General features: G+C 41.4%; 2 protein-coding genes and 1 long non-coding RNA gene across 5 annotated transcripts; 2 read left to right on the forward strand and 1 right to left on the reverse strand.

Annotated features, from left to right (window-relative positions):
• The first annotated feature begins 2195 nt into the window (after positions 1-2195).
• Positions 2196-63734, forward strand: ATP2A2 (ATPase sarcoplasmic/endoplasmic reticulum Ca2+ transporting 2). Of its 3 annotated transcripts, XM_047088251.1 has the most exons (21): positions 2198-2870; positions 3582-3599; positions 3687-3769; positions 12270-12374; positions 16015-16153; positions 38725-38805; positions 40969-41054; positions 42041-42505; positions 47565-47653; positions 48038-48140; positions 48933-49064; positions 52692-52814; positions 52915-53133; positions 53913-54248; positions 55283-55503; positions 55915-56117; positions 57785-57870; positions 58136-58269; positions 58885-59002; positions 59091-59211; positions 62926-63734. In XM_047088251.1, the coding sequence occupies exons 1-21, from the start codon at positions 2753-2755 to the stop codon at positions 62937-62939; spliced, it is 2994 nt and encodes a 997-aa protein (XP_046944207.1). In that variant the 5' UTR covers positions 2198-2752; the 3' UTR covers positions 62940-63734. The 3 variants fall into 3 exon arrangements, with proteins under 3 accessions (XP_046944208.1, XP_046944207.1, XP_046944206.1); XM_047088250.1 differs by having other exon boundaries at positions 2199-2870; positions 59091-63734; XM_047088252.1 differs by lacking the exons at positions 59091-59211; positions 62926-63734 and having other exon boundaries at positions 2196-2870; positions 58853-58994.
• Positions 63735-65291: 1557 nt separating this feature from the next.
• Positions 65292-70314, forward strand: LOC124518305 (uncharacterized). The gene is made up of 2 exons (XR_006963651.1): positions 65292-67593; positions 68986-70314. It is a non-coding gene; the product is annotated as an uncharacterized LOC124518305 (long non-coding RNA).
• Positions 70315-78377: 8063 nt separating this feature from the next.
• Positions 78378-98382, reverse strand: ANAPC7 (anaphase promoting complex subunit 7). Its single transcript, XM_047088254.1, has 11 exons — positions 98192-98382; positions 94483-94669; positions 91791-91910; positions 88511-88622; positions 88020-88173; positions 87136-87278; positions 85077-85194; positions 84170-84366; positions 81704-81928; positions 80894-81044; positions 78378-79249 (listed from the first exon to the last, which is right to left on the reverse strand). Exons 1-11 carry the CDS (start codon positions 98290-98292, stop codon positions 79060-79062), a joined length of 1698 nt encoding a protein of 565 aa, XP_046944210.1. The 5' UTR covers positions 98293-98382; the 3' UTR covers positions 78378-79059.
• Between the last annotated feature and the right edge of the window lie 15956 nt (positions 98383-114338).

Raw genomic sequence — 114338 nt, forward strand, 5'->3', positions numbered from 1 at the left:
TAGTTCAGAGGCCCTCCTGTTTATTTCACAAATTGGAAATCAATGAACCTGGGTTCAGCAAAAATTTGTTGAGGTTCCTCCCATGGTGAGGCCCTTTGCAAGGCACTGATAGATCAGGGATACCGGGACTCATTCATTCCAACAGTAGGTGTTCAGTAAATGATGAGTATATACCAGAGACCTTTCCACATCCTGAGGATGGACAAGAAAGACAAACCCATATTCTCATGGAGCTGGTTTCCTAGTAAGGGGAGACAGACAGTAAACAGCTAAAGAAAAACACAGTATCACAGATAAATGCTGTGAAGAAAATAAAACAATGGGATATCAAGGGTGACTGGGGAAGGTAACCACTTTATGCCCGCCAAGACATCTACAAGGAGATGACATGTAAGCTGAGATCTGAATGATAAGATGGAACTAGGCACCTGACAATCTCGAGAAGACCACTGAATACAAAAGTCATGGTCGAGAACCCCTCAAGAAACTCATGATCACACTACAGGTGCTTACAATCCCAAGTACCCGTGGAGCCATGGAACAGAGACCCAAAGTCAAATGTCCAAGATAATTTCCAGGCGAAGATAGGTAGCAATCCTCCTGCCTGTAGTGCTTCTATCGTTGCCAAGAGATGAGGTGAGGCCAAAGAAATGGTGCGGACCTGGTCTCAGAGGGAAAAGAACCACCAGCCCTCCATTACTACACCCCCACCATGCAATCAATCACGTGTCCCTCCTGGAGGAGGCTCCAATCCTGTGACCTAACCAGTTTCCACCTTGCTTCTCTCAGCGCATTGCCATACACTAGAATTTTGTTTGTGTGTTTTGTGTAGGGTTTTGTTGGTCCTTTTCCAAGTATCAATGAAAACTGCACGCCAGCCTCCACTCCTTGGAAATAATTAAATGAAATGACGTGCCTGATTTTTTCAGCTGGGTAATGCACTGTGATTTGCGTCTGCTGAAGGAATTCATCTTAAGTCCTGAGGCTGAGCCATCGGGGACAACTGAGGTGTTTTTTCTCTGCTTTGGCTCTTGCGGATGGCACACTATCGCCAAACACAAAAGTAGACTAAATGCTTCATTCTGCGACATATTCGCTTAAGAAAAGCTGCTCTTTGTGATGCGAATATGTTCACCTTTTGTTCATGAATTCAAGGCAGAGGTCCCTTCCCGTTTAGTAATCTAACTTTACAGAAGAAAAATGCCCTTTATTTTGCTGTCACCTAGGTTTTGTACAGACCTCTGCAGCAAGTCCTCTGAGGTTTAAGAATAGGTTTTGGATTAAAGTCCTTCTTGCTCCTAGTGGGGAAATTGGAAATCTAGAAAACAGCCTTGATCTTAATGCCCAAGCGAAGCACCTTCTAGCACAATTCTCATTATTTAGCAGTTATGGTGGCATAGCCTGTGACACGTATCACAGGCTGTGAGCTATAAAAATTAAAACCTCCTCCCCCGAGTGGGATTTCTTCGGTCAGAGCACGCAGACCCCGCTGGGGAAGGGCTGACATTTGCGTGCGGTAGAGCGCTCGGCTGGGGGTGTGGGATGCGGTGTTCCTGAAGCGATACATTCGAGCCGTGTGGGAAATGAACTGCGGAATTCCTCCCCTTGATTCCTGAAGGGGGCTCTGAAGGAGACAGATTAGGATGCAGAGTGCGGCCTGGGAGGCGGAGGGCGAGGGGGCGAGCCAAGGACACCAACCCGAACGCGCTTCGGAAAGCCCAGTGCGGAGCGAGTTCCCAGCTTCCTCGGCCTCGCCTTCCCCACCACCCACCCCCGCCCAAGGCTCAGGCTGACCCCGAAGGGCAGGCAGTAATCCTCAGGGCAGCTAGTGCAGGGGGCCCACCGTGAGCCCTCGACCTCCCTGGGGTCTGTCCGTGAGTGAGCGGGGTTGAAGACCGATGGAGCCCAAGACCCGCCGAAATTCCGCCCTCCGCCAGCCGCTGGCTACGGCGCGTACTGCGCGAGCGCGGCCCGGCGCGCGCCGGCCTCTATCCGGGTTCCTGGGGGCGGTGCGCAGGAGGGGGCGGGGCCTGCGCGGCGGCGTGGGCGCGAGTCGCGCGGGAGGGAGGGAGCCGAGGGGAGGGGGCGGGGCCGTGCCGCCCGCGCCGCGCTGGGCCCTCTCGGCCAATGAGCGGCGTCCACATGCTGCGGCGGCGGCGAGAGGGGAGGCAGCGGCGGATAAATGCTATTAGAGCAGCCGCCGCGGAGCCGTCCCCGACGCCACCTCCTTCTCCTCCGCCGCAGTTTCCTCCGCCGCTGTCGGGGGTGCGGAGCTGAGGGAATAGGACGAGCGCGCCGCGCACCACCCTGCCGGCTCGCTGCCCTCGCTCCGTTCCGCCCTCAGGGGTCGGCCGCGCGCCCCCTCCTCCGGCCCGGGTGGGGCCGCGAATCACCTCGGGAGAGCGGGGAGGGGGCTCTGGGGCCGCGGCCTGCGCTCCCGGTGGGCGGTTGAGGGCGAAAGAGGCCCTCCCTTCTGACGAGGGGAGGGAGGGTCAGGAGCCCCCCACCGCCCAGCTGAGCCAGGGGCGTGCGCCGGCGAGGGCCGGGCTGCGAGAGGGGCGGTTGTCTGGGGGAGGGGGCGCGGGGTGATTCAGCGCCCGGCGAGGCGGAAGCGGCCGCAGGAGGAGGAGGAGGGGGGAGAGGCCAGTCAGCGCCTGGGCGCCCAGGGTGGCACGAGCCCGCGGCCCGAGTGCGAGGCGGAGGCGAGGAGGCCGCGGGGACTGGAGGCGAGGCCGGCCGGGCCCCCGCAGCCATGGAGAACGCGCACACAAAGACGGTGGAGGAGGTGCTGGGCTACTTCGGCGTCAACGAGAGCACAGGGCTGAGCCTGGAGCAGGTCAAGAAGCTCAAGGAGAGATGGGGCTCCAACGGTAGGTGCCCGGCGCCGGGGCTGCAGGGGCCTCGCGCGGCCCGGCGCGGGCCCGAGAGCCAGGGAAGATGGCTGACCGGGCTCCACCTCGTGGGTCTGGGCTCCGCGCCCGCCGAGGGCTGCAGGCGGCGGGTCGAGCCCGCGCGCGGGGCCCGCGGGAGAGGGGTTGCAGGCGGGGGCGCCGGGGTCTGGTCTGCGCCTCCTAGATCTCGCGCCTCGAACCCTTGACCTTCCCCGCACACAGCTAGCTCTCCGGCTTCCCGCACGCAGCTGCGGGCCCCGCTGGAGAGACGGACGAGTCTCCTGCAGCTGGGTTGTTCCCTGCGAGACATTTTCTCGTCCCCAGCCAGTTTATGAGGCGTCGTTGCAGTTGAGAATGCCTCTAACCGTTCTTGTACTACCCAAAGTTACACATCTGGCAGAAGTCATGACATAGCTGAAATGACTCCTTGTTTCGGGAGCCCTGTTTAGGTAGCGATGAGATTTTATGCTTCGGGGTAGACCTAAGGTATTGGTTACGGCAAATACTGCATGTTTTCTTGGGGCTACTATTTTAGTATGGTTTCTATTAAAAGTGGTTGAATGTTCATATACCTAGGTATGTCTTTCAAAGACAGTGGTAATTTTAGGAATTCTCTTTTGAAAGACCATGCTAATTTTTTTTTTTTTTCCTCCTTGTTGACACGTTGCCTGGCGAATTTCTGCATTATAGAGTTACCGGCTGAAGAAGGTGAGTAATCTTAACATGTTCTTTTTTTTCTCCCCTTTGTGTTCTGATGTTAAGATGACATTTACAACAAATGTTTGTTTCTCACAGGAAAAACCTTGTTGGAACTTGTGATTGAGCAGTTTGAAGACTTATTAGTTAGAATTTTATTGCTGGCAGCTTGTATATCTTTTGTAAGTATAAAGAAACTTATTTTCTCTCAGAAAGTTGACTCTATTTCATAGATGAAAAAACAAGAAACAAATGTCTGTTGGGTGACAATGTTATATTTAGAGATTTAAGCTGTGTCTCCATTTTTTTTCAACTTCAGTATTTTAAAATTATAAACAAAACACTTGAAGCCATTTGTGTTGTAGAAAATCAATGAATGCCTGACATTGACAGTGCAGTTAGAAATTGTTGCCAAATGGCGCAGGGTCTTATAAATTTTTGTGGTTTATGAGATTTTAACATCAAAAAGTTCTTTATCGGGAAGTCTTTTTTCTGTTTGGGTTCTTCCACTGTGTAAGATCACACTAATATGATGTTGGGCCCTTTGTAGTCTGTAAATAGAACTTACAAAAGGAATATTCCAGTTGCTCTCCCTTCCTGGTAATGGCAAGGTGACAGTTGTTTCTGACAGTGACAAGAATGATGACGGCAGTGATGGCACTACTGTTGACCAAATTTGGTCACTGACCTTTAGGGTGGTATATTTATCTAAATTGGACCCCTGTCTTGAGTGACTCCTAGGTAGAAAGAACAAGGTTCAGTACAATTGGTTCTAGATCTTAAAAATAAAAACAAAACATATAGTGTTTTTTCTTGTTCTGTATGTGCTTACCGAATTGAGTCCTGTATGGTTGCTAAGAAACTAGTGAAATGCAAAGGACTACAGCAGAAACAGGGTGATGGGTTGGTGAGGATATTTCTAGGTTATATTAACAGTTTTTTTCTGTTCAATATTAATTTTTTATTGCATTTTTTCTTGGGCAGTGGACTTCTTGGTAGTTTTCCTAAAAATGGTCATGAGTAGGACATAGAAGTTCCTAATCCTAACAGCAAGGAATGACTTTTGCTCTTTTTTTTTTTCTCTTCCAAATTTTTATTTAAATTCTAGTTAGTTAACACATAATGTAATACTGGTTGCAGGAGTAGAATTTAGTGATTCATCACTTAAATATAACACCCAGTGCTCATCATAACAAGTGCTCTTCTTAATACCCATCACCCATTTAGCCCATCCCCCACCCACCTCCCTCCCTCCATCCACCGTAGTTCTCTTATCATTACGCTTTTGTTTTAAATTACAGTATATTAGTCTTATAAAATAGGATGGGAAGTGATGGGAAGTGAAATTCACCCAGTGTAATATTTTTTCAGGCTTCACAAAATTGACAGAGCTTCAAGGTTTCATTTTTGTATGTTTGTACATATGCAAGCCCCAGAAATCTCCTTTGTTCTTTATGACAGCCATATCGTAGAAGACTATTTTGAGAACTAAGTAAAAAGGAAGCAGTGGGCACTTCTTTAGGTGAGGGGGGGAAATTTGGTAAGAGGTGAGTTTTTTGGAGTAATACTATTTACAAATTCTATCATGCCATTTGGCAAAGTGATATGTAGCTATTAATAATTCAGTCCTCAAGAATGTTTTCTATGGTTTTCATTGAATAAAATTAAGAGAGTGTCATAGCAAATCATTCAGCATTCTGAATTACTCTATACCTCTTAACATGTCTGTCTGTTCTTGATTAATTCAACACCACCCACCCCTCCACCCTCCCCCACCCTCTCTAAACTGCTGCTGCTTTACCGATTAAGATAAAGGAGTAGAGCTGTTTGATTAACCAGTTTCAGTACTTTGTCATGGCACAAAACAAATAATACATTTGGGGTAGTGTAATGTTTATGTTTAAGCTAGCTGCATAATTCTGAAGTAACCTCAGCGTTGGTAATTAAAATACGGGGGTTCAATAACGTTATCAGGGACCCCTTAGAATAAGTCAGCTGGTATATACAAGGCAGAGAGGAAATAAATTTTTTTGAGTTATTCTGTGTGTATAACTTAAGGCAGTGTTGTAACATCACTGGCATTATTTCTAATAAACAAGCTCTTGGATATTTAGGTTGTATAGGATCTCTTGAGTTGCCAGTTTTGAATGACTTTATATTAGCACTTTGATTTAGTAATGTATGTGATTTTTACTTTGAAGAAAGGATCTTCTAGTTTCTAAGCATTTTCAAATGGGTTTTAAAATATTTGCTTTAATTTTATCATAGGGCAGGGTGTTGGATTTTTATAGCTTTATAGAGCTATATTTTGGAATTGAAATTTGAATTACCTTTTTGGTAACTACTCGGAGTTAATGCTCAGGAAATGAACTGGGTGACATTTTTATTTTATGGGTTGATAAAGAAACATAATAAATTTTAGGAAATACTGTTAGTTTGCTTTGACTTGGTTGATCGAGACATTTTGGATTTAAAACTTGCTTCGTTGATTTTCTTTATGTGGAATTGGCACTATTGCTACATTGTGCTTGACCTTTTCATTCCTCATTTCTTTATCTTTCAAAAGATCACTGAGTCTTTTTTGTGGTAATCTGTTTATTCCTATGTAACAGGAGAATCATGGTAGAATATTCATGCTCTTTTGGAAGAGTGAATAGGCAGTTCTACAACATGTACACGATGTATGATATATCCTCAGGTTCTGCTGAAGTTAAAAAGAAGTATTAGGCGTTAGTGATTTATTTCAGATGTCAGACTAAGTGTTAACTGTAGGAAGCTACATTCATGTTTTACACTCATGACCTGTATGGATAAAGGGTTTGTTTTTTTTTCTAATGTTTATTTTTTGAGAGAGAGAGAGAGCATGAGTGGGAGAGGGGCAGAGAGAAAGACAGAATCTGAAGCAGGCTCCAGGCTCTGAGCTGTTAGCAGAGTCCAACGTGGGGCTTGAACTCGTGAACCACGAGATCATGACCTGAGCTGAAGTCAGATGCTTAACTGACTGCACCATCCAGGTGCCTAGGGATAAAGTTTGATTAACTTGTAATGTTCACCAAATATAAGTAGTTTTTGTTTTCTTTATTTTATTTTTTTTTTTAAGTTCACTTGGATTGGAAGAAGTGAGCTATCTCTGTCCCATTGCGTATAAAGTAACATTAGAAATTCCTTAATTTGACATTTAGGACCTGCTGTCCTTTCAGTTTGTCTTTACGTCCTTCTTAGTCACAACTTTGCCCTTCATTTAACACATCATATGGTTGCTTACTGGAATACCCGTTCTTTTCTCTCTTTTACTGCTTCATTAGGTATTTATTGAACACCTGGGACACGGCACAGACGCTGGGGATATAGCATTGAACAAAATAGGCAAAGTCTTTGACCTGGAGCTGACATTCTAATGGAGGCAGATTATAAACAAGTAAAACATGTAGTCTGTTGGACAGTGATAGAGAACTAAAGCAGAGGGATAAGAATATGAGGAGGGAGGAGTGCAGTTTTTAAGTAGGGCGGTCAGAAGTCTTCCAAGAAGGTGACATTAGAGAAAAGACCTGAAGGAGATGAGCAGGAGGGCCATATTTGCCTCCTCTGTATCCATGAAGTCCTCTGATAACATGGTTTGTCAAAGTTTCTCTACCCTCCATCCCCCTGTCCCCACCACAGCTACTTCGATGGATTCTGAAATGCTACTAAAACTTTCTTAGAGCAAGGCACTTTTCAGCTTCTCACTTGTAATTGAATAGTTTGTTTTTCCTTCCTCCTGGGCCCTTTAAAAGGGATTCTTAATATTTTTTAGAGCCTAGGTTAGTGCTTTTGATAGAACAGATAGATATTTGAGTGAGTTTGTGTTGGTAGCATTTTCAAAATACAGAAAAATGTAGATGTGTTTTCTTAGAACAATATAGTCAAGTGTTTTATATAATGTGATTTTATTTTTTTCCCTGTATTTTAATTTCTTACTTAAAAAAAAAAAAGATAAAATGGGTAGTTTACTGATGGGTTTAATTTATTTAGAGCCTTTCTTTAAAATGTTTTGAAAGGTGAATGTGTGTTTTTCTTTTTTTTTTTTTCTTTTTAAATATTTGTTTTAGAGAGAGCAAGACTGAGCATGAGCAGGGGAGGGAGAGAGAGAGGGAGACACAGAATCCCAAGCAGGCTCCAGGCTCTGAGCTATCAGCACAGAACCCAATGCGGGGCTCGAACCTACAAACCCTGAGGTCATAATCTGAGCTGAAGTCGGACACTTAACCGACTGAGCTGCCCAGGCACCCATGTGTTTTTCTTTTTAAACATTATGTTCTCAAATCTAAAAACAGTATTTTTATTTTTTTTAAACATTTATTTTGAGAGAGAAAATACGAACAGGGTAAGAGCAGAGGGGGGGAGAGAGAGAGAGAATCTCAAGCAGGCTCCATGCTCAGCACAGAGCCTGACATGGGGCTCAATCCCATTACCCTGGGATAAGTTTTGTGTGTGGATCAGAAGAGAATATGGTCTAATTCATACTTTTTTTTTTTTTAATGGCTGAAAATTTTCATTTTCTACCCTCAGAAAATTGTCATAACATTTGTTGGTGATACTTTTTTCATTCTTGTGTAGCGTTTAACTTCCATTTTCTCTTTAAAACTTTTTTTTTACGTGAATTTTTTCATTTATTGAATAAGTGTTTGAGTATCCAATGGCATCGCAAGTTTCTTAAGGATAAAGGAGGAATGCAGGCCAGTGCCCTTGGTCTTAAAAATGTGCTTATGCTCTCATTGTCTTTTTTTTTTTTTTTTTTTTTTTTTTTGGATCTTGTTAAGAGCTCAGTACATTATCCCAACATGGAGCTAAGATAATGGAGTCACAAAACCATGACTGTCTCCCACTGGAATATACCTTTTTACTTTGGATTAAAATATGCTTTTTTTTTTTTTTTTAATTTTTTTTCTTTTAACGTTTATTTATTTTTGAGACAGAGAGAGACAGAGCATGAACAGGGGAGGGGCAGAGAGAGAGGGAGACACAGAATCTGAAACAGGCTCCAGTCTCTGAGCGGTCAGCACAGAGCCCGATGCGGGGCTCGAACTCACAAACCGTGAGATCATGACCTGAGTCGAAGTCGGACGCTTAATCGACCAAGCCACCCACGCGCCCCATAAATTTGCTTTTATTCATTAAACTCTGCTCTCCAGCGTCTTTTGGTTGTCACATCAGAAATTACTGTGATGTGCAGAGATCAGTCTTAACAGATAACTAGACAGCCTGTCCTACTGTACTGAAGCAGTTTAAACTGTAGTTGAACATTCATTAGTAAGTGGTTACCTTGAATAGGATTGGCAGATTTGAAACTTTGAACTTGCTGGATTATATAAGCCCCAGAAGATTGGTATTGGTACTGTATTAATAGTGCAAAGCAAAGGAAAGAAGAAACACCCTGCCTAACATTATGCAGTAGAATAGTGTTGATTAAGTTGGTTACTTCTTACCCTGAGTGTTGAAGTTAGGGTCTTGTACCGCAAAAGTTGTGTGAAATTTTGTTTCATTCATTCATGCCTCTCTACAGTAAATAGCATCATCTGTGTACCAGAGACTCTTCTAGGCCTCTGGGGATACAGAGGCAAACACAAGGCAATATAAATAGATAACTATTTGTGTTCACCTATTCTCAGTAAAGATTTTTAGGAACATTCTCCCTCATACAAACATTTGTATAACTTGGGATAAACCGTAATTATGAACTAACTGTGCTATGATGTCAATAAGGCATCTTTCACCAAAATGAAAGATGCCTGTGCCGCACACTCCTCCTCACTCCCTTCCACGTCTCATGGGATCTTTCATTTGTCAGCAGCATCATCCCACATACACTGGAAGTTTTCTTTACAATAGAACAAACCATGAAGGACCGCATAATATGATATGAACCTGAACAACTGGATTGGTTCCTACCAGTTAACGAAATATGGGTTGATCTTCACTTTGGACTGTAGCATTTAATTATTTGGCTTATTTGTGGTTTCAAAACAGACATTTTAAAAAGTATTCAGGAAGTTGATGGTTGTCTATTTTAAGTAGGTTCAGCACCAGCCTTCCACCCTGAGAATTTGCCTACTAGTTTCTCATCAAACAGTAGTTAATATACTTGTAGAACTTTCAAATAATTACGAATGCCTGGGTATCTTACACAGAAACATTTAAAGTCATATAGTGTTAAGAAAAGGCTACTACAGGGGTGCCTGGGTGGCGCAGTCGGTTAAGCGTCCGACTTCAGCCAGGTCACGATCTCGCGGTCCGTGAGTTCGAGCCCCGCGTCGGGCTCTGGGCTGATGGCTCAGAGCCTGGAGCCTGTTTCCGATTCTGTGTCTCCCTCTCTCTCTGCCCCTCCCCCGTTCATGCTCTGTCTCTCTCTGTCCCAAAAATAAATAAACGTTGAAAAAAAAAATTAAAAAAAAAAAAAAAGATTAATCTGAAAATACCAGTGTCTTCAAACAATACAAGTTATTGGGGCGCCTGGGTGGCGCAGTCGGTTAAGCGTCCGACTTCAGCCAGGTCACGATCTCGCGGTCCGTGAGTTCGGGCCCCGCGTCGGGCTCTGGGCTGATGGCTCGGAGCCTGGAGCCTGTTTCCGATTCTGTGTCTCCCTCTCTCTCTGCCCCTCCCCCGTTCATGCTCTGTCTCTCTCTGTCCCAAATAAATAAATAAACGTTGAAAAAAAAAAAAAATTTTTTAAAAAGAAAAGGCTACTACATTGTATAGATTAGGATTTTTACGTAAGTGATAAATACTGTTTGTGCAGAAGGACCACACGTTTCTTGAAAAGTAGAGATTTGGTCTGATAGTCCTGTCCTTTGCTCCAACTCTTAGGGGTTATTGCTTTAAGTTTGTTCCTCAGGACTAGCTGCCAAGAGGGAAGTTCATACCCTTTTTAACAAGGTGTGAAGCTTATCTTACAGTTGCTAATGCCTCACTGACCTTTGGAAAGGTCCTAGTTACTCTTCAAGTTGAGCGATTTTTCTCCCCCAAGAGCTAATTAAGTTTCTTATTTCTGATATGTTCTCCTTGGCAAATGTTTGAAAGGCTAGTATCAAAGCAGCTGTGATCTTGCATCTATCAAAATTTATAACTTCCTAGAGAAGTTTTCATTTTGGCACTAGGCCTGACCTTAACACCAGGAATGCCCTGTTGAAAGCTTGTGGCAACATTTATATTCATTCTGGTTTTCTGCCTGCCCTGGTTCTCTCACTAGCTGTCAGTGGTCATTGGTACCTATCAGAACCTGGTCCTCGTGTCTCCTGGTTTTTTTTCCTGCTCAGGTTGATATTTCTTGTTCATCATTCCCCTATCTTGCAAAATCCATGTTGGGCCTGGCCTTATTCATCTCTCTGATTGTTTACTATGTTTCCTATATGTGTAAAAGCTCACTTTATAGTATTCCACTAAGTATAAACATAGATGGTTTCATTATTGCCATGAATCCTATCCCATGGTATTAAAAAGTATCAAAACCAGTACCTTGATTGTTTACTAAATAGATTTAAAGAAAAGGTTTTATTGTGAAACATGCAAGCATGTTAAGCAATGTTAAAGGCAAATCTTATCTCCTAGATTGAATATTAGATACATTTGACATCCTTTCTGGATTGGCAGTTTTTTACAGAAATGAGTTTTTAACCATTTAGATGGCTCTTTTACTGTGTTCTTTATCATTAAAGATTTGTTGTGTTGGGTTCTCCTACCACCTTAAGTTTGCTCAGTTATGAAGTTTATTGTGGCTCTCTTAACTCGTAGCTTTTATGTCCTGACAAGGTTATGGTTGTGTGAGCTAGAAATTAATTTTCTGCTCATTTTTCTTGGGGCAGTGTTCTGTGTCCAGTTGTAAATAACATTTTTGGACTTCTGTCATCTCTGAAGTGCTGTATTGCTATACTGTCATATGTAGGATAACCTTCAAAATATATTCCTGATCAGAACAACCTTGAGTATTAAGAGGCGACCTATAGTAGAATCACTGAAAATAACTGGGACATTATCAGGTTTTGCACTCCAGAATTTTGAGTCCATGATCAAGGTTTTTGTTTTGTTTTTGTAGAGATGCGGGGAGGGACAGAGAGGCAGAGGCAGAATCTTAAGTAGGCTCCACGCTAAACACAGAGCCCAGTGGGGGCCCAGTCTCAAAACCATAAGATCATGGCCTGAGCTGAAATCAAGAGTCAGACGCTTAACTGACTGAGCCACCCAGGCGCCCCTCACAATATTTTTACTATAAGTTTATGTCTGTGGGTATTATTTGATATTAGTTGATATTAATTTGATATGAAGCAAGTCAGCAGAGTTGTGGATGATTGCCTTTTATTTTAACAAAACCAAGAACTTAAGTTTTACTTCTGAATATATACATATAAAATGAATGGGATTTAATTCCCAGAAATCATTTTATTTGGATTTTAAAACAGTTATTATGTGAAAAGTTAGCTTTTGAAGGGTATTAAGAAGTTGTATAGTTTCGATTCTCAAGAAGTACTGTGAGCAAGAGACGTAAGCCCGTTGCTTATGTCCTTACATTTTGCCACCATTTGTTTCTAGGGACTGTAAGAAAAGAGACTTGGTATATTGCAATTCCTTTAGTGCTCGCCACTTCTGGTGTAAAGTGGCACTAAGCCTAAAAACACATTACAGTTCTAACCCGTGCCATTTCTCTTCTAGGTTTTGGCTTGGTTTGAAGAAGGTGAAGAAACAATTACAGCCTTTGTAGAACCCTTTGTAATTTTACTTATATTAGTAGCCAATGCTATTGTGGGTGTATGGCAGGTAAGCAAAATTATGCAGTGCTAGATTTTAGTAATTTAAGTGAGTTAAACTGTGTTAATCTGTTTTTTCCTTATGTGTTAACTAAAAAAATCTGGAGAGTCTACAGGTGTTTTTTCTTTTGTCTGTTTGTTTAATGGCAACATTTTAGACCTCTCCTGCATGTATATAATTTGCTGTTAAAATTGCTCATCCTTCATGGTAGCATGGAGTTAAAAATAATGGATGAGAGAAGCTACTTAAGAAAAAACCAGAAAATTTGAGATCCACTATCTTTGTATTTCCTAGCTGCTTCCTTTGAAAAATTTCATAAACTCAATGTCAGTTTTATCTCCTTGGATTTTTGGTGGTGGTGGTGTGTGTGTGTGTGTATATTTAGCAATATAAATTGTTTTCTCTTCAGAGCATGCTCCTGGCTATTTTCCCTCAGTTGCCTAGGCCTTTCTGACTCACAGAATGGAAGCCAGCGTATAGAACCATAATGGATTCCTACCCACCCCACTTTTTGTAATTAACTGTTCTGTAGATACCTACTTTGAGGACTTCAGCTTACTAAGACTGTTGATGTGTTTGATTTTTTTTTTGTTGTTTGAATATATTTTAACAGACTGAGACTAATACTTCAAATTCATTTTAAGTATTGATATTTAAGCATGGATATAATCACCCATTTCAGGACTAAAAGAGAGTGCGTCTACAGTCTTAATTTAAGTGGAAACATTTTATAATCATACTTAGTTAGCCCTGTTAGAGTTTAAACTTCTGATCTTATAAATGAACATGAAGGTCTTTGTATAGTGGGATCAGATAGAAAAGATGACCTATTTGGAAGAAAATTTTAATGGTGCTGTTCCTTTTCATTTTGTCTAAAATTGTTTATATTTAAGTAGAAATGATCCCTTTGTGAATATGGGCTAGAGAAACAATACATGGCATTAGATTGTCCTTCTTAAGCTAATAATACATATTTTCCTATTAAATAATCACTGCCGGTTACGAGGTAGATACTACATACATTCCCATGTCATTGTTACAGTGATCTTGTAAGGCAAATGATATTCCCATTTGACAGATGTGATGTTAAGGTCCACAGTGATTAAGTGACTTTTTAAGGGCCATACAGGTAGGATGTAGAGTATCTGAGATTTGAATCCAGCCTCAGTCTGATCCAAATTCCAAAGTAAAATTTTACACCAGTTTTCACAGGACTTTTATGTTTATCTTAGTTTTAAAAATAACATTTTTAGGTCTTAATCTCATTTACGTAGTATACAGAATGGTATGAGTATTACTGAAGGGTGCTTGCCTTCTCGAAGTAGGGAAAGTAGAAATCCAGTGCAAGGTAGTATTGGGAGGTGGGGGGGCACATACTGCTGGCCAGTGTCATCAAAGAAGGCTTCTTACAGAAGGTGACAAGTGATTGGGAGCTATAGAGAAACCAAGCTTTGTTCCAGTTTTAGTATGTATGTTGCCAAAGTGAATGCCTGATACAACCTATTTGAATCTGAGATCATTTGTTTCCCTTTTCCACTCCTATGCTCTAAATACTCCTTTTGATTGTTTGAGTTGAAGGAAAGGCTTTTAAAGTAATTTTAACTGGCATCTTTGTCCTTGGGGTCTGAGATAATTTATCTTTAATGCTTCTAATTTAAATGTACCTTTGCTAATTTTTAGTAGAAGTAAAATACAGTGCTCTTGGGACATTTCTTAACCTTGAGCAGTCTAGTTAAACTCTACCTGACATGACCTTGAAGGAGAGAGAAAAGGAATTAAAACTGCCACAGTGAATAAATGGGAAGGGGTAGTCCTGCAAAATAGTTTCACATTTGACTAATTGAGTAGCAACAGTGCTGAGAATTTATTCTTTCTACACTATCAGTAGCATTTGAACTTAATTAGGGTTAAATGTTCTAGTAGTTCTGTTTTAAGGTGATGCAGGTGATATTCTTTAAGCAGATCTTATATGGGGTTGAAGTTATTTTTATCATGAGGTCCCCAAATTTAACATCTTTTATACTTTTTTAGGGATGCATACATTAAAAAAAGTGAGACCTGGGGCGCCTGGGTGGCTCAGTCGGTTAAGTGTCCGACTTCGGCTCAGGTCACCATCTTGCGGTTCACGAGTTCGAGCCCCGCGTCGGGCTCTGGGCTGATGGCTCAGAGCCTGGAGCCTGCTTCCGATTCTGTGTCTCCCTCTCTCTCTGCCCCTCCCCCGTTCATGCTGTGTCTCTCTCTGTCTCAAAAATAAATAAACGTTAAAAAAAAAAAGTGAGACCTATGCTATTAGCTTTCAGGTTTTTTTTTTTTTTTTTTTAATTTTTTTTTTTAATGTTTATTTATTTTTGAGACAGAGACAGAGCATGAACGGGGGAGGGGCAGAGAGAGAGGGAGACACAGAATTGGAAGCAGGCTCCAGGCTCTGAGCCATCAGCCCAGAGCCTGACACGGGGCTCGAACTCACAGACCGCGAGATGGTGACCTGAGCTGAAGTCGGACGCTTAACCGACTGAGCCACCCAGGCGCCCCTAGCTTTCAGTTTTGAGTCCTCTCAATTTCACTTTAAGCAGGTTTCAGGATTTTTCACAACAGACCATAATTCTTAGAGTAGGGTAAAAAATGAGATCACCTGGTATTGTGGATAAATTCAGTCCAAATAAAGGTTAAATTGAGCTTTATATCAGAAAGCAAAAAGTGAGAAATGAACCTTGTCCTTCGTGCACTGAGTAGCCCTCTTGGGCATGCACTGTGTCGATTTGCTCCTTCACTTCTGATTGCTTAGTCTCCAAAATGAGAGGAGAAAAATGGCACATGTGCTTTTCTTTCTTCTTTTTTTTTCTCACCCCCTTACAGGAACCTTCCCGTAGCTTTTTTTTTTTTTTTTTAAGCATTACTCATTTTGATTTCTGTATCTTTCATCTCGAAATTTGGAAAGAAAAACTGTGTGGCTAATTTTTGATATGTTCATATGCAGTATTATAATAAATATGGTATGGGACTGGCAGTTCTCTTATGAGACTCCAGCCATTTATTGGTTTTCAGTACTGTAGAAAGATCTCCTAGAAATTGTGAGATGTAACTTGATTTTTTTTTTACAGGTGATGACCTGTAGCATGTACTGTGTGCCAAAACACAGTCTAAATGGTTTGTTAATCCTCACAGTGCTTGAGGTAGTAGCGTCAGTGTCTAAGCTTTGTAGGCACCAAACCTTGTGCGTTGTGTAACTCATGCACAGTCACATAGCTGTTAAGCGAAAAAAGCCTGCAGTGACCCTAAGCAGTCTATCCTAGACCAGCACCTTTTACTGAGACAGGATCGGTTTCAGTGGTGTGGCTGTGTTTGGAGGTGAGGGCCATGTTACATAGTGGGCTTGGGGATGACAGATTCTATAACGGCTTTCCCTGTTGTTTTATTCCCTTATCCTTCTTAAGGTGCTTGGCTTCTTCGTTTTCTAGCACAGAATCCTAAGAGCCTAGTGTTTATCATCTTATGATGTGTATTGTTAATAAATGTCATGAATGTGCATCTCTGGTGTCTTTTTTTTTTTTTTTTTTTTAAGTTGAGAAGTCTGAAATTTGATTCCTTGGAATAAAATACTAATTTGCAGTGGTGGGTATATGTTCATTGCTTTTATCTTTTTCAATAGGAAAGAAATGCTGAGAATGCTATCGAAGCCCTTAAGGAATATGAGCCTGAAATGGGCAAAGTATATCGACAGGACAGAAAGAGTGTACAGCGGATTAAAGCTAAGGACATAGTTCCTGGTGATATTGTAGAAATTGCTGGTGAGTTGAGTTTTTCATTGTCTTATCTTAGATTGTATATCTGAATGCAGTTCCATTTCTCAAAGCTCATAATTAAGTGTTTTAAAAATATGCTCATGTATCAATTCTATCAACAGGTTTTGGTGATTTCCAACCAAATCAAGTGTTCTCTATATTTTGAGGTGTTTGGCACCTCCTTTGTGTTGTATTCACAAGGTTTGTTGTAAACAGCGTTTTGAACTATTGTACTTACTTTTGGTCCATTGTAGAACACTAGCACTAGTGAAATAGTGAACTTAATCTCAATTTGACACTTAGTTGTAGTGAGCAATTTAGAATACTAGTTAAGGGCTACATAGTTATTCCTGTTTTGATTCTTGACACAATGTTTAGTCATACTTGTAACTATCAGGCTAAGTAGATGGTTAAGAGTAAGTTCATGGCTCTAGGGGCGCCTGGGTGGCTCAGTTGGCTATACTTCCGACTTTGGCTCAGGTCATGACCTTACGGTTTGTGGGTTCCAGCCCCACATTGGGCTCTGTGCTGACAGCTCAGAGCCTGGGACCTGCTTCCAATTCTGTGTCTCCCTCTCTCTCTACTCCTCCCCCACTCTTTCTCTCTCTTTCTCTCTCTCTCTCTCTCAAAAATAAATTAAAAAATTAAGAGTAATTTCATGGCTCTAAAAAATTCTGCTTTAGAATACTTTTACAAAACACAGAGCCTGAGGTCTTGGCCTGGGTTCTGTGGGTGGGTTTCAAAGAGTTTGTGAATCCAAAATGCAGGGCCAGAGCTCTCCACGGGTCTTAAAGGGGTTCGTATCCTCATTGCTCAAGATTGGTGCCATGTTTTTAGGTGGCCCAGGATGCTTAGAGCTAATAAGAATAGTCTAGGCTTTTTGCTGGAGATATTATATTGGATAATTCACATTATCCTGGTTTTTCACACCTTTCTTAGCTCAGAATATTTTTTACCAGTTGTCCCTTGAACAATGCAGGAGTTGGGGCACTCAAGAATCCATGTGTAACTTTTGACTTCCCCAAATTTAACTACTAGTAGCCTGCTGTTGGCCTTATGCAGAACATAGTCAACACGTGTTTTGTGTATGTTTTACATACTGTATTCTTAAAGTAAGCTAGAGAAAAAATGTTAAAATCATAAGGAAGAGGAAATACATTTATAGGACTGTGTTGTAAATAAAATCCACATGGAGGTGGACCTATGCAATTCAAACCCATGATATTCAAGGGTCAGTGGTACTCAGTTTCTTTTTGTGAATTGTTTTGGTAATGCTTCACACTGGCTTGTGGTGAAGTTGTTCTCTGTCATCATTGTGTTTTTCCTTTTAATGAACAGGATTCAAAGTGCTACATCTCTTGGCCTGTGTTCTGTATTTTTGGCCTCTGAAGGGAAATTGCCTTGTCATAGGTATTCTCTCATCCATAATTTTTCTTTCTTCCAGGGAAGGAGCAGTGTTGCCTATATGCCAACACGTTGATTTAATTGTGTTAACAAAAGTACAGCTCAGAATGAAGTGGGCCATTGCATTTTTTTTTTTTTTTTTTTGAGAGTGCAAGCAAGGGAGGAGCAGAGAGACAGAGGGAGAGAGAATCTCAAAGCAGGATCTGTGCTGTCAGTGCAGAGCCCGATGTTGGACTGGAACTCAAGAACTTGAGATCATGACCTGAGCCAAAACCAAGAGTTGAACACTTTTTTTTTTTTTTTTTAATTTTTTTTTTTCAACGTTTATTTATTTTTGGGACAGAGAGAGACAGAGCATGAACGGGGGAGGGGCAGAGAGAGAGGGAGACACAGAATCGGAAACAGGCTCCAGGCTCTGAGCCGTCAGCCCAGAGCCTGACGCGGGGCTCGAACTCACGGACCGCGAGATCGTGACCTGGCTGAAGTCGGACGCTTAACCGACTGCACCACCCAGGCGCCCCAAGAGTTGAACACTTAACCAAATGAGCCACCCAGGTGCCCCTGGATTTATTGATTGATTATTTATTTATTTATTTATTTATTTATTTATTTCGAGTAATCTCTACACCCATTATGGGGCTCAAACTTAGGATCCTGAGATCAAGAGTTCCATGCTTCACTGACTGAACCAGCCAGGTGCTGCCCCATTGGATTTTTTTTTTTTTTTTGACAGTCACAACAAAATTTATTACAATGAGAGGCAAGGCCGACCTATCGGGACCAACACTCTTGATAAGAGTGCGGCCTCTCGAACAGCCAGGGTACAGAGTTGTTTTGTTTTGTTGTGTTTTTTTTCTTCAGTATATGAAATTTATTGTCAAATTGGTTTCCATACAACACCCAGTGCTCATCCCAAAAGGTGTCCTCAATACCCATCACCCACCCTCCCCTCCCTCCCACCCCCCATCAACCCTCAGTTTGCCCATTGGATTTTTTAAACTTATTTAAAAAGAATAAGAATATTGCAACAATAGTACAAAGTTCCCACATAGCCTTTACCCAGTAAATGTGTTAATGTTTTATCACATGAGCATTATTCTCTTTCAGTCTGTATCTATACATTTACACCTTTTTGTCTGAATTATTTGAGAGTACATTGTAGGCATGATGCCTTTTTATTTTTTTATTTTATTTTATTTATTTTTTTTTTCAGCGTTTATTTATTTTTGGGACAGAGAGAGACAGAGCATGAACGGGGGAGGGGCAGAGAGAGTGGGAGACACAGAATCGGAAACAGGCTCCAGGCTCTGAGCCATCAGCCCAGAGCCCGACGCGGGGCTCGAACTCACGGACCGCGAGATCGTGACCTGGCTGAAGTCGGACACTTAACCGACTGCGCCACCCAGGCGCCCCATGAATAGTGGTTCTTAAGCAGAGATGCACATCAGAGTTGTCTGGGGGCGCTGTCTTTAAAGTTTTTACGAGGTCCCAATCCAAAATAACAATCTCCCTTGAGCATGGAATTATAGTCACTGTAGTTTGACAAATGAGTCTCAGATTTTGATGGAAAGTGACAGGTTTTAGTAACCATATGCGTGTATGGCACTGACTGGGCTTCGCATGTAGAATCGGAGCCACTGGCCAGATTTCTAGCTTAAGGTGACTGGATGGTGTGGTGCTAGTAACTGGGGAAGGAAACATCAGAGGAAGATAGCTTGTCTTCCCAGAAATAGGAATGTAGTGGGTGCAGTTGCAGATAACATCGCCTAAATTTGTTTATGAGATTTCATTTGACTTTGTGTGTTTTCCATTTCTCCAGTTTAATCTGGTAATAAATTGTTCAGCCAGTCAAACAAAAAATATTTTAAGAATTTTTGTGCTGGTTAGGCTATTTTAGTATATTGAATCTATATGAAAAGTTAGAAATTATGACCAAAGTGTTTATCCTGAGTTTGCATCAGTAGAGGGCGGTGGTAAACAGCATCAGAGGAAGCTGTAACTTTGACCCTCAAGGCATCTTCCTCTTGGAAGAAATAAAAGCTAGCTTCTCTTTTGATTTGTCTTTTCCTCTCAGTCCAGTCCAGGCTTTCCCATTGCAGTGTGTCACTCTAACCATCTACTTAGCTGAGAGAAGCTTGGGAGTCATCTTGGTCCTTCCCTCTCATTCTTGAAGACCAGTTGATTCTGTTTCCAAAACACCCAAATTTGTGAAATTCTGTTTCTTCAGTCACCAGCTCTCCCTGGGACTGTCCTTGTGTCCTAAATGGGCTCTGGGTTCTTTTTTCACTCACCTTCTTCCAGTCCTTTCTCCATGTAGCAGCCAGAGCAGTTTCCTAAAGGTCCTATTGTTGACTCATCTGCTAAAATTCTTCAGTGGCTTCCTGATTGCACTTGAAATATAAAGTGCTTTTTCACCTAAGAGACGTGGCATCATATGGCTTCTGCTTGCTTCTGTGATTTCATCTCATGCCACTCGCTGTGCTCTAGCCATTCAGGCCTCTGTTTTCAGTTTTCAGTACCACGAAACTTTCCTGGCCTTTTTTAGGAAGTTAAGCAGATTTTATGTAATTTATTAATTTGTCCAGTGCACAGATCTCACCACAGCAAAGTTTTGGTTATAGCTCTGATCTGTCTGACTCTTGTTGCCCAATGTGAACTTTCATTTCCTATTAAGTAGTGTTTTGTATGTTGTGTTTGATGGTTTAGGAACGATAAATATGATTGATTCAGTGTGTGTGACCTAAGCTCTCCAGTCTACTGAAGTGTCCTTTATTTGCTAATGTTGTGGTAAAATACATAATATAAGGTTTACCATTTTAACTGTTCTTAAGTGTGCAGTTCAGTGGTATTAAGCACATTCACATTGTTGTGCACCCATCACCAGATCTTTTCCAGATCTCTTTTCATCTTCCCAAACTGAGACTTTGTTCCCATTGAACACTTACTGCCCTTTACCCCCTTCTACCTTTTGGCAACTGCTCCCCTTTCTTTCTATTCAGAATACAATTGGTTTAATATTAAAAGATGGATTTAGGGGCGCCTGGGTGGCGCAGTCGGTTAAGCGTCCGACTTCAGCCAGGTCACAATCTCGCGGTCCGTGAGTTCGAGCCCCGCGTCAGGCTCTGGGCTGATGGCTCAGAGCCTGGAGACTGTTTCCGATTCTGTGTCTCCCTCTCTCTCTGCCCCTCCCCCGTTCATGCTCTGTCTCTCTCTGTCCCAAAAATAAATAAACGTTGAAAAAAAATTTAAAAAAAAAAAGATGGATTTAATTCCTTCATCTTAGATGAATATATTTACTAGTAACTATTCTGAGCAGTACATACCCTTAAACATATTCTGCCTTCACCTGTTTTCTGAATCCTTAGCAGGGAGTGCTAACAGTTCTAACAGTTTAACACTTTTTCCTTCCAGCTCTTCCCCCCCACTATACACGAATTGTTAAAAAAGCATGTGCAGTGCTTGAACATTGGCCTCTTGTATACTACTCATGTTGAATTTTGACCATTCTGGCGGATGCAGAACAGAGGTGATTCCTAGTTTTAGAAAGATGCAAACATTTTATTAAATGCTATTATCATCCCACTAGGCAGTGAGCACCTTAAGGGCAGAACGGTCACACATTGTACTCTACTTGCTGAACGTGTGAATAATAAAATGAAACTTGAAATCAGAAGTATGTGGTTGGTTCACCTAATATAAACATGATTATTGTGCATCTTCTGTACAGAACAGATAATTGGAAGTCTATATGCATACATTGAGTAATGGCTAAACTTAGCTTGTGTGCCAATACTGTGAATGGTTCCAAGTGTTTGGTTCTTAACCATCAGCCACTCGGTAGATGTGTACAGATGAAGGGGGTAAAGGGCAGTAATTGTTCACTGGGAACAAAGTCTCAGTTTGGGAAGATGAAAAGAGATCTGGAAAAGATCTGGCGATGGGTGCACAACAGTGTGAATGTGCTTAATGCCACTGAACTGTACACTTAAGAACAGTTTAACACTTTACAGTTGAGGAAACGGAGTCTCTGGTTTATTGCTCTGTCTTCTGTAGTTCATGTGCTAGAGAATATACAGTGTATTTAGTGTACACACAGCAGGTATATCAGTCCTATCTTGATGGGTTGGAGGTCCGGGTCACCCTTTTTTTTTTTTTTTTTTTTTAATTAATTAATTTTTTTAAGAGAGTGAAGGGAGGAGCCAAAATCAAGGTGCTCAATTGACTGAGCCACCCAGGTACCCACAATGTTTTTTAAACGGCTTTATTGAGATGTAATTCGCATGCAGTAACATTCACTTTTTTTGAAGTGTACAGTTAAGTGGTTTTTAGTATATTCAGGTTGTGCAGTCATCATCACTATCTAATTTCAGAACATTTTCATCCACTAAAAAAGAAACTTCATACCCATTAGCAGTCGCTTCACCTGCCCCTTGCCCCCAGGCCCTGGCAACCACAGTTCTGTTCTGGATATTGCATACAAATGGGACCATACAATATATGGCCTTTTGAAACTGCCTTCTTCACTTAGTGTGTTTTTTCTTTTCAGAATTCATCCAGGGGCACCTAGGTAGCTCAGACATTGGAGTGTCCAACTCTTGGTTTTGGCTCAGGTCATGATCTCACGGTTTGTGAGTTTGAACCCTGCATTGAGCTCTGCACTGAGAGCGTGGAGCCTGCTTGGGATTCTGTGTCTGCCTCTCTCAAGATCAGCTTCAAAATAAAACTTTGGGTTTTGATAAGAATTATGCTGATTGTATAGATTGGTTTGGGGAATATGGCATCAACATTAAATCTTCCAATGCAGGGGGGCGCCTGGGTGGCGCAGTCGGTTAAGCGTCCGACTTCAGCCAGGTCACGATCTCGCAGTCCGTGAGTTCGAGCCCCGCGTCGGGCTCTGGGCTGATGGCTCAGAGCCTGGAGCCTGTTTCCGATTCTGTGTCTCCCTCTGTCTCTGCCCCTCCCCCGTTCATGCTCTGTCTCTCTCTGTCCCAAAAATAAATAAACGTTGAAAAAAATTAAAAAAAAAAAAAAAATCTTCCAATGCAGGAAAGTGCTACTTGGTGATCATAGGGTGTCTTTCCGTTTATTTAAGCATTCTGTTGTTCACTGTGTACAAGTCTTCTAAGTATTTTATGCTTTTTTTGTGTTTGGAAGGTATGTATAATTGGAATTGTCACAATTTCATTTTCAGATTTTTCTTTAATAATGTAAAATTGATTTTTGCGTATTGCTCTAATACTTTGCGATGTTGTGGAAATCCTAGTAGTTTTTCAGGAGCTCCTTAAGATTTTCTGTATATAAAAGATCGTGTCATCTGCAAACAAATACATTTGCATCTTTCCAGTATGGGTGCCTTTTATTTCTCTTTCTTGTGTAATTGCCCTAGCTAGAATTTCCAATAGAATATTGAATAGAAGTGACAAGAGCAGACATCTTTGTCTTGTTCCTGATCCTAGGGGGGAAACCGTCTTCTGTCATGAAGTCTGGTGTTAGTTGTGGCTTTTGTAGATTATTTTAATCATGTTGAAGCCCAATCACAATTTAATTTTTAGGTTGTCAGTATATTTTTGTTTGGTAACTTTTCATGGTGGTTGTATATCTGTGTCCAAATTAGAAATTGCAGTTTTGGGGCGCCTGGGTGGCTCAGTTGGTTAAGCGTCCGACTTCAGCTCAGGTCATGATCTCAGAGTCTGTGAGTTCAAGCCCCACATGGGGCTCTGTGCTGACAGCTCCAAGCCTGGGGCCTGCTTCGGATTCTGTGTCTCCCTCTCTCTCTGCTCTTCCCCTGCTCATGCTCTGTGTTTCTCTCTCCCTCTCTGTCAAAAATGAATAAACATTAAAAAAAAAAAAAAAAAAAAAGGAAAGAAATTGCAGTTTTGCTGAATTACTAGAAGCAGTGGGTCATTGAATTGGGTAGGCTGTAATTCTTAAACATTTACGGTGAGTTGTGTGGAACGTTTAGGAAAAACTTCCTGTGACTGCTTTACCTGAGCCAGATAAATAAGTGTTTATTTTTTAAAAATATACATGTTGAGGCTTTTTAACTTTTACTTTTATTAGGTTAGTAGTCTAATTGACTGTGTCATTTGTCATTTAGCCCAATAATTTGGTTCTGTGAAACTATAGAGATGAACAATTTGAATTCTAAGTGTACATCGAGATTATCTCTTGCCAGGCGGCCTTGGCAGTGCCAGTGTACTCTCTACATAGCCTGAAGGGATAAATGGCATGAATTGTGGTTTTATACTTGGTAACTTTTATGCTTTAAATTAGGAAATTAAGTTTGAGGAATTCTTTGATGAATTGAAAAACACTGGAAAATACTGTGAAATATCTTGTAGATGACAGCAAATGTGGAGTTGCTATTTGAATACTTGTAGAAAGAGACCTTTTTGTAGTCAGTTTTTGGATATAAGGATCATCTAAACTTAGATGATAAAGTTCTTTCTGCTGGCTTTTGGGAGACTATGGAGTGGTTTTACTGAACTTTCTGAAGGTTAGGCTGGACCAAGAGGCATTTTGAGGGAGAGATGTAGGAATTGAGGAAATTAAATATATGTTGCTATACCAGCTAATAATCTTTCCCAGCAGACATTGTGTAAGCATGCATAGCATATGCGATGCTTAAGAGGTATCTAGAATACAGGAGCCAAATAAAATTGCTTCAGCAAGTAAAAAAAATGGAGATAGTTACCCACATTTTCATCTTCTGAAGCCATGGTGTTTTTTAAGCTCTCTATATTATCTGCTTATCAAAGTGATTCAAGCTATGATAGTCATAAAATTTTTAACTTTAGAATTTTGGGGGTCCCAGTGTATGCCTGGGGAATAGGTTATTTATTGACTCTCCAGGCTATTGTTTTCGGGATTGTTTAAAAACAAACCTTATGTATCTTGGTAACCCGGAGTTGGCAAACAGTGCAAAGACATAAATACCCTTAGATGATTCCTGTCCTCTAGTATACTCTGGAGCAAATCCTACTTTAAGATTATGTAAATGATAGAAATGACACACTCTTAACGTGAAATTACATTTGCTTTAGCTTCTAAGGAAATCGATTTTCTATTTCTTAAAATGAAAAGTCAACGTTCAGTAGTGCCAGCAATTTCAGGATTTAGTCAGTAAAAAAACTAATTCTTTAACTTGGTAACTAAATATTTGTAGGAAGAAAAGTTTCACTTTTGATAGTCATCTTGCACAGCCATGGAAATTAGTAACCCCTGTGAAGTAGTGTTGTTTCTAAGCAGTTGAGGGAAAGAAAAGACAAAATTGTAAAATTCAAAGATGACTGATTCACTGAAGGACCCAAATTATTATTCTAATTCTGCATGAAGCCGGACAGATTAACCTCTGCAGAATTGGGTAATTGGAGTAGACTTTTTAAATTTTTTTTTTTTCAACGTTTTTTTATTTTATTTTTGGGACAGAGAGAGACAGAGCATGAACGGGGGAGGGGCAGAGAGAGAGGGAGACACAGAATCGGAAACAGGCTCCAGGCTCTGAGCCATCAGCCGAGAGCCTGATGCGGGGCTCGAACTCACGGACCGCGAGATCGTGACCTGGCTGAAGTCAGACGCTTAACCGACTGCGCCACCCAGGCGCCCCTGGAGTAGACTTTTTAAAGGAGCTTTCTGGCTCTAAAAGATGTCTGATTCTGATAATGTGGCCTTATCATTTGTTAACTTGGGCTGTGAATCCAGGTGTACTTTGGCTTTTAGAAAAAAAAGGATTGGAGTAGTCTGACTGAACATTCAGCAAACACTTAATCCATAACTGCCAAGCTCCCTAACACAAATACCCAAGTGACCAATTCTGTGCTGTAGAACAGAGGAGTTGGCAAACTCTGTGTGTGTGTGTGTGTGTACAGAGCCATTTTATTTTAATTTAATTTTTTTAATTCTTATATTTTTTTAACGTTGATTCATTTTGGAGAGACAGTGACAGAGTGCAAGCAGGGGAAGAACAGAGAGAGAGAGGGAGACCCAGAATCCAAAGTAGGCTCCAGGTGCTGTCAGCACAGAGCCCGATGCAGGGCCTGAACCCACGAACCATGAGAGCATGACCTCAGCCTAAGTTGGATGCTTAACCAACTGAGCTACCCAGGTGCCTTTTAATATTTGAGACTCTGAGCCCCAAACAGTCTTTGTAGAAAAATCTTTTTTTTTTCCTTTAAGGCTTTAAAAATGTAAAAATCATTCTCGTCTTCAGGGCTCTTTTAAAAACAAAAACAGGCCTTCAGATTTGGCCAGCTGCTTAGAGCAGTGTTTCACTAACTTTATGTGCATGGGGATTTTGTTAAAGTGCAGATTTTGATTCTGTAGGTCTGGAGTGGGGCCTGGTTATTCAGCATTTCTACCAAGCTCTTAGGTGGACCACATTTTGAGAAGCATAGCACAGTAGTTCTTAATCATTTCTAGATCACAGTCCCTTTGAGAATTGATGAAATCTCCCCAGAGGCCCATTCAAAATTTTGCATGCAATTCAGGGGGGTTCATTTGCCCTTCTCTGCAGAAATCCACTTCAGGATCTAGTTATGTGGTTTTTTAAAGTACGTACTCCATATGATCCAGCAATTCCATTTCTGGGTATATCTGAAGGAAAGGGAATCACTATCCCAAGGAAATAACTGTACCCCCATGTTATTTGCAGCACTGTTTACAATAGGCAAGACATGGAAACAGCCTAAATGTTGATGAATGAACGGGTAAGGAAAATGTGTTAATATGCAGTGGAATATTAGTCCGTCATAAAAAAAAAAAAAGGAGGGAAATCCTGCCATTTGCAACATGTATGGACCTTGAGGTGTTGTGCTAAGTGAAATAAGTCAGAGAAAGACATACTGTGTGATCTCATTTATATGTAGAAGTAAAAAAATTATAATAATCTGAAATTCCTAGAAACAGATCAGATCGGTGTTTGCCAGGGGCAGGAGTGAAGGAATTGGGTGAAGGTGGCCGGAAGGTACAAAACTCGAGTTATAAGACAAGTGTTCAGGGGATGTACTATCCAGCATGATGACTATAGTTAACGATACTATATTGTATGTTTGAAAGTTGCTAAAAGTAGCTTTTACCACAAGGGAAGAAATTGTAACTATGTGAGCTGATGGATGCTACCTAATTGTAGTAATCATTTTGCAATTTATACATAAATCATTATGTTGTACACCTTAAGCTTATATAGGGTGATATGTTGATCTTAATAAAAATGGGGGGGGCAGTGAAGTACAGTTAAGTGGTGTAACTAAGTAAAATATTGTCTTGTTAAGCAGTTTACATAGTATTGCTGAACATTGTTAAAAAGTTTTCACCTGTTTCTAAAATGATAACATGAGGTGCCTGACTGGCTCAGTTGATAGAATATGTGACTCTTGATTTTGAGGTCATGAGTGTCAGTCCATGTTGGGAGAAGAGATTACTTACCAAAAAAAAAAAAAAAAAACCAAATGCTCTAAAATGATAAACATGGATCAGAGAAGGAGAAGCAAAAATGTATGACCAAATAAGGTGGTGAGCAGGTTTGCTGTGTAGCCTTTTCCCCCATATGGAATTGTTTTGCAGTGAGAGTAGGAAAACCAGGCTAGCTAGAGGTATTGGTCTCAGCCTCTGCAACCAGATAATGTAGAAATCATGATCTTAGTTGTTCCTGTAAGTCATAGTTCAGTTTTACAATCAGAAATGGTCTTAACCTTAAATAATTGTACATAAGCAGAAGAGCAAATAATCTAACAGAAATCAGTTCAGATATATTAGAAGCAGAGTTTTGAGACCTAGGGCCCTTCATTCATTAGTCAGGGTAGCTAAGACTAGGAACCATGAGAAATAAGGAACTCAGGTCTCTCTGACCATCAGATCACAATGGACTAGTTGATTTTGAAGCTTTACCTGAATCTCCTGGGGCTGGCATTTCCTGATTTCCTGTAATTACCTCCTCTCCATTCCCCATGACTCAGTGGTAGTCACAGTACCAGTAAGTGGCAGCTCCATCCGTGTCACTGTGATTAAGATTTTGGAAAACGTAGAAGAAACCACATAGTATAGGGAACATGTTTCCTAAGTGTGAAACAGAACTGCCAAGATCACCAGATTTGACTATGTAAAAATGTAGAATGATGTTGATTTTTTTTTTGTTAAAAACTTTGATCTTGAAGATAAAAGAATTTTGGAAAATAAGGTGCTGATTGTTACTAATGCTCAGAAAAATACAAGATTGAGAGTATTAGGAAATGGCAGGAATTAAATTTGGTGGAGTATATGTTTGTGAGAAAATTCTGCTTCTAAGAGTCTATCTTCCAGAAGTAATCTCCGTACACAAAGATGTTCGGCATAGAACATTGTAATGGGAAAAATTATAAATGCCTAGATGGCCATGAAAATAGTGACTGATTTAGTGTGTGGTGTGGATATAAACACTGTGACCTTAGCTTTCTGTGCCTCCTTTTCTTCATCTATAAACTGGGAAAGAAGAGAATCACACCTTTTAGAATCATGAAGATTGTTCTTAACCCATAAAGCCCTTATAGTAGTGCTTGGTATAGAATAACCAAGCATTCTCCAAATTTTAGTGTATGTTATTAACTATGCAGCCATTAAAAAAGCATAAGACCGATAAGCATATATAAAGGGAAGAGGTTTATGATTTCTATTTTTTTAGATATATTTTTTTAATGTTTATTTTTGAGAGAGGCAGTGACAAGAATGTGAGTGGGTTGGGGCAGAGAGAGAGGGAGACATAGAATCCGAAGCAGGCTCCAGGCTCTGAGCTGTCAGCACAGAGCCCGATGCGGGGCTTGAACTCATGAGCTGCGAGATCATGACCTGACCTGAAGTTGGACGCTCAACCAACTGAGCCACCCAGGCGCCCTTATGATTTCTATTTTAATAAAGTTTTAATAAGTGTTATCCATAGAGAAATACCTAGCAGATAAAGATGTCTAACAGCTGGTGTCTATTTTGATGAGAAGAGTAAGGAATGGGTTTTCATCTTTTAAAAGCAGGCTTTACTTCTGGAATAATGAGAAAAGTCAGGGGATGTGCTGGATGCTGTGTACTGTGAGCTTAGTGATGGACTGCGTCAGCATGTACTGAGTGAGCATCATCTCCCACCTCTAGTAACTGGAAACCTGGCTCCTTAGGACCAGCTATGCCATTTTTAATCAGTTTTATTATAAAACAATCCTTACTAATAGCTAAAATATAGTTGTCTGTTCTCCACGTTAGTTTTCACTTTGTAGTCACACAGAAGTTTGATGGTTCCTCCCATGATGGCCTGTTAGGTAGGGGAAGGTAAATTCATTGCCTTTAGAGAACTAGAAGGGAACTTCGCCAGAACTTGGACCCACTGCAGCTTGTCCAGTAGCAGGTGGCAGTTGGGGTGGAGCAGGGAGTCTGGAGTGCAAACGGTGTGAGGATGCTAAAAGTTTATTTCCAAGTTAGTTTTTGCTCTTTCAGCTGTTCATGTAATTATTTTCTTTTTTTTTTTATGAAATTTATTGACAAATTGGTTTCCATACAACACCCAGTGCTCATCCCAAAAGGTGCCCTCCTCAATACCCATCACCCACCCTCCCCTCCCTCCCACCCCCCATCAACCCTCAGTTTGTTCTCAGTTTTTAACAGTCTCTTATGCTTTGGCTCTCTCTCACTCTAACCTCTTTTTTTTTTTTTTTTCCTTCCCCTCCCCCATGGGTTCCTGTTAAGTTTCTCAGGATCCACATAAGAGTGAAACCATATGGTATCTGTCTTTCTCTGTATGGCTTATTTCACTTAGCATTACACTCTCCAGTTCCATCCACGTTGCTACAAAAGGCCATATTTCATTTTTTCTCATTGCCACATAGTATTCCATTGTGTATATATACCACAATTTCTTTATCCATTCATCAGTTGATGGACATTTAGGCTCTTTCCATAATTTGGCTATTGTTGAGAGTGCTGCTATGAACATTGGGGTACAAGTGCCCCTATGCATCAGTACTCCTGTATCCCTTGGATAAATTCCTAGCAGTGCTATTGCTGGGTCATAGGGTAGGTCCATTTTTAATTTTCTGAGGAACCTCCACACTGCTTTCCAGAGCGGCTGCACCAATTTGCATTCCCACCAACAGTGCAAGAGGGTTCCCGTTTCTCCACATCCTCTCCAGCATCTATAGTCTCCTGATTTGTTCATTTTGGCCACTCTGACTGGCGTGAGGTGATACCTGAGTGTGGTTTTGATTTGTATTTCCCTGATAAGGAGCGACGCTGAACATCTTTTCATGTGCCTGTTGGCCATCTGGATGTCTTCTTTAGAGAAGTGTCTATTCATGTTTTCTGCCCATTTCTTCACTGGGTTATTTGTTTTTCGGGTGTGGAGTTTGGTGAGCTCTTTATAGATTTTAGATACTAGCCCTTTGTCCGATATGTCATTTGCAAATATCTTTTCCCATTCCGTTGGTTGCCTTTTAGTTTTGTTGGTTGTTTCCTTTGCTGTGCAGAAGCTTTTTATCTTCATAAGGTCCCAGTAATTCACTTTTGCTTTTAATTCCCTTGCCTTTGGGGATGTGTCTAGTAAGAGATTGCTACGGCTGAGGTCAGAGAGGTCTTTTCCTGCTTTCTCCTCTAAGGTTCTGATGGTTTCCTGTCTCACATTTAGGTCCTTTATCCATTTTGAGTTTATTTTTGTAAATGGTGTGAGAAAGTGGTCTAGTTTCAACCTTCTGCATGTTGCTGTCCAGTTCTCCCAGCACCATTTGTTAAAGAGGCTGTCTTTTTTCCATTGGATGTTCTTTCCTGCTTTGTCAAAGATGAGTTGGCCATACGTTTGTGGGTCTAGTTCTGGGGTTTCTATTCTATTCCATTGGTCTGTGTGTCTGTTTTTGTGCCAATACCATGCTGTCTTGATGATTACAGCTTTGTAGTAGAGGCTAAAGTCTGGGATTGTGATGCCTCCTGCTTTGGTCTTCTTCTTCAAAATTCCTTTGGCTATTCGGGGCCTTTTGTGGTTCCATATGAATTTTAGGATTGCTTGTTCTAATTTCGAGAAGAATGCTGGTGCAATTTTGATTGGGATTGCATTGAATGTGTAGATAGCTTTGGGTAGTATTGACATTTTGACAATATTTATTTTTCCAATCCATGAGCAGGGAATGTCTTTCCATTTCTTTAAATCTTCTTCAATTACCTTCATAAGCTTTCTATAGTTTTCAGCATACAGATCCTTTACATCTTTGGTTAGATTTATTCCTAGGTATTTTATGCTTCTTGGTGCAGCATGTAATTATTTTCAAACCCTTTACCATCTTGATGGTTTTCTTTGGTGCTCAGACGTAAATGCTGTTATGTAAATGGAGTCTGGTTGATATTCGAGACGCTCTTTGCTTTTACAGACTAGGGACACTTCTTTGGCAACCTTCATTGCTCTACCAGCTAAAACCCTGCTCTCACATGTGCTCTTTCCCCTCCACCTCTAGCTAATCTGTGCTAGCATACATGTTCTGTTTTGTTTTTAGTCTAAATGTAAAATTTAAGTAACAATCACTTGTTTCTTCATTCAGCTTAACCAAGTCTGAGATCTCTTTGGTCTTGACTCTCTTCATTGTTCCTCCCTTTGTGACATTCTTCAACTTGATAGTTATCATAAGTCTCTGATGGTTGTTTATTAAAGGAAATAATGTGTGCAAGTATTTTATTTGTTAACAGATATTTATCTGGCACCCACTGTGTGCCAGCACAGTGCTCGGGGCTAGGAAATGCACAGTGACTGAGTGTGTGCCTCATGGAGCTTTTGGTGTAATAATGGGAAGACTTACTGAGCACGTATGTGAGCGTGTCCGGAAAGGAAAGAACAGCTCTCTGTGAGCACATCGAAAGGGATGCCAACCTAAAATGGGAATTTGAGGAATGCCTCGCTGTTCGGGGTGGGGCAAGGTGGCAGAGAAGAGGGTGTATGAAGACTCAGAAAGAGCTTTGAGGAATTGGAGACCGTTGTGTCGGAGGTTAGAGGGAGAGGAAAGTGATAAGAAGCAAGCAGCAGCTGGGCCCTGGGAGGTGCTATAAACCACCTTTAAGATACTGACTTGATCTCAGTTCTGGGAGGAAGAAGGTATTTAAACATTTTAAATAAGAGACTGTAATATTTGCATTACTTTTTTATTTTTTATTTTATTTTTTGAGAGAGAAGGGGCAGGAGGAGAAAGAGATCATCTTAAGCAGGCTCCATGCCCAGCATGGAGCCCAACACGGGTCAATCTTAAAACCGTGAGATCATGACTTGAGCTGAAGTCAGACGCCTAACCGACTGAGCCACCCAGGCACTCACCCCTCCACCCCCCCTTTTTTTTTAAGAGAGAGCGTGAGAGGGTGCAAGTATGGGAGAGGGCAGAGGGAGAGAGAATCTTCTTAACCAGGCTCCACTCTCAGCACGGAGCCCTACGCAGGGCTCGATCCCTCTACCCTGGGATCATGACCTGAGCTGAAATCAAGAGTCCCCAGCTTAGCCAGCTGAGCCATCCAGGTGTCCCTACATTTGCATTTTAAACCATCATAGATAATACTTTGAACAAATGGACTGGAAGCAAACTTAGTGTACTATGGTGATTTGTAATGTCCCTTCCCTACTTACCCTGAGGTCTGGAGAAAGCAGGCAAGTGGACTTCTCAAGTGAGGAATTTCATTCACTTTGCCCAACTATAAAATTGATGACTCAAATCAGAACAATGAAAATATTTAAGTCATAGTTAAATGTTTAATCTAGGTTAATTCTATTACAGCTTGCTTTTCCTAGGAGCCACTTAAAGTAAAAAAACGACAGGCGTGTGGACGGCTTAGTCAGTTGGTCTCGGGTCATGATCTCACAGTCCATGGGTTTGAGCCCCACGTCAGGCTCTGTGCTGACAGCTCAGAGCCTGGAGCCTGCTTCAGATTCTGTTTCCCCCTCTCTCTCTGCCCCTCCCCTGTTCATGCATGCGTGTTCACTCGCTCGCTCTCGCTCTCTCTCAAAAATAAATAAACATTAAATAAATAAAGAGATAAACACGTATATTAAAAAAATAAACTAAAAAACAGTGGTATTTAGGAGATAATTTCTGATCTTATATATAGTTTTTTTAGAAAAGACTTGAATAGCTGGTAGAATTTGCCTCAGTAAATTAGATTTTTTTTTCCCCTTCATAGAACTAGTTCATAAAAAGGCCTTTTCTGAGTAATGCTGATTTAACCATCAGTATTTGTTTATTTTTAAATATTTAATTTTTTTTTAAGTAATCTCTACATTCAACGTGGGGCTTGAACTCATGACCCCAAGATCAAGAGTCATATGCTCCACCCACTGAGCCAGCCAGGTGCCCCCATCTGTATTTATTTTTGACATAGTGATGTAAACATTGTTTAACTACCATGGATTACATTCCTTTCTAGGTTTTAAGATAAAGGAAGTTTGCGTTCATTTCTAAAATGTGGCAGAGTAATTTCCTTTGACTTTGACTTGCATTCTTGGTGAGCTAGTATTAATTATACATGGAGGATTTTTTTCAGAGTAGAAATCCCTATTGTGATAGCAGGTTAAAGACCGATGGACTTATGAATCCAAGAGCTGAATCTGAAAAGTGTCAGAGGTTAAACAAATGGAAGGTATTTCTAACAGTTTATTCTTTTATTACACCACCAGAACCTAAGAGACGGGGAAAAAATTTTCAGAGGAGAAAATTGCAGAGCATCCCCTTGGCAAGAGTAAGAATTTTCCACTACCACTTGCCGTTAAGGGCATTGACATGCTCCATCAGGGAAATATTACTGGGTGCGATCATCAGGAACAGCACTGCCTGCTCCTCACACACAAAACCCTCTGTCTGAAATTCATAGAAGCCAGCGGACAAGGAAAATAATCATGTCTTAATTTGAAAAGTATCAATTGAATCTTCTTTTGCTTCCTTAGAGAGTGTGTGTCCTAATAGATTGAATCCTGTATTGATTATTACAAACAAAAGCATAAAACAGAGTCACATAGCAGGTTAAAAGAAGTCTTTCGTTAATTGAGGTTCCTTAGGCAAGACTCCTTTTACTTCTAGCTGTAGTTTCCTGACTAAACTGAGGGTTGATCAAGATGATGTGGGGGGTTTTCTAGCTAAGAGGATACTAGAACAAAGCAGGTGTTGAGGAACACCAGTTTGGACTAATGCTTTGTTATGGATTTATGCTTCCTTTCCTTAGAGATAGTTTTTGATGAAAACAATGAAATGTAGAACTTTAAGATGATAAATTTCTCAGGTGTTGGAGGACTTAAGGTCCTCTTGGCCTAGAGCTGGCATACTTGGTACATGAGATGCAGCACACAGTAGGCTGTTCTGAACAAGCTCTTCATGGGATCTGTGACTCCAGTTATTGTGCATGGTGGTAATTGTTTCTTCTTAGGTTTTTTGGGTTTTGTTTCCTTTTGTTTTTTGTTTTAGTGTTTGGAGAACTTTTTTTAAAAATTTATTTATAACGTTTAATTTTGAGAGAGAGAGAGGGTGAGTGGAGGAAGGGCAGAGGGAGAGGAGGGCACAGAACTCGAAGCAGGCTCCAGGAGGCTGACACGGGGCTTGAACCCACGAACTGTGAGATCGTGACCTGAGCTGAAGTCACGCTTCCCAGGCACCCTTGGAGAACTTTTTAAAAGGTGGATTACTGGACCCCAAGCCAAATGCATTAAACCAGACTCTTGAAGAGTAGTTTCTGAGAGTGTATAGTTTATAAAAGGCTCCCAGGTGATCTTTTGTTTTTAGCTCCTAAATATTTAATTGCCCCCCAGTTAGAATGCCTGTTATCAGAACCAAGAAAAGTTGAGAAAAGCTTGAGGTCAGTTTTTAAGGGCTTCCCAGGTCATCTGTTCCACTAGCATTTGACATTTGAGTCATTCCTAAATATTTAGCCAACAATTAAATGTATATCCATATAATTTCTGTACAGCAAAGAAATGACCTTCATGTATTTTTTTTTTAATTTTTTTTAACGTTTATTTATTTTTGAGACAGAGACAGAGCATGAACAGGGGAGGGGCAGAGAGAGAGGGAGACACAGAATCTGAAACAGGCTCCAGGCTCTGAGCTGTCAGCACAGAGCCCGATGCAGGGCTCGAACTCACGGACCGTGAAATCATGACCTGAGCCAAAGTTGGACGCTTAACCGACCAAGCCACCCAGGCACCCCGACCTTCATGTATTTAATATAGACCTTTGGGGGCACCCAGGTGGCTCAGTTAGCATCCAGCTTTGGATCAGGTCATAATCTCACGGTTGGGTGAGTTCAAGAATGTGTGTGTGTGTGTGTGTGTGTGTGTGTGTGTGTGTGTGTGTGTGTGTATACATGCACACCTGTGTTTGTTTTTTTTTGTTGTTTCTTTCAGGAGTAGAATTTAATGATTTATAACTTACATGTAACAAGTATTCATCACAGCAAGTACCCTCCTTAATGCCCATCACCCATTTAGCCCATCCCCCCACCCTCTAGCAACCTTGTTTATGCCCCTATGTTCACCTGTTTTGTTTCTTAAATTCCATGTATGAGTGAAATCGTAGGATATTTGTCTTTCTCTGACTGATTTATTTCACTTTTAACATAGTACACTCTAGTTCTATCAGAATGAGTATAATTTTTAATGCTGCATATATTTAGTATTGATTCCGGGGTGCCTGGGTGGCTCAGTCGCTTGAGCGGCCGACTTTGGCTCAGGTCATGATCTCACAGCTCATGAGTTTGAGCCCTGCATTGGGCTCCGTGCTGACAGCTCAGAGCTTGGAGCCTGCTCCAGATTTTGTGTCTCCCTCTCTCTCTGCCCCTCCCCCACTCGCATTCTGTCTCTGTCTCTCTCAAAAAAGTATGAACTAGGGCTTATATATGAAATTGTTGAACTAGAAAAACAGGATTCAACTTTTAACATAAAATGAAGTGTTCTTTTAAATTGCTGGTATATGTTCAGCTGTTAGAGTACCGAAGTGTCAGAGTACTTACAGATTGTGGGGACCTCTATGCCATGTTAGACATTTTTTTGCTCCTGTAGGACCATGACATAAATTGCCTCTGACAGCAGGAAACATTTTTCTTTCTTTCTTCCTTTTTTTATTTATTTTGAGAGAGAAAGAGAGCGGGGAAAGGGGATAGGCTTGAACTCACAAACCGTGAGACCATGCATGACCTGAGCCAAAATCAAGAATGTCAGACACTTAACTAACTGAGCCACCCAGGTGCCCCAAGAACCATTTTCAAGTAAATTTTCCATTTAGAGTCCTATGCTCATGATTGAACCTTATAATTCTTTTCTTTAAAAAAAAATTTTTTTTTAACATTTATTTATTTTTTGAGAGAGAGTGAGCCGGGAAGGGGCAGAGAAAGGAAGTCACAGAATCCAAAGCAGGCTCCGGGCTCTGAGCTGTCAGTACCGAGCCAGATGCAGGGCCCAAACTCACAAACCGCAAGATCATGATCTGGGCCAAAGTCAGACACTTAACCAACTGAGCCACCCAGGTGCCCCTATTCTTTCATGTTCAGGATCACATGTGATCGAATTAATTGTGACATCCAGAAATAATACAGTAAAATTTTTATTAAAATTTTTTTTTAATCTTTATTTTTGAGAGAGAGAGAGACAGAGTGGTGAGCAGGGGAGGGGCAGGGAGAGAGGGAGACACAGAGTCTGAAGCAGTCTCCAGGCTCTGAGCGGTCAGCACAGAGCCCGACATGGGGTTCGAATTCATAAACCATGAGATCATGACCTGAGCTGAAGTCTGATACTTAACCAACTGAGCCACCCTGGCTCCCCTACAGTAAAAAATTTTAATTGGTTTCAAATTTTTATCTTGATGGAGCACTTGAGCTGTTGTTAGGCCATTGAAGTTTAGTTATATATGGTTACTTACTGTAGCAGGAACAGAATTAAGAGGAAACGTTCTCGTTTATTCAGTTGGGGAATATTGCTGTTCGTTGCATAAGCATTTCCAGCAGGAGTTTCACTTTAACTTAATGTGTCCCTGCAGTCAAATGCAAGGGTGATCCTTGTCCCTTGAGATTATATACTGACAGTCTGTTTCTGTGCCCCTTTGTGACCACATTCCCTAGTTAGGCTACAGGGTGGTTTAATGAACTAGAGGTCAAAAAGCAAACCAACTCTTCCTGAACTTCAAAGCTCTGAAAGGCAGAAAAACCAGAGCTAAGTGGTAGGTGTTTGACAAATAAAATGAGTCTCCTTGGACAGAAAAGCTATTTTGCCAGTTTGTATATAACCAGTGTCAGTTAAAATTCAGTTTGTAGAGTAAGTATGGAAAATGAACATTTGACTTAAAAATACTATATGTAATGCTAGGGGAGACTATATTTCTTCTAATTTTTAGCTCTCCTTATATCAGACTTCCAAAACTACCATAGTTACCTTTTTTTTTTTTAATTTTTTTAATGTTTGTTTATTTTTGAGAGACAGAGTGTGAGCCGAGGAGGGTCAGAGAGAGAGGGAGACACAGAATCTGAAGTAGGCTCCAGGCTCTGAGCTGTCAGCACAGAACCCGATGTGGGGCTCGAACCTACAAACCCTGAGATCATAACCTGAGCCAAAGTCGGACACTTAACCGACTGAGCCACCCAGGCACCCCCCCCCCTTAGTTACCTTTTAGAAGGTCAGGAAAAGCTGTTGTACACTTAATGCCCAGTTGCTTTGGTACTGATATGTCCTCATTTAACAGTATTTGAACACCCACAGTGTGCTGGACACTATTCTCCAGGCCCATGTGAAACAGTGGCTTTATCTGTTCCTATATCTGCAATGTGGCATTTACTTTATACAAACTAGAGACGTGAGCCCTTTAAAAGAGCTGTTAAAGGAGCTCTTTGGCCTAGTGAAGAAGACTGTGTTGACTTAAAGATCCTCTTGAGGTGAATTTTTTTTTTTAATTTTTTTTTAATGTTTGTTTATTTTTTGAGAGAGTGAGTGGGGGAGGGGCAGTGAGAGGGGGAGACACAGAATCCAAAGCAAGCACCAGGCTCTGAGCTGTCAGCGCAGAGCCCGAAGCAGGGCTCGAACTCACCAACTGGGAGATCATGATCTGAGCCGAAGTTGGACACCCAACCGACTGAGCCACCCAGGCGCCCCTTGGGGTGAATTTCAAAAGGCTTATTCACTTATTTGATAAATCAAATTTCAAAAGATACCCAAGGGTACAAGGTGAAAAGTCTCCCTCTATCCACCACGCTGGTAACCCCCTCGTTAACATTTTGTGACCCCTTCCCGGAGGTATTTCCCTTATGAATGGTAGCTGTCTATAAGTGATGTTTCACACTCATGTTCCCCCCCCCCCAATATACAGTATACCTAAGGAGGAAATTTTCACTTTAGCATGAATGGAGTTGTCTTATCTTTCTACTGTTAATAAAAGACTATGCTGTGACTAACTACATTCTATTGAGCCTATCTGAAGAGTAAATTCCTTGTAGTGGAATACGTGGTGTAAAAAGATTGTGCTTTGCAGTTTTGATATATAGTGCCGAATTGCCCTCCAGAGATTTTGTAACAGTTTTTTCTTCGTACTCAGCAGCATATGAAGGTGGGCACAAAGTCTGGAACCAGAGTGGAATTACACACTAAATGGACTGCTAATATTACGTAGAATGTTTACTGACATTACATGCATTTAATTTGTCCTTGTTAACTGTGTACTAACAAGCATTTCATTGATCTCTGCTCAGGCACTTGCCTCCAAGTGATTTATGACACTAACAATTTTTTTCCTTATTTAAATGAAAATTTTCAGACATTAGAGTCACCACCCTGTAAGAATCCCTGTTTTTTATACATCCTTGCATACTTGGTACATTTTCTGAACTCTTATTGTCTGTCAATTTGGTAGTTTAAAAGTGGTGTCTCCTGCTTCTATTTCTTGTTACTCTTACAAGTGAGATTTTTTTTTTTAGTGTCTTTGAGATGTTTGTTACCTATTCGTGATATTTTAGCTTTTCTGATGGGATAATCTGTTATCTGTCTAGCAAGAGTTTTTCTAACCCTAAGGATAAGGTGATTATCTTAATTTAACAGATTTTGATATATTTGTGCTGTATACAGGCTATGTATTTCCCTTAAAATTTGTTTTATTTGGAGACAGATTTATCTCTATGAAACACGAACATGAATTACAGAGTTGCTTATTTTAACTGCCTTTATTCTCCCCAATTAGTTGGTGACAAAGTTCCTGCTGATATAAGATTAACTTCCATCAAATCTACTACTCTGAGAGTTGACCAGTCCATTCTCACAGGTAAACATTATACATTGGAAAGTCTTTGAATGTGCAGACTCTCTCAGATCCCATGCTAAGAGTTGACTCTTGCCTCACTGTCCCTTTATCGTACTTCACTTAATCCTCTCCAAGATATTTACTTCTTAAAACTTATTGCCAATGTATGAGGCTTAAAGGTATTTAAAAACAAACTTGGCTTTCATCTCCTAAGACCCCTTTAAATTTTACCAAAAATTAGCTTTCAAAAAAAAAAAAGTTACAAATTCCTACATTAGCAGAGGCAGTAATTTCCTCCTTCCTTCCTTCCTTCCTTCCTTCCTTCCTTCCTTCCTTCCTTCCTTCCTTCCTTCCTTCCTTCCTTCCTTCCTTCCTTCCTATGCTTATTTTTGAGAAAGAGACAGCGTGCAAGCAGGGAAAGGGCAGAGAGAGAGGGAGACACAGAATCCAAAGCAGGCTCTAGGCTCTGAGCTGTCAGCACAGAGCCCGACACAGGGCTCGAACTCACCCCGAGATCATGACCTGAGCCGAAGTCGGACACTTAACCGACTGAGCCACCCAAGCGCCCAGCAAGGGCAGTAATCTTCAGGTTGAAGTGTTGTCTCTCTCTTTTGTGGAAAATGAATTATTTAGTGTTCTTTTTCCAGTCAGGAAAAAAAGGCTCCAGAGCTGTAATTTTTTTCATTGGAGGAATGCTACTCTTGCATCTATCATACTTGGCAATGATCAAATGTAGAATTAACAAAAGCTAGCACCTTCCAAAATGGTGAATGTTTTACTGCCTGAAGTTTGCATGTTTAGATCTGAGATTGGAACATTGTTCCATTTTTGTTTGATAAAGGTACAGTCTGGGGGGGAGGGTTCATATTAACTGGAAGTAAGGTGGTCAGAAGATTAACTCAGACACAATGCTAACCTGAATTAAATAGAGTATAAAATCCAAAGGTAATCAAGATTTATCTGATTATCAGTTTTGTAAAGCAGCTGAAGTAATGGGAGGTAGTATTGTGAGTAGCCTGAGCTCTGTTTTTTATTGTTTCATTATGAATAGCTTATTTACTAAAATTCCCATTAGCAGCAATAGCTGAAAGCTGATTAAGCCATAAAATGTTGGGAAACTGATTAGGTTGTGCATATAAAATTTTCATCGTGTGCCCATAGAAATAATTAACTTTTAAAACTTTTCATAGAATCTCTTAAATGTTTTTTGTTAATCAGTTTTAATGTTCCAGTTTTAATAACTGGAGCCGTATTTTGCATTACTCAGAGTGACCCCAGTTATTTTCATAAGTGATGTTAAGTAAAGTTGAAACCAAATTCAATGAGACATTGTAAAAGTTGTAAGAAGTTGTCCTTTATATACCATGTGGTGTTTTTAGTGCAACTGCTGATGTTTTTCAGTTTTGTTTTATTGAAATAGAATGGTCTGATCACTCATCACTAATGCAGATATTTCTAAAACTATGTTTTCATTTCTCATGTCTGACATTACTGAACAGGTTTCCCAGTGATGATCCTCATTACGTAATATAATGTATCTAGTTTTTTAGTGTGTTAAGAATATATGTTCACCGGGGCGCCTGGGTGGCGCAGTCGGTTAAGCGTCCGACTTCAGCCAGGTCACGATCTCGCGGTCCGTGAGTTCGAGCCCCGCGTCAGGCTCTGGGCTGATGGCTCAGAGCCTGGAGCCTGTTTCCGATTCTGTGTCTCCCTCTCTCTCTGCCCCTCCCCCGTTCATGCTCTGTCTCTCTCTGTCCCAAAAATAAAATAAACGTTGAAAAAAAAAATTAAAAAAAAAAAAAAAAAGAATATATGTTCACCTTTTTTTTTGGAAGTATTAGTGTGTATGTGCAACTACAACAAATACATATAAATACATATTCACAGTATTAGAGTATAAAATTGATACCTGAAAACAGACGAGATTTGAATAGTTACTGTGGGAAATAAAGGCAGTTGACTGGGATTTTATTTCAAAATTAAGTTTATTTTGAAATTGTACTAATTTTAATCCTGACATTCTTTGCTCTGAAGTTAGTTTCTAAGTTTTACTAGCTCACCTCCTTCGAGCAGATGGGGTCTTTTATCCTATTTCCTGAGAGTGCTAGCAGTTTAATGAGTGAGGGTCCAGGTTCTACATGTGGATGGCACAGATCTAATGGTTCCTTCTCTCAACCTGCTTAGGTGAGTCTGTGTCTGTCATCAAGCACACTGACCCTGTCCCAGACCCACGGGCCGTCAACCAAGATAAGAAGAACATGCTGTTTTCTGTAAGTACTTTGTCAAATGTAAAGATCAGGTCAAACACCTTTAAATTCTTTATCTGTATACCTAGAAAAGTAGATCTGTGTGAGAGAGGCTTAGCCTATAAAGATGTTTTTAAATGATGTGGATGATATCAGTATGTAGATCACAGGAAAAAGGTGTGTGTTTAGAAAGTAAGGAAATGTGGCAACAATAATAAGAGGTGACTCTGGGTGAAAAGTAAAATGGATGCTCATTGTACACCAGTTTTTCTGTTAAATTTTTTTGAAATGAAAAGTTGAGAAATTGATAGGCTTTGCTTGTTTGGCATTTAAAATACTTCAAATGGTAGGTATTTGTATACGGGTTAGTATGGGAGCCTAGCCACTCCTAGTAAATAAAGTGCTATAGGATTACAGTGAAAATCATGAAGTTGTATCACACCAGCACTGGGAAGTAAAGTGGGGTGGGGAGAGAGTGCTCCTACTTGATTTCATGATTTCTGAATGCCAGTGCTTGAGTGGAGGTCCTCAAGGTAGCTCACGGTGCTGGTGGCCCTGCTTGTTATAGGTGATCACAGTGGGGGCAGGGAGGTTGAGCTATTGGAGCCAGCTGTGGAGAATGCTTAGGGTTGAGGGCCGGATGGAGTTTGAAGAGTCAGGAACGCAGAGGGGTTAGAGCCCTGTTCCAGCCCAAAGCCAGTCTGCAGGCCAGGCTCAATATTACGAATAGAGTTTCCAGGGGCGAGTGGTCAGGGTGGAGCTTCCCTGGGCAAGTAGGAACTGCATGAAATGAGAAACAAGAAGAGCCAGGCCATGCTGCCTGCATTGTCCAGGTTGGATGGCTAGTTCTCTGAGTAGCAGCAGCCACTGGAAGGCCCAGCAGAATATGAGAGTGTCTGGGTGCTCTAATAAATACCCACAGACTAGTAAACTGTTCTGAGTTCACTAGTCAGTGTTTAAGTTGGGTGCATTGTTACTCTTCTAATCAGTTTCCTCTACTTCTGTTGTAGGGAACAAACATTGCTGCTGGCAAAGCCATGGGAGTGGTGGTGGCAACTGGAGTTAACACAGAAATCGGCAAGATCCGGGATGAGATGGTGGCAACAGAACAGGAGAGAACACCCCTCCAGCAGAAACTAGACGAGTTTGGGGAGCAGCTTTCCAAAGTCATATCCCTTATTTGCATTGCAGTCTGGATCATAAACATTGGGCACTTCAATGACCCAGTTCACGGAGGCTCCTGGATCAGGGGTGCTATTTACTACTTTAAAATTGCGGTGGCCCTGGCTGTGGCGGCCATTCCTGAAGGTCTGCCTGCTGTCATCACCACCTGCCTGGCTCTTGGAACTCGCAGAATGGCAAAGAAAAATGCCATTGTTCGAAGTCTCCCTTCTGTGGAAACCCTTGGTTGTACTTCTGTTATCTGCTCAGACAAGACTGGTACGCTTACGACGAACCAGATGTCAGTGTGCAGGGTAAGTGGGAGTGATTTAAGACTCTTTGCTGCTGGTGGTTGATTCATCCTAAGAATATGCCCTCATGTCATCAAAACCTTGGATTTGTAATTTGATACCTTTTAAAGTACTTTAAACAAATAGGGTTGTGTGTATAGCCTTAACCCAAGGTACTCTGATGCCTCAAAGGAATTTAGTCCTCTAATTCCTAAAACTAATTCATGAAATAAGGGTATCTGCATGGTTAACGTACTTACACTGGGGAAGGTAACTATAGACGGGCTGTAAATGTGTTAGGTGACTGCTCCATCACTGAGTGCATGTATGTTACTGAAACAGCCTTAAGAGAATTCTGTAAAGCAGCTAGTTCCCTACCTACCAGCCTAGCTAAACTTCTAACTTGTGTTTTCATAACACAGTGGATGAGACATGCTTTCTTGAAAGGCAAATAATTGCTTTGTTCTATGTTCATCCTTCTTTATTAGGTTGTCTTGACCATCACTTGGGGGATAAAATAAGAAACTGTTTAAACTTGCCCTTAGAAAAGTAATAACTACAGAAATACTGATACAGCTGAATTAAGTTCTTTCCCTAGGTTTTATTTGAACAACTTTATACAAGTGAAAGTATAATTTTCCCAAAGGTACACAACTTGTAAAATACTGAGTGGACACCAAAGATCCTGTTTGGCTTGTTAAATATTGAGAGAATCAGTAAAATGGTAAAACTGATTACAAAGAGCATTTGAGGAAGTACTCAATATTAGAATAGAATTGCTGTATGTTAGATTACAAAAACTGGTTAATATCCTATAGGGCACTGGCACCTGGATGGCTCAGTTGGGTAAGTGACCCGCCACTCTTGATTTCGGCTCAAGTCATGATCTCACGGTTTGTGGGTTTGAGCCCCGAGTCCAGCTCTGCACTGATAGTTGCGGAGCCTGCTTGGGATTCTCCCTCTCCCTCTCTGCTCCTCTCCCATGCTTGCACTCTCTCAAAATAAACAAATAAATAAACTTTTTAAAAAAGTAGTCACTAGGGCAGTGAAACTACAGTTTGTCTTTCCTGTAGGAGTATCCACAGCCTCCTGTAAGTAACAAGCTCTAAATAAATAAATAGCACAGTGGAACAGTGTTTTATATTTCTAGAATACTAATCTTTGAGCCTGTAAAGTAATGTTTCTGAATGACATTGAAGGGACTGTGGATATCCTGTTGGCCTTATTTCCAGGTTTTGGATAATGTTTTTTCGTATTAGAAATCATTTTTCTTCTAATACAATTAAACCCTTGGAATTTTTATCTTGCCAAATTGAAACTCATGATGATTTTTAGATACACAACTCCCCCCACACTCCCACCAACTCTTCGTGTAGTCCAGACCCCAATTTAGAATGAATGGACAGGTGTTTTGTCTCTTATGTGGTAATAAGCAGGGGTTTGACTCAGCTACCTAGGTTTACCTAGGTTTTCATGCCTTGGAACCAGAAAAGGTGTAAACTGGCTAATAGCTAGTTGTCAACTAATTTCAAACTGTGGGAGCAAATCAGATTTCAAACTAAGAATAAAACAGAGTCTGTAATAAAAGATTTTTGTTTTTATATTTTCTCTTAGCTGGTGTAAGATGTTTTCTTCCATTAAACAGCGTAGCCTGCCTCTTTGTTCTGGTGTACCTCTGTGACAGAAAGCTGATGCTAATCTGTATTCTATGGGAGGTTTCTTGCAGCAGGTTGCATAACTGCCCTTGACTTAGAAATACTTTCATCATGCAGTTCCTATATGGTTTACTTGCTTGTAATCTACCATGCCCACTTGCATTCAGATTTACTTAATGTGAACTAAAATTCTGAGTATCTTAGAATATTTTGGACCGTGGTATAAACTGAAAGTCTCACTTTTTTAAACTGTATCATTAAAGAAATGACATGGTGTGTGGTAATAATGTCAACTTATTTTTTTTTTAAATTTTTTTTTTTTTCAACGTTCATTTATTTTTGGGACAGAGAGAGACAGAGCATGAACGGGGGAGGGGCAGAGAGAGAGGGAGACACAGAATCAGAAACAGGCTCTGAACCATCAGCCCAGAGCCTGACGCGGGGCTCGAACTCACGGAGTGCGAGATCGTGACCTGGCTGAAGTCGGACGCTTAACCGACTGCGCCACCCAGGCGCCCCAATAATGTCAACTTATGATGTTGCTTAGTGCACTTAGTTTTTCACATTGTGACTTTATGAATCCTGGTAGTCCTGCTCAAAGGTTTAAAAACTCAGGCCCTGGGGCGCCTGGGTGGCGCAGTCGGTTAAGCGTCCGACTTCAGCCAGGTCACGATCTTGCGGTCCGTGAGTTCGAGCCCCGCGTCAGGCTCTGGGCTGATGGCTCGGAGCCTGGAGCCTGTTTCCAATTCTGTGTCTCCCTCTCTCTCTGCCCCTCCCCCGTTCATGCTCTGTCTCTCTGTCCCAAAAATAAATAAAAAACGTTGAAAAAAAAAATTAAAAAAAAAAAAAAAAACTCAGGCCCTAAGAAGTTAAGTGATATGTCTGGGGGTCACACAGCTTCTAATAAAAGGGTAAAAAAAGGGTAAAGTTGGGTTTTTTATAGGAGAGATGGGTAGTTAAACCTAGTCCTCTGTCTTCCACTTAATAATTATATAACCTTGAGCACTTGTTTAACCTCTCTGGTCCTTTGTTCCTCTTCTGTAAAATGTCAAACATATTTGGAAGGAGCCATTTGACAAGCTTCCTTTTTTTAGTTGTTGTATCTGTTAGAAAAAAATGTAGGCGTCACTGATACTGCTGCATGTGATCTTGGACATGAATCTTTTCCTCATTTAACACTGGTTGCGTATGTTTGAATTAGAACCTTTTTTATCAGGAGTCATCACAGTTTTAAATCCTCTTATATAATTTCATTTAAAAAAAAAAGACATATGTCTTGTTCGTGGCTCTAGTTCCGTTCCAGGGTTAATTTATATCTAAATAGCTTTTGAAATGAAGCTTTTTGGGCGCCTGGCTGGCTCAGTCAGTAGAGCATGTGACTCTTGATCTTAGGGTTGTGAGTTCGAACCCCGTGTAGGGTGTAGAGTTTAAAAAAAAAAAATAGAGAGAGATGTGGGGCGCCTGGGTGGCTCAGTCGGTTAAGCATCCAACTTCAGCTCAGGTTATGATCTCACAGTTCATGAGTTCAAGCCCCGCATTGGGCACTGCGCTAACAGTGCAGAACCTGCTTGGGATTCTTTCTCCTGTCTGTGCCCCTACCCTGCTTGCATGCTCTCTCTCTCAAAATAAATTTTAAAAAAAATATTAAAAAAAAAAAGATAAAACTTTCAGAACTTAAAAGTTTGTCCTATATAACAAGCAAAAATCTTGTGAGGCAAAAATAAGTTATTTTAATTTTTTTTTTTTTAATGTTTATTTTTGAGAGACAGTGCTAGTGAGGGAGAGGCAGAGAGAGGAGACACAGAATCCGAAGCAGGCTCCAGGCTCCGAGCTGTCAGCACAGAGCCCGATTCAGGGCTTGAACCCATGAACCGTGAGATCATGACCTGAACCGAAGTTGGATGCTTAACCAACTGAGCCACCCAGGCGCCCCTAAAAAAAAGTTACTTTAAAATAAGCATGAACTGATTTTGTTACTGAATCTGAGTTGAGATTCTCTGAAAAGATACCTTAAAGCACTATGTGGCTCTTTTTAAACTTGAGTTTAGTAGTTTTAAATTATTGTAAATGGTTTGATTATATATTTAAAATTTTTTTAATGTTTATTATTTTTGAGAGAGAGACAGAGTGAAAGCAGGGGAGGGGCAGAGAGAGGGGGAGACACAGAGAATCTGGAGCAGGCTCTAGGCTCTGAGTTGTTAACACAGAGCCTAGTGCAGGGCTTGAACTCACGAACCGAGAGATCATGCCCTGAGCTGAAGTCAGACACTTAACTGGCTGAGCCACCTAGGCACCCCGTTTTCTTCTTCCTGTCTCTCCTCTCTCCCTCCTTCCTTCCTTCCTTCCTTCCTTCCTTCCTTCCTTCCTTCCTTCCTCTTCCTTTTTTAATGTTTTATTTGTTTTGAGAGAGCACGCATAAGGGGAGGGGTGGGGGTGGGGGGCACGGGAGAAAATCACAAGCAGGCTCCAAGTTGTTAGTGCAGAGCCTGACTATAGGGCTTGATCCCACAAATGGCAAGATCATGACCTGAGCTGAAATCAAGTCAGACAACCAACTGAGCTACCCGGCCGCCCCTGGTCATGTTCTTAATTGTTCATATTTCAGAGGCATTTTGGCACCATAAAGTATAGTTGAAGTAGCACTTTGTGTTTTTGTTCTGTGCTTTATGAGAAGGTGTTATAGTTTCAATTTGCATGAAAACACAAGTCTACATCTGAGTCTTCCAAACCGGGCTTCTAAATCATGATTGAAAAGCAAACCGAGGGGGGCTGGGGGAACCTGATCTTTAAGAAACTAGCTCATGTCACTGTAAAATTAAGAATCCTTTCCTAAGCATGCTTCTGTCTGTGTTCCCTTGGTGATGTCAGTTCTGCAGGCTCCTTACTGTGCACATGGAGTTATGCAGCTTCATAGAAAATGAGCTATTGCCACAATAAAAATAAGTGGGAAGGAGGAGAGAAGTGATTTGTCTTATTTTACTCAGGGAATGTTTATGCAGCTCTGAAATGTGAGTTTATTCTTCCCAGGCTTTTACTATTAGCTCCCAGGCATGACTACCTAATATTACTTTCTCAGCCAGCCATTTGAAATTGGGAATTCGGAGTCCTCTGAAGACTACTGCTGTGTTTTTGGAATTGAATGACCTGGAGTCCTCATAACTTAGATTTCATGTGGGTTGTCTTCTGTGTCTTTGGTGCCCCTGTTGTTTATTTATTCAGCACCTCTGTGATACTGTTTTTCAGACTCTTGGATGGATGGGGGAGGCAATCCTAAATAGCATCTAGTTGGAATAAGGAAAAATCTGATGCTGAGGTTCAGTTCATAAGTTTCATTAAAATTGTTTTCTTCCATGAGAAATGCTTTTTGTCTTAGCAGAGATTATTTTTTTCTGGCACATTTTAAACACTTGACACTTTTTTTTCTGTAGATGTTCATTCTGGACAAGGTTGAGGGGGATACTTGTTCCCTTAATGAGTTTACCATAACTGGGTCAACATATGCACCTATTGGAGAAGTGTGAGTAAACCCACCTTATCATTTAAAGGATCCGTTGTAGCAGTTTGGTACTTGTATAGATTTAAGAGAAAACAGGTTATAAGTCAGTGACTTTTTTCATTTTTATTTAGCTCTGCTTTAGAGCCTAATTTTTCAGCTGGTTTGTTCTGTATTGATACCTGTGGTGGAAGAATTTCATTAATTAAGAACTTCTGGTCTTTACTGGTTGATTCCTAATATCAAAGACACATTCTGTTGTCTCCAGCATCAGATTTCTAAGAACCATCACTCAAATTCTTTTCAATACTTGCCAGGCTGTTGCCCACAAAATTATATTACAAATTAAATAAAAATCAATAGAGATGACCACATTATGCTCTAAAAGTGTTTTTCTTCTTTTGATAGGCATAAAGATGATAAACCAGTGAAATGTCATCAATATGATGGTCTTGTGGAATTGGCAACAATTTGTGCTCTTTGTAATGATTCTGCATTGGATTACAACGAGGTAAGGCTCCTCATAAATGAAAAAGTAGACCTGGCTCAAAGGTGGGGTGGGTGGAATGAAAATCCAGCCTTCCTTCCTCTGGAAAGTAACAGTTTTCTGATTTTATTTCCTCTTTCCATTTTATCCGAGTCAGCATGACCTAGTCAAAGAAAGCTGAGAGCCTTTCATATATCCTCTGAGTGTTGCAGTCACTTTTAAACTAAGAGGATGTATGCGATGTTTCCTTTGGCTTGTAGTGTGGCTACCAAAAGTGAAGAAAACTTAGGAGAGGAAATGTTTTCCTGAAAGTAGAGGGTATTAATCTTGTTTTTTAAGATGGGTAGTATTATATCCTTGAGGATGAGCTGAGGCTTAGAGGGCTGTTTTGATGATGATGATGATGATGATGATAAAATAATATAAAATTTAAACAGTAGACCTTTTTTTCCTCCCTTTTTACTTACAGATTAACCCACTGGTTTCTAAAAGACAAGCCAGTCTCCATCAGAACCTGAATGTGAACTCTGTAGAATGATAAATAATGACATGCAATTTCACATACTATGAAAGTTGTTTGAATTAATACTATGACTATTGGCTTCTCATAGTTAAAGGAAATAAAAAATATAGTTATTAGAATAAGATAAAATGTGCTTTGAGTGTATTTTTGTCTGCCTCATTTGCTCCAGAGTAGGATAAAAACAGCCCCGACAATAATGGTGCAACGAAAGACAAGCTCTCCTCTGATGGGAAGTCTTTATTGATGAAAAACTTATTCACTGCTTTTTCACTTTATGCTTTTAACCAATACAGGCGAAGGGCGTGTATGAAAAAGTTGGGGAAGCTACAGAGACTGCTCTCACTTGCCTAGTAGAGAAGATGAATGTATTTGATACCGAATTGAAGGGTCTTTCTAAAATAGAAAGAGCAAATGCCTGCAACTCGGTCAGTATTGAAGCGTGGGGTGTTGTGTGCACTGTCTTTCGTTCCCCGCCCTCTTGGACAACTAGGTAGATTCATACCTTTCTCCTCAAACTGGCGGCATCTCCTTCTCTCATTTGCTCTCTGGTACAATGATCTGGCTACCTGTCTGACCAAGAAAATAGAAACAATCACTAGATAATTTCCATACGCAGCTGTCTGCACCTGTAAGCTCTACCTCCTCTCCCGTGGCACTGCGAGCAATCTGTCATCCTTGCTCCTGTCAGAACCCCCTGCCCTTTGTACCATGAGTCCCGACTTCTCTCTCCTGCACTATCCATTTTCCATCTCTGGTAGATCCTCATCGGCACAGGACAGAGTAGTATGTTTTTTATCTTAAAACTTTCTTTTTTTTTTTGTTTCCCCCTTTAGCACTCTGCTTCTTTTCTTTTCTAGTAAAATTTCTCAAAGTAGCTGTTTTAATGTATTCTCTTGTTTCACTTTTCTGATTTTCTCCAGTGCACTCCAGTCAAGTTCTTTTTTTTTTTTTTTTTTTTTTTTAAGTTTATTTTGTGAGAGAGAGAGTGCATGTGCAATCTGAGGAGGGGAGAGAGGGAGAGAGTATCCCAAGCAGGCTATACAATGCCAAAGCAGAGCCCGATGCAGGGCTTAAACTCACGAACCGTGAGATCGTGACCTGAGCCGAAGTCAGACACTTGACTGAGCCACCCAGATGCCCCTCCGGTCAAGTTTTTTAAGCATTTTGGTGAGCACACCAGTGTCAGGCTGTGAAAGGGTCCATCCAGTCCAGTCTGGCATTCACAGACAGGGAAACTGAGGCCTGCAGTGATGAGCATAGTTTCACAGAGTGAGGCAGAACTGGACTCCTTCTCTAGCACCCTCTCTTTGCATCATTTTATCTCCTTTATATTATCAAGAAAACAAAGCTCACACCAGAATTAAGGCCCTCCCCGCTGTGACATGATCCACACTCCACCATTAGCAATCTCATAGTCACAAGGGTCCTGGGCAGCTCCTGTGGCATCCATAAAATGGGAGATGTCCTGGTCTCCATTTTAGAGCCCTCACTCTCACACTGGCAGTGAGCTGGGGTGGGATAAAGGGGGCAGAGGGGCATCCTTGCAAAACCACATTGTCTGACAGCTCTATTAGTTGGTTTGACTAAGTCCCTCAGAGGCAACCTTCACAGAGACTGAGGGTTAGAACTGTTTGATTCTAGACCTGTAACCACTCGATAAAGGGAAACAAGTAGTATGGAGCTTACAAGCAGTGTATTAACTGTCATTTTGACGGGACATAAGGGCAAGGCTGTCTGTTCTCTTGTCTGCAGACTAAGCCATTTCTTGATCCGTGGCTGCCTCGTTTTTTTGTCAGCAGCTGAGCGAGGAGATCAGTAATGACTGTCATGGGGGCTCCTTCACCGAAAATTCCAGATCTGAACTCATGCCAGTCTCCGGCCCCTAGAAAGCAGGAACCTGTTGTAGTTCAGAGAGGAAGTGGGCAGAACCCAGCTTTTTAAGGCCTAATGGACTATCCTGATGCTGTTAGAAATGGCTGTATTCTTCTCTCCACCCAGGATGTATCTGGTGCCTAGATCTACACCTAAGAATCACTACTCATTCCTTCAGTCTTTGTAGAGCATTTGGTGAAAATGCTTAATGGAAACTAAACACGTAAATACATACAAGTCAAATAATGCAGAATTCAGTGATGGTCTTTTTCTGCTTGAGGCAGCTCTGGCTGAGAGGATGACCATAGTCCACCCAGCCTGGCAGAGAACCCACAGATGTCTGTCCACTCATCACTGCCCACATTGGATGCCGAGGTTCTTGAGGATTTCTGCAATTACTAGCTTTGTATCTGAGTGGGGGATGGGGGAGGATCAGTGTAATTCACATAATTGAATAGAGACAGAAAACCATAAGATCATTTAAGTAGATACAGAAAGGGCATCTGGTAAAATTTGTGTTCATGATAAAAACTCCACAAACCTGGGCACCTAGGTGGCTCAGTCGGTTAAGCTTCCAACTCTTGATTTCAGCTCAGGTCATGATCTTAGTTTGTGAGATAGAGCGTGGAGCCTGCTTGTGGTGGTTCTCTCCCCATCCCTTGCTGACTTGCTCACTCTCTCAAAATAAACTACAAAAACAAAACAAAAACAATTCAGCAAACCTGTCTTCAAGTTGAAGGTATATTTACACAGAGTCTGTACTAATGTCATACTTAGTAGCGACAAAAAATTTTCTGCTCTCAATGTTTCTATTCAGTATTGTCCCAGCAGCCCCAGTCAACACAATAAGACAAGAAAAAGAAATCAACGGTATAAAAATTAGAAAGGCTAGTGTAGGTCACCTGGGTGGGTCAATGGGTTAAGCATCCGACTTTGGCTCAGGTCATGATCTCACAGTTCGTGGGTTCGAGCCCTGCGTCAGGCTCTCTGCTGACAGCTAAGCCCGGAACCTGCTTCAAATTCTGTGTCTCCCTCTTTCTCTGCCCCTCCCCTACTCATGCTCTCTCTCAAAAATAAACATTAAAAAAATTTTTTTACTGTTAAAAAGGTACAGTGTATGTTGTAGATAACATGGTTGTGTACACAACGCAACAGTGTCTGAATCCAAAGAGTCATTTTCAGTCCTCATTTACCTGAGCTGTTGGTCTCTCCCTCCGTGAAACATTCCTTCACTTGTTCTCCTCCCTCCCATCCCTCTGCCAACTCCTTGGCTGGATCTTACACATATGACTGGGGGTGGGGAGGCCCCAGAGCCCAGTCCTCAACCTTTTCTGTCTTCAGTTACTTCCATGAGCTCTTCTGGTCAGTGTGCTGGCGTCTAATGTGCAGGCTCCCTAAAGCTATTTAGAATAAAGAGAACAATGGCTTTTCAGGTGCTTAGTAGCCACATAGGACAGCTACATGAACAGCTCCCATAGAACATTTCCATCACAGTAGACACTTCTGTGGGGCAGCAGTGCTGTGGACCAACCATTCCTGCCCATGGTTGCCATCATTTCTCTTAGATTATTTGTACTAAATGGTGCTCCTTGTCCCCCTTCAACTGCGAGAGCCTGAAACCCTCCATCATCTTCCCATTTTCACTTGCTATAAAAGCCAATTGCCTTAAAGTGACTTTCAAAGTCCTACAACCTGCTTCTGTCCTCCCACACCTACTCCCCCCCCACTCCCTGCCCACCGGCCATTACACTTCTCTCTCTTTCTTGCGACTCTTCCAGCTATATGGCCCGGAGGCTCCTTGAACATGCCAGGTCATGCCAGCCTGCGTTTCGGCACTCTCAGCTCACACATCCTTCACATTTTTACTCAAACTCTGCCTTCTTCTGACTACTTTATGTAAAATTGCAACCTATACATACACAAATTTTCTATCTCCCTTCCTTGCCTTATCTAAACATTTTTTCCTCCATAGCATTTACTATATGTGCATTTACCTTCTAGTGTGTCTTTCCCAAATGAGAGGGCAAGTTTAAACTTCATGAGGGTGAGAACTTGTTCGCTGTCCATGGCTAAACCCCAACACCTGTCACAGAATAGGCGCTTAGTGAACATTTGTTGACCAAGTGAAAAATATTCAGAAATTGTTACCCAGTAGTATTCCATGCGTGTTCTCTTTTCAGGTCATAAAGCAGTTAATGAAAAAAGAATTTACTCTCGAGTTTTCGCGCGATAGAAAATCAATGTCAGTTTATTGTACACCAAACAAACCAAGCCGGACATCGATGAGCAAAATGTTTGTGAAGGCAAGTACAGCAGATTGCAGTTGAGATGTTCTTTCCAGGATTAGGATCCTGGGTGAGCCCAGTAAGTACAGTTCCTGATCTAAATCTGTAACATTTCCAGGGCGCTCCCGAAGGTGTCATTGACAGGTGCACCCACATTCGGGTTGGAAGTACCAAAGTCCCTATGACCCCTGGAGTCAAACAGAAGGTCATGTCTGTCATCAGGGAATGGGGTAGTGGCAGCGACACACTGCGGTGCCTGGCTCTGGCCACTCATGACAACCCACTGAGAAGAGAAGAAATGAACCTTGAGGACTCTGCCAACTTTATCAAATATGAGGTTAGCTAACAAAATGCTCCTTCCCCCACACCCTGCACACTCATTGTGTTCAAACAGCGCTCCTTCAGTAAAAGGTCAAATGAGTCTTGCTTTTGCCAAGAAAGAGGTGTGGTTATTTGTTTTTCTGCAGGCCAAATGCCCCACCATTCTAATTCAGCGTGCTGCTTCCAGCATGCCTAGTTAACAGTTTAATACAGGTCTGTTGCTTTCGAGGTAGGAAAGTCCAGACTTGAGCCAAAGAAACTTGTAAAAATGATTTTGCAACTCTTAAGTAAATTAAGATGTTTTAAAAATAGGGAATTTTTTTTAAACATTCGTTAGTTACTGAAGGTCAAAATATCCAAGTTGAGAGATTTCTTCTACTCCTCTGCTCATAGTAGAGCTCTTTAATTCTGGGTGTGTGACTTCCTGAAGCACTGCTCGAGAGGAATTAGGAAGAACTGGTCCTCTGGGCCATAAGAGTGGCCAGTATCAAAATGCTCTTACTCCTTAGTATGTTTTTTTCTTCCTTTCAGGATATTATCCTGAAAGTTAAAGGATGATTTGGTTCAAGAAGGTAGTGATGTTTTTTATTCCTTTCTGGTTCATTGGAAGAAATACTATTCCTCATTGGATTTATATCTGTATGAATGTTAATCTTAGATAAGAGTCACAGCTACAGAATTTACCATAGGAAAATGGGAGAGGCCTTTGCTTTTTATGTATAACTGGTCCTTGTTTTACATTAGGGGAGAAACTAGAACTTCCTGTTTTAACGTAAGATGATTCTTTTGCTGTAGACTAATCTGACTTTCGTTGGCTGTGTGGGCATGCTGGACCCTCCAAGAATTGAAGTGGCCTCTTCTGTGAAGCTTTGCCGGCAAGCAGGCATCCGGGTGATCATGATCACAGGGGACAACAAAGGCACTGCTGTGGCCATCTGTCGCCGCATTGGCATCTTTGGGCAGGACGAGGATGTGACGTCAAAGGCTTTTACGGGTCGGGAGTTTGATGAGCTCAGTCCTTCAGCCCAGAGAGATGCCTGCTTGAATGCCCGCTGTTTTGCTCGAGTTGAGCCTTCCCACAAGTCAAAAATTGTAGAGTTTCTTCAGTCTTTTGATGAGATTACAGCTATGGTGAGTACCTTTGGACTCATGCTACACAGATACAGCAAGTTGTAATTTTGACTGTTAAATTTTTAGTAACAGCTCCCAAATTCGGAATATCTTGATTTTTGTCATGATCAGAGCTGTTTCTCTAGGGTTCTGTTAACCAGTAGTTGGCATGCTATGTACTGTTACCTTCAGGGAAGATTCTAGACTAGTTTACGATGTTGAAGTATGCCTTCTGAATCAGTCACAGGGAAATATGTGGTGATATCTAGTCTTTGTCTTGGTTAAAGTATACATGTTATCTCAAGTTTTCTAAAAATTGATTCAGGACTGAACTCCTCTGTTTTCTATTCCCAATCTTTGGATAACCCTACCTGAAATTAGATGTACTGTTGAAGCATTAAGAACTGCTTATTGGTGAGGCATTTCCGGGATTCTTCCCTTTGTGTGATTCTTCACCCAGACAAGTTCATGCTGTGGAGTGTTTGCTTTCTGTTGCTCGTCTGTGAAACTTTTTTAAAAGGTGTTATTTGAAAGAATATATTAACAGGTGTTCTTCCTTCTCTCAAAGGGAACCACTTTTCTGAATTGAATGTTGGGTGTTCAGTAAAAGTTTGAAAAAAAATGGGAGTGATAGCTTTGTATCTGTTGACGATATTTAGTATTTTTCTGATCTTTGTAAATGGCATGTTCTAGTTTCCTAGAATAGTGCACCTATTGTACTTGAGATTTGTCTGTGTAATACATGTGCTTCATCTTTACTGCCACGTGGGTGGTTTTGTGTTTTGTTTGGTAAAAAAATAATACAGAAGAATTTGAAGTCCCCTTTGTGCCACTTCCCTCCGAAGTCTCTTCGGGAAGCTCATTCACCGGTTGTACGTTTCCCAGGTGAAGTGCATTTTGTGACACCAATTTGTAAAACTGAAAATTCTCTAACTGTGCCCGGAAGCCCAAGGCTCCATTCATTGCCCTTGCTTCAGGACAGTGAAGCCTTTGTTGGGGTGCGTGTGTGAGGTGATGGCAGGTGTGCAGAAACCAGTTCTCGCTTTCCCTTTCAGACCGGGGATGGCGTGAATGATGCTCCCGCCCTGAAGAAATCGGAGATTGGCATTGCCATGGGCTCTGGCACGGCAGTGGCTAAAACTGCCTCTGAGATGGTCCTGGCCGACGACAACTTCTCCACCATTGTGGCTGCTGTCGAGGAGGGGCGGGCGATTTACAACAATATGAAGCAGTTTATCCGCTACCTCATCTCTTCGAATGTGGGGGAAGTTGTCTGGTGGGTCCCTGCGAAAGAGCACTTGTAGTCTTTTTTCTAAAATTGGCTTGGGATGACCAGTTTTCCAGATTTGTTCATGTGGCAGCAGCTTTGGTCTTTGTGCAGGAGTCGGGAGGGAGGAGTGAGAGGAAGGAAGGTAGAGGTTCATTTGGCTCACGGGAGAGCTGTCTTTGGCTGTCTTGGGCGGTGAAGGATGCCCTAGAACATAGAAATGAGTTTAACTATGGCCTTCTAACATTTTACTTTAACTCAAAATTAGGTATACTGAGTGTTTGATGATGGCCAAAAAAAGTTAGTTCAAGCAGTCATTGTTACTATCCATTGATTTTGGGAGGAGGAGAGGGTACTAATGCTATTTAAATAGTGGCCAAAAATAATTTGGGGTCTTTCTCTTTCTTTGGGTGGAAACAGTATTTTCCTGACCGCAGCCCTTGGATTTCCTGAGGCTTTAATTCCTGTCCAGCTGCTCTGGGTCAATCTGGTGACAGACGGCCTGCCTGCCACCGCACTGGGGTTTAACCCACCTGATCTGGACATCATGAATAAACCACCCCGGAACCCGAAGGAACCACTGATCAGCGGATGGCTCTTTTTCCGTTACCTAGCTATTGGCTGTGAGTACAGTTTTTTATATTCTTGATTTAAAAAAAAATTTTTTTTTAATGTTACTTATTTTTGAAAGAGCATGAGCAGGGGAGGGGCCAAGAGAGAGCGAGACACAGAATCCCAAGCAGGCTCCAGGCTCTCAGCTGCCAGCACAGAGGCCCGACGTGGGGCTTGAACTCACAAGCTATGAGATCATGACCTGAGCTGAAGTCGGATGCTTAACTGAGAGCCACACAGGCGCCCCTATGTTGTTGATGTTTAAACGTAATCTTCATAAGCCAAAGTTTTGTAAATTCATCCCTTAACACACATTTTTTTCTTCTATCCCCATATTAGGGTAGCAAAAAATGGAGTTCAGTAAACTGTACGTCCAGTTTACAGGAAAGTTAGTCCCTTGTTTTAGCATCCTTATCCCTTGAGACTTTGTGAATGAGATTTTCAGATTTAATCTAAGGGCAAAGGGATATAGGGGTGAGTCAGGGTCAGGCCTTACATCCCCAAGCTATGAAACTAAGCCCTGCTTCCCCTGAGTAGAGAAGGGTGATGTGCATTGATCTGCAGAGGTTGGTAAACACACAGGAGCCTCGACCACAGGTCATGTTCCTCTACATACATCGTTTCTGTAGACTTCATGCTCTTGGCCCAGCTGCTGATTCTTGTCCCCCAATTTTAGAAAAGTGAGGCCTACAGAGTTTAAATAACTTCCCTGGGGTTCCATAGGAAGGTGTTTTGGTTTTGTTTTAATCAGTTCACATGATTTAAAATTCAAAAAGGACACTGGCATAGCGTGAGAAGGTTCTCAGCGAGTCAGTTGCCCTCCAGCATTGGGTTTTTCATGTGCCCTCCCAGAAAGAAGTCTAGCAAACAGATCTATTTCATGTATTGATTTTCATAAGTGTTGGCGTGCTGTAAACACCTGTGTGCTGAACCCTGTCTCCGTGTACCTTTTCCTGTTTGCTGGGAGTTGCCACATCGGTGTGTGTAGAGCTGCCTTGTCCCCATGCACCAGCTCTCTCATTCCTGCCCATAGCTGCCAGGTTAGGGGATGCACCTGTGTCGTGGTGGTGGCTGCTGCTGCGTCGGCACCATCTTCACAGTGTCCAGTCCCTTGTTCTCCACTACCCCGTTGCTTTGTAGTAAACTTGTTGAGTTCAGAACTGATAGGTTGGGAGGGAGGGTGGTCCCAGAATCAGCTCTGGGTTTTTGGCATGTTGCCTGTGTTCTGCACTAACTGCTCTGACAGCATTTCCATGTAAAGGTTCTGCAAGGCCTTTGATAGAGCAAATAAGCGTACACCTGGGAGCATCAGTTTCCCTAAAAGTCCTGGGTGCTGTGATCTGAGCCAACACAGCAAGGGCTTACATAGAGTATGTGTGTACCTGCTGCCAGTTAGAGAAGGCATGGCTGTCGTCGAGGTCCCTGCCAGTTGCAGTATTTCCTTTTTCTCATAAACTCTGGAGGAAAAGTTGCCTGGTTTTTCTGTACCAGACACCCCTCTCCTTGCAGAGACCCACCGTCAGCTGCTTGGGCTGATGTGAGTGAGCAGTTGCTAGTGGCAGCAAAGCTCTCCAGTGCCATCGACAAACCAGGTCTCATCTCAGCAGGGGATTGGCCTGTGAGGCAGAGCCCGCAGTATAAGCTGTGGGCTGCAAACCCTGCCTGTGTCTGTTACCAGGTTACGTTGGCGCTGCTACTGTGGGTGCTGCCGCGTGGTGGTTTATTGCTGCCGACGGGGGTCCAAGGGTGTCCTTCTACCAACTGGTACGTATCCACCTTTCTTTCCTGTACCTTAGAGGCAAAGCATAAGATTGCCCTTGAGTTTTTGTGGTTTTGGTGCCTACCAAATCATCTTAATGCGTAAATAATAAACAGTTGCATTTAAGATTATTCTGAAGGACCAGGGCTTCTCTGGTGGATGGACTGAGATCTCCTGAGGGTCTGTGTTCTGAGATTTACTGTGTCACTGGGGCATGGACCTTGGAAATGGACTTGGCTGATCAGGAACTTGAATGGGTGTTTGTTGCAGAGCCACTTCCTACAGTGTAAAGATGACAACCCGGACTTTGAAGGAGTGGATTGTGCAATCTTTGAGTCCCCGTACCCGATGACAATGGCGCTGTCTGTTCTAGTAACCATAGAGATGTGTAACGCCCTCAACAGGTCAGTGAGTCCTCCACAGGCTGGGGCGAGAGCTCCCCCAGCCAGGGCCTAGGGGAACTGTGTGTCCTGCTTGATGGAGGATCTCAGGAAAGCTCCTCCCTCCCAGAAAGAAAAGAGAACAAGCAGCACCGGTTTTAAAAGCTTAAGTCGTCATCACCTCCAGGAAGTAGTGGGAGTGTTTAACCACACGTTCTTTATGAGACAGCAGAGGCCAAAAATAGGGACTTCAGAGCCCCTATACGCCAGTGCCCACAGGGAAGGTGCTCTTGCTCTTTAGCAGTGAGATAAATGGTATCATCCAATTAAGCCCATGACAAAAATGGAAATCCCAAAATAGCATTAAGCATCAAGGGCAATTGAGAGCATCTTGGAGTCCACTGAAATCATCTGTGCCGAATGAAGCCTAGATTTAAAATTGGAAGTTTGTCCTACATTTGAGCATTCTTCGTTAATTTTGCCACAGTAGAAACTTCACTCAAAAGAATTGGGTCAGTGGGCAATGCCAAGTTAGCCACTATCCTATTAAAGCATAGCTCCGAATGGTCTTTGTCACTTGTAACAAAGGTGTTTGCCTTTTGGACAGGCATGTGTCATGTCCCTCTCCTTGTTCTGCAGCTTGTCTGAAAACCAGTCTCTGCTGAGGATGCCCCCTTGGGAGAACATCTGGCTCGTGGGCTCCATCTGCCTGTCCATGTCGCTCCATTTCCTCATCCTCTACGTGGAACCTTTGCCAGTAAGCGGTGGTGGGACCAGGACCGAGCTGGGGCCTAACTGCCTGTCCTGCAAGTTTGGGAACTTGACAAAGCTTCTTTGTATTTCAGCTTATTTTCCAGATCACACCGCTGAACTTGACCCAGTGGCTGATGGTGCTGAAAATCTCCTTGCCTGTGATTCTAATGGATGAGACACTCAAGTTTGTGGCCCGCAACTACCTGGAACCTGGTAAAGAGTGTGTGCAGCCTGCCACCAAATCCTGCTCGTTCTCGGCATGCACCGATGGGATTTCCTGGCCGTTTGTGCTGCTCATAATGCCCCTGGTGATCTGGGTCTATAGCACAGACACTAACTTTAGTGATATGTTCTGGTCTTGACTGACAGTTTTACATAAAGAAGATGTTTAACTTAATCAATTAATTTTTTTATTGTTTAAAGCAACTGTCTATTTCTGCTGAATTTTCACATGAACATACTGGCTGGTGAAGGAGATTTCATACTCTAGATTTTGTTTTGCTTTTTCTGACTCCAGTGGGGCAAGATTTTCCTTTTTTATACACATAATTAAAGTGTCCATTGACATGTACAGAGAACTAACACTATTTTATGCAAATATTTTTTTGTAGATGAAAAAGCATGTACAGTGTTCTGTTTAATACTCATCCTTGTATAAAAAAAATAGTTGAGCCAGCAGACATTGTCAGCAAATTAATTGGCAGCAGATTTTAGGAAATGAATGTGTGTGTTTTTTTTTCTAAAACTAAATAGCATGTATTGTGTCTTCTGCATGATCATCTGGATTTAATCTGAGATCACAGTCTAATTTTTATTCATAAGCCAATTTTTCTGCACTGAGCAGAGTACTGCTACCTCAGTCAGTATTTTTTGGTTTGCCACTCCCCTCACCCCCTGTGGCCCCCATTCACTTCCACCCCCACCCCCCACACTCCCAGCCCCGCTCGGCTGCTTCTCCTGTAGGGTTTTGATGGTTCTGTTTACATCAGTCTTAACAAGAGGTATGCCTGTTCTCGCTTGTGCAGAAAACATTGTTCCAGATACAATCGACTGGGTTCATGTCCCCCCACGTAGTTTTTAAGGTTATTTATTTAAATGTCTAATGTATTTTATTGTAACAGACATTGTTTTGCCAACATTGCCTATTTCAGTGGCACTTCACAATCTAGTTTAAAAGGAAAATAAAACATTTTAAATGGACAGAAAAATAACTGTCTTGTTTTTAACTTTTAAGTGGCTTAGCTTGAACTATCTAACAGCCGTGTCCAATTTTCTCTTAAGTTCTTAGCTCAGAACTTTAGCTTTACTGTGCTCTAGGGGAAGAAAGATCCTGTTCTGCTGCATAGGTAGTTGTAGGAGTTCATGTATATGTACCAGTTGTCATCTGTGATACTTTTTATGCAAGTTTCTGCTGGCCTGTTGTAGCCTGGTGTAGAGAACATAAGGGCGCGTGCGTGTGTGTGTGTGTGTGTGTTTTTGTAAAATCTGTAAATAGCACATGACCAAATGAACATATTGTATAGAACTATTTTTATTTGAATGTGGCACTAACCAACACCATGTTACTATGATAAATGTTTGCGCATGTTCGAGATCAGTCTTACCAACAGTGTGTAAGCCATTAACTGTCCTAACTATGGTGTTTTCCTCCAATGCCTTCCAACATCATCAACTAACGTGAGTATTCCCTGGAATCCAGATGCTTTAGCCTAAAGGTGACTGCCACCGAGTGAGCTAGCTGTGTGACATGAAAAAGCCCCTTGTGTCATGCACTGCTGTGCTCTGTGACAGTCTCTGAGTGCAGCAAGTGTATGATGCGTGGTACCTGTGCACACGGGGGCTGGGTTAGCTGACGCGAGGTGTGACATCTGTAGGCTCCATGCGCTGCCTTGGTCAGTGGCACAGCCGGATGTCAGGGAGAGCCTGGGGAGAGAGAAGCTCATTTTGCTTTGGTCCAACTTACAGGCTGAGAGAATGCTGCCTTTGCTAATGCCAAGATGAGGACTCTCAAAAACTTGTGGTTCTTTGGTCTTTACTAGCTGCAAGGATTCATCCAAGAACCTTGCTACCTGGTTCATTAAAAAGCAAAAATCTAGTGAAAGCAAATAGTTGAACCAGTCAGTTCGTGTATCCAATAGGTTGGTCTCAAGTAGGCCACCTCTTTTCACTTTCTGGGTCCTATGCTTTGCAGCTGGGACTTGTCTTCTCTCTCTCCAGGGTACGTTAAAGCAGAGTTATTTAGGGCATGGCTCTACTAGCAACCAGCCTTGTCCGTGAGCCAGGGCGAAGGAGGCCTAAGCAGGAGCTCCCTCCCCATGAGGCCCTGAGTGTTCCTGTGAAGGCTCTGGAGGCCCAGATTTGGGACCAGCCAAAAGACGTGATGTAAAGGCTTCCAGTTTGGGGGAGAGTTGGTGGGGATCGTCAAGCGGGGCAGGGTTCTGCCAACTTGCAAGGTCCGAGGGTAAGGGGACAGAAGTCCCATCCTAACTGCATGAGGTCTCTGAGAAAGGGAGGGTGGTCGGTTTGGCAGAGCGTGTAACAGGGAAGAGGATGGGTTTTGCCAGTTTCGGCATCATGAGGCCTAAAAAGGACCAAATGCAAGGAGTGTGCCTTGGCTGCAAACCAGAACAGGATGTCTGAGCTTGTTGGGTGGTGTGCTATTCAATGGAAACCAAACTTACCCAATAGTCAGCTTTTCCTGACTTGGTTCCTCGAAGTAGTAGCCTTTACAAAAGAAGTTAAATGTTGTTGGCTGCTGTCGGAGAAATGCACAGCTCCAGATCAGCCTGGGCAGGCTGTTGCCTTGTGGTTTCTCAGCTTCAGGCCCATCCAGCCTGGAGGCAGTTTCAGCACCCGCTTCCCTCAGCCCAGGCAGCTAGGAGCATCCCCTTGTGCCCTCTGCTTCAGGCTTTGCCACATCAGCGCCTCCTCAGCAGTTGTACTGTTGTGGACGCATCCAGGGCCTCGGGCCTCCCACAGTGAGGGGCAGGTGCCCAGACCAGACCCATCCTCACCCAGCACCTGCAGGAAATTCCCAGGTGGCCTCTGCTTTTGCCGCCATCAGTACCGGTGTCCTTTTCAGACCTACCAGAACTTGTTTGTGTTCTCACCGATGGGCAGGTAGGCCTTGCACGGCTTCTTGGTTAGGCCTTTGCCTAAAAGATGGCGACGTCACACATCCTCCTGGCGCTCATCTGCACAATGCAGGTGATACTTTCTATAGAGAGCTGCGTGAGCTCACAGACAAGCAGGGCGAGTGCCAGCCTCCCCGCAAGCAGCTCCTATCACATCACCCTCAGGGGCTTCAGCTCCCTGAATGTCCTTTAGGCAGCAGACCTTCTGGAATATGAGACCACAGGCATTAGCTCGGGGTCTGTAAAGCGGCTCCCCACTGCCTAGAGCCAGAGGGGTCTGCAGCGCCCATGGGCTAAGTCGGCCAAATCAGCTGTTGCCTTTTTAACATAACCACCAATTTTGTCAAAGCCACCACGGCTCGGCCAGCCACAGGAATGGGGTGGGGAGGAAGGGGAGGTAGAGGCTTCGCACTCAGCCGCACTGCTCGCCTGTGTGTCACCCTCCTTACCGTCCACACTGCTAACCGAGAACTCTTTCCCCTCTTGCCCATTGCCCTTCCGTGTCTGAAGCAAGAATGTGTCTGCCTGGTGGGGTTCTTCCATGAGCCAGGGTGGCCTTTGCTCTGTAGCCAGGCGACATGAAGGGTTTGTACCAAGCCAGTGCTTCTGGCTGCTGCCTGATGTAGGCAGCACCTCAGGGACAGTTAATCAGAAATGCTGGTCTTGAAATCTTAAAAAAATCAAACTGAACATTCCTTTTCACCATTCCTTGTCACTATTAATCTTAAATGGTTATTCTAACATTTCCTCCCCATATTTCATAAAGCTGATTTCCTCTCTCTTTCCTTTTCAGCAATACTGGAGTAACCGCTTCCTAAACCATTTTGCAGAAATATAAGGGTGTTCGGTTGCGTGCATGTGCGTTTTTAGCAACACATCTACCAGCCCTCTGCATGATTGATGTTGGGGGAAAAAGAAAAGTAGAAAAAAGTCCCCAACTCATTGTGTGTTATGTGGAGGAAACGTGTATTACCAACGGGTTTAGCTTTTAAATCAAAATAATAATTACAAATGTACAATTTAGCTTAATGAATCAGAAAGCCTCTCCAGCGAACTTTGGTTTCTTTGCTGCAAGAAGACTGAGGTTTTGAAACCTTATCTAAGAACTTAGAAGCCATCAGCCAAGTCTCCATATTTCTCTGTGCAAAATGTCATAGCTTATATAAATGTACAATATTCAATTGTAATGCATGCCTTCAGTTGTAAGTAGCTAGATTTCTCTATGGTGTCATTTAAACATGCTACTTTTTAATTGGCTCTGTACAGTTTGCTTATTTATAAATTTATTGAAAACACTGCAGGTGTTGAAAGGTTAAAACGTAGGCCTCCAGTTCATAACTTCAGTTATTTTTTTTGAGTGTGCAAACGGCTGTTTTGCACTGTATTAAATGTAACTTATTTAATGAAATCAGAAGCAGTAGACAGATGTTGGTGCAATACGGATATTGTGATGCATTTATCTTAATAAAATGCTAAACGTCAATTTATCACAACGCATGTTTGACTTTAGACTGTAAATAGAGATCAGTTGTTTATTTCTGTGCTGGTATAGCAAGCATTGCACAGACATGGTTTCAGGTAAATAAATCTATTCTACGATAAGTTCACAGTGTGGTGCTGAGTGTTCTCATGCAGGAGGGGTGGGTGATACGCACTGAGGGCCTCCAGCCTTGCACCCTGAAGAGTTTTGGCTTCCACTGGGGGAAGGTCTTAGACTTGACTTTCTGGGTAGGAGAGCCAAGTGGTAGGAGGTCTGCTTGTATGACACGAGATCTGCAAAATGGTCTCCCTTCAAGTATGGGGAAAGCCGAATGTGAATGTCTTATTGTTGGGGTTTTCAAAGATAGTTGCCAGCAGCTTGGAGGATGTACCAATGGAGAGATGCTTCTAATACTGTTCAGATGGCAAATGTAAAATCCTACACTTCTGTGAACAGATCAACAAACGCTAGCGTTCACCCATTTGATGGTTACTTAGTGCTCCTCTACCAGGCACAGGGTTGGGGTGGGGTGTTTCTCGAATTTCCTAATTTCCCTAAGATGAGTTGTTGTTTTTTAAAGTGTTTTTTTGATAGAGAGCAAGCCGGGGAAGGGCAGAGAAAGGGAGAGAGAATGCCAAGCAGCCTCCGCACCAATGCCGCCGAGCCTGATACAGTGCCCGAACCACAAACCACGAGATCATGACGAGCCAAAACCAAGAGTCAGATGCTTAACCACCCAGGTGCCCCCCCCTCCACCCCCGCAGAGGATTCTTATGTTGTGAAAAACAAAACAAAAACAGGCAAGGATAGATGATACGATAAACCTAATAATACAAGTCCTAGCAACTACAGATATGAAGGAAACATTTGATAAAATTTTTCATTTTTTTACTTAAAAAAACAGTATCCATAATTGCTGGAAAATAAACCACAAGTACTGACACGACCAGAATTATACTCACCATCCGCTATTGCTAACTAAGCACTGTCTGGACGGTCACTGTAATCCGGCAAGAGAAGGGACAATGCCTAGGAGTGAACAGAAAGCCCCGAGAGTCTTAACTAGATCAATGGTAGTGTCTTGTTCATAGGAAAGTTTAATAACTCAGGGGGAATGAACATCTTGAGATAGATGATACATAATTCATGGGTTAGTGATAAATACTAGCACACATTTTAGTCAAACAGACTGATTCTAACAAACATGAAGGAAGAAAAAGAATAGCAAGGATGTGCACCAAACCCCTCAAACATTAAAGCTCCAGCCTTTGAATGCTCAATTTGGAAAGGTGGCATTTCAGCTTAGTAGGTTAAGGTTGGGTTATTCACTATGTCACTGGTCATCTTGAGAAACACACAGCTGTATCCCTTGTACTCAGTTGCAAATGGATCAAAAGATCTGAAAAATGAAACTATGCCCCCAAAAGAAAAATAGCTAAATGACATAAGAAAACCTGAATGGCTTATAAATATGAGAAGATGTTCAGCCCCAATGGCGAAATCACAAGGAGCTAGCATTTCATGCCTGGCAGCTGACAAGGCGGCCGTCTTTACCCTGCAGAACAAATACCCCACAGTGAACTTAGGGATGTCCTCACCATCCAGCCCAGCAGGCCCACTCCCATGCCTACCTCAGAGAATCCCTCCCGTGTGCTGCAAGAGCCACACCAGCATGTTTGTAAAAACACTGGAGACAACCTCAGTGACCAACAGCAGGAAAACCAAGAAGTGCCTCTGAGACGTGTTCACATCACTCAGCAGCAATGAAAATGAGTAAACTGGAACAGCAGATAGCGACATAAATCTCCCTGCACAGTGGAAACCAAGTGTAGTGTATACAAAGTTCAAAATACGCACTTAGGTGCTACGTATGTGGGTGTACGGTATGCCTGTTTGCATGTCTGGGGTTTCTGAAGAAAACCACACGAAGTACTCGGAGAGAACATGGAAGATGAGAAGGCTTTCCATGCGTGACAATCCCAGGAGAAAAGGGAGAAACGGACCATGTATAAAGGTAAACATGTGGACCAAGATAACACCTCTCTAGAGTTAGGAAAACAGATTTGCTGTGCCTACGACAAAGAGCAAATTCCCTTCACATGACTGGCAAAATTCAAAGGTTGACAGCTACTGGTCTCTCCCTTGCAGCTGGTATCAGGAAACCGTATTTGTGCATATGATGAGCATGTAAACTGGCTCAGTCTTTGGAGGAGGGCAACTTGACGAATGAGATTTTTAAACATCCATACATACCCTTGGATCAAGTACTCGCTTCAGTGAAATCCTGCCACGTGTTCACAGAAACAATGTAATTGTGCTGCAGGATTGTGTAGCAAGAAATTGGAAATAGCCTGGATGGCCATCAATAGGCAAAATGTTCAATAACATTAGTACCAGGGAATATTATGCAGCCTTCAAAAAACACGAGGTAGATCTGTGTGAGCAAGGGAAGATGTCCAACAGATGTCTGCCAGTGAAACGTGAAAGTACAGAACAGTTTGTGTAATACTCTGTCATTCATTTTTTTAAAAAACAGGAGGAAGTTAACGGGTTCCAGTCATAATGGTTACTGAGAATAACTGATAGTGATACAGATGGCGGATGGTGGGAACCAGTTTTCTCATGTTGGTTACAGATAAGCCAGGGGAGAGGGCTAGAATGATTCATGTGGTAATGAATTACACTTGGAGACACCAGTATAAGATCCTGTTTCACTTGATATTGATATAGATGATCCTGTATAGAAATACTTCTAGTTATGTGTATATAAGCACATGTACCTCACACCATCAACTGAGAGGGCCGGGAAGCAAGGACACTGCAGCAGCAATGAGCATACTTAGCTTCAGGTTTCTGATATCATTTCTCCAATGAAAGGAATCAGGAATCAAATCTGCTTCGAAAAAAGATGGGAGTCTAGGGCCAGGGCAGAAAATGTACAACACACACCTGGAGAACACTGTAGTGTCAGGAAGTGCAGATGGGCTTAAAAAACAACAACACGTCAATGATCAAAGACGAGGTTGTGTCAAAGGGACAGAGGAACTAACTGAAAACGTTCTGCATGGCCAAAGCTAAAACAATTTCAGCAACAAAATAAAGTAGGACTAGATTATCATCCAAAGTATAAAATAAATATCCATCAGTCTCTAGTGACATAAGCAGGAGAGACTAGAAATCTCCCATGCAGAAGAAATCCAAGTAGCTTCTGCAGAGAACTCTGCCCTTAGGGAGGCGAACCATAACTCCAGTTCCTTAAGTGTGAGCTATGCACAGTGACCGCGTTCCCTGGAGTACATACAAGTGTGGACGAGGGAGAAGTTAACCCACAGTGGAGAAACCTAACAGACACTACCTCAGCCAAGTGATGTCATTCGAGAGCATGTGCCCTGGATGTGAAGTGAGGAGAATGGCATTTTACCTGTGGTCTTCCCCCCACCCCCCACCCCCAAAAAAACACATAACCTCAGTCTAATCAAAGAGAAAACACCTGACAAATCCCAAAGACAGACTGCAAAATACCTGACCTGTACTCCTTAAAATTGCTGAGATCATCAAAAACAAGGAAAATCTGAGAAACTATCATAGCCAAGAGGAGCCTAAGGACACAGGACAACTGAATAATACAAGATCCTGGATGAGATCCTGGAACAGAAAGAGGCAAAAACTAAAATCTGAATGAACTATGGATCTCAGTTAATAGTAACGTATAAATACTGGTTCATAATATGTAAGTACTGTGACAAATATCATGTAAAACGTTAGTAACAGGGGAAACTGGGTCTGGGTCATATAAGAACCCTCCGTACCATGTGCTCAATTTTTCCATATGTCTATAAATATTCTAAAATAAATAGTTTATTTTAAAAAGCTGAGATAAATATTTTTTTACTCTTTATAGGAGCATCAAAGAACTACAAGAGAGTACAGAACTTCCGGGCCAAAATCTAAGCAGCAGCAAGGAGAATCAGAATATCCAAGGTCTCTTTTCCCCTTGTGGCATCTACCTCTCCAAATAAGCTAAGCTGTGAAAACGAGCAGGGGTTTTGAGAGCTCGCAGAGTAGAAAAGGCAAAGTCAAAATCCAGGGCCCAGCAAAAGTGAGAAGTCTCCTAGGACATTAAGCTGTGGCCCCAAAGGGCTAACACCTTAGGATAAAGGCAAACCAGATAATAAACCTGCCTTCCTTCCCCGAAACAAAGGGCTGCAGGCCCTGCCGTGGTACCAAGCAGAACCAGAAAAATACCCACCCCTAGAAGGGGGTGTAAACACTGGCTATGGAGGATCTGCAGCCTCGAGGCATGAATTTAAAGTCACAGGCAGTATCCCTGAGCCCCAGGCAGAAATAAGTGTAAATCCTCCCTAGAGGAATATGCACCTTGGTTTTATGTCTTGGAAGACCTACGCAACTATTTTACCAAGTGGCCTATAGTAAAAGCTCACCAAATACACAACAAGGTACCATGAGGGAGAAGCAGCAGGGAGAAACACACACTAGAGACTGACCCAGACTTCACATATTAGAAATATTAGAGATCAAAAAACACCCCCTGGTTTATTTTGTTTCAAAAGAATAAACCTACTCGAAAATCTGCAGGAGACAGGAAATTCTAAAGAAATGAACATATAGCAGATATGAAAATCAAATGGAATCCTAGAAATGAGAAGTACAATCACAGAAATTAAAAACTGCATGGATGGGTGTGGCATCAGAGTAGACACAGCAAAATAACAAATGAAGAGGAAGACAGATAAGAAGTTAACCAGGGGCACCTGGGTGTCTCACTCTGCTAAACATCCAACTCTCGATTTCAGGCCAGGTCATCATCTCATGGTTTGTGAGTTTGAGCCTCAAATCAGGCTCTGCATGACTGCATGCAGCCCACTTGGGATTCTCTTTCTCCCTCCCTCTCTCTCTGCCCCTCCCTAACTCACGCACACATGCAAGCCCTCTTTCACTCACTCTCTCTCTCTCTCTCCTCAAAATAAATGAATAAACTTAAAAAAATTTTAATTAAAAAAATGATTAACCAGAATGCAGCAGAGAAAAAGAAAAAAAGAAAATATAGAAGAAAGATTAAAATACCTGGAAGATAGACTGAAAAGCTGACAAAGTCAAACATACATTTCATCATAGTTTCAAATGACAAAAGTATGAGAAGGGTATTATTTGAAGAGATAATGACTGAGAATTTTCTAGAGCCAATAAAAGACAGCAGTCTACAGATGCAAGAATGCCAACAAATCCCAAACAGGATAAATAAAAAGAAATCCTGCCCCAGACATGGTATATTGAACTGCACAAAATCTAAGACAAAGAGAAAATCTTAAAAGCAGCAGAGTAAAAAAAGAGACATTACCTTTACCTTCACAGGAGGGAGTGACACCGCTGACTTCACAATATCAGTAGAGGCCAGGAAACTGTGGAAGGACAGCTTCACAGGATGAAAGAAATTACTGGCAACGCCTAGATTCTAAACCTGGAAAAAAAAACATACACTATTTAAAGAATCAAGGTAAAATAAAGAGCTTTTCAGACAAACAAGAACTGTGCTTCACCCACAGACTCTCACACTAAGGGAATTTCTAGATGGGGGCAGAGGTAATTGCCCTAAGTGACCTGCGGCCTCTGTGACGCAGGACCCACGGAGAATATACTGGCCAGCTTCAGATGCAGATACACCGGTAAGTATGTTGCTATTCCTCGGGTGAGCAAAAGACAGAGAGAGGCAACACTAACAAATCAACAGAAGGAGAAAATGAAAGAACAAATAGGACAATAGGAGCTGACAGGAAATCCCAAATATAATTCATAACTCTCTACGAATATCCTAGATGTGTTATTTCTGTCACAGCTATTGCTGAAAGAGGGATTTCAGCCTGACCCAGATGTTCCTATTTTGAAAAACAATCTGTGCCTCTAACGTGATTCCCTGAAGCACTGAAGAGACACAAACCCATCCAGAACTCTGCTAGGAACGTTGGGGAAGCTAAATTGGTCGCTTTTCCACCAAAATTAGCAGAAATCATAAAACACATTTTGTAATTTCAGAAACTACTCAAAATTACTTCATTTAGGACTAAAAATATACAAAATTTAACATTTATTACCTCTTTGGTATTTATAAATCATGACCTGTTAAGAAAGTTTTTTTCCATTAAAAATTGTTTACTTTTTAAATAAACTCTGCTGATGAACTAGCCAACTACAAAAAGGGGGGTGATATACACACAAGCTTTGGCAACTTAAGATTATTTCTAGAAAAATACACAAAAAACTATTGACTGTGGTCACTTCTACAAGAGGAAACAGGGAGAAGAAAGGCAGGCTGGGTTAATTTTACCATATGCTTTCTTGAGAATTGTGAATCTAACTTAAAAAATATATTAGAACATCTGATACTAACAATTTTATGGAAAGACAAAGCTAAAAATAGCCAAAACACAACTAAAAATAACATCAGCGGTTCTTGTTCTTCCAAATACCAATCTCTATAAAGTTATAGTAATTAAGATAGTGCAGTGTAGGTGCGGGGATACAAAAATGACTAATGGTACAGAAGGGAGGGCGCAGAGACAGGTGTGCTCCTCCAGGAACACCTGATTTGTAAAACAGCTGGCATCATAGGTTGGTGAGAAAAGTAATTTTGCAGTAACGGATGGTTATGCATGTTTAAACATGAATGAAAAAAATCAATAAAAATGGATCCCTACCTTACACCATACAGATGGGAGAATAGATTTTTGACCCTGAGATAAGGATTTCTTAAGAATTAGAAAACACAACTATAAAGAAAAAGATTGATAATATTTAACTACATTAAAATTAAGGCCCTCTGTTAATCTGGGGCACCTGGGTGGCTCAGTTGGTTGAGCGTCTGGCTCTTGGTTTTGGCTCAGGTCATGATCTCATGGTTTGTGGGTTCAAGCCCTGAGTCAGGCTTTGCACTGACAGCACGGGGCCTGCTTGAGATTCTCTCTGCCCACCCCCCCCACCTCATTCTCTCTCTCTCTCTCAAAATGAAGAAATTTATAAAAAAAAAAAAAAAAAAAAAAGATCCTCTGTTAATCCAAAGATACTATAAAAAGAAGGAAAAGGAAAGCCATAAACTGGAAGAAGGTATTTGCCACTCCTATTCTGAGTTTTAACTAGACTATATAAAGAACTTCCGTTGAGTAAAAAGAAAACTCAATAGAAAAGTGGGGGGGGTGGGTGGAATTTCATGGAAGAGGAAACACAAGTAGTTTGCAAATATATGAAATGGTCAAATTTGTCATAAAACAGAAAACTGTAAATTAAAATCACTGTATCATCTCACACCTACTCTATTGGAAAAAAATTGAGGATTGATAATACCAACTTCTGGTGAGAAAGTGGGACAAAGGACTGTGGTTATACCTGTAAATTTATTTCTTGGGATAACAGTGCGACAGTAACTGGTAAAACTGAACATGCACATATTCTGTATCCACCAATTCCACCTCTGGCTTTAGGCCTACAGAAATGTGCGCTTCTGTGCACTAAAAGACACATCCAAGAGTAAAATAGCAGCACTGTTTGAAACAAAAAATTAGGAACTGAAATGTCCATCAATGGAAGAATAAGATGGGAGTGTTACAACCATACATTACATATTAGAACATATTACTTATATTGTCTTATGTAGCAATGAAATTATATATCACACAGCAACAAAAACTGAATGAGATATCCTACAAAATGCCTGACAGTCCTCAAAATCGTCAAGGTCATCAAAAACAAGGAAAGTCTCAGAAACTTTCACAGCCCGAGAGCCTATGGACACATGGCAACTAAATGAAACATGCCATCCTGGATGGGATCCTGGAACAGAAAAAGGGCATCAGGTAAAAATTAAGAAAATTTGAATAAATTATGGACTTTTATTAACAATAATGTACCAATCCTGGTTCATTAATTATAACCAATGTACCATACCAACATAAGGAGACAATGCGCAAGGTATACGGAAACTCTGTGTACTAACCACTCAATTTTTCTGTAAATCTAAAACTTTTCTAAAAACAATGTCTATTAATTATACATTAATGAGTTATAGCAGCATTAACATGAATCAATTTTTAAAATAATGTTAAGCAGGGCGCTGGGTGGACGCTGGTTGAGCGTCCTACTCTTGGTTTCAGCTCAGGTCATGAGTTCACATCAGGCTCCAGGTCAGGCTCTGAGCTAACAGCTCAGTGCCCGCTTGGGATCTCTCTCTCTCTCTCTCTCTCTCTCTCTCTCTGCCCCTCCCCTGCTCATGAATGCACATTCATGCTCTCTCAAAATAAACAAACATGAAAAAAAAAATGTTAAGCAAAAGATACCATGGAAAAACAGACAGGACTCTTTACATTAAGTTCAAGAATAAACAAATTTGTTTAGGATAAAAACATGGTAAAACACCTAACAGTATTATTGTACAGGTGAGAACAATTAGTTCACCACTTGCAGGGTCAGAAAATAAAGGAAGTGTAAAAACAAAATTGAGAATGGTGGTTACCTCTGGCAAGGGGAGCAGGTAGAGGACAGAAGGAGGGAGGGAAAGGGCTGTGATCAGGTCTGAGCATGCAGGGGGCTTCTGGGATTGTAAAGTGCTCAATTTCTTGTCCTGGGTAGAGTGTACATGTGTATTTTATCTGTCGTTTTTTAAACACTATATGTTTTCATATACTTCTGTATGTATGCTATACTTCACAAATACACATTTTTATTTATTTATTCATTTTTTAACATTTATTTATTTTTGAGACAGAGAGAGAAAGAACATGAACAGGGGAGGGTCAGAGAAAGAGGAAGATACAGAATCTGAAACAGGCTCCAGGCTCTGAGCTGTCAGCACAGAGCCCGACGCGGGGCTCGAACCCACGGACCGCGAGATCATGACCTGAGCCGAAGTCAGATGCTTAACCGACTAAGCCACCCAGGCGCCCCACAAATACACATTTTTATTAAAAAATAAAATAAAATAATTACCTTTCTGGTCCCCTGGGCAGGCTCTGGGCCCTGACACACACACCAGGCTGCTCTCCTGGACCTCCTTAGGGGGGTCTGTCTCCAAATGGCCCTGATTCAAGGTGTCTCCCCTTGGATTCCCCTAAAGGTGAATGCATTACTGGCTTGAGTATATGCCCACTGTTCTGGAAAAAGCTCCAGATTGGAAGCAGGGGAGGTCATCTCTGTCCCTTTCCATCACATAGCACCAGGCTCAGCAAAGCAGCAGCACAGGAGTGGGAAGGGGCCTGGGCCTGCGAGGATGTTGGGTATCAGCTTCTTTCAGCTTCATAAGGATGAGGCTTCAGTCTGGGCGCCACCCAGTCTAGAGGGCACAGGCCTCTCTCAGGACAGATATCTCTGCTTGATGCCACTCCATTCAATTCCTGGACAAAGTCCCCAGTGCCTCAGGGGACTGACATGGGAAACAGCCGGTGGTGGGACAAGCAGGCTGAGGTCATGGATGGAAGATGATCCCGCAGAACGAAATCTGTCACTGAGAGGGGCTCAGGGCAAATCTGTTAATTTAGCACCAAAAGAGGTCCAACTTGCAGGCCAGAGGGCAAGGCCCGTGTCCACAAGGACACTGATCCCCAGTTTAGCTCTTGGAGGCTGTTGCCCTCCCAGATGCTCCACCCAGGCCTTCAGTGCTGACATCCCTGCCACAAAGCCCCTCACACCCAACAACAGGGAGACAGAATCAGACACCCTGAGTTCTCTTCCAAAGGAACATGGAGGCACAGAGAGGCTAAGAGGGCTACCCATAGCCACATTGCTAGTGACAGATCATGGACCTGAGGCTCCCACCTAGTGATGTAGAGGCCCTCCCTCCAAGAGGCTCAGCCCTCCACTGGGGAGAGTGGGAATCCTTCAATGGGGCACTGAAGGAAGGATGGGGACTCAGGACACAAGTAGCCAGCAAATACCCCCTCCCACACACAAAATAAACCTCATCAGAGTCTTCTTCAGCCCTAAAGCAAGCTAGATCTGACTTCAATCCAGGAAAACACTCCCCAGCCTAGAGCCAGGAAGGGCTATCCTGTGGGGAAAGAGGCCCCAAATCCCAAAGGCCCAAGAAAGCAAAGGCAGACACCTTGACAGACATCACCAGAGTCCACCACAAGATCTCAACTCCAGCGAGGGGAAGCAAGGTGGCAGTTTCAGAGACCAGGGAGCTAACCTGAAGCCAATAAATGGACTGACCCCCTGGAAGGACTGGGATGGCCAGAGGACACCATAGGGCCAGCCTTGGCTTACAGATTCACTGAACAGAGACAGGACCAGCCAACCAGACCCCTTAAAAATTCCAAAAGATTATACACTATCACTCCGACATCCCCCTCCTGGAAATTTACCCAAAGAAGGAAAAAGCTGTGAGCACAAAGGAGGTCACCAGAGGATTGTTTATAAAGAGACAGACACTGGAAGATTTAAGTGACCAACATGATGATGTTGCCCTTGACTGTCTGGCAATCTTTAAATGCGGCAAGGCTGAGGACCTTAGTCCATTTTCTCTTTATACCTCAGGGGCATAATGTTAAGATGTCCTAACATAAGCAAAGGGCTTGCCTTGTGGCCTGGCCCAGATGATCACTCAAATACAGTTCAAACAAGTAAAAATGATGGGAGTATGTATCACATCTAAGACTGGTAAAAGAAAAAAAGCCACTTGACACTGGTACTGGTGAGTATGCGGGAAACAAACACCCCCACCTACTGGAGAGCAATCTGACAATATCCATCAAAGCCTTAAATGCACATGAGACCCAGAGACCCAGAAATTACAAAGAATTTGACCTGTGTGTCTTTGGAATATTACGCCAAAGCACGTTCACAACAGTGCAGACTATAATTATATACAGAACTGGAAACAAGTGTCCACCAAGAGCAGAAGGATTACAGAAACTGTTCCATCCACAGAATGAAATTCTGTGGAACTGTCAAACAAGGAAGAGCACACAGACACAAATGGCAGGAATTTCTCAGGAGGGACAGCATGACCGCTTCAGTGTAACTTTCATATACACACACCATTAAGTAAAAGCTCAAAACTATTTTCCTAAGGTAGTACTAGAACATTTATAGAGAGACTGGGATTCAGTAGAGATAGGAAAGTGAGTAGATTTTTAATTTTATACCTTTGAACTTTTTAAATCATGTGTACATTTACATAACACATATAACTACAAACATGTGTTAATGGGCCATCTAGATGACAGGCTACAGGCCGTTTCTTTACTGGCTGTTAGTTGTATACGTATACACATAAAAGTACATATATAACTCTCTCTATATATAAATATATATATATAGTTATATATGTATATAACTCTCTCTAAATATATATAAATAAAACTTACCATCTTAACCATTTTTCAGTTTGGTGGCATCAAGTACATTCATTCATATTGTGCAACCATCACCACCACCCATCTCCAGAACCTTTTTCAGCATTCTAAATGGAAACCTCTCCCTGGTAAACACGAATTCCCTATTCCCCCTCCTCCTTCCAGTCCCTGGTAACCAACATTCTACTTCGTCTCTATGAATTTTGCTCCTCCAGGGATCTTAAGTGGAATTAATAGCATTTGTCCTTTTGTAAGTGGCTTGTTTTGCTTAGCATGTCCTCAAGGTTCATCCATGTTGTACCATGTGATAGGATTTCCTTCCTAAGGCTGAATCACATTCCACTGCATATATATACTGCATTTTGTTTATCCACTCATCTAACAAAACACACTTGGGTTATTTCCACCTTTCGGCCATTGTGAATAACGTTGCTATGAACATGGGTGTGCAAGTATCTGTTGAAGATCCTGCTTCTTTTGGCTACATACCCAGAAGTGGAATTGCTGGATCATATGGTAATTGTTTAAACTTTTGAAGAACTGCCAGACTGTGTTCCACAGTGGCTGTATCATTTTACTTTCTCACTAGCCATGCATGAGGGTACTCTTATTTTTAAACTGTTTTCTTTTAATGGCTGCTAAGCAGACCAACTTGTAGGCTTCTGGCTTATTCCTGGTGTTGCTGATACTGTGTGGTTTGTGAAATAAGTGACATGTTCTGTGCTGCCAACAACTGACTTCTTCCACAGCAATCTGGAAAAACCCCACACATCTAGTGGTGCAGCCCGAGCAGCTCAGAAACATCCAGACAACAGAAGCCTGCCGTTCTGTGCCCCAAGAGGGAATGTGGGAGCTGGTGTGCGCGTGCACACGCACACACACATGCACACGCACGCACGCACGCACCCCGCCCCACCATCCACTGCCCCCGGGCAGGGAGGCTCCAGAGAGAAGTGGAAAACCTTAGTGAGGCACTTACCTCAATGGGCCCTCCAAGTGCCAGGGATCCCTGGCTGGCCTGGCTATGGCCATGATCCCCAGAGGACACGGTGAGGTGCTTGTTGAGTCAGGGCTGTCTGTAGCCAACAGAGAATGCAGTCACCACGCAGCAGGCAGTGCCTGTGACCTCAGGGATGGCCAAGCAGCCCTGGTCTAGGCATGGCCTCCAAAGACCTGGCCAGGCAGTTGTATGGTGAGGTCCCCACAGGCCTTCTGAGGTTAAGCCTACAGCTTCTGGGACCCTCAAACCCCCACTCCCAGTTTCTCAACATTTGGACCATGGAACACCTGCATCAGAATAGCAAATCAAGGTGGGAATGATTGAAGATGCAGACTCCTGGGCCCAGGCCCTGGCATTGGATTCAGGTTTGATGCTGTGCCTGCTAATCTGCATCACTGAGAAGTATGTTCAAATTTGAGAATTAACAGATTTGGGTAAAAGCCGTTCTCATTCCGAGGAAGAACTCATTGGCAGGAGTGTGGCTCCCAAACTAAGGCTGGCAAGGAGAGCTCCTGAGAAGCTCCTGACATTAACCAGATCTGCCAGGTCCCTGGCACATAGCAAGAGTTCAGAGTGTGAGAACCCAAGCCAGAGGGCAGGGAGCACCCTTCCTTAGGACCCTGCCTCTCCACTTAGCTGAGGGACCTCCAGGAGAAAAAGGCAAGAAGGCTTTGGAGTGATCCCACCAGCCCCCAATTCCTGAGGGGAAGACAGGCAGTCTGGCATTTACCCTAGTAATGATAACGTGATACACAATGGGCACCGTACTCAACTCCTTGTGGGCTTATTGAGTCCTCAGCCCAGAAGATATGGGAGCCCACACCAAGGAACCTAACTACTTGGCTCCTGACCTGCAGCTCTGACAGTGGGACAGCAAGGACTTTTAGAATGTAGCCTTACTCCAAACCAGTGCTATGATCCAGCTGCAAGTGGTTGGGGTAAAAGACAGGATCAGTTAAAACATCCCTCTCCTCATAATGGTGTGTGAAACTCCAGACACCAGAATATCTCTGGTGACTGTAAGCACTTGGGAGGCCATCACTTGTCAAGATGCTTCATCTCCTGGAAGGTGGCTCAATGGGACAACCAGAGCGCTGGGCAGCCTGATTCTGTCCCTGCTTCATGGAGCTCCCTGCCCTCATAAGATTTTTTTGTGAAACCAAGTGATAGCAGCAATGCCAGGTGAGATCTTCAAGTCACACTCCTCCCATTCTTTGATGTGAACCAATCCCACATCAGGTGCTCTCAAAATGTAGCTTCAGTCGCCTCTTCTAACCTGGTTGTGACACTGACACGGTCCGGGTAGAACTGCTGGAGCTGTAGTTGGGAAGGATTGGAGGGATCCAGCCCAGGGTGTTGGTGGGATGGAGGTGCTGGGGATGATCCAGGGGCTCCTAGAAGAGCTGAGGGCCAGCCCAGGAAAGGGGAGAGGAACATGCTGGGGCTGACAGAAGGTAATGTGCAGGGCCTGGGCTCTGAGGCACATCCTGACCCCATGGGAACCTCAGAGGGAACAGTGACAAGCCTGACATGCAGAAACATGTAGGCTGGATGTGGCCAGGCTTCTTCCCCTAGCCAGGGGAATGGCAAAGATGTTTCACCTTTTCTTCCAACGCACAGACTGGTTAACAGCTGCTAGGAGGCAAGGCGAAGGCCAAGAAGCTACATCCAGAGCAAGCACTGAGGCCAGTACGCAGTGCCTTCTCGGGGCAGTATGCTCACCTGGAACGACCCCAACTGCTGGCTGGGCTCTTTAGAAACTGCTTGATCAAATGGTGCTGCCCAGGCTTTAAGTCTCATACTGAAATATACTTGAACAGTAACTTTTTTTGCCCTTATAGTTATCAGATGTTCTGAGCTCCTAAACTACCGTACACGTCCATGGTTTTTACACTTTAAGACAGAACTTTCCATTTACATCAAAATCACCTATTGTACCACCTTTGAATAATTTTGTTTTAGTGAGAATTTGGGGTTAGCTGTGCCATTCTCCCCACCTTCGCCTCCAAGTTAAGGATATAGTGAAAAGCACTGCATCTGAAGAAACAAGGGGAAGACGGTAGGCGAACTCTCCCAGCACCAAGCCCAGGGAACGCGCCCCCTGCTGACCCGGTGACAGAATGCTGAAACCATACACAGACTTTAGTGCCTCTGACAGAACTGGGAGGAACCAGTCTAAAACGGGCCAAAGACTCACCCCCCGGGGGAATTTAACCAATCAAAAATGCAAATACATGAATTAGCTCAATGTTACCCGAAGTTACCAATCCTCCTGGCTCCCAAAACTCTGGGAAGAAAGGGAGTATATTTATGGCAAATAATTCTGGGGCTGAATCAATGCATTGTGAGAGACCAAAAAAAGTAAGAATCTATAAAGGGCTTCCATTCTGATCAACCCAACACCATTACTGTACAAAAAACAGTTTTATTAGTTAATTACCCCAGGTGTGCCTCTGGTCATGCTCTAGGTCACACCTGTTTCTCAGATCCGGCCCAGGCTCATAGGCAAGTTACCAGATTAGCAAATAGGAAAATTGTTCTGCAAAATAGCAACTGTCAGCTTAAGGCATTACTAACATTGCAGAAGGAAGCAAGGTTACTAGGGAAGTTTGGACAGCTCAGGATGATGATTTCCGGGACAGGAAACCCGCTCTGAAAGGGCCAGCCCATGCTGCTGTCTGACATGGGAGAGGACGCTTTTGCTCTGGGTGACAAGTCACTCCTTTAAACTCACCCACAATGTCACAGACAAAACACTGTCTATTCCTCAAGCTTTCAGATTTAGAAATTAGTTATATAAAAAGCACTCTGTCCCAGAAGCCCTGGCACATCTGCAGGCCTCCCAGAGAGCTCACTCGATCCTCCCTGGCTGGAGCAGGGGAGGACAGAGATAGATGGAAGGTTGGTCAGGCTCAGTTTTTAAAAATGAATTCACTACTAGAAATACGGAGCGAGGGGCAGAGACCCCTGCTGCAATTACATGCGGAATCAATGTCCTCCCAGAGAGCGGGCTCCTCCGGGCTCCTTCAGTCCACGGAAGTGCTCAGAGCAGGGCAGGCCAGTGTGGCCACAGAGCTGCCGCCTGCCTCACTGCATGCCGAACCACTGCTCCTGGTCAGCCCACTGGGCCGCCTCACTGTCGCTGCCCTCCAGGTCCCCTTCTTCCCCACTCCCTTCCATGTCGTCCACATCCTCCTCCTGAGTGGCATCCGTGGGACTCTCCTCCTTCTCCATCTTCTGCATCCCCTCTAGAGACTTCTGGTCATTGGGGTCCAAACTAGGGGACAACAAAACAAAGGAGAGGCCTGAATCTCTGCCTTGCTTCTTGCTGGCTGATGCGTCATCTCCCTGGCACGGCAGTGAAATGACCACCCAGTCACAGAGAAACTGCTAATGCCTGGCCTCTCCAAACAACTGTGGTTCCACAGGCAGGATCGAGGGAGTCCACCACTAGAAGTGAAAAAAGGCGTCTTGTCCTAATTTTTAGAATTCTTAATTTGAGTTTTTCTCCACGTATTTCTTAAACATTATTAGCCCAGCATTCTGCTAGAGGAAGATACTAGATAACACAAATGAAAAAGCAGCAAACCACCATTAACAGAAAAATTCAAATGTAATTTCTTAACAGTATCAGGTTTTTAGGCTACAAAGTTACAAAATAATACTTATTTTTCTGTGAGTTAAGGTGTTTCACATTCTTCTGACATAATTAACCATATCAGCATTTCAGTAGTCAATCAAATCATGCTTACCATGGAACAGATTTGTCAACTCCTAAGTTAGACCCCAGGACCCAAAGCTACCCCCCTACCCAAGCATTCGAGTTTAGCAGCTGAGTCATTACACATGCCCAAACCCCCAAAGTTCAGAGGCTCCAGAACATTTATTTGACTTCTAAGCAATTCTTCCTCTTGCCTTTGTGGTTACCATCAAGGCCAGCGGGTGTCCAATCTCTAGCAAATCCCACCTCTAATGAGTCCTGTTCCTACTTACATAACTGTAGATTGATTTGTTACCTCTTCCCTGAAAACTTCCATACAGCTCTCACCCACACCCAGGGCTCCCAGCCCTATGGGCTCCCACCTTGCCTTCTAGAGACTGCTATGAAAGCACTTAGCACGTGGCATTGATCAGTCTGCACGCCTGAGACCGAGAGCTCCCGGAATCACAGCATACCCAGTGGTTACTGAGATGCCAGGCACATGCATGGTGCTCAACTGCTGAACAAGTAAATGGATGTGATCAGACTCAATTAAAGACAGGCCTTCACCACAACTTTATAGACACGGAGACAACCCTCAAAGAAATCACTTCTATGTTAAACAGTAAGAATACCACTATTTATTTAGTATTTACTATGTACCAGGCACAGCACTAAGAGCTTTACATGGAATAATAATTTAATCCTCATTTAATCATTTAATACCTAATAAGGTAGATATAGACAAGGAAATTTGTTAGTAACTTGCCCAATATAACAGGTGTTGTGAAGGTAGTATTCAAACTTCAGAGCTTAAGTTCTTAACTACTACAGTAGATAGAAACATGGGAAAGTACTTACAATACTTTGATTTGAAAAAGCAGAATATAAAATATATAACTACATATACCCTATAAAAATACGTTTATGCATGGGTGAGGCCAGGAAGATGATCTACACAAATGAAAACTGATGATATAGTGGTGTGGGCTGGTTAGGAGTGAAACAGTTCTTTAATGTTGCTAATATACTTTATGAAATTATTATTATTATTTTTTTAGAAGTTATGAACTCACAAATAACTCTTCTACCATTACTATCATTACTCTGTTTTCAACCATGGGCACAAAAGTGTGTATGTTTCCAGAACTCCTGTTACATAGTTCCCTGCCTCTTCTACCCCTCATTGACCTTCCCCCCCATGGGAGGCTAAGTGCCTACCTTAGTGCTATACTATATTGGTCCATTGCTTCCTGATACTCATTGACAGCTACAAGGAAATCTCCTAGGATCCGATGCAGGACACAGTCACTCTGATTAGCTAGCGCATTCCTCAGCAAAGCAATTCCATCTTCATATTTCTGTTCTCTGCCTGAAAAGAAAAAGACCCTCATTTTCCTACTTACACAACATTTTGAAAATATACTCCCATCTCAAATCATATACACAAAACCACAACAATGATTATAATCCAACAATCTATCTGTAGATGTCCTTAAGAGAACAGTGGTGTGGCAGGAAATAAGAACAAGCTCATATGAATTCCTCTTCTATTAGGAAATGTACAGCCTGAGTTCTGATTTTGAAAAATATACTCTTAACCTAAGTTCAAATAAAAAGCCAAAATGCATTTTATTTGCCAAACTAGCCCAAACCCAGGACTTTATCATAAATTAGGACTAAAACAACCAAAGCTAAAAGGAAGTCATAAGCAAATCCAGATGGGTCAAAACAGTTCAAGCTGGCTAAAACCAGTTATATTTAGCCCAAACTAGTTCAGGACAACCAAGACCAGATCAAAGTAAGCTGAACAGGTACCAACCAAGTATAGCTGGTTTGAGCCACTCAAAAAGTCAGTCACTGCCAATCCAGGCCAGTTTAAGCCAGCTACATTTGGTTGTATGGACTCAAACCTACTGTAAAAAGGCACACACCTGACTGGTCATCTGTAACCAGCTGGGACCAGGAAATCCAATGAGATCAGGTTTTATATAATTAACGACAAAAGGGAAGTAAATAAGATACACTTACTAAGTAGTTCTGCTTTTTTCACCACAGCCTTAATGTAATCCGGCCTTTGGGTCAGGGCTTTATCTAATAAAGTTTTGGCTTTCTCCTGTGTCACTGGGTCTTCAAGACAAACAGTGGCTAAAAGGGTAAGGGTCTGTGCATTTGCTCCTAGAGTTTTGTAAACGTTGTTAGCCATTACCATTGCTTCACGAATACTGTTGGAAGCTAAGTAACATTCAATGAGACCTGAAAAAATAAAACACAGAAAGCTCAACCACATTACCATTCCAAGCAATGCTTCCACTCTGACAGCCTTCCAGATTGTAAACCTTCAAAGTTTCAGACAAAGGGCAGGCCAGGGGAAAACTCTGATGATGAGATCAGACTGGAGAGTAGTCTAGATGGAATAAGTGCTCTTCCTCAGAGCACTTGAGGGATGCGGAAAAAGGCTGCATGCACTGCAAAGGCACCTTTAGTTAGCGAAGGAAACACACATAAGTAAACTGAAGCATGTAGGCAGCCCAGCTGAATGACAGAGGAACAAACGTGACCCTAATCATTACTTGAAAGAGATGGTGCTGACAACAAAACCCAAGGTTCTACTGCCCCTTAATGAACTATTGATTTCCAGCTGTCTTCAGTCACCTTTAGTCCTAGGCTTACATGGAAGAGCTCCTAAGTTCCAAGTGAAATCCAGTTCTACAAAACTACTAGTTTGGCGTAGTTTTCTACTAACAGACTTAGGGAGCAACCTAAAGAGAAGGACAACTTTTCATTTAAAACATAAAAGCTATCTCAAAAGACATTTGCTGAAGTTTCCCTAACCTAGATGGAAAATACTTAATCAGATGGGCCAAATACATCAAATCAAGACTGGCAGCTCCTGCCTCTTATCATACCCACAACAAGATGCCCTATGGGGACACTTCAAGCAGAGTCAACTCTCAACTCTTCTTGCCAAGAACTTGAGAACAGAGGAAGTACTTTTTGACACAAAGCACTCATCAAAACAGAAAAACAGCTTAAACTCCAAACCCACACATCCCTGGCAGATTTTCTCTGCATACTCCTCCACCCCAGCAGCATTTATAATATTTGTGCATGCACATTCTACCACACACTATGGTTACTTAACAGAAATTACCTAACTCTTCGGGTCAATGTGTTGGATTCCGAATACGGCTCTTTCAACTACGTATTGAGTAGTTTCATTTCCCTGCTAAAGCCCCCACTGGAACTTCAGAAGGAAATGGAAAGAATGCACTTCACTAATCCAGTGCCTCTGCCAATAAAGGAAGCTCAGCTGGAGGTTGCAAGAAGCACTGGACAGCATAATGTCATCCTGATTCAAAACTCCAAATGGTAGCTTGAGTGCAGGGAGACCACGAAGCTGGCCTGCAGAAGGTCCTCCACCCCCAGTGACTCTAACTATCCTCTGTCCAAATGTTGTGGAGTTCGTTATTCAACTGCATTCCTAGGCTCTTGTGAAACAGGCATGCAGCAGAAAGGAACTAGCGTGACAAAAGCAGCTGAGAGGCTTGGGAAGTTACAGTTTCAGGATCAAAAATTTAAACTGGAACCAAAAGCCTGATTTACTGGGGACACTTTAAGAACAAATCCACAATAGGCAAAGCTCTCTGGATATCTAAGCAGATTTGTTCTTTACCCCAACTTCCAAATTTTCTTTCTCAAATCTGAAACTCATCTTCCTGTTAAGAACAAGTCACTCCTAGACTCCTGGGTTTATTTTTAAATTCTTATAAAAATATGCTTTTGGAGGAACTGCATCTTGTAAGATCTATTTTAACATCTGTGACTGAGTCACCAAATGTTGCTGAAGCTGGCACAGCTCCTTTTAACTCCTAGGGTCAGTTCACATGTACTTAAAATAGCACATAACAAAACAAAGTTTGACCCTGATCGTGCCCACTCAGGAGGTCACAATGAACAGACTAGTTCCCACAACCGACACTGTCATATGGATATGGAGTTACCCCATGAGTAATATTTCTGGCTTGAGGTAAGACAACTGTTAAAAAATAAGACACAACCAAGCACTCTAGCATACTGCCAGCACAGAGATTCACATTAAGGAGTGGGCCATGTTTGAAAAACAATCAGAAATAGGACAAAAAAACCTACCCCAACTACACCCTCACCAAAAACCAGAAAAAAAGAATGAGAAAAAAATTCTAAAGTTCAAGTGAAAATCCTAAATGATTTCTAAAATGCCTAATAAATGCCTAATGCAGTGATTCCCAAACTTACGTGCATGTTGGCATTACCTGGGATCATCAAAAAACTACTGTGCCTATCACACAACCACAATATTCTGATTTAGACTATAGTGGAGTGACCTGGCATCAGGATTTTAAAATGTACCCCCAGAGAACTCTAACATACAACAGGGTTTGGTAACTGCTGGCCTAGCAAAACCTTCCATCCAAGTTGATGCCACACACTATTTATCTATATCTTTCATCTTACCTTCATAACAATCTAAGCGACAAGGTGCAAGCCGTATAGCCTCCCGAAAGTGGATTATTGCTTCTTGGACTCTGCCCATGTTTCTAAGTGCTGCTCCCTTAAGGAGCAAAGCTTGAACGCTATTACTATTCAGCTGAATGGCCTTGGCTCCTAAATAGAGGGCCCGAGAGTAACGTTTGCTATAGAAGCTATGACACCTGGAGGGAAAGAAAAAAAAAAAATTACCTAAAAGAAAATGGTAAAGAAACTTCATCTAAAAACCAAACAGAAGGCATGCTACCTGATCCTTATTGCAAACCATTAAAGGTTTAACCTAAGATACTGAGGGGAGAGGGGGTACCAAAAAACCCATTTTCTGTATTTCATTTATTTATGAAGAGAGAGAGAATAACTTAAGCAGGATCCACACTGAGTGTGGAGGCTGACACAGGACTTCATCTCGCCACTCTGAGATCATGTCACGGGCCTAAATCAAGAGTCAGACGCTCAACCAACCACCCAGGCAATCCTAAATATTTATTTTTAAGAAGAAATCTTGATATGGAAGGAAAAATTATGGAAAAGAACCTGATGTCTGGATATGTTATCAGGTGAGAGGTATTTAGAGAACTTATAAAGCCACGGTAAATAACAAAGCAGCAGCTCCTAGCCTGTTCACTGATGGCTTCCAGTGCTAAGCATGATGCACTGTCTCAGTTGATACCTGCCCCATGAAAATCCTCATTTTCCAAATGAGAAAAGAGATTCAGAGAGGTAACTAATATATCCAACGTCAAAGGCCTTGATCTGAATCTAAGTCTGATTATCTCTTAATCTGTGTTTTCAACCTATATTCTATTTGGGAGGCACCACAATTTCCTAAAGGATGTACTGAAACCTGGAAAGAAAAAAGAATGCATAAACATACCCAGAGACTACCCAGGGTTCTGCATGCTGATCAGAAATATTAAAAAGGCGGCAGCCAAGGTTCTCCACATCCTCTAGCCGCCCTTCTCTTGCCAGGAGGTAGCCATATACATCCATTCCTAGAAAGGAAGAGGCTTTTTTAAAAAGCAGGCAGGAGTCCTTTATAAATGAGCAGCAGCCTTCATCAGAGTCCCCACTGAGGCCCCAGCTCCGGCTCGGTCTGAGCCCTTTCCACAATCATGAGCTCCTCCCACCAGCATTCCCAGTTTCCTACAACGTGACTATTAAAAAGACAAAACATTGGGGCGCCTGGGTGGCGCAGTCGGTTAAGCGTCCGACTTCAGCCAGGTCACGATCTCGCGGTCCGTGAGTTCGAGCCCCGCGTCGGGCTCTGGGCTGATGGCTCAGAGCCTGGAGCCTGTTTCCAATTCTGTGTCTCCCTCTCTCTCTGCCCCTCCCCCGTTCATGCTGTGTCTCTCTCTGTCCCAAAAATAAATAAACGTTGAAAAAAAAAAAATTAAAAAAAAATAAAAAGACAAAACACATCCAAAAAAATTTAAAAAGCAAAGGAGTAGAGGGGCACCTGGGTGGCTCAATCGGTAAGTGTCCAACTTTTGATTCCAGCTCAGGTCATGATCTCATGGTTCATGAGTTTGAGCTCCACATCAGGCTCTGTGCTGATGGTGCAGAGCCTGCTTGGAATTCCCTCTCCCTCTCTGCCCTTCCCTCCCTCCCCCCACTCCCCACTCACTCTAAATAAATAAATAAATAGCTAGCAAAAAAGCAAAGGAGTAAAGGAACTACACCTCACAACTTGAAAGCCAATTATTTTCGGGAACTGTTCATCCCTACAACCTGTGGCATGATATATAGCTATCCAAACTCATATCCAGAAAAGGCCCAAAAAAAGCATTAAGTAAGTTCTCTTCTCCAAGAGCCTAAGCATAGTCAAGAGTATACACTGAATATGCCAGTGGGTCTCAGAAAAAGTTAGCCTATTCCAGAAAAAGCATCTAGTTCTTTCTGGAGTCCAGTTGATTTAAGATCACCCCACTCCCTGCTTTTTCTCACTCATGTTCTATAAAAAGGGTAGCATGCTTGCTGTCACCTAGCTCCTCCCACCACCCCCCTCATCCCTTGTTATCCCTTCAGGCTCCAAGGAAAATGCCTCTCATGACAAGATCACTGCAACACTCCTGCTGACCCCCAAACTCGGGCCTAAGGTTTCAACTCCAAGCTGTCAACTAATGCCAGACTAGTATTTCTAACACACCATTTTCATCATGGGCACAGGCAGCTCTGAGGAGAGAAATAAGCACTGGACAGGAGGGAGACCTTAGGCAAATGAATTCATCTTTCTGGATCTGTTTCCTCATCTCCCTGCTCTGTTGTTTTCATGGCTTAAGAGTCTACAGAACTAACTATTGTCACCAGGTCATTATTCTTCTGATGGCCTCTTTTGGGACTTTACAAGCAGATTTCAGCCTATCTATCAGACATTATTTCCCACTACCCATCACTTGCTGCCAGTCACTGGACACTCACCCTTTGGAAGTCCCTATGGCTCACTCCTTCAGCTATAATCTTTCAGATCAATGATTTTTTTGTTGTTCATTCCTAATCACTTCCTTCAATCATCTCATCCCTTTCTTAATGTCTATTCACTTACTGCCTTTTAACTATAATAAGGACACAGTGAAGCTACATTCCCTAAAAGGATATTACGGTTTTGGGGATGCCATCCAAATTCCCAGTCAGGCACACCATACATAAATTTACAAATCATAAGGAAGGGATATCACCTCTCCCAAAAGAAAAAGAGCCAAATAATGATCTGTCTGGAGACACTTGAATTCAAGCAAAAACAACTGCTCAAAATGGAATTACTCAAGTGTTACAGACATGTGTCAGGACCTCTAAAAAGGTAAAAGGCTACTGTAATAAGTTCCACAAAATATTTATATGAAAACTAGTATCAGAAGATCATGCTATATTTTCTCCCTTTCTTTCTTGATCCTCCCCTCTACAGGTACTTTCACCCTGCCTCAAGAATTACTTACCTTTTATCAGATAAGGATCCAACATCTGTGCCTGTTCAAACTTGAGGACAGAGTTTTTATTGTCTCCAGCTCTGAAGTACAGATCTGCTAAGCTTCCCAGCAGGTCCACGTTATCTCGCAATAAGGACTTTTTCTCTAGTGAACTTCAAAATATTAAACATTGACCCTTAACATCTATTATGAATCCTCTTAGTTGCTGAATCTGGATGACAGGCAATATAGGTACTATTCTCTTTTGTGTATATATATTTCATAATAAAAACTTTTAAAACAAACCATATTCACTATATTTTCTCATTCTGAGTTTATGATTTAAAGAATATTACATAGGGTAAGAAAGCCAATATTCAGAATGAACAGAAATCTCTCATTACCTAGAAAGAACTTTTTGGTTGTAGGTTTTCAGAGGACAACATGGTGTTAAATGTAATGTCATTCACAAGTGACTGCTACTTACTACTCAACCAAATTACTTCATATAACACAAGACCCAGTCTCTTGTCCCAGGACTTTACTTGAGTAGAAAGAAAATCCCAGTTCTACAGAAACAACCCAGGTCAGATGCTGCAATTTATGCTCCTGGGATGTCCAAAGACGATGTTCATCCAGGTTCAAGCATGACACACTAAGACAATCTGCTTTACAAGGGTTACCACTTTTGCAAATACAGAGCTGAACTTGGTCAAAGTTTACATTTAACAGGTCCTCACAGCAGGGATTCTTACTCTTAGGACCATTAAGTACGTTAAGAGACTAAGAAAGCCTAAAGACAATAGGCTACGACACCAAGAGATAAGCATCTCCTATTTCTATTTTGCTAATTTAGATACATCAGATCTCCATACAAGCAATCAAGAAAACTGAATTAACTTTGTGTCTCTCACCAGATGGTATTGATTGCTCTCGAGTTGTCACCAGTGTGCACAAAAGCATATGCTTTGATCCACACAGAGAGCCAATCCAAGTTAGGCACAGTCTGGATCACATTCATTGTCATCGATGCCACCTCTGCGCCTTTTACAGAAAGGGACAGCAAACCTAATCCAACAGAAAACAGGAGAAATAAAGTGAGGCACAGCTCTCCTCTTCTGCAATGCAAGAAGCAGTAAGTTACCCTTTCCATGGACTACAAGGTGCCCTTTCCCTATTCTGAGCAAGATGCAGATGGCAAAACAACCATAATTTAATATTCTTGATTGTGTGAAATCAATTTAAATTTAAATTTCTTGATGTGTGAAAAATACATGACAATAATAATCTACTGGATCACTCTCTGGAAGTTAGGCACGGGAAAATTCTAATGTATAGCCAAGACTGAGAACTAACATCTCAGAGAGTAAACACTACATAGAAATAAACTGAGAATAATCTGTACCTAGAATGGCATCGAGGGCTAATGGGCACTGCCTCAGCACTTCCTTATAGCTGGTGACTGAAGGGCGCTCCTGACCAGCCTTCTTGTATAGATTTGCCAGCATCATGTTTATCTGTAACAAACAAAAACACAAGACAGTAAGATAAGCGTACATTGCAAAGAAAGTATCTCACCACCAATTAAGTCCTGATTTTTTATTACCAACTACTATTCTACTTTTTACTGGAAAATCTACCCATAGCTCAGTGGAAATAAACAAAGACCAATCCCATTCTTTAAACCAAAGAGGAAATTACTACCTTTGCTTTTCCTAGGTCCTCCCATTTCTAAGAGGAAAGTCAAATTCCTCTCACTTACCCAAACAAAAGGTCCAGTAATATCTAGACCAAAGATACTGCCCCTGGAAATAGGTGTAATATATATTTGAGAAATGTTACAGAAATCTAATTACCTTGATTCTTTCTTGATCTTTAGAAGATGAACTACCTAGAAGTGCTCAAGTTTACATACTTTAAATGCAATTATATTGAGGCATAAGAAAGAGAGGAATTCTTAACACAGCTTGTTAAGAAAGACCAGATGAATTTTCCCCAAAAAGGAAATGACAGATACAGAGTTACATACTTGGCTTCTGATAATTATTCTAGAAGCTAGACTGTTGCCTTTCTAACGCTTAAAGCTTGGACCTATCTGACTATCTGACTCTTCCAAGTAATGCTACAGAAGTCAAACTCTGACTGACTTCTAGAAGTGACAATGATCCAAAGGTTAGCTACATCACTTAAATCCAATAAATGCATTTTTAGCACAATTCAAATATGTAACTCAGTAAAGCTCTATTAAAATAACCCTAAAAATGCAACAAGGAAAATTTGAGAAAACCTAAAAGTTCCAAAGAATGTAGAAGTTACAGGGAAAAGTAAATGATCTTAATACTACAGGGAGAAAAAGAGAACATTCCAATTTGAAATTAATAGATCTTAAACACAGCAATTTTTGCCAGGTCATTAACCTAAGGAAGCAGTCAACATGAACACACAAAAGAAAAAAAGCCAATCCCCAATCTCTTCAGTTATTTGTAGCCTGGTATGCCAGATATTTACTCAAAAGAGTGGCTCTGAAGATGAAGAACATCTGTTCCAATTATGACTTACAGTATATAAAACAATCTAGTATGGCATTAATCCATACTGATGATTCAAACAATGAAATAATGAAATACCAGAAATAAAACTTTATTTGGCCTCAGCTTTTCCATTTTAGGCTATGTTGAAAATGCAAAAGAAAATACTTAAAGGAAAACTCCAGTATTGGTGTCAATACTTGAAAAGAATAAAAGGTTAAATTTAAGATCCTTTCTTGACTGCTTGTTATTAACAAACTATGACCCACACATCATCTGTCTCAACAAATATTAAAATTCCCTTTAAACTACCTGTCACTTCAAAAGAATGAGTTTTGAGTACTACCTATGAGAAAGTCAATCCTTTTTAAAGCAGATCCTTACTTGGGAACATCACAAAGCCACATGCCATAAACACAAGCAGTCATCATTTTCTAAAAACTGAGTGAGAAATTGTATGTTGATATGTTTACTTTTAAAAGTTGAAGATTTACCAAGATATAATAATCTCACACTGGAATTTTCCTTTAAAAAGTGAAGAAATGTGTGGTGGTGTTTACCATACATTAACAGACGTTCATTTAGACGTATTTTGACTCACTTCCTTGTCCTTTACACAGACTGAGAAGCCAGTTAACTCCCTAACGGACAAGAAAGAAAAACTGTAAATATTATAGGTTTATGTTTGAGGCATACATCTTTGCTTGTTCCTGGCTACAACAGCTCTACAGAATGAAGGATATGTACTCCTAACAAATGTGGATTCCTTTAGTCCCTCTTAAAATGGTGGCTTTAAATACCAAAGTGTTAGATACCACAAAGCTGAGCTTATTTGCCATTACTCATTTTCAAAAAATGTCCCCACCCTCAAGTCATTAAGGAGGAAATTATGGTACATTTCCAATAAGATAAGGAACAGGTATCATTCAAAGTTTATAATCAAAATGGCATCTTCCAAAAGAAAGACACTCCTCACATAGGCAAAAAAAATTATCCTTGGGGTTAAGACTTTCATAGGATATCAGAAAAAAATTCAGCATATTGTATCCAAGCTTATTATGAGACAGGTTATTCTAAAACATGTTTCCAAATATTTTTAATAGCAGCCAGTACCGTAAAATAAACTGGGAAAATCGCTTAGTTTTAAAAAACTCAGAAAATAATACATAAATCTTCAATGAGGAGATGCTTACACATGTTCTAATCAAGTTTGATTGGTTACTTTTAAAACTCAGCCGACACTTAGGAGAAAAAACACTACACCACCGCTTAGATTCCTTTTCTAAGGGCAGGAGGAAGTACACAGGCATCTTACATATAAAATTCCTTATCATTAAGCACAAGGTGCACAGAACAGTTCTTCAGTGAAGTGAGGAAGGCAGGTGACATGAGAATACATGGTAGAATATTAACCACTGATGTGAATTCAATACTAAAAGCAAAGATTCTCACTGTTCCTCTAAACTGGACTTCAAAAAAAACCGGTAATCAAAGATGCCCAATATAATACTCCTTACAGTATAGTACTTTAAAAAGTATTCTTTCATAAAGGAACTTAAAGTTAGCAAAGTATTATTAACCTCATTTTATAAATAAGAAAAAAAAAGTAAAGTTCAAATTGGTAACTTGCCCAAGTTCATACTACACACTTCACAGCTTGTATGCCCTAAACTCAGACAAGATCTTTTGATTTCAGTTGAAGGTGTTCTACTGATATGTTACCAATTCAAACACAAATATGTATCTCACACACAAATAAAGATCTTGTAGTCCTGGATCTTGAAACCAAAGGGATTAATAAACTCACTCATATAATCAAATGGGGACACCTATAGAATGCAAAACATGAGATTCTTAAAAAAGTACTGTTGCCACCTGGAAGCGTTTACAAATTATTTCCATTGGTAAGAAATACCAAAATATGAGCACTTGTAATATTCTCCAGCTACCATTTTCATCAGACGAATTTTCAGAGTTTCATAAGAAAGTAATTCTTCTATCTCTCTGAACCTCATCTACTCCATTTTCAGGGGAACAAAGTGAGTCAAGAGTAAAATATTCAGATGGACTCCCTAATGCATGGAGAAAACATGGAGGAAATGGGTTGGAAGGACTGGGTAGGAGAAGAATATATACCAAATTGTCAATTCAACTTACTTTGGGAGTTCTTTGTCTTGAAGGGATCCCATCAAGAATAGCAATGGCATCCTTATCTTGTTTTAGCATTGTATAACATTCAGCCATTTTGTATTTCACTTCAATTTCAGATGGAAGACACTAAGAGGCAATGAAAACATTTCTTCAAAATATTACTTCAACAGTAAGGCAGTTCCTCAAAACGTTAAACATAGAGTTACTATATGACCCAGCAATTCTGCCCCTACACATCCAGCCAAGAGAACCGAAAACCTATGTTCACACAAAAACCTGCACACAAATGTTTATATAAACATTACTGATAGACAAGAAGTGGAGGGGCGCCTGGGTGGCGCAGTCGGTTAAGCGTCCGACTTCAGCCAGGTCACGATCTCGCGGTCCGTGAGTTCGAGCCCCGCGTCGGGCTCTGGGCTGATGGCTCAGAGCCTGGAGCCTGTTTCCGATTCTGTGTCTCCCTCTCTCTCTGCCCCTCCCCCGTTCATGCTCTGTCTCTCTCTGTCCCAAAAAATAAACATTGAAAAAAAAATTAAAAAAAAAAAAAAAAAAAAGAAGTGGAAATAACATAAATGTCCATCAACTAATGAATAGTTATGGCATATCCACACAATGGAATATTATTCAGCAATAAAAAAGAACAAAGAACCGATTCATGCCATAACATGGGTCAAATCTAATAAAACCATTATGCTCAAGTAAAAGAAACCAGACACAAAAGGTCACATACTGTATGATTCTATTCATATGCAATGTCCAGAATAGGTAAATCCATAGAGACAGAAAAAGGTTAGTGATTCCCAGAGGCTAAAGAGATAAAAGAGATAAAAGGCTTGCAAATTTCCTAGGGTGATGAAAATGTTCTGGAATTAAAGTGATGACAGTTGCACAATTTTGTGAATATACTACAACCCAGTGAATTGTTAATTCTGGGAGGTGAAATAGATCTTAATTTTTGAAAAATTCCTTAAAGATTAATTATAGAAAACAAACTGATGGTTACCAGAGGGGAGGGGCTAAGGGGATAGGTTAAATAGGTGATGGGGATTAAGGAGTACACTAGTTGTGATGAGCACAGGGTGATGTATGGAAGTGGTGAATTACTATATTGTATATCTGAAACTAATACAACACTGTATGTTAACTAACTGGAATTAAAACAAAAACTTAAAAAAATTAAAATGTGAGGTAAAAAAAATTCCTTAAAGATTAAGTGCATTTAATTAATATGAAAGGTTTAGCATGGTGCTTGGCATACTGAATGCTCAAAAAGTTAGCTACTTCTATGAGTGACCCTGTGTGGATAATATACATGATTTCCATTCAGTGTCAGAAAACAGAGAAAATCCTGGGGTGCCTGGTTGGCTCAGTCAGTGGAGTGTGCAACTCTTCATCTCAGGACTGTGAGTTTAAGTCTCACACTGGGTGTAGAGATTATTTAAAAAATAAATAAGTAAAATAAAAAGAAAATAGAGAAAATCCTGGCAATCAGCTCTTTAATAACAAAAATCAAAGGTTTTACATAAAGAAAAAAAAAAAAACAAGATGCATAGAGGCTTTAAAAAAAAAAAAGGGAAACTACATTAATTTGTCTTTTTTCAAAACGTGGAAAATACAAAGCAGAGAAAACATGACTTATAATTTCACACCCAGTTCATCCTACTGACATTACTTTTCAGTGTAAGTTCCATGTATAATTTAAACTTAAAAGAGGGTCAAATTGCAAAGTAAAAATTCCCCTCTCCCTAAAGCTTTCCACTGTTAAATTTCTTTCCTTCTACACATAAAATCCTTCATACATAATGCATATACAACATACGTTTATATATATCAGATATATATCTGATACATATCCATACTTTCTATTAATATCGATTTTCAGCATATATATATATATATATATATATATATATATATATATGGCATATAAGAAGATATATTTATGTATCTATAATCCATCCCCTTTAAACAAACAGAACAGACTTCTACAAATCTTATTTTCCTTACTATTATGTGTAGTTCTTTTCAAATCAGCACATGTACCTCTATCTCATTTTTCATTTCAGTAATAGTTCATCATATCCCATCTTATGGCTATGCGCTAATTTAACTAGACTCCACTGATGAACACTTGCTTTCAGTTTCTTACCATTAAAAATAATGCTGCAATAAGCAGCCTTAGTTATACACCCTGTAAATCTTCTGGAGTCTACTATTAGAGTTAATTTCTGGTAATTGGATATCTCCATCAAATCAGAAGACTGTGTGAAATTACAATTCTCCCCTTCATTTATTTAATTATCAGGCAACCAAAACTGGCAGGAATTCTTAGTATTTCCCATAAATTTCCCTAGGTTCTTGCAACCCTAATACCTGAGTTACATTTTAAAAGTTGTACTTTAATTAAACTTATAAAAACACTGGATTTTGAGTTCTGTTTGTACAAAAGGGAGGAACAATGCAGAACCTCGGTGAACCCATATAATTCATGTTTAATTCCATTTTTAGATTCATCCAGAGTGAATTTCGCATTCTTGCATCTATGTGGTTTCTCATCTTTGTTTCTCTAGTCAGCTCTCCTTTAAAACTATTTTTTATTTTCCCCTCCTCTACATCTAGTCCACAGTCTTGTAAATTCTTTCAGTCTCTCACCCTCAAAAAAAAAAAAAAAAAAATTCACACTTCCATCTCCATTTACCTGACTTTGCGGAGTAGATGCGGAATTGCCAGTTGAAGGTCTCACTTTTGAAGTTTTACTTAGGGCTTTCTTCTGCTGCAAAGCCATGGTATACTTACTCACAGCATTCCGATATTCTTTATCATGAAAGAGAGAATCTGCGTGATACACCAAGAGCTGGTACTTCTGGGATGGGGAGAATAACTCACTGGAAAACAAAGAAAACACCCCCTACATGGGTTATTTTGAACTGTTAGACAGAACACCCTCCTTAGTGTCCACATAAGCCTAGCATAAAGCCTTGTATAAGGACAGTTTACAAAAAAGTCAACATATCCTAAATGCTAGTCCTTAAAATGAGAGGCATGAGAATCGCACTCTACGCTAATATGGTCAGCACATCCAGGAAACTGCTTTAAATTGCTCTATTTTAAAGTTTTTCTCCTTTATTTACTAAAAAAGCAATGATACCTCTAATACAAATACAGTAATACACACATATACAAAGAGAAATGTTATACATTTTTTCCTCCCCTTCCTTAGCCCAAGTCCTCTTAACTTAACAATCTGATATATATATCCATACTTTCTTATATTAACATCGGTTTTTAGCATAATATAGACAAAAGGAGAAAAATCACAATGACTTAACAAATTCTACCAGGAAGGGTTGAACAACTTGGAAAAGAGAAACCTCACCACTTTGAAACCTTTTCAGGAAAGTGCTGAACAAAAAGAGGTTTCAAAGGAACTGAAAACTCTTCAAATACTGAAGAAGATAGGAATACTAAAATACTGAAGTATGAGAACAGAATAGAATAAAATAGAATAGAATAAGCCAATGGGACAGAGTAGGATAGAAAGAGGATTAGCCTTATTTGATGAAGTTTTTTGTTTTTTTTTTAATACAAAAATAAACTTCTACTAACACTAGAATTTTTATCTCAAGTCACAGGGATTTAAGGACCAATGTAAAAGAACGAAGATGTTTCAAAACTTTTTCACTAATGTTGAACATTCCTCACAAGCATAATAACTGCCTAGAAGCTGGCCACCATTCTTAATGGGAAACATTTTTAATCGCCAATTCCACCTCCCCACAATTCCTGACAAGAAGAATTTACACATTTTTCTTTGACGAGTAAAGCTATAGCTGTTTAAAATGAAAGAACAGTCACAGTCAACTGTGTGAACAGTTAATTTGTCAACAAATGAAGGATACTCAAGAATAGATACCAGAGATTAGTAGCTGCCAGGGACTGGAGAAAGTGGGACCAGGGGTGATTACTAATAGAATATGGGGTTTCTTTTGGGGATAATGAAAGTTTGGGATAGACAGTGGTGATGGTTGTACAACTCTGTGAATAGATTTAAAACCAAGGGGGCCCTTGGGTGGTTCAGTCAGTTAAGTGTCCAACTCTTTTTTTTTTTGGCTCAAGTCATGATCCCAAGGTGGTGAGATAGAGCCCCACATTGGGGCCCTGCACTGACAGTGTGGAACCTGCTTGGGACCCCCTCTCTCTCTCTCTCTCTCTCTGCCCCTCCTCCACTTGTGCTTTCCCTCTCTCAAAAATAAACTTAAAAAAAAAAAGAACACAGAAATGTATGCTTTAAAATGATGCATCTAATAGTATGTCAAGTTTATCTTAATTTTTTTAATCTTAAAGAAAAAAAGGACAGGTATGCTGAACACTGGATATAAAATTACAAAGGAAATTCAAGGACTAAAAGGTATAGTCCAGCTAGTTAAGATCTCTTCCAACTCTGAGAATCTATATATTTACTGAGAAATAAGATTTAATAGAAAATATTGCTACACTCAAAGCATTCAGATATTTATATATTGTAACACATATGCCTACTTATACACCTATAAATTATCTTTGGAATGACACACGAGACTGTTAATCGTTGTTGCCTGTGGTGAATGGAAACGATGGAGTGAGGTCTTGTGGTGAGAACTTTTAAGATCTGTATTCTAATCACTCTTAACACCTAAGGAGATCAGTACAGTGCTTTTGTGCAGTGAGCACTCACATGTTTATTGAATGTGCTAAGGAAGTGTGTACAACCTCAGGGAGGTAAAACTGCCCAAATTCACACACTCCGTGAGAAGCCATGATGTCTGGACTTTGGTCCTTCTGATTCTAAAGTCTTCAGTCTGACCCACCACAGTCTACTTCTGAGTGGCGTAACTGAATTTTCTACTCAGGGTGGACCCATTTGCATTTGGCCTGCTCTAGAAGCTGTCTAGGTCAGAAAGGAAAAGCCTGTTAAGCGCCTGTAATGCAGCTACTCTATTTTATTTCCATGAGTGTGCTTCTGGACCTTGCTCCGTGAGACCCATCATTTCACCACCATCCACTTAGTGTTGACAGCGAGGAAGCCCTGGTCTCTTTCAGCCTTCTGTGTTTATTCTGCAGCCTTGCAGTTGGTTTTGAGTGACTGGTCAAGGCACACTTTCCTTCATGGGAATTTATGCACCAGTTAGTCATTACTCTTGGCTCCTGCAGATGTTACAGGATAATTAGAAGCAGTTTAATCCACTAAGCTTAGCCCATGTTTCTGTAAATTAGGTTATCTGCATACCTCTTCTGTACTGTTTGAATTTTTTACTGTGTATACTGCCAATTCAATATGAAACTTAATAATGAACGATAAAGGTCAGAATTTAAACTGACCTCCCTGAAGCTAGGAAAACACCTTCTGACCTTCATCAATTAAAAAAAAAAGAGGGGCGCAGAATATAAAACAGGATAAAGGGATGGAGTAGTGAGGGTAAGGGACAATTCTGATGGTTACAGAAGCTGTTCTCTAGGAGGGATGTCTTGAGCTGGAACCTGACGGAGGACACAGCTCTCTGAGGTGAGGACTGCAAGCGGAGCAGCAAATGCAAAGCCCTGAGTTGAGAACTGAGCTTGGTGTGTTCAAGTGACAGAAAGAAGAGCCTGCAAGGCTGAAGCACAGTGAGCAGAGGACAGGAGAGGAGGTCGGGGAGAAAAATGTTTGGCCTTGGAGGTCACGGGAGAGAGTTTTAAGTACAATGGGGGAATTAAAGCGGGGGGGGGGGGGGGGGCAACGCGCACTCAAGGCTGGAAAGAGCCCTGCGCTGCATCCGTCATAAGACTCCAGAAACCGCAGCTCTGAAAACAAGAAAGGGGCACTGCATGTCCTTAAAAAGGCGCCACTCCCACCCAGCAGAGTCTCCCGTTTTCAGGGGTTCTGGAGGCCAGAAAGTGGACCCTTCTGACACATTCAAGGGGAAAAGATCAATCTCAGATGGGGGACGAAGGTATAAGACCGGGCCTTTCTGAGCGGCGGCGAGCGAGAAAACGTTCTTCGGGGAAGAGCCGGGAAGAGAGGAGTCAGCCCAGCGAAGTGACAGTCGTTCTGCCGGGCGACAGGTGCCTCAGGAAACCCGCCGCTCCCAACTTTCGGGAAACCCTAGCCAGGCTCGCCCTCAGAGCCTCCGCCTTCCATTTCTCGAAGCGGCCGCTCGCCACATCTCCCTCAGGGAGCTCATCCCAGCGTCTGGCACAGCGCAGAGACCAAGTGAACTCAACTTGCGTTCCCAGAACGGCTCCGCCTGACGACGCCTTCGCTGACCCCGAAGCCTCAGCGGAGAGGCCCGCGGTCGCTCTTCCCGCCAGTCCCCAGGCCCCCTCTGCCCCCGCTCCCAAACCGGAGCCACTTTCTCCTCAGCCCCAGGCCGCTCCCCGCCTCAACTCACGGGTTGTTATTACTCATTGTAAGTAACAAGCTGCTGAGGAGCCGCACGTTAGAGTGCAGCCCCGCGGCCGCCATGTCTCGCACGTGGTCTATCACATTCATCCTGCCCGGCAAGGCCGCTGGCAGCGGCGGCAGCGGCGCGAAAAGCCGGTAGAAGCTCCTTAGGGAAGACTCCAAAATGGCGGCCTCGCCGGGGTCCATCGGGTCCACAAGCGGCACCGCCCCCAGGAAAATAGGCAACTATTGAAGTGCCTGAGGAAAAAAAAAACCCACAAATATAATAAACTCCATTCCTTTCCCCAAGCATCCTATGAAGTGGAATGATTTGGTTTAGGGGTTGTTTTTGTTTTATTTTGTTTTGTTTTAGCAAAAGTTATGTCATCGTTCTAAGCGGCAAACTTTATTGAGGGCTCACAATGGGCTGGGGACAAAAGGCACTTCGGTATGAATGCATGCTCAATTGAAATAAGATGGCTCGGGGAGAAGTTTGTGTCTCAAAAATTAATAACGTATGGATTTATCATAAATCAATACAGGAGAGTTGGGGGAGAATCTCCTAGAGCTGGAGTTAAATATTTTAATCAGGCGCTAGGGGCAGGCTTAACTGCTTTTACAATCGGACTTGCGCACTAGGCTGAAGACACCACGCCCCCTTCTTTCAGATATTGTGTGTACCTGCAGAAGTCAGGCTTCACCCTTTGGATAACTTCCGAGGGTGCAAAAGGGTATATTTTTACCCTTTGAAGTGACTCACTAGCTCGGAGTGAATAAGGACTAGGTTGAGTTTTAGCCATCTTAATATCTGTGTAGTGGTAACTTACTGTTCTAATTTGCAGTTCCCTGCTGACATACGATGTTGAGCATCGCATTTGCCAATTGTAGGTCCTCTTTGGTGAGAGAGATGTCTGTTAAAATCTTTAGCCCATTTTTTATTTGGGTTGTTCATGCTCTTTTTAACTTTTTTTTTTAAGTTTTATGTAAGTAATCCCTACACCCCGTGTGGAGCTCAAACTCATGACCCCCAAGATCAAGAGTCACGTTCTCTGGGAACTGAGCCAGCCCCAACCCACCCCCTTCCAGGTTGTTCATTTTCTTATTGTTGAGTTTTAAGGATTCTTTGTATATCTTAGATAACAGTTCTTTATCAGGACTGTAAAATATTTTACAAATATTTTCTCCCAGTCTGTGATTTGCCTTCTCATTCTCTTGACCACCTGCTCTCTGTTAGGAAAAAATCACTTTCAGCAAAATCCTGAAATGAAATGACTAATAATGGCCAGAAAATAGTGAAAATATTATCTTAAAACTTTACATCTCATCTAAATAATTATGCTAACTTGTGGTCCATTGAAAAAAATAATAAATCACAGAGCTAGAACAAATAATTTTAAAATTTGTATGGAACCAGACATCGAATAGCTAAAGTAATGTTGAAAAAGAAAACCAAAGCTGGAGGCATCACAATTCCAGACTTCAAGTTGTATCACAAAGGTGTAATCATCAAGATAGTATGGTACTGGCACAAAAACAGACACATAGATCAATGGAACAGAATAGAGAAACCAAAAATGGACCCAAAAACTTATGGCCAACTAAGCTTTGATAAAGCAGGAAAGACTATCCAATGGAATAAAGACACTCTCTTCGGCAAATGGTGTTGAAAAAAATGGATCACTTTCTTAAAATAAATTCAAAATGGATGAAAGACCTAAACCTAAGACAGGAAGCCATCAAAATCCTAGAGAAGAAAGCAGGCAAAAACCTCTTTGACCTCAGCTGCAGCAGTCTCTTACTTGAAATGTCTCCATAGGCAAAAGGAAACAAAAGCAAAAATGAACTATTAGGACCTCATCAAGATAAAAAGCTTCTACACAGAGAAGGAAACAATCAACAAAACTAAAAGGCAATTGACAGAATGGGAGAAGATATTTGCAAATGACATATCAGATAAAGGGTTAGTATCCAAAATCAATTAAGAACTTATCAAACTCAACATCCAAAAAACAACCCAGTGAAGAAATGGGCAAAAGACATTAAGACATCCAGATGGCTAACAGACACATGAAAAGATGCTCAATATCATTCATCATCAAGGAAATACCAATCAAAACCACAATGAGATACCACCTGACACCTGTCAGAATGGCTAAAATGAACAACTCAGGCAATGACAGATGTTGGTGAAGGTGCAGAGAAAGAGAAACCCTTTTTCACTTCTGGTGGGAATGCAAACTGGTGCAGCCACTCCGGAAAACAGTATGGAGGTTCCTCAAAAAATTAAAAATAGAACTACCCTACGATCAGCAATTGCACTACTAGGTATTTACCCAAGGGATACAAGTATGCTGTTTCAAAGGGGCACATGCACCCCAATATTTATAGCAGTGCTACCCACAATAACCAAAGTATGGAAAGAGCCCCAAATGTCCATCGATTGATAATGGATAAAGAAGATGTGGTGTGTGTGTGTGTATATACACACACACACATATATGGAGTATTACTTGGCAGTCAAAAAGAATGAAATCTTACAATTTGCAACAATGTGGATGGAACTAGAGTGTACTATGCCAAGCAAAACAAGTCAGTCTGAGAGAGACAAATGTATGATTTCACTCATATGTGGAATTTAAGAAACAAAACAGATGAACATAGGGGAAGGGAAGCAAAAATAATATAAAAACAGAGAGGGAGACAAACTATAAAGAGACTCTTAAATACAGAGAACAAACTGAGGGTTGCTGGTGGGGTGTTGGGTGGGAGCATGGGCTAAATGGGCAATAGGCATTAAGGAGGGCACTTGTTGGAATGAGCACTGGGTGTTATATGTAAGTGATGGATCACTAAATTCTATCCCTGAAACCATTATTATACTATATATTAACTAACTTGGATTTACATTTTTTTTTAATTTTTTAAAGAAAAGAAAAAGATAATAAAGATGCCAGTAAAATGTTTAATGAGAAATAAAACCAGTATTATAGTACAAAGGGTGAGAGATTAATACTTTTTAATTACATAAATGTATTTTTAAAAATTTTTAATGTTTATGTTTGAGAAAGAAAGAGCACAAGTGCGGGAAGGGCAGAGAGAGAGGGAGACACACAATCTGAAGCAGGCTCCAGGCTCTGAGCTGTCAGCACAGAGCCTGATGTGGGGCTCAAACTCATAAACCTCAAGATCATGACCTGAACCAAAGTTGGATGCTTAACCAAGTGAGCCACCCAGGTGCCTCCATAGAAATGTTAAAATGCATTTTATCCTACGAGAACATTTTATCCTACGGGAACATTTATCCTAGGAGAACTTTTATCCTACGTATTGGATTAACAAAGAAATGAATGATACAGTTTCTGCATTTGTCAATGACTGTCAAAACAACACCTTTGGGGGCACTTGGGTGGCTCAGTTAAGTCTTGATTTCAGCTCAGGTCATGATCTCACGGTCGTGAGATTAAGCCCCACATGGGACTCTGAGCTGGGTGTGGAGCCTGCTTAAGATTTTCTCTCTCCCTTTCTCTCAAAAACAAACAAAAAACACACATTCAAACTGGCCATCTTTGGATATTCGTGTTCCATGAGCAATATAAACCTATTTGTCAATTGCTGGAGCACAGCCATGAAAAAACATGAAGGAAATAGAAAGTCATACTATCAAGTGAAAGAAGCCAATCTGAAGGAAGCACCTGGGTGGCTCAGTGGGTTACGTGTTGACTTTGGCTCAGGTCATGATCTCACAGTTTGTGAGTTCAAGCCCCGTTATCAGGCTGTCTGCTGTCAGCACAGACACAGAGCCCACTTTGGATCCTCTGTCCCCTCTCTCTTTGCCCCTCCCCTGCTTGCACTCTCTCTCTCTCAAAAATAAATAAACATTAAAAAAAAGAAGGAAGAAGCCAATCTGAAAAGGCTACATACTATGCATGACATTCTGAAAAAGATGAGACTGGAGACAGTAAAAAGATCATTGGCTGCCAGGGGTGGGGATGGGGGTGGGAGGAATAGGTGGAGCACAGGGGATTTTTAAGGTAGTGAAACTTCTATATGATACTGTAATGGCAGATACATTTCTCAAAATTCATAGAATGTACAACAGTCAAAGAAACCTAACAGTAATCTGTGGACTTTGGGTGATAATGATGTGCCGTAGGTACATCAGTTTGTAACAAATGTACTCTATTGGTGTCAGATGTTGAAAGTGTGGAGGGCTGTGCATGTGGGGGAGCAGGGGGTATATGGGAGCTGTCTGTATACCCTCAATTTTATTCTGAAGCTAAAACTGCTCTAAATAACAGTTTACCAAACAAAGAAGAAAGACGAGGAGGGGGTGTAAAAATTGACCTGTTCTGGATGTGAAACATGCTAGACACGCCACTGTATCTAACACACTTAGACCAATGGCTAGCACAGAGTAACACTATATAAATGCTTGATGGTATACTTTTTTCTACTTTTAAAATATTTCATAATTAACACTATATCTAATAATTTCAAAAAATGGAGAAAATTAAAATGTCCACCAAGTGATGACTATATAAACTAAAGGTGGTGTATCCCTACAGCGTGATCCTATTCAGCAAGAAATAAAAAATGAAAAGAACAAACTACTAGTAATAACATAAGTGAATCTCAAGAATATTAGGCTAAAAATAAAATCATACTAGATGAAGGAAGTCAGACAGAAAAGATTACGTAATCTCTGTCTCCATTTATGTTTGTTTTACTGTTGGCTTGTTCCAACCTGGATCTAAAAAAGATCGATTCTTGCAATTGGTTGAAATGTCTCTTAAATTGTATAAGTTCTTCCTCTCTTTGTTTTTTGTTTTTTGTTTTTTGTTTTTTACCCCTTTACATTTTATTTCATGAAGAATGAAGATTGTCTTTAAAGCCACGAGACTGGATAAGATCACCAAGTGGATGTGTGTACTTAGAAAAGAGGTTTGAGGACTGGGCAGCTGATAAACAGGTAAATGTTTTTTTTTTTTTTTTTTTTTTAATTTTTTTTTTCAATGTTTATTTATTTTTGGGACAGAGAGAGACAGAGCATGAACGGGGGAGGGGCAGAGAGAGAGGGAGACACAGAATCGGAAACAGGCTCCAGGCTCTGAGCCATCAGCCCAGAGCCTGACGCGGGGCTCGAACTCACGGACCGCGAGATCGTGACCTGGCTGAAGTCGGACGCTTAACCGACTGCGCCACCCAGGCGCCCCAAACAGGTAAATGTTTAACTGGTGAGGTGGAAGCCATGACTTGTATCTTTTGCCAGTTTTCATGGTATAAATATTTTACCATGGACAATTGTAAGGTGCCAGTGGTCTAATAATCTGACACAATTTCTTAAACATAACAATTTCTTTTTTTTTATTATTTATTTTGAGAGAGAGAGAAACAGAGAGGCAGAGAGAGAGAGAGGGAGAGAGAGAGAGAATTCCAAGCTGTCAGTGCAGAGCCTGGTGTGGGGCTCGATCCCACGAACCACGAGATCATGACCCGAGCCATTAAATCAAGAGTTCAACACCCAACCAACTGAGCCACCCAGGTGCTCTAAACATAACAATTTCTTAAAAGGTAACTGGCTTCAGCACACAGTTACCCCTGGGCATCCTACCATCAAGTGGTCAGAGAGAAGAGGAAAAACCAGTAAAAGAGACTGAGAAGGAATAGGAAGTGAGGTGGAAAGAAAAGTAAGAGAGTGGTGCTCTGGAACATAGAGTGCCGGTAAGAGGTCAAAAGGGATGAGAAATGGCCATCAGATTAACAGCATGGAGGTCACTGAGGACCTTGACAAGAACGTTTCGGTAGGGTAGTGGTCAAGAAAGGATGGGAAAAGGGGGCCCTGGGTGGCTCAAGTCAGTTAAGTGTCCGACTTCAGCTCAGGTCATGATCTCACAGCTCTTGAGTTTGAGCTCCACATCAGCTCTGTGCTGACACCTCAGAGCCTGGAGCCTGCTTCAGATTCTGTGTCTCTGTCTCTTTCTGCCCCTCCCCCACTCATGCTCTATTTTTCTCCTGTCTCTCTGTCTCTCTCAAAAATAAATAAACATTAAAAAAATTTTTTAAAGAGAGGATGGGAGGACATAAATGTGAGACAGTGCAGATCTTTCTTTCGAGGGGTTTTGCTGCAGAGCAGTGGTTCTTATATGGGGGTGATTTTGTCCCTAGGGAACATTTGGTAATATCTACAGACCTGTTGGGGGGCGGGAGCAGGGTATAACTGGCATCTGGGGGTAGAAATCAGGAATGTTGCTAACCATCCTGAAATGCACAGGACAGACTCCCACAATAAAATGGAGCAGAAATTTAAATGTATACATTTCTTTTTTTTTTCTTTTTAAAAAAAATTTTTTTTTAACGTTTATTTATTTTTGAGGCAGAGAGAGACAGAGCATGAACAGGGGAGGGGCAGAGAGAGAGGGAGACACAGAATCTGAAACAGGCTCCAGGCTCTGAGCTGTCAGCACAGAGCCCGACGCGGGGCTCGAACTCACGGACCGTGAGATCATGACCTGAGCCGAAGTCGGATGCTTAACCGACCGAGCCACCCAGGTGCCCCTAAATGTATACATTTAAATATCAAGTCTAAACAGAAAGGGAAGGAGGAAATAGGTGGTAGCAGATGGGGAAAGTAAAAGAAAGAGAGGATTTCAAGAAAGAGAACATGTTTATACATTGATAGGAATGAAGGAGAACATATCACCAGCTAAATGGCAGGAGAAAAGTTGATAATTGCTATAAAGAAATCGTGCCAAAACACACCTGTGCAGTTGAAAAACCCACAGAAAGAATCATAAAGTGAAAACTTTATGAGAAAAGGAGAGATAAAGGAAAGTACTCTTTTGGAAATTTTGTACAATCCTTTTTATTTATGTATTTATTAATGTTTATTTATTTTGAGAAAGAGTGTGTGAGCTGGGGAGGGGCAGAGAGGGAGAGAAAATTCCAAGCAGGCTCCATGCTGTCAGCACAGAGCCCAATGCAGGGCTCAATCTCACAAACTGTAAGATCACAACCTGAGCTTCTGAAATTCAGAGTTGGATGCTTAACTGACTGAGCCACCCAGGCGCCCCTACAATCTTTTTTTTTTTAATGTTTATTTATTTTTGAGAGAAAGAGAGAGCTGGGAAGGGGTAGAGGGAGGGGGGCACAGAGGAGCCGAAGTGGGCTCTGTGCTGACAGCTGATTCTGACCTCAGCTGAAGTGGGACATTTAACCAACTTAGCCACCCAGGCGCTCCCTTATCCTTTTTAAAATTAAATAACCCAAAGTAAAATAAATTCATGGTCAATTTCCATTAACCTAATGTAAATCAGATCATACTGACTGTAATATTGTTTAAAGGAATGTATCCCATTAAAACTAACTTGGGACACTCGAGAGAGATACACAAAACAAGTCCTCCTCCTTCTCATGGAATCATCTTCTAAAATGATAATTTTGGAACTAGAGGGGACTTTAGAGGTCATCTCACCTTTAATCTCCATTTTATCAGTAAGGAAACTGAGGCTCTGGGATGGTAATTGATGGAAGCAGATACACAGATGGCCCTGAACTTTCAGGTAAGCCACTTAGCCACTTTTGAATGATGTGAATACCATGCATAACATGGAGTGCTGAATCAGATACATTGGAGGGACAATTTATAAATGTAAATGTTCTGTTCCACTTAAGTTCATTTCTAAGTGTTCAGCAGCCTCCTAAGAATTGAAATGTTTCCCAGCTGCATTAGACATTTTTCTTAGATCTGCCTTTTGTACAAGGGGAAAAACACAACGCTTGTAAATTGCTGTAAGGGAAACATTACTTAACATCTCTTAAGTGTCTCCTGGCAGTGACAGCCTCCTTTCAAGTGGAAAAGTAACTTCAGGTTAGAGAATTTGGAGGGAATACATATGGCCATCTTTCTAACTGATTTTCTTCCTTTTCAGTAAAAGTGGCTGGCAAGGGAATATTTTTGGGTGCTAAGGCATCCATTGTATTTATTTATAAAATGGGCAGAAAGTAAGCTAGAACAGCTAACTCATTCAAATACAAATGCAAACTCAAGAGGGCTTTCCCAAGCCAGTGTTCAACTGCCATAAAATAAAGTTTTCTGATGATTTTAATCATATTAACAACCCCTCCAAAAAATTCCTATGACTACCATGTTTTACTGATCAAACCTCTTATTCTGACTAACCTTAGACTGATTCTTTGCTAATTCCTTCCTTCTTCCTGATTTGTAACTGCTGATTTGTCTCAGAGATCGAATTCTATTTCCTAATTCCACTAGAAGTCTTTATTTCTATTCCTGATCTTTCACACATATTTGCGTTTGCTGCTGGATTTCACTGAGGCCATCAGCAGCCGCCTCAAAAGTTCAGTGTGCTCAAAATTAAACTCCTCTCGGGGCGCCTGGGTGGCGCAGTCGGTTAAGCGTCCGACTTCAGCCAGGTCACGATCTTGCGGTCCGTGAGTTCGAGCCCAGCGTCGGGCTCTGTGCTGACTGCTCAGAGCCTGGAGCCTGTTTCCGATTCTGTGTCTCCCTCTCTCTCTGCCCCTCCCCCGTTCATGCTCTGTCTCTCTCTGTCCCAAAAATAAATAAACGTTGAAAAAAAAAAAATTAAACTCCTCTCCCACTTCCCTCCCAAAGGACTCCAGGCCCAACTCCTTACTTCCAGAAGTCTCCTCAGGACAATACCAGTTTATGCCTACTGACCCAACAGAATTAACTACTGCATGCTCTTTTACACTCAAGAATTTGGATGACAAATTATATTGTCACCCAACCTATTTCTATCAAAGGCACTGCTAATGTTTCAAGTCAACTAGACTCAAAACCTCAACCCATCCTTCAGCTGCTAAATACAATGTAGGAGAATCCTCTTTTGGGGTGTTTGGGTGGCTCAGTGGGTCAAGTTCGGCTCAGGTCAGTCAGGATCTCATGATTTGTGAGTTTGAGCCTTGCATCGATTTCCCCACTGTCAATGCAGAGCTTTCTTCAGGTTTTCCGTCCCCTCCCTTGCTCGTGTGCTTTCTCAAAAACACAAAACAAAAACAAAAACAAACCAACAATAGAACCTTAAAAAACAGAACCTTCTTTTAGAATGTCCCTCAAATCTCCCCTTACTCTGACATTCTCAGTAACACCCACTAAGCCCTTACATCGGGACCGCTAATAAGGCTTCTTACTCCCTGATATATCTTTCTCCCATCTCTCTACATTCCAATCCACCTAGTACAATGATGTAAATAATTCAATCTTATAAAAATCCTCATTTTACCCTCTTGCCCAATCCTATAAGAATCCTGATTTTTTTCCTCTCACTACTCTGCTTGAAAATTTAAATGTAATAATTCAATGAATATTTACTATGTATTTACTGGGTGAGAAGCCGTCTGTCTTGGCCCTCAAAAAGCTTCATTCATTCAGTGTATATTTGAGTGCTTACTGCATGCACCTTAATTCGGTAGGCATTGGGGCACAGTGCTGATAGGCATGGCCCATGGCGGTGTAAAAAAACTTCAATAGCAATATAAGACAGCCAGATAATGATTTAGGGGGAGGTCTTTTCTTAAAAATGTTTTCTTTATATTTTATTTCATAACATGATAATTACAACTTAAAGTTGCAGGTTTTTTAAAATATAATTTATTGTCAAGTTGGCTAACATACAGTGTGTAAAGCATGCTCTTGGTTTTTGGGGTAGATTCCCGTGGTTCGTCGTTTACGTACAACAGCCAGTGCTCATCCCAACAAGTGCCCTCCTCAATGCCCATCACCCATTTTCCCCTCTTCCCCACCCCCTCATCAACCCTCAGTTTGTTCTCTGTATTTAAGAGTCTCTTATGGTTTGTCTCTCTCCCTCTCTGTTTGTAACTGTTTTTTTCCCCTTCCCTTCCCCCTTGGCCTTCTGTTAAGTTTCTCAAGATCCACAACAGGAACCCATGGGGGAGGGGAAGGGAAAAAAAAAAAAAAGACGTTAGAGTGGGAGAGAGCCAAAGCATAAGAGACTGTTAAAAACTGAGAACAAACTGAGGGTTGATGGGGGGTGGGAGGGAGGGGAAGGTGGGTGATGGGTATTGAGGAGGGCACCTTTTGGGATGAGCACTGGGTGTTGTATGGAAACCAATTTGTCAATAAATTTCATATATATATATATAAAAAATCCACATATGAGTGAAAACATATGATATCTGTCTTTCTCTGACTGACTTATTTCACTTAGCATAATACCCTCCAGTTCCATCCACATTGCTGCAAATGGCAGGATTTCATTCTTTCTCACTGCCAAGTAGTATTCCATTGTATATATAAACCACATCTTCTTTATCCATTCATCAGTTGATGTACATTTAGGCTCTTCCCATAATTTGGCTATTGTTGAAAGTGCTGCTATAAACATTGGGGTTCATGTGCCCCTATGAATCAGCACTCCTGTATCCCTTGGATAAATTCCTAGTAGTGCAATTGCTGGGTTGTAGGGTAGTTCTATTTTTAATTTTTTGAAGAATCTCCACACTGTTTTCCAGAGAAGCTGCACCAGTTTGCATTCCCACCAACAGTGCAAGAGAGTTCCCATTTCTCACATCCTCGCCAGCATCTGTTGTTTCCTGAGTTGTTAATTTTAGCCACTCTGACCGGTGTGAGGTGGTATCTCATTGTGGTTTTGATTGGTATTTCCCTGATGATGAGTGATGTTGAGCATCTTTTCAAGTGTCTGTTAGCCATCTGGATGTCTTCTTTGGAAAATTTGTCTATTCATGTCTTCTGCCCATTTCTTCACTGGATTTTTTGTTTTTTGGGTGTTGAGTTTGGCAAGTTCTTTATAGATTTTGGATGCTAACCTTTTATCCGATATGTCATTTTCAAATGTCTTTTCCCATTCTGTTGGTTGCCTTTTAGTTTTGTTGATTGTTTCCTTTGCAGTGTAGAAGCTTTTCATCTTGATGAGGTCCTAATAGTTCATTTTTGCTTTTATTTCCCTTGTCTTTGGAGACGTGTCAAGAAGACGTTGCTGTGGCTGAGGTCAAAGAGGTTGTTGCCTGTTTTCTCCTGCAGGGTTTTGATAGTTTCCTATCTCACATTTAGGTTCATCCATTTTGAGTTTATTTTTGTGTTTGGGGTAAGAAAGTGGTCCAGTCCAGTTTCATTCTTCTGCATGTTGCTGTCCAGTTCTCCTAGCACCATTTGCTAAAGAGACTTTTTTTTTTCCATTGGATACTCTTTCCTGCTTTGTCAAAGATTAGTTGGCCATTAGTCTATGTGTAAAAGTCTTTTTTTTTTAAGTTTATTTATTTTGAGAGAGACGAGCACGAGAAGGGGAGGGGCAGAGAGAGAGGGAGAGAGAGAATCCCAAGCAGTCTCCATGTTGTCAGCACAGAACCCTATATGGGCCTCAATCCCATGAACCGTAAGATCATGAACTGAGCTGAAAGAGTTGGATGCTTAACGGACTGAGCCACCCAGGCGCCCCTAGTGAGAAATCTTAAGAGGACCTGTGATGAAATGGCAAATGAGTGATTTGTTTTTTAAAACACCCTGAGAAACAAGAACTTGAACATATACACCAATGTTCATTACAGCATTACTCATAATGGTGAAAAGGTAGAGACAACCCACCGACAGATGAATGGATTAAAAAAAAAATGTGGTCCATCTATTCAATGGATTATTATTCAGCCATAAAAAAGGACTGAGTTCTGATAAGTATTACAATATAAATGAACCCCTAAAACATCAAGCTAAGAAGCTAGTCACAAAGGGACAAGTATTGTATGATTCGCCTTATATGAAATATCTAGGATAAGCAAATCCAGAGACAGAAAAGCAGATTGGAGGTTACCAGGGGTTAAGATGAAGGGGCATGGGGAGTTATTTAATGGGTACAGAGTTTCTGTTTGGGGTGATAAGAAAGTTTTGGAAATAGATAGTGGTGATGGTTGCACATTATTAGTATAATTAATGCCACCAAATTACACACTTAAAATGGCTAAAAAGGAAGATTTTATGTTACATATAAAAATCAATAATATGCTAAAAAAACATTGAATTGTATACTCTAAATGGGTGAATTATATAAAATTTAAATTGTGTTTCAATAAAACTTTTTAAAACAGCACTTGAGAGTTAAGTGCAGAAACTATGGAATGGCTTGGAAAGAAAAAAAGAGCAGGAAAAATGATAGTTGCTCAGGCAAATAGTTCTCACGGTGATAGATAAAAGCAAAATGGTGCCCTGGTGTGGAAAATCTGTCCTGCCGTCTTGCTAATAGAATAAAGTTGAAAGTTCTAAGCTTGACCCTGGTTCTCAAAAAATGTACGACACACCTCCTGCTATGGCACCTTCTTCCCTATCATGTTCTTTGCCCTAAGATTTCCTTCACGGCAGGCTCGGTCATACCACATAGCTGGCTCAATACCCTTTTCTCATCAAGCCTGCTCACTCTGGCTCACTTGTTCTAAAGTCAGTTAAATGCCATCTACACTAAACTGATCTTAGCTATAACAGTCTCTGAGCTCCTATAGCACTGGGCAGTAATGCCAATCTCTCAGGGTTTCTTGGTTCTATCTTGTTGCACACGTTTCTCATGACATAGTTAAATCTTGGAGAGGAGAGTTCATATTTACATTTCCTGTACATCATTTCAGTAGCTGGCACAGCAGAATGAATACAGCAATCTCCCAATCTTGTTGCCCGAATGTAGCAAACTTCTTACAATGGCCAGGAGGGACAGCCTTGGATTCAAAAAGACTCAGTGTTTTTTTTTTTTTTTAATGTTTATTTTTGAGAGAGAGTGCGAGAGAGCGTACAAGTAAGGGAGGGGCAGAGAAAGAGAGGGGAACAGATGATCCAAGGCAGGCTCTGTGCTGACAGCAGAGAGCCCAATGCAGGGCTCAAACTCACGAACCGCGAGATCATGACCTGAGCTGAAGTCGGACACCCAACCTACTGAGCCACCCAAAGTGCCCCAAGACTCAGGTTTAATCACCATTTCTGCCAACTTCCAGGTGTGTGTTTTGTCAAGTTACTTAATTTCTGTACATTTCAGCTTCTTCACCTGGAAAAGGGGAGAATACTTGTATGTGCCACAACAGTTCTTGCAAGGGTTAAAGAGAATTTTAAAATGTGAAGTGTTTAGCATATTGCCAAATCACCTGTAAATTGGAGCTGTGGTGTAAAAGCAAAGAAGAAAACTATGACTGATGATTTATCTCAACATCAACACAGAACAGATGTAGCCCTAACATTATACTTTCCTAATGGAATGTTCTTCCAAATTTCTATAAACAAAATGAAGGGAGAAACAAACCAAATGGCTTTTGGTATAGTCGTATCATGTCCCTTTTGGACAAGGTTCTGAACTTGTTAAGGTTTTCAGTACTCATAATTTTGGAGAAAAGGAAAATGCAAAATAAAATAATTCTCATAAATCTTGTTTGAGTATTTTCATGTACTGTAATCTTCCTACACATATGATGGTAGTTAGTGGCATATTAAAAATGATAAGTGTAAACAGGATGCTTAAGAAAAAACAAGGTGATTGTTGTCCTTTCTTCGTTTTTGGCTAATGTTAATTTTTTCTAGCATTTGGTCCTCTACCAATATTTTTTTATTACTTAAAAAAAGATTTTATTTTTAAGCAATTTCTATGCCCAACTTGGGGCTTGAACCTATAACCCCGAGGTCAAAGTCGCATGCTTTACTGACTGAACCAGCCAGGTGCCCCTACATATCTTTTTTTAAAAAGGCATTTTCTCCCTTAAGGTACTGTATATATGACTGAATTATAGTATGCATCACTTAGAAGGGACACATCTTTGTAATTTTGTTTCTACTCTGAGGTAATCACTGTTAACAGTTTGGTGTGTGTACTCCCATAGTTTTTCCTGGAGTGCGTATGATTAAATCAATGAGGATGGAATCACATTACAATACTGTCCTTTTTTTGTTTTGTTTTTTTTATACTGAGGTATAGTCCCATGATGGGATAGACTGAGTCCTTTGTTATTTTTAATGACTGCATATTTCATTTTCTGGAGGTACCATATGTTATCCAATTCTCTATTATAAGACAACTGAATTATTTCCAGGTGTGTGTGTGTGTTTCGGTATTCAACAATGCTTGAAGTTGAGTTGCTGGATCAAGAAGAATGAACATTTAAAACTCTGATACAATTTTAAAAAGAAAACAAAAGAAAATATAATTATTACAAAATTACCTTCCCTAAAGAGCATGTACACCTTGTAACAATCTTCTTTTAATGTTGGCATTACATTTTGATGAAAGCTGTATCACTGTGCTACACTTCATGTATAATTTATTTTGGATTCTTTGGAAACTGTTCTCTTAGATACATTAAAAAAAACAAAACCAAACTCCTATAATATAGCACCAATGGAAAGGTTTTAGAAGCCAAGTTTTAGTTCTTATTGTCTCTGATCCCCCTGCTGACATTTACAGAACAGGCACCATAGTGATTTGTTGCTAGTACAAAGGTTCCATAATTTAAAAAAACAAATCAAAAAACCCTCATCTGTTATAAACAACCCTTTAATCTTGATATGGATCACTGTGGCATTTTTTCTCTTCCTTTCTTCCCCTTACCTCCCTCCCTCTCTCTTTCTGACATGTCTCTGAGTTCCTTACAGAAATTCCAACCCAAACACCCAGAATTTGATTTTAGAAACCCTCTTTTGGCTTTTGTAACTCATACATTACAATTATATATAACCCATAACAATGTGGGAGTTAGGGGCACTGACCTTCCCCCGCCCAAGTTGAAAATCTGTGTATTAACTTTTGACTCCTGAAAAACTTAACTACTAATAGCCTACTGTTGACTGGAAGCCTCACCGATACCATAAACAGTCAATTGACATGTATTCTGCATAAATATTTTATACTGTATTCTTATATAAAGCTAAAGAAAATCATAAGGAAAATAACATTTACAATACATTCTTGTAAAAAAATCTGCATATAAGTGGACCCAAGCAGTTTAAACTCATGTTTGGGGTCAACTCTTCTCTGGTTGATCAAGTAACACCATAAAGCTCCAGTTTTAATACAATTTTAAACTTAGTTCTGCTTCTATGTAGCTTTCCCTCTGTCCTTAATAGCATAACACAAATAACCAGGGTAGCAATACGCTCAGCTCAAATTTTCCTCTTTCCAGACTCCCTTGTAGCTACGCATGAAGGAGATATAGTATAAGTCTCCAGGCAGGATTTCTGGGAAGGATATTCAAGGTGGCACTCAGCTGGTATGCCCTCATGCTGTCCCCACTTCTTCTTAAGCCCAGAGATGCAGGAGCACCTAGAGGTGCTCTACATGTGGCACGTAAAGAAACGTAGAGCAAGAAAACTGGAGGAGCCTGGATCTCCAATGACCTCTTTAAATGGCTGCCCCATTCAGGGACTACTTCTAGATTCAAAAGAAAAAACAAGACCCCCACCACCACCCAAGGCACTGTAAATTGGGTTTTCTGGGCTCGTGGCCAAATAACAATCCCAACGTAGATACAGAAACAACTGCCTCTTAAAATAAAAACCAAACACATATAGGCTCGATAGAGCTGGCAGTGCAATAACTTTATGTCCAAAGGACTCAAGGCCTTTTCTGAATCATCTAACTTATAACTTTAACATACCAGACAATACATGATCCCATAAGTATTTGTAATAACTCATGATGGCTACTTTTATCAGCCAAATAATGAAAACCTCTTAAATGCTAAAAAATTGGCCAAATAGAAAAGTGAATGTCACATAAGGATAGACAATAGAATCCAGAAATAAACCCATACATTTATGGTCATTTTTGACAAGAGAGCCAATTCAAAAGGAAAAGGATAGCCTTTTCCACAAATGTATTGTAACAAATAGCCATGTCTCAAAGAATAAAGCTGGGCCTCTACCTTACATCATATATAAAAGGAAACTCAAAAAGGATCAAAAACCCAAATGTAAGAGCTAAAAGTATAAAACACTTAGGAAATCATTACTTAGGTGTAAAATGATGTTTTGGAATATACAATAATTTTTTAATAAAAAACATTTTTTAATGTTTATTTTTGAGAGAGAGAGAGAGACAGAGAGAGCACAATCTAGGGAGGAGAAGGGGGAGAGAGGGGGAGGGAGGGGGAGAGAGAGAGAGAGAGTGAGAGTGAGA

This window comes from Lynx rufus, unplaced genomic scaffold (assembly GCF_022079265.1).
Source record: "Lynx rufus isolate CCGP_SWC_20201006 ecotype Redwood Valley unplaced genomic scaffold, mLynRuf1.p SCAF_24, whole genome shotgun sequence".
Classification (NCBI taxonomy): Eukaryota; Metazoa; Chordata; class Mammalia; order Carnivora; family Felidae; genus Lynx; species Lynx rufus.

Excerpts from the sequence above, each read along its gene's own strand:
- ATP2A2 (XM_047088250.1), top strand. The coding sequence starts at position 2,753 with ATGGAGAACGCGCACACAAAGACGGTGGAGGAGGTGCTGGGCTACTTC. Across the intron at positions 12,375-16,014 it reads CTATTGTGGGTGTATGGCAG|GAAAGAAATGCTGAGAATGC; the intron begins GTAAGCAAAATT and ends CTTTTTCAATAG. Across the intron at positions 53,134-53,912 it reads CCAACTTTATCAAATATGAG|ACTAATCTGACTTTCGTTGG; the intron begins GTTAGCTAACAA and ends CTTTTGCTGTAG.
- ANAPC7 (XM_047088254.1), bottom strand. The coding sequence starts at position 98,292 with ATGAATGTGATAGACCACGTGCGAGACATGGCGGCCGCGGGGCTGCAC. Across the intron at positions 87,279-88,019 it reads AGAGCAATCAATACCATCTG|TTCACTAGAGAAAAAGTCCT; the intron begins GTGAGAGACACA and ends AATATTTTGAAG. Across the intron at positions 85,195-87,135 it reads GGATCCTTATCTGATAAAAG|GAATGGATGTATATGGCTAC; the intron begins GTAAGTAATTCT and ends CTTCCTTTCTAG.